This window comes from Bos mutus, chromosome 23 (assembly GCF_027580195.1).
Source record: "Bos mutus isolate GX-2022 chromosome 23, NWIPB_WYAK_1.1, whole genome shotgun sequence".
Taxonomy (NCBI): Eukaryota; Metazoa; Chordata; class Mammalia; order Artiodactyla; family Bovidae; genus Bos; species Bos mutus.
In genome coordinates, this window is record NC_091639.1 from 21,851,535 (window position 1) to 21,995,713 (window position 144,179).

Here is a 144,179-nt window from a genome sequence, read left to right on the forward strand (position 1 = left end):
CTTTGCTTGATGTAACTCTACAATGTTATAATATTTCCTTGTGTATTTATGTTACAAGAAAAACCAACAATTTCCAGGCAGACATCACACTGAAACTGGTCTCGCTCCCTTTCACATTTCTGTTCTTAATCAAGATGAGGATAAAGGGATTTATATCTGCAAAGAGACGAAGCTAGGAAGTATTCCATAATTAAGAATCAATGTCAGTTTATACATGAAAAACTGCTTTTGTTCGCTGCTAAAGGCAAGTAGCTCTGGATTTCTTCAAGTTTTAAAATGGATTTTCTTTTTCTTCCCCCACCTAAACAGCAAAGTACTACTTTCCAGAAAGAATGACAATCGAGCTGTGGAGATTCTCGGGGATTTTGATGAGAAGTTCATTAATGATCACAGATCTAGGACAAGCAGTGGAGAAACCGCATGTGTGCAGTTTGTTGGCTCCCTTTTTGCTGTAATCTCATGGCTGAAGTCTCTTCAAACAGATAGCTTGCTTACTCTGCACGTACCTCTGGCGTTCTTCCCAGGCAACTTCCCATCATTATATTAGAGAGACAGGTCCCTGGAGAGAGAAGAACCACAGAGATGTGTGCTTCTGTTGCTGCTGGAAGACAATCAATTGCAAACCAGCTTCTAAACACTCATGTGCAAAATTGTCAGTGTTATGTAGATATTATCTTAAAAGATTTATGTTTGAAATTAGTTCATTAAAATTTTTATTAGTTAAATTTAGTTTTGAACATAGTATGGAGACATACATACATCTGGAAATACATGCTTGAAGTTTACACACAATTAATGAAGATCCAAGAATAGATCTATAGAATTCTGGGTAATAGGAAATGTTGCAGAAGAAGTGGAGTCTAGTATAAAAGGGGAGAGGCTATTGCAAATTCATGAACTCTTCTATGAAGTGGCTAAAAATAAAGTTTTCATATCAGAAAAGATTTAATGCTACACACATAGCATTGTTATTACTTCTTGAAGAATTGGCATTTTTTTATAGTTGCTTTTTTTTTTTTTTTTTTTCAGTTTTTTTAAATTTTATTTTATTTTTAAATTTTACATAATTGTATTAGTTTTGCCAAATATCAAAATGAATCCGCCACAGGTATACATGTGTTCCCCATCCTGAACCCTCCTCCCTCCTCCCTCCCCATACCATCCCTCTGGGTCGTCCCAGTGCACTAGCCCCAAGCATCCAGTATCGTGCATCGAACCTGGACTGGCAACTCGTTTCTTACATGATATTTTACATGTTTCAATGTCATTCTCCCAAATCTTCCCACCCTCTCTCTCTCCCACAGAGTCCATAAGACTGTTCTATACATCAGTGTCTCTTTTGCTGTCTCGTACACAGGGTTATTGTTACCATCTTTCTAAATTCCATATATATGCGTTAGTATACTGTATTTATGTTTTTCCTTCTGGCTTACTTCACTCTGTAGAATAGGCTCCAGTTTCATCCACCTCATTAGAACTGATTCAAACGTATTCTTTTTAATGGCTACGTAATATTCCATTGTGTATATGTACCACTGCTTTCTTATCCATTCATCTGCTGATGGACATCTAGGTTGCTTCCATGTCCTGGCTATTATAAACAGTGCTGCGATGAACATTGGGGTACACGTGTCTCTTTCCCTTCTGGTTTCCTCAGTGTGTATGCCCAGCAGTGGGATTGCTGGATCATAAGGCAGTTCTATTTCCAGTTTTTTAAGGAATCTCCACACTGTTCTCCACAGTACCTATACTAGTTTGCATTCCCACCAACAGTGTAAGAGGGTTCCCTTTTCTCCACACCCTCTCCAGCATTTATTATTTGTAGACTTTTGGATCGCAGCCATTCTGACTGGTGTGAAATGGTACCTCATAGTGGTTTTGATTTGCATTTCTCTGATAATGAGTGATGTTGAACATCTTTTCATGTGTTTGTTAGCCATCTGTATGTCTTCTTTGGAGAAATGTCTATTTAGTTCTTTGGCCCATTTTTTGATTGGGTCATTTATTTTTCTGGAGTTGAGCTGTAGGAGTTGCTTGTATATTTTTGAGATTAGTTGTTTGTCAGTTGCTTCATTTGCTATTATTTTCTCCCACTCTGAAGGCTGTCTTTTCACCTTGCTAATAGTTGCTTTTAAAACATATGATGTACATTCTGCTTTGTGTGAAATGATCCCCTGGGTGCAGTATTTTTACAGTGGATATAAGTATATGTATAGAATAATACTTGCATGTATTATACATGCTACTAAGTCGCTTCAGTCATGTCCGACTCTGTGCAACCCCATAGACGGCAGCCCACCAGGCTCCCCTGTCCCTGGGATTCTCCAGGCAAGAACACTGGAGTGGGTTGCCATTTCCTTCTCCAATGCATGAAAGTGAAAAGTGAAAGTGAAGTCGCTCAGTCATGTCTGACTCTTAGCGACCCCATGGACTGCAGCCTACCAGGCTCCTCCATCCATGGGATTTTCCAGGCAAGAGTACTGGAGTGGGGTGCCATTGCCTTCTCCAATGTATTATACATGCATAATTATAATACAATTTGAAAATAAAGTTCATATACTGAAGTTGTCTATCCAAAAATTCAACCTAGTAAATTCGGAGATCTAATTAGTTTTATTGAAAGAGTCATGAATTGGGCAGCATTCCAGTACCAGCTATACAAAACAGGAGGAATTTCTAGGCAGAAGGGGAAAGAGTGGAATGTTTCAGGCTTAGGTCACTTGCATGTGAGGGATGGTCTGGGTCTATGTGTCAGATTACCTCACTGGTGCTGACTAGAAAATTGCAGACTGATTAAGACTACATTCCTTGGAGAGGTTGTATTTAAATTAGGGACTTAGTCTTGTTTTGCTGAAGTGGTCTGAGAACAGCTGCCTCTATCTGGGTCTTTTGTTTCTTTTTCGGCACAGAGTAAGAGTCTCAGTTCAGTTCAGTCACTCAGTCGTGTCCGACTCTGTGACCCCATGAACCCCAACATACCAGGCCTCCCTGTCCCATCTCCAACTCCCGGAGTCCACCCAAACTCATGTCCATTATGTCAGTGATGCCATCTAACCATCTCATCCTCTGTCATCCCCTTCTCCACCTGCCTTCAATCTTTCCCAACATCAGGGTCTTTTCAAATGAGTCAGCTCTTCGTATCAGGTGGCGAAAATATTGGAGTTTCAGCTTCAACATTAGTCCTAATGAACACCCAGGACTGATTTCCTTTAGGATGGACTGGTTCAAAGCACCAAATATGATTCTCCATATTCTTACTCTTATCTTTCACAATATTCATCTTATGTTCAATCGGTACGCACCCAGCAGTTTCGAATATTTTTTCCTTTCATTAAATTTATGGAAATTACACTGCATCTACTTTCAAAGTCCAACTTAAATCTCATCTTTCACAAATGTGACTTTCATGCGCTAATTAATAAAAATATGAGAAAAGGGGATCTTTTAGGGAATTCAAGTACTCTATTATAAGAGAGTATGTTAGGAAATGACAAGAAATACACTTGGAATATTTTAAAAAGGACCGTATCACAAAGGGACTGATATATATTATGCTAAGGAGGTAGGACTTCCTATGATCCCAAGGAGAGTATTTCATATTTGATAAGATCATGGGACTCCAGATTCTGACTAACTTAAGTTCTAATTCCCAGGGCAAGTTATCGAACTTCTAGAAGCTCAGCCATTAAAAAGAATACATTTGAATCAGTTCTAATGAGGTGGATGAAACTGGAACCTATTATACAGAGTGAAGTAAGCCAGAAGGAAAAACATAAATACAGTATACTAACGCATATATATGGAATTTAGAAAGATGGTAACAATAACCCTGTATACGAGACAGCAAAAGAGACACTGATGTATAGAACAGTCTTTGGGACTCTGTGGGAGAGGGAGAGGGTGGGATAATATGGGAGAATGGCATTGAAACATGTATAATATCATATATGAAACAAGTTGCCAGTCCAGGTTCAATGCACGATACTGGATGCTTGGGTCTGGTGCACTGGGATGACCCAGAGGGATGGTACGGGGAGGGAGGAGGGAGGAGGGTTCAGGATGGGGAACACGTGTATACCGTGGCAGATTCATTTTGATATATGGCAAAATCAATACAATATTGTAAAGTTAAAAAATAAAATTAAATTAAAAAACAAAACAGTTTCAAGTTCCTAGGGTGGCAGGTGATAAGTGAGGTACCACATGTGACATACTTGGCAGAGTACCTGGCACCCAGCAAAACTCAGTCCATGTTTACCCACTGATATATTAATGGTGAGACTACTCATGGAATGTGGTTAAAACACAACAATATTTTTATTCCTTTATTCATCTTGCTTGTACCATGTAGCATTCTTTCCTTGGTCCTGGTTTATAGCTTCACAGTGTGCTATAATTTTTTTGGTCATTTACAAATGGTAAAAGTGTCCACTTATAGTAATAAAGTGTTTTCACATTAGTAATTAAAATGTCCATTGTCAAGTGACACTTAATTTACACACAAAGATTCTGTGTTTCCTGAGCTTCAGCCTGTTCCTGTCTGAGACCTTGCAGTGGCGATTTGGTTGAGCTGAGTCCCTGCTTTCCACCTTGTGCATGTTCCTCTGTGCCTCTAGCTTGATAAGCGCAATTTCAGAACTTGCCAGGGCAAACCTGTGCAGAGGGAAAAGGAGAGGTTATGCAGGAAAGTTTACTTGGCTAAATAAATGAAACAAAATTGGCATTATATTGATAATTTTGAAGTGACAGTTAACATACATGGGTTTATTTTAAATTATTCTATTTCCATTTTCCATTATTTGAAATTTTTACAAATTAAGAGCACTAATACTTTGTTCACTGTGTTTCTGATTTCTGGCCTCATTTTATTTTTTTTAGACAAAATGCTCTTATACTTTCAAACTTCTGGAATGTATTCATTTATAATTCAATACATGGTCAATGTTTTATAAATGTCCTGTGTGTGCCTGAAAATTTTTTGTATGTCTTTACACCTTCAGTGGTTTCACTATATTTATTTTGTAATTTTTGCTGTGCTCTTTATATTTTCTATATCCTTATTCATTTATGTTTGTATATATTTTCTACCAATTATCCATCTAATTCTGGCTATGAATTTGCCTATTTCCTTTCTTACTTGTTAGGTTTTGCTTTATATTTTGAAGTTATTTGATAGCATATTAATCTAAGATTATTATAGCTTTCAAGGTAACTAAACAGTTTATGCAATGTCTCTCTGTATTCCTAATAATAGTTCTTCCATTAAAGCTACCCTTTCTGATACTAGTAAGATCATGCCAGCCTTCTTCGTTGGCTAGTATTCACCTGGTATGTCTTTTCCGTATTCTTTACAGTGCATCTTCTTATAGACTTATCTTAGTTTTTAAATTACTCTACTACATACAAAAAGAATATATGGAAATTTTTAATGTTCTATCCTAATGTGGACATAAGAATATAATTTTCAATAGCTTTAAAAATTTTATTGTATACTTAAAATTATAAGATTTTAAATGATTTGGGTAATCTTAGTGCTTAGTAAGCATTTACCTGTCCTAATCAATCAGTGAAGTAATTTGATTTGAATACAACCAGTTTTAATTCTTATGTCAATAAAATTTTATCTCATTAACAGAGATATAGAAAGTTTACTTAGACACCACTTGTTAACCTTATCAATGCCTTCTGACTAAATCATATACTTTCTTCTCCAATGTAGTTGCTTTTCTTTACTAATTTATTCAACTTCTTAATATAGCCAGAAAGAATTTATCTTTGTTAAAATGATCTAGGAATTAATTTCTATTAAAAGAATTATTTTTTTGGCAGCAGCAAACAGCATCTGGGAAATTAGTTCCCTAACCAGGGATCAAATCATGCCCCCTGCTTTGGAAACACACAGTCTTAACCACTGGACCACCAGGAAAATCCTTATTTAAGAAAAAAGCAGACTACATTCATAAAACCATAGCATGTTGCGAGTATATCTAAGCAGGCTCTAGAATTAAAGCCAATAAACTATTGATAATATTCTATAAGCAAATAACTATGTGGATATGGGTAAAATAAGGTCAATATTTTTAAACTGAACATATTACCAAGATTTTAAAGTATGTTATTAGAATAGATAAAACTTTATATTTAATATGAAGAGAATTATTTTCTAAAGTTATGATATCCACAGAAGTGAATAACATACAGGAGGCCAAAGACATGTTTTGGTAAAGAAATCTATATATTGTGACAAATACAGATATTTAGATTAAATGACAATACTTCAAAATTCTAATACATATTTTCTTAGATTTCAGATAGAGAGTTAAAGAATTGATCAAAAGAGATTGAGAGCCATTAAGTGAGGACAAGAGATGTATAAATGAGAGATACTCAGTCTCATGGCTCATATCTCTTGGAAGCTTTCTCTGTGGGTGGAAGAGATCAGAAAAATCCCTGGATGAACTTAGTCCCAGATGCCTCTAGTAAATGAACAAGAATCAATAATCCCCCTGAAAGAAAAACTGTTAGGTAATTGTAGGTTTTCCAGTGGACCTTTATGCTTGTATGTAAACAATGGACAGAACAGTTATGGCCTGTGGAACTACTGAATGAGAGATCTGGAGAACAATAGAAAGTTCTCAAGAAAGTTCTATCTCTATGAGGCAGGTGATTTCTTCTGTGATGAGAAAATAGATCTGTCATGAACATATCTACCCTGCCATTAGTTAATCTCTAAAGCAATAACTCCAGGATTTATAAAATTATAATACGTATACATATGCACAACTATCAATATTTATTTATTTATTCATAGAATCTTTAGAAAATAGTGAAAAGAAAAAAGAGACATAACGTTCTGGAAAAAGAATACGAGAATTTACAGTAGGCAGCTTCAGGGTGTCACTGAAAGAACATTTCATACCATTTTATTCAGGAGATTTAGCTGTGATGTTTACAAACAAAAGGAAAACCCAAAATTCGATGATGCTAAAGTTCTTAATATCTAAGTGATTGTGTGAGGATATTTCACATTTCTCCCTAACTTGGGTCTCTTCCCAGCAACCTTCTTAGTGCCCACTTAGCTTCTTTGTTTCTCAAGGTGTAGATCAAAGGATTAAGTGAGGGTGTCACTACAGTGTAGAAGAGGGTGAGGAATTTGCTGTAATTCTGTGTGTATTTGCTCTTGGGTTGAATGTAAATGGAAGCTAGAGTCCCAAAAAACAAAACCACAACAATTAGGTGGGACCCACAAGTCCCAAATGCTTTCCTCCTGCCTTCAGTGGATTTTATCTTCAGCACACTCCTGACAATGCAGCCATAGGAGACCAGAATAAGCCCCAGAGGTATCACCACATAGAGGACAGAAGCTATGGAGAGCTCATTTTCCAGGAAGGTTGTGTTCACACAGGCAATCTTAATCAGGGCAGGCTCCTCACACGTGAAGTCATCCACCATGTGATGGCTGCAGAGAGGCAATTGGAAAACAAGGATGGTCTGAACAGTGGACCCCACAAAGCCACTGATCCAGGCCAGAGCTGCTAGTTGCTGGAGGAGCTTTGGGTGCATGATCACTCCATAGTGGAGGGGTCGACAGATGGCATTGAAGCGGTCATAGGCCATAACAGTCAGCAGGACACACTCCGTGGAGCCCAGCCCCAAAGCAACATACAGCTGGATCACACAGCCAGTGTAGCTAATGGTCTTGTCAGGCCCCTTGAGATTCCAAAGCATTTGTGGGACAACACTGGTGGTGAAACAGAGGTCCAGGAAGGAGAGATTGGAGAGGAAGAAATACATGGGTGTGTGGAGTTTGGGGTTAAAGTATGAGACCAGTATGATCGCTGTGTTCCCCATCAGTGTCAGAATGTATATGATAGAGACGACAAGAAGGAGAACCATCTCCAGGTGGGGCTGGTCAGAAAAGCCCAGTAGGATGAAACCTGCCAGAGTGCTAGCATTTGTTCCTTTCATTGCTTAATTGTGAGTCACCATACTTGGTCATTCTTATTTTGTTCCTGTGGGAAAGAAAGTCAGATCATAATCATAAAAATATAACAAACTAAGTAAAATGAGCACTTTGACACTGATTTTTTTATATAGAGAAATAACAGAGTAAAATTACACACAAAAAAAATTGGTATAACAAGTTGTCTTGCTGTGTAAAGAAACACACAGAGTCTGAAAACACCAAGTTCATTGCAAGGATATATGTAAACATAGAATTGACATAGATCTACAAGCTGGATTTAGAAAAGGCAGAGAAACCAGAGATCAAATTACCAGCATCCGCTGGATCACTGGAAAAGCAAGAAAACATCTACTTTTGCTTTATTGACTATGCCAAAGCGTTTGGCTGTGTGGATCACAACAAAGTGTGGAAAATTCTTAAAGAGATGGGAATACCAGCACACCTGACCTGCCTCCTGAGAAATCTGTTTTCAGGTCACGAAGCAATTTAGAAGTGGACATGGAACAACAGACTGGTTCCAAATCGGGAAAGGATTTGGAACCAGTCTGTTCCAAATGTATATTTGGAACAAGGCTGTATATTGTCACCCTGCTTATTTAAATTATATGAAGAGTACATCATGTGGAATGCTGGGCTGGGTGAAGCACAAGCTGGAATCAAGATTGCTGGCAGAAATATCAATAACCTCAGATATGCAGATGACACCACCCTTATGGGAAAAAGTGAAAGAGGAGAATGAAAAAGTTGGCTAAAACTTAATATTTGTAAAATTAAGATTATGGCATCCAGTCCCATCACTTCATGGCAAATAGATATGGAAACAATGGAAATAGTGAGAGACTATTTTTCTGGGCTCCAAAATCACTGCAGATGGTCAATTAAAAGACACTTACTCCTTGGAAGAAAAGCTATGACCAACCTAGACAGCATAATAAAAAGCAGAGACATTACTTTACCAACAAAGGCCCATTTAGTCAAAGCTGTGGTTTTTCCAGTAGTCATGTATGGGTGTGAGAGTTGGACTATATAGACTACTGAGCGCCAAAGAATTAATGCTTTTGAATTGTGGTGTTGGAGAAGACTCTTGAGAGTCCCTTGGACTGCAAGGAGATCAAATCAGTCAATCCTAAAGGAAATCAGTCCTGAATATTCATTGGAAGGACTGATGCTAAAGCTGAAACTCCAATACTCTGGCCACTTGATGTGAAGAACTGACTCATTGGAAAAGACCCTGAAGCTGGGAAAGATTGAAGGCATAAGGAAAGGGGACAAAGGAGGATGAGATGGTTGGATGGCATTACTGACTCGATGGACATGAGTTTGAGCAAGCTCTGGGAGTTGGTGATGGACAGGGAAACCTGGCGTGCTGCAGTCCATGGTGTCAAAAAAATCTGACATGACTGATTGACTGAACTGAACTGAACTGAGAACATACATTAGAGCATAACTCTGAACAGATGTGAGAAGTATCTCAAATTCTCTGAAAATAAAATACACGGGCCGTCAATGTGCATAGTGTGAAAAACCAAAGAAATGGAAGGTAAGATGATTGTTACACATATTCATACAGGATAGATGATAGATATAAAAGAAAAATATTGAAAAATACATTGATGAGCAAGAGGCTGATAAACAAGGCATATAGAATTCGAAACATGGAACAAAATAGGAATTGTTAGAATTTTCAAAATTGAAGTGTTAGAGATAATTATCGTTAATATTCATTGTTTTTCTGTGAAGCAAATATTTACTGATCTAATAAGTTTGGAGGAGAACTTCTGAAATCTCCCCATTTGAATCACAGGTCTGCTATTTTAGGAATATGCTATCCAGGAAATTCTATTTACAATCCCCAATAAGCAATTTCTACCCTATATGACATGAATGGTTCACATGCTTTAATGTAGTTTTATTACAAGAGTTCATGAATTCAGCCACTAATGCAATCCAGTGACCTTCCATCAAGTAAGTTATTTTGATTTATCAGTGTCTTTAGTATTAACTTGCAAAGATTAAGAAACACAGGTATGAAAATTTGTACTTCCGAATGGTCAATTTTGAAGTCTTCAAACAGGAACCATCATTTATCTTGGAGATCGAATTTAAACAAGTTGCTTAAAAACAAATGAATAAACAACAAAGCCATCCAATTACAATTACTGATTTCCCTTTATCCTAGCAAGAAAATTAAACTTACTTCTAAGAATCCTTCACCTTTATAGCACCTCTCAGGCAATTATTGCACATCCAGTTTAGAGAGGATACGTGGCTTATTTTCTTTGGCATCTGTAGTAATAATCAGTTGCATTTTAAATTTTGGCCAAGACAAAACTCTCATGTGTTCTGCATACAGAATGATAACTGTTTCCAGAATTATAGCAAAAGAAAGAAACTGATCTTGGTGGTCACATTGGTTAGCATGTTTCTATCTGTCCATGCATTTTGGTGGTATAATTAAAACCCTGAGTGTTATGATGCACCAAAATTGACATTGACCTTACCTGGTTAAATTTCCTCTATTATTCAGTAAAGTGTAAAACAACTGTGCTTTTGAAAGATCCAACATGTCCTGGGGAAAAGACAGCATGTGAGTGGCCTCACTTTGCTTGATGTAACTCTACAATGTAATAATATTTTCTTGTGTATTTGTGTTACAAGAAAAACCAACAATTTCCAACCAGACACTACACTGAAACTGGTCTCACTCCCTTTCACATTTCTGTTCTTAATCAAGATGAGGATAAAAGGACTTATATCTGCAAAGAGACGAAGCTGGGAAGTATTCCATAATTAAGAGTCAATGTCAGTTTATACATGAAAAACTGCTTTTGTTCACTGCTAAAGGCAAGTAGTTCTGGATTTCTTCAAGTTTTAAAATGGATTTTCTTTTTCTTCCCCCACCTAAACAGCAAAGTACTACTTTCCAGAAAGAATGACAATCCAGCTGTGGAGATTCTTGGGGATTTTGATGAGAAGGTCATTTATGATCACAGATCTAGGACAAGCAGTGGAGGAACCCCATGTGTGCAGTTTGTTGGCCCCCTTTTTCCTGTAATCTCATGGTTCAAGTCTCTTCAGATGGATGGTGCTTAGCTTGCTTCCTCTGCACACACCTCTGGAGTTCTTCCCAGGCTACTTCCTACCATTATATTAGAGAGGAAGACATTCCCTGGAGAGAGAAGAGCCATGGAGACTGTGCTTCTGTTGCTGCTGAAAGACAATCAATTGCACACCACCTGCTAAACACACATGTGCAAAATTGTCAATGTTATACAGATAGTACCTTAAAAGATTTATTTGTTGAAATTCATTAAAATTTTTATTAGTTAAACTCAGTTTTGAACATAGTATGGAGACATGCATGTATCTGGAAATATGTTCTTGAAGTTTACACACAATTAATGAAGATCCAAGAATAGATCTACAGACTTCTGGGTAATAGGAAATGTTGGGGAAGAAGTAGAGTCTAGTATCTAGTATAAAAGTCTAGTATCTAGTATAAAAGGGGAGTATAAAATAAAAGTATTGCACATGCATGAACTCTTCTTAGAAGTGGCTAAAAATAAAGTTTTTATATCAGAAAAGATTTATGCTACACACATAGCATTGTTATTACTTCTTGAAGAATTGGCATTTTTTTATAGTTGCTTTTAAAACACATAGTGTACATCTGCTTTGTGTGAAATGATTCACTGGGTGCAGTTTATTTTTACAGTGGATATATGTGAAGAATAATACATGCATATAATTTGAAAATAAAGTTCAGATACTGCAGTTGTCTATGCAAAAATTCAACCTAGTAATTCTGAAGATCTATTTGGTTTCATTGAATGAGTCATGAATTGGGCAGCATCCCATTTATCAAGTAGAGAAGAGCTGTACAAAACAGGAGGAATTTATATGCCGAAGGGAAAAGAGTGGATTCTTTCAGGCTTAGGTCACCTGTGTGTGAGGAATGGTCTGGGTCTATGTGTCAGGTTACCTTACTGGTGCTGACTAGAAAATTGCAGACTGATTAAGACTACATTGCTTGGAGAGGTTGTATTTAACTTAGGTACTTGGTCTTGGTTTGCTGAAGTGGTCTGAGAACAGCTGACTCCACTTGGGGCCTTTTGTTTCTTTTTTCAGTTCAGTTCAGCTCAGTTTGGTCGCTCAGTTGTGTCTGACTCTTTGCAAGCCCATGGACTGTAGCATGCCAGGCCTCCCTTCCATCTACAACACGTGAAGTCTGTTCAAACTCATGTCCATCGAGTTGACTATCCAACCATCTCATCCCCTGTTGTCCCCGTCTCCTCCTGCCTTCAATATTTCCCAGCATCAGGGTCTTTTCCAAGAGTCAGTTCTTCACATCAGGTGGCCATACTGGAAGTTTCAACTTCAGCATCAGTCCTTCCAATGAATATTCAGGACTGATTTCCTTTAGGATTGACTGGTTAGATTTTCTTGCAGTCCAAGGGACTGTCAAGACTTTTCCCAACACCACAGTTCAAAAGCATCAATTCTTCTGCACTCAGCTTTCTTTACAGTCCAACTCTCACATTGTACATGACCACCGGATAAGCCAGAGCTTGACTAGACAGACATTAGTCAGCAAGTAATGTTTCTGCTTTTTAAAATGTTGTCTAGGTTGGTCATAGCTTTTCTTCCAAGGGGCAAGCATCTTTTCATTTCATGATTGCAGCCACTGTCAGTAATGATTTTGGAGCCCAAGAAAATAAAGTCTGTCACTGTTTTCATTGTTTCCCCACCTATCTGCCATGAAGTGATGGGCCGGATGCCATGATGTTAGTTTTCTGAAATGTTGAGTTTTCAGCCAATTTTTTGACTCCCCTCTTTCAATTTCATCAAAAGGCTCTTTAGTTCTTTGCTTTCTGTCATAAGGGTTGTGTCATCTGTGTATCTGAAGTTATTAATATTTCTTTGTTATATTGTTTCTTTTTTAACATCAAGTAAAAGTCTAAATAGCACAAAATTCGATTCTCCATATTCTTACTCCTGTCTTTCATGACATTCATCTTATATTCAATCAGTAGACACCAATTGTTTCTGAATATTTTTTTCCTTTCATTAAATTTATGGAAATTACACCATATACGGTTGAATGGTTGAAGTAGAACGGTTTTATGAAGACCTACAAGACCTTTTAAAACTAACACCCAAATAAGATGTCGTTTTCATTATAGGGGACTGGAATGCAAAAGTAGGAAGTCAAGAAACACCTGGAGTAATGGGCAAATTTGGCCTTGGTATACGAAATGAAGCAGGACAAAGACTAATGGAGTTTTGCCAAGAAAATGCACTGGTCATAGCAAACACCCTCCTCCAACAACACAAGAGAAGACTCTACACATGGACATCACCAGATGGTCAACACCAAAATCAGACTGATTATATTCTTTGCAGCCAAAGATGGAGAAGCTCTATACAGTCAGCAAAAACAAGACCAGGAGCTGACTGTGGCTCAGATCATGAACTCCTTATTGCCAAGAAATTGAAGAAAGTAGGGAAAACCACTAGACCATTCAGGTATGACCTAAATCAAATCCCTTATGATTATACAGTGGAAGTGAGAAATAGATTTAAGGGCCTAGATCTGATACATAGAGTGCCTGATGAACTATGGACTGAGGTTCATGACCTTGTACAGGAGACAGGGATTAAGACCATTCCCATGGAAAAGAAATGCAAAAAAGAAAAATGGCTGTCTGAGGAGGCCTTACAAATAGCTGTGAAAAGAAGAGAAGTGAAAAGCAAAGGAGAAAAGGAAAGATATAAGCATCTGAATGCAGAGTTCCAAAGAATAGCAAGAAGAGATAAGAAAGCCTTCCTCAGTGATCAATGCAAAGAAATAGAGGAAAACAACAGAATGGGAAAGACTAGAGACCTCTTCAAGAAAATTAGAGATACCAAGGGGACATTTCATGCAAAGATGGGCTCAATAAAGGACAGAAATAGTATGGACCTAACAGAAACAAAAGATATTAAGAAGAGGTGGCAAGAATACACAGAAGAACTGTACAAAAAAGACCTTTATGACCCAGATAATCACATTGGTGCGATCACTGACCTAGAGCCAGACATCCTGGAATGTGAAATCAAGTGGGCCTTAGAAAGCATCACTATGAACAAAGCTAGTGAAGGTGATGGCATTCCATTTGAGCTATTTCAAATCCTGAAAGATGATGCTGTGAAAGTGCTGCACTCAATATGCCAGCAAATTTGGAAAACTCAGCAGTGGCCACAGGACTGGAAAAGGTCAGTATTCATTCCAATCCCAAAGAAAGACAATGCCAAAGAATGCTCAAACTACTGCACAATTGCACTCATCTCACATGCTAGTAAAGTAATGCTCAAAATTCTCCAAGCCAGGCTTCAGCAATATTGAACCATGAACTTCCTGATGTTCAGGCTGGTTTTAGAAAAGGCAGAGGAACCAGAGATCAAATTGCCACATCCACTGGATCATCAAAAAAACAAGAAAGTTCCAGAAAAACATCTGTTTCTGCTTTATTGACTATGCCAAATCCTTTGACTGTGTGGATCACAATAAACTGTGGAAAATTCTGAAAGAGATGGGAATACCAGACCACCTGACCTGCCTCTTGAGAAACCTATATGCAGATCAGGAAGCAACAGTTAGAACTGGACATGGAACAACAGACTGGTTCCAAATAGGAAAAGGAGTATGTCAAGGCTGTATATTGTCACCCTGCTTTATTTACCTTCTATGCAGAGTACATCACGAGAAATGCTGGGCTGGAAAACCATAAGCTGGAATCAAGATTGCCGGGAGAAATGTCAATAACCTCAGATATGCAGATGACACCACCCTTATGGCAGAAAGTGAAGAGGAACTAAAAAGCCTCTTTGATGAAGGTGAAAGAGGAGAGTAAAAAATTTGGCTAAAAACTCAACATTCAGAAAACTAAGATCGTGGCATCTGGTCCCATCACTTCATGGGAAATAGATGGGGAAACAGTGGAAACAGTGTCAGACTTTATTTTGGGGGGCTCCAAAATCACTGCAGATGGTGACTGCAGCCATGAAATTAAAAGACGCTTACTCCTTGGAAGAAAATTATGACCAACCTAGACAGCATATTGAAAAGAAGAAACATTACTTTGCCAACAAAGGTCTGTCTCGTCAAGGCTATGGTTTTTCCTGTGGTCATGTATGGATGTGAGAGTTGGACTGTGAAGAAAGCTGAGTGCCAAAGAATTGATGCTTTTGAACTGTGGTGTTGTAAAAGACTCTTGAGAGTGCCTTGGACTGCAAAGAGATCCAACCAGTCCATTCTGAAGGAGATCAGCCTTGGGATTTCTTTGGAAGGAATGGTGCTAAAGCTAAAACTCCAGTACTTTGGCCACCTCATGTGAAGAGTTGACTCATTGGAAAAGACTCTGATGCTGGGAGGGATTGGGGACAGGAGGAGAAGGGGACGACAGAGGATGAGATGGCTGGATGGCATCACTGACTTGATGGATGTGAGTGAGTGAACCCCAGGAGTTGGTGATGGACAGGGAGGCCTGGCGTGCTGCGATTCATGGGGTCGCAAAGAGTCAGACATGACTGAGTGACTGAACTGAACTGAATTGAACTGAACACCATATACTTTTCAAAATCCAACTTAAATTTCATCTTTCACAAATGTGTCTTTCATGATCTAATTAATGAAAGTATGAGAAACAGATCTTTTAAGGAATTAAACTATTCTATTATATCTAGCAGAGCGTGAGTGTAATAGAAAATGACAAGAAATACAGTTGAAAGATTTTTTAAAGTACCATATCACAAAGGGAGTGATATATATTATGCTAAGGAAGTTGGACTTCCTATGATCCCAAGGAGAGTATTTCATATTAGATAAGATCATAGACTCCAGATTCAGATCAACTTAGATTCTAATTCCTTGGGCAAGTTGTTGAACTTCTAGAAGGTAGTTTTCAAATCAATAGTGAGTGGAATGACAGTTTCAGGTTCCTAGGGTGGTAGGTGATATGTGAGTTACCACATGTAACATACTTGGCAGAGTACCTGGCACCCAGCATAACTCAGCCCATGTTTACCCACTGATATGTTAATGATGAGACTACTCATGGAGTGTGGTTAAAACACAACAATATTTTTATTCCTTTATTCATCTTGCCTGTACCATGTAGCAGTTCTTTCCTTGGTCCTGGTTTAAAACTTCAGAGTGTGCTATAACCTTTTTGGTCATTTACAAATGGTAAATGTGTCCACTTTTAGTAATAAAGTATTTTCACATTAGTAAATAAAATGCCCACTGTCGAGTGACACTTGATTTACATGTAAAGATTCTGTGTTTCCTGAGCTTCAGCCTGCTCCCGTCTGAGACCTTGCAGTGGCGATTTGGCTGAGCTGAGTCCCTGCTTTCCACCTTGTGCATGTTCCTCTGTGCCTCTAGGTTGATAAGTGCAATTTCAGAACTTGCCATGGCAAACCTGTGCAGAGGGAAAAGGAGAAGTTAGGCAGGAAAGTTTTGTTGACTAAATAGACGAAACAAAGTTGGCACAATACTGATAATTTTAAAGTGCTTGTTAACATACATGAGTTTATATTATTTTATTTTTATTATTATTATTATTTACTTTACAATATTGTATTGGTTTTGCCATACATCAACATGTATCCGCCACAGGTGTACACGTATTCCCCATCCTGAACCCCCTTCCCACCTCCCTCCCCATAGCATCCCTCTGGGTCATGCCAGGGCACCAGCCCCAAGTTTCCTGTATCCTGCATCGAACCTGGACTGGCAATTTGTTTCTTATATGATATTATACATGTTTTAATGCCATTCTCCCAAATCATCCCCCCCTCCCTCTCCCACAGAGTCCAAAAGACTGTCCTATACATCTGTGTCTCTTTTGCTGTCTCACATACAGGGTTATCCTTACCATCTTTCTAAATTCCATATATATGCGTTAGTATACTGTATTGGTGTTTCTCTTTCTGGCTCACTTCACTCTGTATAATAGGCTCCAGTTTCATACACCTCATTAGAATAATTCAAATGTATTCTTTTTAATGGCTGAGTAATACTCCATTGTGTATGTGGATTTATTTTAAATTATATTATATCCATTTTCCATATTAGAAATTTTTACACATTAAGAGCACTAATCTTTTGTTCACTTGTTACTCATTTCTGGCCTCGTTTGATTTTTTTCTAGACAAAATGCTCTTATGCTTTTAAACTTCTGAAATGTATTAATTTATTATTCAATATATGCCAATGTTTTATTAATGTCCTGTGTGTGCCTAAAAAATTTTGTATGTCTTCATGCCTTCAGTGTTTTCACTATATTAATTTTGTAATTTTTGCTGTGCTCTTTATATTTTCTATATCCTTATTAATTTATGTTTGTATATCTTTTCTACCAGTTATCCGTTCAATTCTGGCTGTGAATTTGCCTATTTCCTTTTTTATATGTTAGGTTTTGCTTCATATTTTAAAGTCATTTGGTAGAAAGCATCATAATTAAAGATTATTATAGCTTTCAAGTTAACTAAATAGTTTACATTATGCAATGTCTCCCCTTATACCTAGTAATAGTTCATCCCTTAAAGGCTACCCTGTTTGATACTAGTAAGATCATGCCGGTCTTCTTTGTTGGCTAAAATTCACCTGGTATGTCTTTTCTGTATTCTTTACAGTGCATCTTCTTATAGATTTGTCTTATTTTTTAAATTACTCTACTATATACAAAAAGAATACATGGAAAGTATTAAAGTTCTATCCCAGTGTGGGCATGAGGATATCATTTTCAATAGCTTTTAAAATTTTATTGTATAATTAAAATTATAAGATTTTAAATGATTTGGGTAATCTTAGTGCTTAGTATGCATTTACCTGTCCTAATCAATCAGTGAAGTAATTTGATTTGAATATAACCAGTTTTAATTATTAATGCCAATAAAATTTTATCTTATGAACAGAGATATAGAAAGTTTACTTAAATGCCACCTGTTAACCTTATCATGCCTCCTAACTAGATCATTTATTTTCTTCTCCAATATAGTTGCTTTTCTTTACTAATTTATTCAATTTAATATATCCAAATAGAATTATTTATCTTTCTTAAAATGATTTCTAGGATTTAATCTCTGTTAAAAGAATTAATTTTTTTGGCAGCAGCTCACAGCATCTGTGGAATTAGATCCCCAACCAGGGATCAAACCATGCCTCCTGCTTTGGAAGCATGCAGTCTTAACCACTGGACCACCAGAGAAATCCCCATTTAAGAAAAAAGCAGATGACATTTATAAAACCATAGCATGTTGCACATATATCTAAGCAGGCTCTAGAATTAAAGCCAATAAACTACTGATAATATTTTATAAGCAAATAACCATGTGGATATGGGTAAAATTAGGTCAATATTTTTAAACTGAACATATTACCAAGATTTTAAAGTATGTTATTAGAATAGGTAAAGCTTTATATTCAATATGAAGAGAATTATTTTCTAAAGTTATGATATCCATAAAAGTGAATAACATATAGGAGGCCAAAGACATGTTTTAGTAAAGAAATCTATATATTGTGACAAATATAGATATTTAGATTAAATGACAATACTTTAAAATTCTAATGCATATCTTCTTAGATTCCAGATAGAGAGTTAAAGAATTGATCAAAAGAGATTGAGAGCCATTGTGTGAGGACAAGAGATTTATAAATGAGAAATACTCAGTCTCATGGCTCATATCTCTTGGAAGCTTCTCTGTGGGTGGAAGAGATCAGAAAAATCCTGGATGTACTTAGTCCCAGATGCCTCTAGTAAATGAACAAGAATCAATAATCCCCTCCAAAAGAAAACGTGTTAGGTAATTGTAGGTTTTCCAGTGGACCTTTATGCTTGTATGTAAACAATGGACAGAACAGTTATGGACTGTGGAACTACTGAATGAGAGATCTGGAGAACAATAGAAAGTTCTCAGAAAGTTCTATCTCTATGAGGCAGGTGATTTCTTCTGTGATGAGAAAATAGATCTGTCATGAACATATCCACCCTGCCATTAGTTAATCTCTAAAGCAATAACTCCAGGATTTATAAAATTATAATACATATACATATGCACCACTATAAATATTTATTTATTCATAGAATCTTTAGAAAACAGCCAAAAGAAAAAAGAGACATAACATTTCTGGAAAGGAATATGAGAAGAATTTACAGTAGGCAGCTTCAGGGTGTCTCTGAAAGAAAATTTCATACCATTTTATTCAGGAGATTTAGCTGTGATCTTTACAAACAAAAGGAAAAACCAAGATTAGATGATGCTAAAAGTCCTTACTATCTGAGGGATTGTATGAGGATATTTTACATTTCTCCCTAACTTGGGTCTCTTCCCAGCAACCTTCTTAGCGCCCACTTAGCTTCTTTGTTTCTCAAGGTGTAGATCAAAGGATTAAGTGAGGGTGTCACTACAGTGTAGAAGAGGGTGAGGAATTTGCTGTAATTCTGTGTGTATTTGCTCTTGGGTTGAATGTAAATGGAAGCTAGAGTCCCAAAAAACAAAACTACAACAATTAGGTGGGACCCACAAGTCCCAAATGCTTTCCTCCTGCCTTCAGTGGATTTTATCTTCAGCACATTCCTAACAATGCAGCCGTAGGAGACCAGAATAAGCCCCAGAGGTATCACCACATAGAGGACACAAGCTATGGAGAGCTCATTTTCCAGGAAGGTCGTGTTCACACAGGCAATCTTAATCAGGGCAGTCTCCTCACACATGAAGTCATCCACCATGTGATGGCTGCAGAGAGGCAATTGGAAAACAAGGATGGTCTGAACCATGGACTCCACAAAGCCACTGATCCAGGCCAGAGCTGCTAGTTGCTGGAGGAGCTTTGGGTGCATGATCACTCCATAGTGGAGGGGTCGACAGATGGCATTGAAACGGTCATAGGCCATAACAGTCAGCAGGACACACTCCGTGGAGCCCAGCCCCAAAGCAACATACAGCTGGATCACACAGCCAGTGTAGCTAATGGTCTTGTCAGGCCCCTTGAGATTCCAAAGCATTTGTGGGACAACACTGGTGGTGAAACAGAGGTCCAGGAAGGAGAGATTGGAGAGGAAGAAATACATGGGTGTGTGGAGTTTGGGGTTAAAGTATGAGACCAGTATGATCGCTGTGTTCCCCATCAGTGTCAGAATGTATATGATAGAGACGACAAGAAGGAGAACCATCTCCAGGTGGGGCTGGTCAGAAAAGCCCAGTAGGATGAAACCTCCCAGAGTGCTAGCATTTGTTCCTTTCATTGCTTAATTGTGAGTCACCATTCTTGGTCATTCCTATTTTCTTCCTATGGAAAGAAAATCAGATATTAAAATCAGTGGGAAAATAACTGAGTAAAGTGAACATTTTGACACTGATTTTTATATAAAGAAATAACAGGCAAAATAAAATTGTGCAAAATAAAAAATGTAACGTGTTGACTTGTTATACAGATAGAAATATATGTCATGAAAACATCCTGTGCTTAAAAATATATATATAAATATAGAATAGATTTAGAACATATACAAAAGCAGGTTTGAAATGTATCCCCAATTCTCTGAAGATAAAATATACAGGCCAATGCCATTCTCCCATGTTGATGTATGGCAAAACCAATATAATATTGTAAAGTAATTAACCTCCAATTAAAACAAATAAATTTATATTAAATATATATATATATACAGGCCATTTATATGCATAGTGTGAAAACCAAAGAAATTGAAAGAAAGATGATGGTTACACATATGGATACATGATAATAGATATAAAAGATAAGTTGAAAAATACATTGAGAGAGCAAGAGTCTACCAAGGTACACAGCTCTGGAGACCTAAAGACAAGAAGAGTTAGAATTTTCACATTGCAAGTGTTAGAAATGGTTATTATTATTATTCATTTTTTTCTGTGAAGCAAATAATTATTAACCTGATAATAGTGTTAAGGAAACTTCTGTGATCTCCCTAATTGAGTCACTAGTCTGACAACTTTCTAGAGAGTAATACTTTCTAGTATTTACTTTCTAGAGAGTAAATACTACTCTCTAGAAAAATCTACTTTACAGTCCCTAAAACAGCAAACTCTTGCCCCTAGTACCCCTCAGTTCACATACTTTAATGTCATTTTATCACAAGAGTATATGAATTCAGCCACCTAGTACAATGTGTTGACTCTGTTAAAAGTAAATTATGTAGAACTTACCGTGTCTTTTTAACTATTAACTTGCAAAGATTAAGAGATATAGTTATGCACATTTGTGGTTCTGAATGTCAGTTCAGAGATCCCCAAAATGGTTTCAGTCATTTACTTGTGATATCAAATCTAAACAAATTCCTTAAAAACAAAGTAATAAAAAACAACAATAAACCCTCCATTGAAAATTTCTGATTTTCCCTTAAATAAATCCACTAGAAAATAAAACTTAGTTTTAAGAACTCGTGGCCATTACAATGATTCTCAGGCAATTATTGCATAGTCCAGTTTAGAGAGAATAAGTGGCTTATTTACATCCAAGGTAAAATCAGCTAAATTTTGAATTTTTGCTAAGACAAAACTATCATGAATTTTGAGTAGAGTATGATTGCTTTTCCAGAATTAGAGCAAAAGAAAGTAACTGACCCTGGTGATCACATTGGTTAGCATCTGTCTATCTGCCCATGCATTTTAGTGGGAAAATAAAAACCCTGAATTAAAATTAATACTAGATGCACTAAAATTGACATTGACCTTATCTGGCTAACTTTGATTCTGCTACTCAGTAAAGAATAAAATAACTGTATTGTTGAAATATTCAATGACTCCTGGAAAAAAGTCAGCACATGAGTGGCCTCATTTTGCTTGATGTAATTCTACATTTTCACAATTTTTTTCCTTGTCCATTTATGTTGCAAGAATAACCAATATTTTTCAAACAGACCACACTGAACCTGTTCTCTCTTTCATATTCCTGTTGTTAATCAAGTTGAGAATACAGGGCTTTACATCTACAAAGAGGAGAGGGTAGACAATTATTCATCATCAGTCAATGTTGGGTTGCACATTTTAAAAACTACTTCCATTCACTGCTGAAGGCAAGTAGCTCTAGATTTCTTCAACTTTTAAAATGAATTTTGCTTTTTTCTGCCTTTTTTTTTTTTTTTGAGTATATGTGCTGCCAAAGCGAGCACATATACTTTCCTTTTTTCCCAAAACAACAGAGATTAAGTTCTACCTTCTGGAAAGAATGGCAATCCAGGGTAGAGGTTCTTGATGGGGGTTTTGATGAAAAGTTCAATCATGATCACTGATCTAGGACAGGCAGTGGAGGAACCCCATGTGGGCAGTAAACTCAGTCTCTCCTGTTATCTCATGCTCCTGTAATCACAAACCCTCTAATCTGAAGCTCTCTTCAGATGGATTGTGGTTAGCTTGTTTGTTCAGCACCAATTTCTTGAGTTTTTCTTCCCAGGTAACTTCCCATAACTATATTAGAGAGGGAGACAGGCCCCTCTCAGGAGAGAGAAGAGCCACAGAGACTTGTGCTTCTGTTGTCAGTGGAAGATAATCAATTGCAGAATACCTTGTAACACACGCATGCATGTACACAGGAATTTTGCTGTAAAGGTATTCAAAACAGATACTTTCATGTTGTCATAGTATACTGGATACCAGATAGAAAGGAACAATGGACTTCCAGTCTGTGAGAACATCCTTTAGTTCTACACATAATAAAGTTTGCAGAGCCTGTTAAGGTCTTTCACCTACATTCTATTACATACTATTAAATATAGCTAGGTAACATTGTGTGAATATTATTTAGACAGTACCTTAAAAGATTTTTTACTGAAGTATAATTGAGTTACAATGTGTTAATTTCAGGTGTAATTGATCCAAGTTTATGCATATATAGTTTATATATTCTTGTATTTTTAATATATATTTATATATGATTTATGATGTTTTGTTGTTAAGTCATGTCCAGCTCTTTTGTGACTTCATGGACTGATGTCCACCAGCCTCCTCTGTCCATGGGATTTTCCAGGCAAGAATACTGGAGTGGGTTGCCATTTCCTTCTCCAGGGGATCTTCCTGATCCAAAGATTGAACTCATGTCTTCTATATTGGTAGGCAGATTATTTACAGCTGAGCCACCCTGGGAAGCCCCACATATAATATATATGTACATCTACATTCTTTTAATATTCTTTTCCATTATAGATTATCACCAGCTATTTAATATCAGTCCATGTGCCCTAGAGGGACTGGTTTTCAATATCCTTTTAATTTACTTTATAGTACTATATAGTAGTGTTTTTCTGTTAACCTAAACTTCTCATTTATTCCTCATTTAAAATTTTAATTCAGTTAAAGTTTTTGTTAGAGAACCTCAGTTTTGTACACATGCATGCCACAGAATCTGTTAAGGAATGGTTAAAAATAAAGCCTTTGTGGAAAACTGGTCAATCACTTGTAAAAGAATGAAACTAGAACACTTTCTAACACCATACACAAAAATAAATTCAAAATGGATTAAAGATCTAAATGTAAGACCAGAAACTATAAAACTCCTAGAAGAAAACATAGGCAAAATACTCTCTGACATACATCACAGCAGGATCCTCTATGACCCACCTCCCAGAGTAATGGAAATAAATGCAAAAATAAACAAATGGGACCTAATTAAACTTAAAAGCTTTTGCACAACAAAGGAAACTATAAGCAAGGTAAAAAGACAGCCTTTAGAATGGGAGAAAATAATAGCAAATGAAGCAACAGACAAAGAATTAATCTCAAAAATATACAAGCAACTCCTGCAGCTCAATTCCAGAAAAACAAACAACCCAATCAAAAAATGGGCCAAAGAGCTAAACAGACGTTTCTCCAAGGAAGACATACAGATGACTAACAAACACATGAAAAGATGCTCAATATCACTCATTATCAAAGAAATGCAAATCAGAACCACAATGAGGTATCATTTCACGCCAGTCAGAATGGCTGCTATCCAAAACTCTACAAGCAATAAATGCTGGAGAGAGTGTGGAGAAAAGGGAACCCTCCTACACTGTTGGTGGAAATGCAAACTGGTATAGCCACAATGGAGAACAGTGTGGAGATTCCTTGAAAAACTGAAAATAGAACTGCCATACAACCCAGCAATCCCATTGCTGGGCATACACAACAAGGAAACCAGAATGAAAGAGACACATGTACCCCAATATTTATCACAGCACTGTTTATAGTAGCCAAGACATGGAAGCAACCTAGATGCCCATCATCAGACGAATGTATAAGAAAACTGTGGTACATATACACAATGGAATATTACTCAGCTATTAAAAAAATACATTTGAATCAGTTCTAATGAGGTGGATGAAACTGGAGCCTATTGTACAGAGTGAAGTAAGCCAGAAAGAAAAACACCAATACAGTATACTAACACATATATATGGAATTTAGAAAGATGGTAACGATAACCCTGTATGCGAGAGAGAAAAAAGACACTGATTTGTAGAACAGTCTTTGGACTCGGTGGGAGAGGATGAGGATGGGATGATTTGAGATAATGGCATTGAAACATGTATATTATCATATGTGAAATGGATCACCAGTCCAGGTTCAATGCATGGGACAGGGTGCTCTGGGCTGGTGCACTGGGATGACCTAGAGGGATGGGATAGGGAGGGAGGTGGGAGAGGGATTCAGGATGGGGAACACATGTACACCTGTGGCTGATTCATGGCAATGCATGGCAAAACCACTATAATATTGTGAAGTAATTAGCCTCCAATTAAAATGAATAAATTTATTTTAGAAAAGCCTTTGTGTCAAAAAGGAATTATGTTCTACAGACAGCAGTATTATCACTTCTTAAAGTATTGCCAATGTTATTCTATAGTTGTCTCTTAAGTAGATGGTGTATATCAGGTTTTGTGTAAAATAATCTGTTCAGGTACAATTTATAGTTTACAAAAATTATAAATATATGGATAAAATATAAGATATAAATATATACATCTAATTTGAAAATTAGTGTTCACGTATTGGGATTGTCTGTAAACATTTCTGATGAGGTTGGGCTCTCTGGTGGCTCAGATGGTAAAGAATCTGCCTGCAATGCAGGAGATCTGGGTTCAGTCCCTGGGTTGGAAAGATCCCCTGGAGAAGGGAATGGCAACCCACTCCAGTATTCTTGCCTGGAGAATCTCATGGACAGAGGTGCTCAGTGGGCTACAGTCCATGGGGTCTCAAAGAGTCCGATACGTCTTAGCGACTAACGCTTACATAATAGTAAACATTAGAAACAACTGATGTGTAGACTATGTTGTAATTTTCCTTCTATAAACTTTTCTTTCAACTGTAGTGACAAAGTGTCAAAATGTAGTGCCAAAAAGGGATAAAAATATTTGCTAGGTGTGCTGGTCCTGGGTTTGTTTGCCCTCAAATTCTTTCATTGTCCCTTTTCTTCACTGTTCTGTATTACAGGAAGACTGGGCTCTGAAGGCTACTTCCTCCAGGCTCCCATATTGACTGGCTTTCACATGGGAGACACGGACTGGCAGGAGAGCAGAATGAAGAGAAAAGAGAAGCCAGGGTAATTCTGCCTTCCACTGTGCTGTAGGAGGCTTTTCAGGGTGGGGTGGCCATCTCCTCTTTTGGTTCTAGTTCTGTTGGCAAGCTTACCATTGTCCCTGCTTCCACCAGGTTATCCTGGGCCTTTGGCTTCTTTTGCTTCTTCAAGTCCAGCGGTGGGAACAGCTGCCAGGTATTTCTAGTCTCAAGTTCAACTCTCATTTCATTGTTTGGTTTTCCAGCTACCCCATCACTTGTGTAACCCACTTATGCATTAAAGTCTCCCTATTGCAAAAGATCCAAAACTATTTGTAACTGGCCCCACACTCTGGACTTTGTACACTCTTCTTTTCCAGAAAGTATACTTCTTAGGAAATATTTAGTCCAATTCTAATCATGTTCTGGTTGACAAAATCTATTTTCTATGAAATAGTCTTACAAATTTCCACAGTAGATAATGCCTTACTCCAAAGCAATGAATTTTTAAGTTAGATTTACACACCATTATAATAATTGGAGGGTACTGGGACTAATCAATGTTTCTTTCTTCCTTGAAATGCTGCTTGAGAAAGACTAATTCTGAATGTTGAAAATATTGACTGTTCTTTTGAATGAGGCTCATACTGATATGTATGATATTATAGATTACACTGAGACATTCATTATATAAAACTGAATCTCACTTAAGGGCTTCCCTGATATTTCAGTTGGTAAAGAATCTGCATGCAATGCAGGAGACCCTGGTTCGATTCCTGGGTCAGGAAAATCCACTGGAGAAGGGATAGGCTACCCAGTATTCTTGGGCTTCCCTTGTGGCTCAACTTGTAAAGAATCCACCTGCAATGTGGGAGACCCTGATTCAATCCCTGGGTTGGGGAAGATCCCCTGGAGAAGGGAAAGGCTATCCACTCCAGTATCTTGGCCTGGAGAATTCCCATAGTCCATGGGGTTGCAAAGAGTTAGACATGACTGAGCAACTTTCACTTCACTTTCACAATCTCACTTAATGCCACAAATGCCTTTTGGAAAATTATCGACTACACTTAAGATTCTTTACGTGCCGAGAATAATTTATCAATATTGAAGAAAAAGGCTAATGCCAACAAATCTACAGATGCTTTCTCTAGCACTAAACTCTGACTACCTGATAAACAGCTTATTATTCTAATATATATTAATAGTAGTTCAACTCTCAGAAAGTGTTTCTGAATAATTCACTTCAATACATTTTTTTTAATTGGAGGATAATTGCTTTATAATGTGTTGGTTTCTGCCATACGACAATGCAAATCAGCCATTATTATAAATATTTCCCCTCCCTCTAAAGTCTCCCTCCCTGCCACCTATCCTACCCCTCTAGGTTATCACAGAGCACCAGCCGGGCCGTCTGTGTTATACAGCAGCTTTCCACTAGCTATCTATTTCACGCATGGTAGTGTATATATGTCAATGTTACTTTCTCAGTTCGTCCTACTCTCTCCTTCCCCTGCTGTGTCTACAAGTCTATTCTCTATGTACCATCTCCCTTTCTTCTCTGTAAACAGGTTCATCATTACAATTTTTCTAGAATATATATATATGAGTTAACATATGATATTTGTTTTTCTTTTTCTGATGTATTTCACTCTGTAAAACAGGCTCTAGGATTCATCCATTTCACTACAACTGACTCAAATTTGTTCCTTTTTCTGGCTGATATTCCATTGAATGTGTGTAATTGAATATATTTCCTCTTAATCATTAATATTCAAAGAATATAACAATTACAAAATATTCGGTATGTCAAATCAGTGAGGATCTAATACATTATTTAAGGAGTCAATGATGATCGAATATTAGATCTCTGGCTAACCAACTTAATGAAAATATACATAAAAGGATTAAACATGTAAAGATTTTACTGCAGAGTATGAATTTTACTTGGATAATGGAAAAAACTATAGATGAAAACTTGCATAAACTTAGTATTTGGGAGCTTTTCATAGGCAAATCAAAAACCATGGTGATGTGTACATTTTTGCTTAGCAGATTGAAAGTGAAAGTGAAGTCACTCAGTCATGTCCAACTCTTTGCAACCCCATGGACTGTAGCCTACCAGGCTCCTCCATCCATGAGATTCTCCATGCAAGAATACTGGAGTGGGCTGCCATTTCGGATCACATGACAAAAATAATCACTGAATTGGAATGAGTGAAGGAACTCTTAGGCACTGACCTTATGAGAAATATGATTTTTTCCACCTCATTTAAATATAGCAATGTTATATTTGTAAAGTAAATATGTAATATTATGAGAACATATTATAAAGCACATATTTTATTATAAAAAATTTCATCACAGAAATTTTTAACTTATGGTAAAATTATAAACATATTTAATGACTAAAAATATGGAACTTATTCAAATAACTTGGTGCATTCTTATAACAAAGTATTACTCAGGCACTGCTGTTACAGTTAATATTTATTGATGTTGAAAAATATTTATATTTGTTAATGAAGATAATTGATTACAAATGAGAAACAAGTCTCACTTATCCAATTACATAACTAAAGCCTAATAGCAGAGACATTGCTTTTTTTTTTCTTTTCTTCACCCACAAAAAGAATATAAGAATGCATACACTTGAGGGGCTGGGGTGAAGGTGACGGAGTTTGTCTATGATATTGCCTGGCTGGAGATAAAGCAAATGTCCAGCTGAGGAATGCCTTCCTTTACATTTCTCCCTTGAGAAAGCCCTGTTCTGGACACTCTAAACTCCATGTTAATTTGCAACTTGGAGATACAGATACCTGAGGTCTTGAACATCTATCTTCTATGTACTTCTCAGTTTTTTGTAATTTGATTTTCTCGAAGGACTACTGCTCAAGAACTATTTACTTCCACTGAATTCATTGGTTTTGGGCAGTGATATTCACTTCAGTGAAGAAATTATAACATGCTTAAATCATGTTGCCCATCTTCTTTTCTGCATGCTGACAAAGATATAAGGCAGAAGGAGGATGACCCAGACGACAGAAGAAACCCCTCTTAATTTCTTTTATCACCACCTCTCTCTCCCTCTTGGGTGGCCTCCAGGTACATTAGCCAGCATTGACTGACTCAACAACTTTAAACACACACTTTGTCTCTCCTCCAGATTCCCTTTCAGGAGTCCTTCCTCTATGCATCTTTGCCAAATATAATCATTTTTCATACCACAAAAATAATCAGAAAAGAGCATGGCAGAAAGAAAATTCTTGAACTTTTTTCCCAAAGGTAAAAGATATTCCTCTAGATATTTCTTCCATTTGATAGTAGTTAAAATCTTGATATAAGCTAAATGTTCTTCAGTGGAAGAATGGATAAAGGAAAATGAGATTATCTATCTATCTGGTGCAGCCATGAGAAAGGAGATCCTTTTGCTACAAGCTGTATGAAAGTACTATATTGTATCACTTAAGTGCTGAATTAAAAAAAGACAGAGAAACAGAGAATAGAGACTAGAATAGTGGGTTCCAGAGACTAGGGGGAGGGGTAAATGGAGCTTCAGTCATGTCCGACTCTGTGCAACCCCAGAGATGGCAGCCCACCAGGCTCCCCCGTCCCTGGGATTCTCCAGGCAAGAACACTGGAGTCGGTTGCCATTTCCTTCTCCAATGCATGAAAGTGAAAAGTGAAAGTGAAGTCACTCAGTCGTGTCTGACTCCTAGCGACCCCATGGACTGCAGCCTACCAGGCTCCTCTGTCCATGGGATTTTCCAGGCAAAAGTACTGGAGTAGGGTGCCTTTGCCTTCTCCGAAATGGAGCAATGTATGTCAAAGGGTACAGATTTTCAGTTATAAGAGTAAGTTCTGAGGAGCTAATATGTGACATGGTGACTTTAGTTAATAACATGGTATTGTAGACTTGAAAGTTGCTGAAAGTAGATCATAAGCATTCTCACCTCACACAGAGAAAAAAGTTAACCAATGTGAGGTGATGAATATGTTAATTTTCTTAATCTTTGTAATCATTCTGCAATATATATGCATAGCATGTTATCATGTTGTACACTTTAAGTACATACAATTACATTTGTTCAACTTTCTTCAATAACATTAAAAAAGCAAAATTTTGAAAGTATGTTTATTTCACTTAAGATGCCATGTTACTTGTAAAAGTATATACATACCCAAATAAGCTTACAAATTTAGCTTTCATTATTCCTAAATGATTCAACAAGATACTGATTTTAGAACATAAAGGGGATTTCCCAGGTGGTACAGCGGTAAACAATCTGCCTGCCAATTCAGGAAATGTGGATTCAGTCCCTGAATTGGGAAGATGCTCTGGAGAAGGAAATGGCAACCCATTGCAGTATTTTTGCATGGAGAATCCCGTGGACAGAGAAGCTTGGTGAGTTACAGTCTATAGGGTTGTTGGACATGACTGAGCACACACACTTGATGAGAGCATAAAATTTGGGGACACAGAAGATGATATTGTAGAAGAATAGTAAATGAAGAGGTGTGGCGAAATATAATCTGGACTGATTCTGTTCTGCAGAATGTAAAATTGATGACAAAGACATATTTTGCTTTTTCATGACGTCACCAAATGCCAATTCCTTGTCTTTAATTAGGTGGGTGTGTGTAAGTGAGTTTTTACCTTTTTTTTTTTTAATCTGAAGACATTTTATCAAAAACTGAACAAATTGCACACCTGAGTTTGTGCATTTGTGTTTTTATGTGCATGTATCACAAATGTCTTTTTTTTTTTTCGTCAACTTTGAGGTATAAAAACTTGTGATCAGTTGTTAAATAGCTTATAAAATTATTTAGCTTTCCTCTCTGCTGAAATTCACCTGTGTCTGACCCTATACACACTCTGATCAAATATTTAGTTATAAGAAACATTATCAGAACTTGCTTTGTCTTTGAGTAACAAAAGACAAAAAATATGTTCCATTTATTTTTCTGATCTACTCACTCAACTGTTATTCATTATTTTTGCATTGTAATTTCTGTGGAAACAAACAATAATCATTCCTAATTCATTTCCTACTAGGCGCTTAAATTTGCTTCAGCATTCCTATCCTCTTTTCCTCCCGCTTCTACTAACAGACTTACGTAGCGACTCAAACTGAGAGCTTTTCTTTTCTTCTTAGAAAAATTACCTTAATAATTTTCAACAAATGGGAAAACAGAATGGTTACACACAAAAAAAGAGGATGGGTCAAATATTTGAGTCAAGAAATGATGACACAAAACAATGCCTTTGTTTTTAAGAATGCCTTTTTAATAATTACCATTTTTCCTTCTCCGTGAAAACTGACTAGTTATGAAAATCTGAGTTTACTTCAAATTTTAGAAGTAAATAGTAATAATGTTATTTCCCTCAATTGAATTTTGTGTCCATTTTTCTCTTTTACAATAACAGACTAATGGAAGAAAATAATGAAACATCTGGGGGAGATTTTATTTTGCTTGGATTCTCAGACCAGCCTCAATTGGAGGCCATCCTTTTTGTGGTCATTTTGATATCCTATCTTTTGACCATCCTGGGCAACACAGCCATTATCCTGGTCTCCTGACTGGACTCCAAACTTCACACACCTATGTATTTCTTCCTCACAAATCTCTCCTTTCTTGACCTTTTTTAACTACCAGCATCGTCCCCCAGTTATTGTGGAACCTGAAGGGACCAGCCAAGACCATCGCATCAACAGGCTGTGCCATACAACTCTATTTGTCCCTTTCACTGGGTTCCACTGAGTGTGTTCTCCTGACCATCATGACCATTTGACCACTATGTAGCGGTCTGCAGACCTCTCAATTACACCAGTGTTATGCACCCACCATTTTGTAAGTCCTTAGGAGGAATAGCCTGGCTATGTGGAATAGGAAACACTCTTATCCAAGGAACCATCACCCTTCACCTTCCTCGCTGTGGACATCGCCGTGTGCACAACTTCTTATGCGAAGTGCCTGCCATGATCAATTTGGCCCGCTTTGACATCCATGCAAATGAAGTCCAGCTTTTTGTGGCCACATTAGTTCTCCTTCTTCTTCCTGTGGCATTGATATTGGTCTCTTATGGATTCATCGTGCAAGCAGTGAAAAAAATTAAGTCATTCCAAGCTTGGCGTAAGGCTCTAGGGACCTGCGGTTCCCATCTGCTGGTGGTGTCCCTCTTCTTTGGGACCAGCTCAGCCATATACATTCAACCAAAGAGATTCTATGGCCATAGCCAGGGGGAGTTCCTTCCACTCTTCTACACTATTGTAACTTCCACCCTCAACCCCCTTATATATACTCTGAGGAACAAGGATATGAAAGGAGCCCTGAGAAGAATGCTGAGAATAGAACAAAATTCCTAAGGAAAAATCAAGGAAACAGTGACTTTTCATGGAGGAAAATTATTAAGGAGACCTAAGATTTAATAACTACTCCCAAGTGACTGCTTACCTTTCTGTCTGTATTTATCAACAATATGGCTACTGTGGTTTAGAAAAAAGAAGCACATGTAGACTCTACTTGTGTATCTCATGGAACTTCATCTGTGTGTGTGTGTGTGTGTGTGTGTTTTATAAACATATTCATACTTTCTTCTACTAAATGTCTTTAAAGGGCATATCCCAGAATAGGGAGATTCAGTGATCTACCCAATATGCATGTGCTTACATATTTGATTAGGGAATTAGATAGTGTTTAATATGAAACAGAAAATGCAAAAGTATATATTAGCATGAGGAAATTACTCTTCTTTTGTAAAAAGCCCTAGTGTGACATTGTTTAAAACATTCTACCACAGTATCCCAATTCTTTCAAGGAAAAAACAACAACAAAACAAAACTTGAAAATATGGGCTCTTTTTACAGTAATGCACCAGATTTGTGAATCTACTTAAAATGCTATTAAGGAAGAGAAAGGTTGCTTTTAAATGAAAGCAATAGAAATAACTGTTAAATAATTATAGAAGTTACTTAATAATTTAATGAAATACTAAAACCTAATATGATACTAAAATTTAATGTAACTTAATGTAATCTAATTTCAAATGGACTGAGGGTCTACAGGGCAAAACCTTGTATTGAATCTTGCTTGATGTTGTATTTCTTATTTCAGGGTCTCTGAGATTGTAAAACACATGGGTTCTGAAGCCAGACTTGGTTTGAAACTTTGCTCTTTCTATTAGCTATGTAAAACCTTTTGTTCTTTACTTAATCTCTCTGTTCCTCAGTTTAATCACCTCACAGGTCTGCAGTGAGAATTAAATACATTAATTCATGCAATGTACTTTAAAATGACTCATGGCTCTGGTAAGTGCTGAATAAATCTTAAAGATTATTAAATACTTTCGAAAACACTATGGTGTTCTATAGCCTCCAAATTCTTCAGTCTTCCTCCATCCTTCTTAACTTGTGCTTGACTTGTTTGCAATTGTCTTGTATTCTGCATTGTCTTGTACATTGCGCTTCTTTTTCATTGTGTTGAAAACACTGAGACCAACCAAAATCTCTCTTTACTTCACTTCTCTTTAGATCAGCACCAATTTTCACTTCTTAAGAGCCAGTTTAGATTGTGTAACCTGTGCTGTAGAGAATATGATTGATATTTTGGGTCAAAATGCTTGAGTTCAAAACCCAATCTATCAATCTAATCAAGTAGATCAGTAATTAATACTTGAGTAGTAATAAGAGTTCCTAATTTACATGACTGTTGTGATAAATAAATCTGAGTTTAGCCCACGGTCTGTTATATATTAATAGAGGGTTCAGGATGGGGAACGCGGGTATACCTGTGGCGGATTCATTTCGATGTTTGGCAAAACTAATACAATATTGTAAAGTTTAAAAATAAAATAAAATTTAAAAAAAAAGAAAGAAATCACACAATAATTAAGGCTACTTCTACACCACTTTTGTGATTTAAAAACTCATCACTCATTATCAGAGAAATGCAAATCAAAACCACTATGAGGTACCATTTCACGCCAGTCAGAATGGCTGCGATCCAAAAGTCTACAAGCAATAAATGCTGGAGAGGGTGTGGAGAAAAGGGAACCCTCTTACACTGTTGGTGGGAATGCAAACTGGTACAGCCACAATGGAGAACAGTGTGGAGATTCCTTAAAAAACTGGAAATAGAACTGCCTTATGATCCAGCAATCCCACTGCTGGGCAAACACACTGAGGAAACCAGAAGAGAAAGAGACACGTGTACCCCAATGTTCATCACAGCACTGTTTATAATAGCCAGGACATGGAAGCAACCTAGATGTCCATCAGCAGATGAATGGATAAGAAAGCAGTGGTACATATACACAATGGAGTATTACTCAGCCATTAAAATAATACATTTGAATCAGTTCTAATGAGGTGGATGAAACTGGAGTCTATTATACAGAGTGAAGTAAGCCAGAAAGAAAAACACCAATACAGTATACTAATGCATATATATGGAATTTAGAAAGATGGTAACAATAACCCTGTGTACGAGACAGCAAAAGAGACACTGATGTATAGATCAGTCTTATGGACTCTGTGGGAGAGGGAGAGGGTGGGGAGATTTGGGAGAATGGCATTGAAACATGTATAATATCATGTATGAAACGAGTCGCCAGTCCAGGTTCGATGCACAATACTGGATGCTTGGGGCTAGTGCACTGGGACGACCCAGAGGGAAGGTATGGGGAGGGAGGAGGGAGGAGGGTTCAGGATGGGGAACACAGGTATACCTGTGGCAGATTCATTTCGATATTTGGCAAAATTAATACAATATTGTAAAGTTTAAAAATAAAATAAAATTTAAAAAATAAATAAATAAATAAAATAAAATAAAAACTCATGATGACTTGATAGACCTTAACCATTTGATCTCTCTGATAGAAACTTTTACCACTGTCTAAAATTATTTTAATAACTTTAAATAGACCAAAGGATCCCCATTCCTTTTCATAACTCCTCTAACTCAGCATAAAATCTAAATATGAGTTCTACTTTATAGTTAGGTTTACCTGACCCTCACATGAATATCAAAGTCTTCTTAATCTTATTCCCTATTGTTATCTTAATCCTTTCCCTCCATCTTATTCACATTCCATTGCCCTAATTCAGATTCTCTATCTTGATTTTAAATAAGTTTGCAAGCATGTGACCCTGAGCTGAGAAGAGTTTATGGATATATTCAGTGTGGAGATTATAGTTATTTCAATAACTGTGTCTTCAACTGTGTAATATGCTCTCTGCTGCACAACAGACCTTTACACCAACCCAAGCAGTAGTTCACCTTCTAATCTCTTAGACACTTATTGTTATCTATGACTGAATTTCTAAAACCTCCAAACGGTTTCTTCAAACCTTTCTTTTCTCCATAAGTTTGATTATTCCATAAAATTATTTTCCATATATAATTCCACTTTTCTAATTTAAATGGCTTCAAATGATTGCTGTTCTTTAGTTGCTAAGCCTTGTGCTACTCTTTTGTGACCCCATGAACTGTAGCCCTCCAGGCTCCTCTGTCCATGGGATTTCCCAGGCAAGAATACTAGAGTGGGTTGCCATTTCATTCTCTAGGGGATCTTCCCAGCCCAGGGATCAAACCTGCATCTCCTGCATTGGCGGGCAGATTCTTTACCACTGAGCCACTGATTACTAATGTCAAAAAACAAAAATTCAGCCTAATAAATTTTAAGATTTAATTGGTTTTATTTAGCAAGCCATAAATCAGGTAGCTTCCCATCTACCAAGTAAAGAGAAGTTATACATAATAGGAGACTTTTATAGGCAGAAGGAGAAAAGACTGGATTGTTTCAGGTTCAGGTAAGCTACCTAGGGGGATGAAAAGGGACTATGTATTAGATTACCTCACTGGCGCTATCAACAAAAATTTAATCAGCCTCAGCCTATCTAAGAAATAATTTGAAAATTTTATTCAAGCCAAATTTAAGGATTATAACCCAAGAAGAGCATCTCAGAAAGCTCAGAGAACTGTTCCCCCATTAGAAGTCAAAACACAGTTTATATGTTTCTTGGGATAGAGGGCTGTACATCAAATGATGTATTCTTGACAGTTTATATAATCAGATTTTAGCACCTTCATGGTGAGTCATATGACCCTAAACAAGATCAAGAAGAAATGTTGTCTTTTAAAGAGTTGGCTTGAGGCTGCCAACTTTATGGATGATCAGGTGTTCCTGCCAATAAGACAGGTTTAATGAACACATAATGTAGAGACACAATTCACTGTGTAGGAAGAGAGGAGGCTAAGGGCAGAGAAGAAATTTTATGTTTAAATTTTTATAGTACCGTCAGAAAGTATTAATTTTATTTCAGTGCTTTGACAAGAAAATTCCAGACTGACTAGCTAAAACTACACTCCTTAAGGAGGCTGTAACTAACAATTAGGTTAGTTTTTTTTTTTTAATAATTATTTTATTTTTATTATTATTATTTTTTTTTTACTTTACAATATTGTATTGGTTTTGCCATACATCAACATACATCCGCCATGAGTGTACACATATTCCCCATCCTGAACCCCTCTCCCACCTCCCTCCCCATACCATCCCTCTGGGTCATCCCAATACACCAGCCCCAAGCTTCCTGTATACTGCATCGAACCTGGACTGGCGATTCGTTTCTTATATGATACTATACATGTTTTAATGCAATTCTCCCAAATCATCCCCCCTCCCTCTCCCACAGAGTCCAAAAGACTGTTCTATACATCTGTGTCTCTTTTGCTGTCTCGCATATAGGGCTGTCATTACCATCTTTCTAAATTCCATATATATACATTAGTATACTGTATTGGTGTTTTTCTTTCTGGCTTACTTCACTCTGTATAATAGGCTCCAGTTTCATCCATCTCATTAGAACTGATTCAAATGTATTCTTTTTAATGGCTGAGTAATACTCCATTGTGTATATGTACCACTGCTTTCTTATCCATTCATCTGCTGATGGACATCTAGGTTGCTTCCATGTCCTGGCTATTATAAACAGTGCTGCGATGAACATTGGGGTACACGTGTCTATTTCACTTCTGGTTTCCTCGGTGTGTATGCCCAGCGGTGGGATTGCTGGGTCATATGGCAGTTTTATTTCCAGTTTTTTAAGGAATCTCCACACTGTTCTCCATAGTGGCTGTACAATAATAGTGGGAGACTTTAATACCCCACTCACACCTATGGATAGATCAACTAAACAGAAAATTAACAAAGAAACACAAACTTTAAATGATACAATAGACCAGTTAGACCTAATTGATATCTATAGGACATTTCACACCAAAACAATGAATTTCACCTTTTTCTCAAGCGCACATGGAACCTTCTCCAGGATAGATCACATCCTGGGTCATAAATCTAGCCTTGGTAAATTCAAAAAATTGAAATCATTCCAAGCATCTTTTCTGACCACAATGCAGTAAGATTAGATCTCAATTGCAGGAGAAAACATATTAAAAATTCCAACATATGGAGGCTTAACAACACGCTGCTGAATAACCAACAAATCACAGAAGAAATCAAAATATGCATAGAAATGAATGAAAATGAAAACACAACAACCCCAAACCTATGGGACACTGTAAAAGCAGTGCTAAGGGGAAAGTTCATAGCAATACAGGCATACCTCAAGAAACAAGAAAAATGTCAAATAAATAACCTAACTCTACACCTAAAGCAACTAGAAAAGGAAGAAATGAAGAACCCCAGGGTTAGTAGAAGGAAAGAAATCTTAAAAATTAGGGCAGAAATAAATGCAAAAGAAACAAAGGAGACCATAGCAAAAATCAACAAAGCCAAAAGCTGGTTCTTTGAAAGGATAAATAAAATTGACAAGCCATTAGCCAGACTCATCAAGAAACAAAGGGAGAAAAATCAAATCAATAAAATTAGAAATGAAAATGGAAAGATCACAACAGACAACACACAAATACAAAGGATCATAAGAGACTACTATCAGCAATTATATGCCAATAAAATGGACAATGTGGAAGAAATGGACAAATTCTTAAAAAAGTACAACTTTCCAAAACTGAACCAGGAAGAAACAGTAAATCTTAACAGGTTAGGTTTTATGTCTCAGTTTACTTTTCTTTTTTCCTTTCCTTTTTTTTTTAAAAATTTTAATTTTTTAATTTTTTTTAACTTTACAATATTGTATTGGTTTTGCCATATATCAACATGAATCCACCACGGGTGTACATGTGTTCCCAATCCTGAACCCCCCTCCCACCTCCCTCCCCATACCATCCCTCTGGGTCATCCCAGTGCACCAACCCCAAACTTCCTGTATCCTGCATCGAATCTTGACTGGCAATTAGTTTCTTACATGATATTATACATGTTTCAATGCCATTCTCCCAAATCATCCCACCCTCTCCCTCTCCCACAGAGTCCAAAAGACTGTTCTATACATCTGTGTCTCTTTTGCTGTCTCGCATATAGGGCTGTCATTACCATCTTTCTAAATTCCATATATATACATTAGTATACTGTATTGATGTTTTTCTTTCTGGCTTACTTCACTCTGTATAATAGGCTCCAGTTTCATCCACCTCATTAGAACTGATTCAAATGTATTCTTTTTAATGGCTGAGTAATACTCCATTGTGTATATGTACCACAGCTTTCTTATCCATTCATCTGGTGATGGACATCTAGGTTGTTTCCATGAAAAGATGTTCAGCATCACTCATTATCAGAGAAATGCAAATCAAAACCACAATGAGGTACCATTTCACGCCAGTCAGAATGGCTGCGATCCAAAAATCTACAAGCAATAAATGCTGGAGAGGATGTGGAGAAAAGGGAACCCTCTTACACTGTTGGTGGGAATGCAAACTGGTATAGCCACTATGGAGAACAGTGTGGAGATTCCTTAAAAAACTGGAAATAGAACTGCCATACGACCCAGCAATCCCACTGCTGGGCAGAGACCAGAATTGAAAGAGACACGTGTACCCCAATGTTCATCACAGCACTGTTTATAATAGCCAGGACAAAGAAATGGATTTTAAAGAAATGAAGGTTCCTAGTTAGATTAGAGAAAGAAAATCTGTTTCCTCAATTCTCAACAAAATCTGGAAAAGTATACTAAACTTAAAAAAAAATTTTGATAACAGTGTTTGTCACAATTTATGATCCATTTTTACACAGGACTTCATGTCACTATATTAATAATATAATATATATGCTAATATTTATATTAAAAAGTTTATAGTATTAATTTATTAATTCTTGATAAAGCAGTGTATTTCTCAGAGCTTGTATGTTATACTTCTCAGAGGGTATTCGAGGTTGTTAAATAAAAATGCTACATCTTCTTGAGTTTATTAGTTTTGCTTGAAAGTCTAGATAAAATTTAAATAAATGAACATTCAAACTACTATCTTGTATTGGAACAAGTATGGATCTATTATGCTGTGGAAGTTGCATACATTTTTAAGCAAAAACATGGGACCACAAAAAAAATTAGCACTGCTGTTGGAAGTTGCTTCCTATATGCCCCCCCAAATCCTAAGGGTATGTTTTGATTTACCTTCAATATTACAGACATATCAGAGCAAAAACTTGAGACTTAAAAAAATTCTGAATTTTTAATATTTTTACATAAATGATATCTGCTATTTTAGAATTTTATACATTAAAATACACAGTTAAATGAATTACAGTACAGGTACTATCAAGCAGGCAAATAAATATAGTACAATGCTGAAAACAAAATTAATGAAAAAATTTAAATATTCTTACAAATATTACTAAAACATCAGTAAATTTATTAAATTTTATATTAGTAAATTTTATAAATAGCAAGTCATTAAACTGAAAAATATTTTGTGATATAGAAAGAGCAGTAGGAAGCATATTCAACAAGGTAAAATTATCTATTTCAAAACAGTCTAGTGTCTATTTATTAGAGGAGCACTAGAAAATTCCCAACGATGTCAAAAACAAATCAAGGCTTAGATAATGTGGCACTACACAGATTCCTCTTTCCTACCATGTGTGAGATCCCATTTTAACATCTACCTTCTAATTCCTTTGAGGTGACTTCCCTGGTGGCTCAGACGGTAAAGCATCTGTCTACAATGCGGGAGACCTGGGTTCGATCCCTGGGTTGGGAAGATCTCCTGGAGAAGGAAATGGCAATCCACTCCAGGACTATTGCCTGGAAAATCCCATGGGCAGAGGAGCCTGGTAGGCTACAGTCCATGGGGTCGCAAAAAGTCGGACACGACTGAGCAACTTCACTACTATTCCCTACTAGGGAACAGGCAGAGGAAGAAAACTGGGTGAAAACTCAGCAGGAAACATGAGTATGCAGGCCCTCCTCCAGGACGCCTACTCAATTCCATTTAAATAACATACAGCTGACCCTTCAACCACACAGGTGTTCATCTGCCTATTTTACAGACAGCCTCTTAAATCCTCCGTTCCTAGACTCTGCAGATTTAAGCAGCTTCAGTACTGGTACAGCACAGTAGTACTTACTATTGAAAAATATCCACATATAAGTGAATCCAATTCACATATAACTGAATCTAATTCCTTTGGGACCACATAATTCAGGAAAATAAAATGTGAGTCTAAGTGATGAGTGTCTTTTCTGGATTGACACAGTTTTTAAAAAAACACTTTTTCCTACTTCTTGCACTCTTACTCTATGCCATATTTTGAGATGACTGGATCCCAAGATAGATAAAATCTGGATCCCCCAATTATTGGAAAGAAAGAAAGAAGCACCAACTTCCCAAGTCAGATTTTATGTGCATAAGAAATACAGTGGTGGTGGTGAAAGTGGCTAAGTCGTGTCCAACTCTTGGGACCCTGTGGACCCCGCCAGGCTCCTCTGCCCATGGGATTTTCCAGGCAAGGATACTGGAGTGGATTGCCGTTTCCTTCTCCAGGGGATCTTCCCGACCCAGGAATCAAACCCAGGAATCTAACCCAGGTCTCCTGCATTGCAGGCAGATTCTTTACCGACTGAGCTACGAGGGAAGCCCAAGTATTTTGTTTTAAACCACTGGGATTTGGAATTGATTTATTACTGCAGCAAAACCTATGTTACCTTGACTAAAATGAGTACCATACACATAAAATCCCAAATGTAAGAAATTGTATTATTTAAATATAATTGTAAAAAAAACACTTAAAGCTGATACCTGCAGTAAATATTGCAGTTAGGTAAAATATCAGTATTCCCATTATGAATCATGTAAAATTACTAGAAATATAAGCCACTTTTGTTCGTGCTGTGCTTTACAACAATAGTCCTGTTTATAAATATAAGCCAGCACATGATTTTCTGAGTTAGAATTATAAAATTTAAAATCCCTAAATTTCTTTCTAAATCTACAGCTTGATTGGTGAGAGTGTTATATACAGAACACAAACCAGCAAGCAGGTTTATAGTCGTATTTCTTACATTAGTTGAACTTGTACAGAAAGATGGCACTACTAATACAAAGGTATCCAACTGAAACTTTATCACTCTTTTTACCACAAATACTTTGATTTTTCATAAAGTAAATTCTGGGGAAATTTTTCAGTTAATAACTACATTGGACCAGAGCCTTAGGACCACTTGCTTATGGCAATAATTCTACATGAATCAATCTTAAGAGTTACTTTAATTTTCTAGATTAAGGGTAGCAGAAGAAAAAAGAAACCTGTTAAACAAGTTCTAGTATTTTAATCCTTGGTATTCAGAAGGAAAAATAGAGTGGGGATAGTTAGGTCTTTCTCCTCAATCACATAGCACTAGGTTTTAAGTCAGCAAATCCTTGAAAGTAAAAGGTGAATGAGATTTCAGGTCTTAAATTCCTCACTCATCTGTCTGTGACATGTTCTCAGACCATAATGAAATAAAACTAGAAATCAGCAACAGAAAGATAACAGGAGATTATCCAAGCCTTTGAAACTTAAGTAATATTCCTCTAAGTAATCCATGGATCAAAGAGAAAATCAAAGGAAATTAGATAGTATTTGGAAGTAAGTGAAAATAAAAACGCCACATATCAAAATTTGTGGGATGCAGTGCTTAAAGTGTAATACTTATTATTAAATGTTCATTTTAAAAAAGAATAAAAATCTCGAATCAATAATCTAAACTTTTACCTTAAATAAAAAACTAAAAAAGAGAAACAAAATGAACCCACATAAAGTAGAAACAAGGAAATACTAAAGAAAAGTGTAGAATTCTGATTTAACATTTCCTCCCTGCAACATTTCCCCTTTGGTAACCACAAATTTGCTTTCGGTATCTGTAAGTATGTTTCTGTTTTGTAGACAAGTCCATTTATTATCTTTTTAAAATGAAATTCTACATAAGAGTGATATCATATGATATTTTTCTTTCTCTGAGTTTCTTCACTTAGTATAAAAATCTCTAGGTCCATCATGTTTCTGCAAATAGCATTATTTCGCTTTTTTTTTTTTTTACATTTAGGCATAGATGTAAGATTAAACATTTTAAAAAATTTATCTTATTGTTTAAAAGGTAGATCTCATGTTTAATGTTCGTACCACAATTTTTTTAATGTCTTTCCATTGTCATAGGTATTTGAAAACAGAATACATTTAATTTTGGATGTATTACCCATCTGTGGTAGCCTATTGTTAAAATGGTGAGTGGATTATCAGGTTCAGAGTTATTTTAGAAAAGATATAGTATTTGAATGAAGTCTAGACTCAATGACAAAGAAGTTGTCTTTTAACTCTAATTTCTTTTGATTCTGTAATTTTGTATGCATTTATGTAACAATTACTAAACATTCTCTTTTTAAATGAGATCCATACAAACATGCGTGACTTCATGGGTGACCAATAAAGTTAAAATTGATCTTTCTTACTAGAGAAACTTAAGTCTGAACTTATACTGTAGAAAATAAACTGTATATGTTGTAGCAGAATCTAAGATTCAGTTCAACCCAGATGATAATTAACTACTTTTCACTGAAGCAGTCCTTGAGGGACAGGTCCATGAAGTCCCATGCTTGCACTCATAGTGTTTACGTGAAACATCAACCACACTGAACAAGTTTGTTCCCTAGTGCCAGGGCAGCACTGATTTCATGGGCTGTCCATAGGCTCATGGGTATCAAGGGCTCAGTGGGAAGTTAAAATGTCTCTGGGTCTATGCTCACTGTTTAATCTTATATGAAAACATCTCAGTCCTTTCCCTACATGAAAATTACAAAGATCAAGCCGCCAGCTCAATTCTAGAATAAAGATGTCCACTTTTAGGATTAAAAGAGATTGGTTCCTACTGACGAAGATCAGCTCTGGTGAGTGAAACTTCTCTATATTTTGTGAAACATTTTATAGCTGTGCTCCAAAATTTCTATATTTCCTTTCACATTTCGTTTGTTTTTTAAACCATGTTTTTCATGCTTTTGTACCCATTAGTCCTCCCAAATGCTTCTAGCAAATCCACAAATGACCCTCACAATGGTAAATTCAATACTTTTATTGTTATTTTAAATTTCCTTTCTTACATTAATGAATCTACTGTACATGGGGGCTTCTCTGGTGGCTCAGTGGTAAAAAAAAAAAATCTGCCTGCAATGCAGGAGGTGCAGGAGATGCGGGTTTGATCCCTGGTTTGGGAAGATCCCCTGGAGAAGGACATGGCAACCCACTCCAGTATGCTTGCCTGCAGAATCCCTTAGACAGAGGAACCTGGTGAACTGCAGTCCACAGGGTCACAAAGAGTCAGACACAACTGAAGCAACTTAGCACACACTGTACATTTTTTTTTTAAACATCTGTCTTCCATTGGCTCTATGATGTCACTCCTTACAGGTGTTCTTCTGTAAATATTCTTTCTCAGTCTGACTCAGTCCTCTTCTCTACATCTATTTAAATTTGATGGCATCTAAAAATCTATCCTCAGACCTCATTTCCATTCTTTTTTTAACTCAAAAGTATTCTTGTAAGAGCACTCTTACTGAATTGGGGGTGTTTCAAGCACTGCCATAGTCTTCTGAGTTCCAAATCCTCATATCTAACTTTATGGTTGGCACATCTCTGACTGGGATTCTCCCATCAGAACTCGTTTCTTCTCCCAATCATCTCCCTGTCACTGTTATCTGTTTCAAAAAATAGGAAAATTTATCTTTCATCTGCACATTCATCTTATCTGCTTATTATCTCTCCAGAAAGTTCTCATAACTTTTTTCAACCTATGTGAAGCTGTTGATCACATTTAGAAGTTCAATTTTTGAAAAAAAGGCTAAAGATTTTTCTGAATTAAATATTACCACATTCCCATGAAGATAAATTTGTCTTGATTTTAGTAGCTCTTTGCTGAGTACACTTAGTTACTTGACTAATAACTGTATCAATATCATACATTCTTTCCTGCTGTTCTTTGGCTTCCTAAACAGAGTCATCCTTGCTATCTTCAGAGTGACATGGCCAACCTGACCTCAGTGAGTGGATTCCTCCTCGTGGGGTTTTCTGCTGACCGTAAGCTTCAGATTTTACACGCACTGTTGTTTTTGATGACATACCTGCTGGCCTTGACAGGCAACCTCCTCATTATCACCATAACTACCTTGGACCATCGCCTCCATTCCCCCATGTATTACTTCTTGAAGCACCTCTCTTTTCTGGACCTGTGTTTCATCTCTGTCACAGTCCCCCAGGCCATCGCAAATTCACTTATGAACAATGGTTATATTTCCCTTGATCAGTGCATTCTTCAAGTTTTCTTCTTTATAGCTCTGGCCTCGTCAGAAGTGGCCATCCTCACAGTGATGTCTTATGACCGGTATGTAGCCATCTGTCAACCACTGCAATATGAGACCATTATGGACCCCTGTGCCTGTAGGCATGCAGTGATAGCTGCGTGGGTTGCTGGGGGCCTCTCTGGGCTCATGCACGCAGCTGTTAACTTCTCCATACCGCTCTGTGGGGAGAAAGTCATTCACCAATTCTTCTGTGATGTTCCTCAGATGCTGAAACTAGCCTGTTCTTATGAATTCATTAATGAGATTGCAGTGGCTGCATTCACAACCTCAACAGCATTTATTTGTTTGATCTCTATTGTGCTTTCCTACATTCGCATCTTCTCTGCAGTGCTGAGAATTCCATCAGCTGAGGGAAGAACCAAAGTCTTCTCTACCTGCCTACCCCACCTATTTGTAGTCACCTTCTTCCTCTCAGCTGCAGGCTTTGAGTTTCTAAGACCTCCTTCTGATTCCCAGTCAGCTATGGATCTCATGTTCTCCATCTTCTATGCTGTGATACCTCCAACGCTCAATCCAGTTATCTATAGTTTACGGAATGAAGCCATGAAAGCGGCTCTGAGGAAGATACTGTCAAAAGAAGAATTCACTCAGAGAAAGATGCATTTAAAAGCCATTTTTAAACTCTAAAGTACCATACAAATAAAAGGTACTGTTACTATGTTTCAGACTGTAGGAGGAATAAATCTGATTTCTTTCCAGAACTCCCTTCTAACTTTTCCGTTCTTTATAGTCTTCTCAAAACATAATTCTTCAGAATTTAAGATGCTATGGTTCTAGGGATATTGGTCTTCTTTCCATAAGTTCAATTTTTATTTTTAGGCATTTTACAGCATTTTTTCTGAAATAAAAGAGAAAAGGCAATTAGTTTGGGACTTGGTGAGCATAATTTAAAGCTGGCTTTTAGAGGTACATGTGTATAGCTGAGTCCCTTCGTTGTTCACCTGAAACTATCACAACATTGTTAACAAATAGATTCCAGACTGCTGCCAAATAAGCTGATTGCGTTCATGAGATAGTGTATCTATGGTGTATTATGTGATTTCCAACAGACCTCCAGGTTTCTTTTGTGCATTAAGTACCCATATTAATTTTCCCTTCCTTTTATGTATTATAATAGCTTTCCCCATACCTATTTATTCAGTCTCTAATAAATGTCAGGTATATTACATACATTTTCCTTTTAATTTTATCAAGCAACTGTTCTACCTATGCCCCATTCTGTCAATTAGGACACTAAATTTAGAGGAGATTAATTGCTTGAGACTTCTCAAAGAATAGCAAATATGTGATTCAAAGTAATATTTGTCTGATTCCAAGCTCACTTATTTGCCTCTACTCATTGCAAATGATTTGTTTCTCCATGTGTGTGCATGCTAAGTCATTTCAGTTGTGTCCAACTCTTTGCGACCCTACGTGAGTATACGTGTTTTTGTATCATCTGTAAAAATAAGCATATTCTACTATTATACACTAATGAGATAGCCTTCAGCAGAATGCTGTTGTAGCCTTTAAAACAGTAAATCTATGTCCTTACAGCTTCAGAAGAAGCCTTTGTAATATAAATTGAATAAATTTATAGTCATATGATTATTACTGAAAAATATTAATAAAATATATAAAAGATGGTAAGAGAATTCAGAAATTACAAAACAACATCATGGACATTACATTCATTTTTATAATATATAATTATAAATAATATAAATTGCATATATTTAAATAATAAATTTATTATTTATAAATTAAATAATATAAATATTTATATATAAATAATAAATTTAATGGACTGAGCCTTTTATGAGATTTTCAGGTACTGTTGCTAAATTTGTTTTAGGATCTTTTAGTAGATAGTTTTATATTTATTAGAGACCACAATGGTTGCCCAAAATAGCTGTTCTAAATCTGAGATGCAATGCATAGGCCTCAATTTCTATAAACAATGATTTCTAGTTTCCCAGGACACGTGACATTAAAAATTTCTTTTAATGTTTAAAATCTTGTTTGCCTTTCTGGAATGCATAATTTAACTATTACAGCAGCTCTCTAAATGTGGCATTCAGTCCATCAGCAGCAGCATCAGGCAGTTTGTTAGGCATTCAAATGTATGGAGGTAACATGAAACCTTCTGAATCAGAATTACTAAATGTAAGGTTTAGGTACCTGTTTTATCAAGCTCTCCAGGAGATCCATACCTCTGCTAAAGTTTGCAAACCGCTGAACTAGGAACAAAATCCCCACAGTTTACCAAGTCACTCCCCCTCTGTGTGAAAAGTTTCGAGTCCCAGGTGACAGAGAAGGAGAGAAAATGAAATAGTCTCATCATTCAGTTCAGGCTTCCATTACAAAAGATGGGGGGATAAAAATCCCAAAAGCAACAGAAACCTTGGGTTCTCAAGGGAAACAACCTGTTTTAAAAGATGTCATTATAGATGAGAAAGGTCAGAATTTTGTGATCAGCTTTCATAACTACCAACACACCAATAGTGGCTGTGGTAAGTTTTACAATCTTGAATGAGGAAAGAGAAAAATGTTTTATGGAAATTGACAGAACGTTATATTCTTCAAATTGAATTTGAAAAAGCAAGACTATTCATTCTAACAAGGAAAATGAGCTGTTAATAAAGGTCATAGATTTAATTCACATGAATATATTACAAAATTAGCAATTTAAGAAAAGTCAATAAATTAAGAAAGGTTCATATTTTATATGTTTATATAAACATTCAGTAAATAATTACACTATAACATATATAGTACTTATATTGTACTATAACAGTAGAGTAACTGTACTATAGTGATATCATAGTCTCTGATATCACCATGAAAGAAAAAGCCTTGAATAGATAAATGTTCAGTGTAATTTTGTCTTTTTTCCCCAATGTTTTTGCGTGTCTTCCATAAATACTCAGAGATTTTAGATGTAAGACAGTGGTATGAATTGCAAAAGGAAAAGGTTTGGTGCTTAGATTCAATTCTGTCACTTAAGTATTCTGAATCTTATTTTTTTCTTTTAAAAATAGAGATTAAAACGCTTAGGCCATAGAAGATAAAAAAATAAAACTTGAGGCATATTTTATGACAAACTCTAGCATGGTGTCTGTCTCATGAAAATGAATGCTCAAAATTTTTCAGACAGTTGATAATCACTGGTGGAAATTTGTCAGACTAAAATACTTAATGTACCAATATCAAAATTAAGTATGGATAATGATGTCATTTATTATTTTATCAGTTCAAGGAAAAGAGAAACAAAAAAACAGGCAGCAACTGCCTCTCCAAGGCAGAAAGGGAGAAACTGTTGAAAGCGTAGCCTTTACTCTTTAATTCTTTCTGTTTTCTATTAGCTGTGAGAGACTTTAATAAAAATGGAGTAAGAGGGTGATATTCTATAGTAACTTTGCAATTCACACCCATAGAGAAAGAGAAAGACTTTTAATTTGGCAGCCAAAGCAAAAGTTTAAAAATTTAAATTTAATGTAATATAAAATTGTAAATCTAATACTATTGACCCCTGCTGGTAGAAGGGGCAGGGCAGATGTTGAGTTCATTCTTCATAGAGGAGGTTGATTTCCAAAACCTGAATTAATGACACACACACACACACACACACAGAAATTTCTGGTGAGATTTCATATCTGTCATTCATTCGCTAGTCATATCTAAGAGAATCTTACTTAGATCAGCACCCCACCCCCATTTCTCATCAGTCTGAGAGGCTTTTGTTAGTTCAGTAGCCTCTCTCATTTACTTTCTTTTTCTCTTCTCTAATGTCAAACTTTCCTGCTCATAGTTCAGATTTATTCTGTCTCCCTTATGTCTCCTCTGACGCCTCTTTTCCTCCTGCCCTCAATCTTGCACATGGTTCAGAATAAAACTCAAAGATATTGCTTCATTCAGCAGTTTTTTGTTTTATTTTTTTTCCCCCCAGCTGCTGCCTAGAACTCACAGGCAGAGAAAAAAATTAAGGAATATGAAAGGTTCATGACTAAGTGACTGGTCAGTTCTCATATGCTGAGCTGTATTTTAATGAATAAAGAACTTTTGTTTATCTCCACCCTGCAAAGCCCAAAACACTATACAATGGCCTAAAACTTGATTTATTTCTTTTGTGAATTGTAGATCACTTTATACCTTTTTAGAGTGTCTTTCTGAAGTTGTATATTGGGTTTTTGAAAGTTTTCCTTCCACATTAAAAGCCACCTCAGAGCAATCACTCTTTCTTCCTCTTCTTTGCAAATACCTTTTGCATGTAGTGGGCTTCTCTGGTGACTCAGACGGTAAAGCGTCTGCCTGCAGTGCAGGAGACCCAGGTTCGATTCCTGGGTTGGGAAGATCCCCTGGAGAAGAAAATGGCAACCCACTCCAGTACTCTTGCCTGGAAAATTCTGTGGACTGAGGAGCCCGGTAGGCTATGGTCCATGGGGTCGCCAAGAGTCGGACATGAATGAGTGACTTTACTTTCACTTTGCATGTAGTAAATAGTCAATACATACTTAATAAATTTAGCTGAAGACAATGTGAAGAGAAATGAAATGAAATGAAATTTCAAAGAGAAAACTGTTAGGTACCAGAAGAAGCCCTAGACAGATTAACACTAAATCTGATAGTGAAATGTAAGTAATTCCTTTGTAAAAGTTTTTTTGTTCTTGATTTCAAGATGTGATTATTAAATAAAATGTTAGCTAGAAAGGCAGTAACACTGCATAATTTGGTTGTTGGCCTCACAATTATAGGAACTTTCTCTTTATTAGAATGGTTTGCCAGGGAAGAACCTTAGATATCATCCCATCCAACCACAATTCCTCTAAAGGGCCCTTCAGAATACTAAAATAGAGCAATATAATCTATCCAATTTTGTGAAACCCCTAATTAAGAACTGATCACTTAATTTCTATTCTTGACTTAAAGCAAAACAACAAGTTTCACTTTGTGGAAATGGAATAGTGTTTTTAGTGGCGGAAATGCAACCATTTTTCTGTGATAGGACCAGTGACTCTGATCACATCTGCACTCAGGTTTACTTTTGTTTTCTGTAAGCTCCCTGAACACAAGATATACGTATACATCTTGTGTATCTTGTGAAGACCTTTGAGTCCCCATCATCTAGGGCACAGCTGATGAATGACAGGTACTCAAAAATTAATTGTTGAAAGAAGCATTGATGAATAAATGAATATTTTAACATCTCTCTACTGCATTTCCTCCATCCTTTTTATCTTCCAGCTGCCAATACAATTTGTACCTTCAAAATGGTTATGGCAAATGTAACCACAATGAGCGGATTCCTCCTCATGGTGTTTTCCAACAACCGTGAGCTGCAGATCTTACATGCATTGCTTTTCTTGTTAATATACTTATTAACCTTAGCAGAAAACCTCCTGATTATCGCCATCACAACTCTGGACCAACATCTCCAAACCCCAATGTATTACTTCTTGAAACACCTTTCGCTCCTGGACCTCTCCTTCATTTCTGTCACGGTCCCCCAGTCCATTGACAATTCACTGACAGGCAATGGCTATATTGCCCACGGTCAGTGCATGCTTCAGGTTTTCTTCTTCACAGCTTTGGCCTGGGTTGAGGTGGCCATTCTCACAGTGATGTCTTATGATCGCTATGCCGCCATTTGCCTCCCGCTGCACTACGAAGACATTATGGATCCCAGAGCCTGTAAGCGGGCTATGATAGCTGTATGGCTGAGTGGTGGCATCTCTGGAATCTTGCATACAGCTGCCACCTTCTCCATCACATTCTGTAAGGCCAAAATAATCCACCAGTTCTTCTGTGATATCCCCCAGTTGCTGAAGCTCTCCTGCTCCAGTGATTACCTAGGCATGATTGGAGTGGCTGCTTTCACGACGATGCTGGCGTTCATCTGCTTCGTCTCCATTGTTCTTTCCTATGCGCACATCTTTTCCACAGTTCTAAGAATACCCTCTGCCAAGGGCCGCTCCAAGGCCTTCTCTACCTGCCTGCCCCACCTCTTTGTTGTGTCATTTTTTCTTTCCACAGGCATTTTTGAGTTCCTAAAACCAACTTCAGATTCTCCAACCGCTTCTGACATTATCATATCTATCTTTTATACAGTAGTGCCCCCAACACTGAACCCTATGATCTACAGCTTGAGGAACGAAGACATGAAGGGAGCTTTAAGAAAGTTACTGTTGCGTGGTGAATTCACCAGGAAAAAAACATTTTTGTCCTGTGGTTGATGGCTGTCCAATATTACACACAGGAGCATATTTAATAACTGGAATCCATTATATATAAATGGTAAAGACTGCCAAAGAATCAGACATGACTGAGCAACTGAGCATTCATGTAACATGTATATAGTAATGTTGAGAAAAAAAACATTTTTTTCCCCATTGATAAACCAAATACTATAACCACAATCCTAATGAAAATGCTTCATTTGACATCTTCACTTTTTTAGACACTGAAATAAGACTTTTTGTTATTCTTTCAAATTAAGAGAAAATAAACAATTATATATAATATTTTAGTGTAGGTCCACTACTTTCCTTTTCCTCCCAATACATATAGACATGCAGACACAAACACGTATCAGGTCATACCAACAGCACTTTTGGAAAAACAGCATAGGCAAAATTACAGCAATAATATTAATAAACAGTGACCAACTGTTTAATTCCAAATGTCCATTTAAATTTTTGTCTTTTAAATGCCAAGTTTACATGCTGATACAAATATATACAATTATTATGCATATTTAAGTAGTTTCACTAATATAATTTTCTTGAATACACAGAATTCAATGGAATTCATATCATAATACATTTAACCATTCACCTATTTTATACATATATATTTTTTCCAATTATTCATTCATGCTAGAAATTGAATTTCTATTCTTCATAATTCCATGGACTAGGATTGTTGAGACAAAACATGTGAAATGTTAAGCTGCTTTGAGAATGTGACTGTATTGTTTTCTAAAAATGTTAAATCATTTTATGTGGCTATTAGGAATGTGTGGCCATGTCAGTTCTACACGTCTCCCGTGATTTATGAATTCATACAACAAACATGCAGAGAGATTCTATTAGGTGGCTGAAATCATAACAGATGCCTGGAACATAAAAGTGTATAAAATATACACACATTGGGTAGTGTGGAGATTTTTCATCTTTATAGCTGCAATATTTTAACTTTAATTATTTTGAATGTGATAGATGAAGAAATTAAATATATTACAATTTTTATTTTGCTCTCATATTATTCATTTTAATTTTAAATATTTTTATTCTTTATCCATTATGTAAAAAGTTTTATAAATCTTAGAAGTCTGTGTTTTATAACAGCGAAAACCATTTTCTCAGTCCCTCTTTAACTTTATTATTTTAATTTTCTTTACTATGCAATCTCATATAATTTGATATGAGTTTCTAAAGGTTGTAGCAACAAAGCTTAATCAGTCTAAGTTACCAGGGATAGTCTTAAGTGACTAATAATTAAATTTTTTTGTTAGTTATTAGACTCTTCAATCCATCTGTAATAATGTATAAATTATATTTTTTATGCTACACACCAACTAAATATGTTAATTTATGAAATATTTCTTTTATTGACCTATTATTTAATGAGCCTACTGAATTATAAAGTATGTCAATTTTTATTTCCATTTCTATGCTTTCAAATTTTTATTAATCTATGTTTATGTATTTAAGCTAGTTAAGTAATATTGTATTTTTTTTTACTGTAGTGATTTAGGTAGAGGACTATTCTTTGATTTACAAAGTATTTTTATTGCCTTGTATTCTTAATTTGAACCTCTTCATTCAGTTCAATAAATATTGCATTTGTTCTTGAGAGCATTCAGTCATTCAAAATTTACAAATTAACTTGGGATATGTACTCTGTTATATAGTTTCTTTTAACCAAAAAATACTAAAATGTTTTATACTAAATAATATTTTGCTAATTCTCTTTATGAAAGTAGCTCACATTTCTCAATAGCCTTTTTCTATGATTTTACATTTGTGTGGTTACTATCAGATCAGATCAGATCAGTTGTTCAGTCATGTCCGACTCTTTGCGACCCCATGAATCGCAGCACGCCAGGCCTCCCTGTCCATCACCAACTCCCGGAATTCACTCAGACTCATGTCCATCAAGTCAGTGATGCCATCCAGCCATCTCATCCTCTGTTGTCCCCTTCTCCTCTTGCCCCCAATCCCTCCCAGCATCAGAGTCTTTTCCAATGAGTCAACTCTTCGCATGAGGTGGCCAAAGTACTGGAGTTTCAGCTTTAGCATCATTCCTTCCAAAGAAATCCCAGGGCTGATCTCCTTCAGAATGGACTGGTTTAAACCTGATTTAATTTCTATTCATGTTGAACACTCACTGCAGGTACCAAGCACCTTTGAACAATGCCATAAATTGTAGGAATTCCCACACTACTCCTACCACTATCTCCCAAGGCAGAAAACAAAAACTCACTTTCTTGGTATTTATTTCAGCTAGAATGTAGACATAGAACCTTGGTTCTGAGATTAGATATTTCAGCCTGAGGTTTTAACTAAGAAAAGAAAAATGTGAGAAGCAGGAACTATGTGGCATCCATTTCTAAAGAAGTTAGTGGTCCAGGCATTCAGTTTTGGGGAGTGGAAGTAGTAGAGTCTGTAACCCTGTTCCCCACATCCCACAATAGGAAATGCAGTCTGTTCAGCAGTGACAGAAGTGTACTCCCTTCTAGGACAGTGTCATTGTCCTGAGCTCATATCTTCCAAGCTTGATTATCAGACCTTCCAAGACCCTGTATGGTATAGCTAGATACAGTTAGGATTTGTTCTGTGTGTTGCTACTAAGAAATTTGAGAACTATAACTGTTAAGAATACTACACTGATTCTTATATCATGAACTTAAACCTAGCCACTTTATTAATTTCTAATAACTCTAGCAGTGATTGATTTCTGTGAAGGTTAGACTCTTACCCTCCCAGAGATACTAGGAGATCAGAAATGTTTCTTCCTTGACAATTATATTTCAAAATGATGGCGTTCATCCCTGAGAAAGACATTCTTGGGTTGTAAAACTGACAAGAAAGGATGTTCCCTGGTGGCCTAGTGGTTAAGATTCCATGCGTTCACTGCTGCAGCCCTGGGTTCAATCCCTGTCAGAGAGCTGAGAATCTACAAGCTTCACAGTGAAGCTGAAAAAAGGGAAAAAAATGATAGGAAATTTTTAAAAATTTATATCTTTAAAAAAATTTTTTTTTATTTAAATTTATTTATTTTAATTGGAGGCTAATTACTTTACAATATTGTATTGGTTTTGCCATACATCAACATGAATCCGCCATGGGTGTACATGTGTTCCCCATCCTGAACCCCCCTCCCACCTCCCTCCTCATACCATCCCTCTGGTTCATCTCAGTGCACCAGCCCCATATCTTTTTAAAAAGGGACAGGAAAAGAGTTTACAATTTCAAATTTTCTAAAGACAGGAGCCTAGAGTGAGGAAGAAGCCAGTGAGTTGGTTCATCAGTCATTTGATGGTGATATGGCCTTTTTGTTACCACTGTTTACCCAAAATGCAAAACAGTTACTGCATGAACAACTGGGAAATACAGAACTTTGCACCATCTAGGGCAGTGATGTGCAGAGAGGGTGATTTTGTCTGTAAGAACATTTGGCAATGTCTGGAGGTATCTTTAGTTGTCACAGTTGCTTGGGAGGATGCTCCTAACATTTAGTGGGTAGAGGCCAGTGGTGCTGCTAAACATCCTACAATGTACAAAACTCCAGACATAAAGAATTATCCAGCCCCAAATGTCAATGCAGCTGCCACTGAGAAATCCTGATCTAGATGCACTGTGGCTTAAGGAAGCTACTACACGACAAGCTAAATATGTTTGAACAATTTTTTTCTCCAAGTACATTACAGCCAAATATAGAAGTAAGAATAAGTTGATAGGATGATGTCAATCATCCAACATTATACGAGAAGAAATGGAAAAGAGGTCATGGGAAAGACTGAATACTGCATTTATGAAGTCTTTATATGATAGGCTGTGTCCATTCATGCTGCATCCTGCAATCAGGCTTTCACTTCTATTACTACACCAAAACTTCCTGCTTATGGCCAGTAATCATTTCATTGCAATTAGCAACAGTGTCATGGTTGAATCATATTTCTTAACAATAATTGTATTTGGTGATACCGACATGAGACAATTTGTAGAAGATGACTGAGAATATGAAAAGTGCCATTAAATGATGCTGCCTAATGACTTACATTTCTTCTGTAAAACAGGTGAAGGTGAGGGCACCACCAATAATGAAGAGAGTATAGATAAGTTAATGAAAAATGGAAAATTTTGAAACAATTCCAGAAGGAAATAGGAAAAATTGGGAACAAAGGACAAATCACTGAAAAATAAGACTGAGTTCATTATTTTATAAAGATAGCAGAGTACATTATTGTGGCATTTTCTCCAGATTTTCTGAGCAAAATGAGTGGAAGAGACTGTTGCTTTGGGGTGTGTGGTGGAAATAAGGAAGGAGAATATATACTCTGGGGAGCTAGAAGTCACAGAAAAAAGCAGAAGTTTTCTACTCTCACTCTTAGAGATGTGACTTTTGGCTCTAAAGGGTGTGGTCTGAAACTGAAGCTATTTTTTAAGCCCCACCCAAAAAAAACAGAAATAGTGTAAAAGACTACACATTATTTGATTCCCACTTTTACAATTGTTTATATGATTACTTTCTGGAAAAGCTGAAACTATAAGCACAGAAACAGATCTATGGTCACAGTGGCTGCTTGGGGGAGAGGGTTCACTAGAAAAGGGTGTGGGTCAATTTTAGGGGGTGATAGGACTTTTCTAGGGGCTTCCCAGATGGTGCTAGCAGTAAAGAACCTGCCTGTCAATATAGGAGACATAAGAGACAAGGGTTCGATTCCTGGGTCAGGAAGATCCCCTGAAGGAAGGCATGGCAACCCACCTCAGATTCTTGCCTGGAGAATCCAACGGACAAAGGAACCTAGAAACCTACAGTCCATGGGGTCTCAGAGTTGTACAGGACGGAAGCAACTTAGCACATATACAGGGGATCATTCTGTGGCTTGAATATGGCTATGACTTCATGACTACAAATGTTTGTTTAAAATCACAAAAATATATAGTCAAGGGTGATTGTTACTATATGTAAATTATACATTAATAAAAATTTTGGAAAAAGAAAAATAGTGGGAGAAAGAGAGAATAGTAATTATATGAGCTTACTCCAAGATCAAGCATGAAGCCTTGAAACGAAGGTAGGATAGTTGGTAGATGTGTGGGTTGTAACATGATGATATCCTAAAATCCTTTAGTCATCTCCTTTGAAATGTCTTTCTAGGACTCGTCTATGTCTTTGTGACATCTTTTCATGTCAATTATTGCATTTACCACATTATATTCTAAACATCTGAAATCAATATCTGTTTTCATCTTTACATGATTAATTATTTGAGGGTGGAGAATTAAGACTTGACTTTTTAAAAATTTCTATTCTCTGATGTCCACCGGATATCACATCCCTTATATTAAGTTGGTAATCAACAGTCACTTTGAATAAACAATAAATGAATGAAGTCAAAGAGTTCTGAGATTAATGAGGAGGCTCAATCCCAGGGATTGAACCTGTGTCTCTTATGTCTTCTGTATTGGCAGGAGGATTCTTCACCACTAGCCCCACTTGGGAAGCCCCTACTAATACTAAATTTGTTTATATCTTGAAATGCACATCAGACTAGTGGGGAAACACAATGGTCAGTTAGATTTTAAGACTTTGACTTATAATTTTTAAACTAAATCAGGTTAAAATTTAAAAAACAATTCCCATTTGAATTAGATGATATTAACACCATTTAAAAATGTGCTCTCTGCCACTTTGAATGGGATAAAAGTTTATGTCCTATGCCAATTAATAACATGAAAACACCCTTGCATAATGTACTTCTGCCATGCATTTGTTTATTTAATTATGGATGTAGTTTAGTCATTATAGTTTAGTCATTTAGTCATTGAGTAGTCATTAGTCATTTATTTTAGAAAATAAAATATAGGAAAGATATAAGTTCAGTTCAGTCACTCAGTCATGTCCAACTCTTTGCAACCCCACGGACTGCAGCACACCAGGCCTCCTTGTCCATCACCAACTCTGGGAGCTTGTTCAGACTCATGTCCATTGAGTTGGTTATGCCAACCAACCATCTCATCCTCTGTCATCCCCTTCTCCTCCTGCCTTCAATCTTTCCCAGCATCAAGGTCTTTTCCAATGAGTCAGTTCTTAGCATCAGGTAGCCAAAGTATTGGAGTTTCAGCTTCAGCATCAGTCCTTCCAGTGAATATTCAGAACTGATTTCTTTTAGAATGGACTGGTTGGATCTCCTTGAAGTCCAAGGAACTCTGAAGAGTCTTCCCCAACACCACAGTTCAAAAGCATCAATTCTTTGGCACTCAGCTTTCTTTGTGGTATGACTCTCACATCTGTACAAGACTACTGGAAAAACCATAGCTTTGACTAGATGGACCTTTTCAGCCAAGTAATGTCTCTGCTTTTTAATATGCAGTCTAGGTTGGTCATAGCTTTTCTTCCAAGGCCAAGGAAAGATATACAATGAGATATATATCCTTTTTCCACATCCATCAATTTCCCTCAAATAAACACTGTTATTAATTTCTTTTTAAATTTTGTTTTATTATTTTATTGAGATAAAGTTGATTTACAACATTGTGCTAATTTCTAATGTACAGCAAAGTGATTTGTTTTATATCTCTCTATATATCTCCTTAGTTATTAATTTATTAATGCACATAAAAAACAGAGGACTTGAGTGAAGGGAGTAGCGGTGGTTAATTTAACCATTTCAAATGTAGTCATAGAAATTCTGTATCAAGGGAATTTAATGATGAATTAAAATAAAAAGATGCTATAGCAGTAGGAGATAATTTCCATTATCATTATCCTATTTTTATCTGAAGTTATTCTTCCTTAGCTCAAAATCTCACTTTTTGTAGGTTCTTAATTGTGATAATACATGTTTCATGAGTTGGAATTACCTAATGAAATACTCCAAATACACAATTTTATTAAATGTATCTATACATATGTATGTTTGTAATATCTGTATATAGCATTTTATATATAGATATAAAATGTATATAGCTTTCAAAGCTAGGTAAAAAGAATTTATAGACAATCTAGTAATAAATACCAAACAAAAGATTGTAATGGGACTTCCCTGGTGGACCAGTGGTTAAGACTCTGCACTTCCACTGCACAGGGTGTGGGTTTGATCCCTCATCCCAGACCTAAGATCCCCGGCCACAAGGTCAATCTTAAAAAATAAAAATAAAAAAGACTGTAATCCTAACAGTAAATTGTGTTCAAATAGGAAAAATCTATACCATGATACACAAACAGCAGTAAAACTGTAGAAAAGCAGGAGATTTTTATTATAAACTTGGACAAATTTATTTTAAATGCTGCAAATAGAAATATCAAGTGGTAAAAAGCTTCCATGCTACAGGGTGAGACACATTCTTTGCAATTATGTTACCTAAATTATTATTCAATTTGGTTTAATTAGAACTTTGGATATGGGAAGCTATTATAACAATGATCCAGGATATCAGAATTACTAATTGAATGAACTGAGTGAATAAATGAATGAATGGTTGCATGACTATAAAGAGAGTTGATATTAACAGAGGTCTAGTTCTCATTCATTCTGGAGTTAGTGGCTCTTAGAGAAAATAAAACACCCTGGAGGTTTCCTAAAGTGTCTTCCTTTCTCTATAGTAATGACTCTACCGTTGACTGGTATTTTGTGCTCAGTTACCTATCTCCTTTTCCTTGGGGAAAGCTTTAAACTTTGAATAAAGTTTATCTCAATGTTCTTTGTTAAGAAGTCTGCCCCCAGAGGCCTCTTCCAGGAGTTAAGTTGTGAGATTGTTAAAACGTTGAGGCAAAATTGAGATAGAAGCGCCAGTGATTGCCTAACAAAGCTGGGGATTCTGGAGACAACCTCATGTGCCCTGATAAATCACCTTGCTCTTCAGGGAAAATAGTTCTGAAGCACTAAAACAATTAGGTACTGACTGACTTGGTGTAAACGTTCATATTTTAATAATACAATTATCTGGAAGTTTTCTAATGAGCCCTCTAGTGGCTGTAGTAGAACAAGACCTTGCTTGACAACAGCCAATTTCCAAGGAGACAAATTTTAATTGCTTGGAAACTGCAAAATGATGGCTGTAAGCAGCTGCTGCTTGATCTATGTGAAATGAATGGATTGTTTCTTGGGACAAGGTTTGATGAGCACATGTCTTTAGTACAGGCTAGCAATCGCCATAATCTCGAGTCTTGGTGAGAAAATAAATACTGTAGGGGCCTTCAAAGTTATTCTAGTTACTTCTTTATATTAGAAGAAGGAATTCAAACTTCATTTTTTCCAAATTCTTTTCTGCTTTGTGATTAAATAATTTAGTGAAATATTCCAAACAGACTGATTCAATCCCTCTTTCTTTTTAACTATTTCATGAAAGCAATAAACCATAAGGCTCATTTTCAGTGTAGCATATACATCCAAGTCCAAGTGAAAGTTGCTCAGTCATGTTCGACTCTTTGTACTGTTGCTGCTGCTCCTAAGTCACATCAGTCCTGTCCGACTCTGTTCGACCCCATAGACTGCAGCCCACCAGGCTCCTCTGTCCCTGGGATTCTCCAGGCAAGAATACTGGAGTAGGTAGCTTTTCCCTTCTTCAGGGGATCTTCCCAACCCAGAAATCCAACCAGGGTCTCCTGCATTGCAGGTGGATTTTTTACCAACTGAGCTATCAGGGATGCATCAGTTAACAGCACAGTTTTTAGATTCAGATTGCTTGAGTTTAAACAATGGCCCAACAGTTGTTAAATATGTGACCTTCAGTTCAGTTCAGTTCAGTTGTTGCTCAGTTGTGTCCGACTCTTTGCAACCCCATGAATCACAGCATGCCAGGCCTCCCTGTCCATCACCAACTCCTGGAATTCACTCAGACTCATGTCCATCGAGTCAGTGATGCCATCCAGCCATCTCATCCTCTGTCGACCCCTTTTCCTCCTACCCCAATCCCTCCCAGCATCAGAGTCTTTTCCAATGAGTCAACTCTTCGCATGAGGTGGCCAAAGTACTGGAGTTTCAGCTTTAGCATCATTCCTTCCAAAGAAATCCCAGGGCTGATCTCCTTCAGAATGGACTGGTTGGATCTCTTTGCAGTCCAAGGGACTCTCAAGAGTCTTCTCCAACACCACAGTTCAAAAGCATATGTGACCTTAGGAAAGCTAATTAACAATTTTGTGGTTCAATTGTTTGTAAGAAAAAGGTAATCCTAGTACCTCTGTCATGTGGCTGTTGTGAATATCAAATAAGTTAATATACTTAGTGCTCAGTCTCTGTCCTGTCCTACTCTTTTCAACCCCATGAATTGTAGCCCACCAGGCTCCTCTGCCCATGGGGATTCTCCAGGCAAGAATACTGGAATGGGTTGCTATTTCCTCCTCCAGGGGATCTTCCTGACTCATGGATTGCACCTGCATATCTGGTCTCTTATATTGGCAGATGGATTCTTTACCACTGAGCCACTTGGTAAGCCCTCTAATATATACTAATCACATTAAATAGTGTCACAATCGTGTCACATACAATAAGCACACAAGAGATGTTAGCTCTCATTAATCTGCTACCCAAATAACAATGTGTTGTTTTCTACAGTTGTTTATTTCAAAAAATTACTTTTGCATTTTTTAAAGACTATGTTCATTTTAACAGAAAAGAAAATTGAAATTAAAGAATAACAGCCTAGAATAAAATTATACTGGTATTTAACAGTAATGTCCAAATTCAAACTCAAGACTATTGACTAATCTGGTGTGCTTCCACCACCTCACAGTTATTTCTAGACCCACCAGCAAGTGCTGATAGAGTCAATCCCTTCCCGTACTGACAGAATTGAAAACAGTATGGACAAGAAATCCTGACCATTTTGTTTCACCAAGTATCAATAAAATTTCCAAAATACAGGTTCTAGTTCCCTTGATGATGACATAAACATGCTTGCTCTGTCTCTTCCATGAAATGGCAGCTGTAAAACCTGAGCAGAAAGCAAGGAGAAGCTATTTGAGCATCCTGAAAAATAAATATTAGCAGGTGGGTTGGGGAAGAATACTAGAATTCAAATTGCCACCAAATTGGCAGTGTTTACCATTTTTTCCATCAGCAACATCTCAGCCTGAGTTTAACACAATCAGAAACAAAAGCAAGAATGGGTAACACCATACCACAGTCACAGAGAGCTCTAGGAGAAGCCCGCTGAGACTCTCTGGCTCAAAATCTGTATATGTCTAGATTCTCTACAGAACAGAAGCAATAGGATGTGTACCTTTAGAGAGATTTAAGAAATTGGCTTATGTGATTATAGAGTTGGTAAATCTGAAATCTGCAGTTACACTGGCAAGTGTAACTGGGGATCCAGGGAGAGCTGGAGTTGGTTCTAGTCTCATGAAACTGTAACTCTACAGAATGGAAAATCAGGTTCCCTCCATCAGAAGATTGACTCTTATGGGTTCTGCTCCGACTGATGTCACTGATCAGAGAAAGTCTCAAGGGAAATTAATATATACTTAAATGTAGTCAAAATATAACATATAAATTTTGTGAAATGCAGCTAAAGGAGTGCTTAAATGTTCCTACTAGAAAATTTTTAAAGTTCTCAAATTAATAATTTGAATTTCAACCTTAACAAAAGAGAAAAGAATAGGAAAAAAACCCATTATGTATATACATTAAAATAATAAAGGACAGTAATCAATGAAATTGAAAATTGCAATGTCTTCCTCCAGGGGATCTTCCCGATTGAACCAAATTTCTTAAGCCTCCTGCACTGGCAGATGGGTTCTTTCCAACTAGCATTACTGTCTGAGGCATTAAAATTTTGTAGGAATAGGCTTCTTGGAGGGATGATAATTTTAAAAGATTGGGAGACACTGATCTATGCAACTCTCCCTTAATAGATTTCAATGCCTTTCTTATCAAAACCCAGCAATCTTTCCAGTGGAAATTGACAAGCTGATTGCAAAATTTATTTGTAAATCAAAGATACTTGGAATAAACAACACATTTTGAAAAAAGACCAATTTGAATATTTAAACAACTTTACCTCAAGGCTTATTATAGACCTAGACCTAGAGTAAACCTCAGAGTGTGGTTCAGTTCAGTTCAGTTGAGTTGCTCAGTCGTGTCCGACTCTTTGCGACCCCATGAATCGCAGCACACCAGACCTCCCTGCCCATCACCAACTCCCGGAGTTCACCCAGACTCACATCCATTGAGTCAGTGATGCCATCCAGCCATCTCATCCTCTGTTGGTCCCTTCTCCTCCTGCTCCCAATCCCTCCCAGCATCAGAGTCTTTTCCAATGAGTCAACTCTTCACATGAGGTGGCCAAAGTATTGGAGTTTCAGCTTTAGCATCATTCCTTCCAAAGAAATCCCAGGGCTGATCTTCTTCAGAATGGACTGGTTGGATCTCCTTGCAGTCCAAGGGACTCTCAAGAGTCTTCTCCAACACCACAGTTCAAAAGCATCAATTCTTCAGCGCTCAGCCTTCTTCACAGTCCAACTCTCACATCCATACATGACCACAGGAAAAACTGCCTTGACTAGACAGACCTTTGTTGGCAAAGTAATGTCTCTGCTTTTGAATATGCTATCTAGGTTGGTCATATCTTTCCTTCCAAGGAGTAAGCATCTTTTAATTTCATGGCTGCAGTCGCCATCTGCAGTGATTTTGAAGCCCAAAAAATAAAGTCTGACACTGTTTCCACTGTATCTCCATCTATTTCCCATAAAGTGATGGGACCAGATGCCATGATCTTCGTTTTCTGAATGTTGAGCTTTAAGCCAACTTTTTTACTCTCCTCTTTCACTTTCATCAAGAGGCTTTTTAGTTCCTCTTCACTTTCTGCCATAAATAAAGGTGGTATCATCTGCATATCCGAGGTTATTGATATTTCTCCCGGCAATCTTGATTCCAGCTTGAGCTTCTTCCAGCCCAGTGTTTCTCATGATGTACTCTGCATAGAAGTTAAGTAAGCAGGGTTACAATATACAGCCTTGACATACTCCTTTTCCTATTTGGAACCAGTCTGTTGTTCCATGTCCAGTTCTAACTGTTGCTTCCTGACCTGCATACAGGTTTCTCAAGAGGCAGGTCAGGTGTTCTGGTATTCCCATCTCTTTCAGAATTTTCCACAGTTTATTGTGATCCACACAGTCAAAGGCTTTGGCATAGTCAATAAAGCAGAAATAGATATTTTTCTGGAACTCTCTTGCTTTTTCCATGATCCAGCAGATGTTGGCAATTTGATCTCTGGTTCCTCTGCCTTTTATAAAACCAGCTTGAGCATCTGGAAGTTCATGGTTCACGTATTGCTGAAGCCTGGCTTGGAGAATTTTGAGCATTACTTTACTAGTGTGTGAGATGAGTGCAATTGTGTGGTAGTTTCAGCATTCTTTGGCATTGTCTTTCTTTGGGATTGGAATGAAAACTGACCTTTTCCAGTCCTGTGGCCATTGCTGAGTTTTCCAAATTTGCTGGCATATTGAATGCAGCACTTTCACAGCATCATCTTTGAGGATTTGGAATTGCTCAACTGGAATTCCATCACCTCCACTAGCTTTGTTCGTAGTGATGCTTTCTAAGGCCCACTTGACTTCACATTCCAGGATGTCTGGCTCTAGGTCAGTGATCACATTATCATGATTATCTGGGTCGTGAAGATCTTTTTTGTACAGTTCTTCTGTGTATTCTTGCCATCTCTTCTTAATATCTTCTGCTTCTGTTAGGTCTCTACCATTTCTGTCCTTTATTAAGCCCATCTTTGCATGAAATGTCCCCTTGGTATCTCTAATTTTCTTGAAGAGATCTCTAGTCTTCCCATTCTGTTCTTTTCCTCTATTTCTTTGCATTGATCGCTGAAGAAGGCTTTCTTATCTCTTCTAATATTCTTTGGACTCTGCATTCAGATGCTTATATCTTTCTTTTTCTCCTTTGCTTTTCACTTCTCTTCTTTTCACAGCTATTTGTAAGGCCTCCCCAGACAGCCATTTTGCTTTTTTGCATTTCTTTTCCATGGGGATGGTCTTGATCCCTGTCTCCTGTACAGTGTCACAAACCTTATTCCATAGTTCATCAGGCACTCTATCTATCAGATCTAGGCCCTTAAATCTATTTCTCACTTCCACTGTATAATCATAAGGGATTTGATTTAGGTCATACCTGAATGGTCTAGTGGTTTTCCCTACTTTCTTCAATTTCAGTCTGAATTTGGTAATAAGGAGTTCATGATCTGATCCACAGTCAGCTCCCGGTCTTGTTTTTGTTGACTGTATGGAACTTCTCCTTCTTTGGCTGCAAAGAACATAATCAATCTGATTTCGGTATTGACCATCTGGTGATGTCCATGTGTTGAGTCTTCTCTTGTGTTGTTGGAAGAGGGTGTTTGCTATGACCAGTGCATTTTCTTGGCAAAACTCTATTAGTCTTTGCCCTGCTTCATTCTGTATTCCAAGGCCAAATTTGTCTGTTACCCCAGGTGTTTCTTGACTTCCTACTTTTACATTCCATTCCCCTATAATGAAAAGGACATCTTTTTTGGGTGTTAGTTCTAAAAGGTCTTGTAGGTCTTCATAGAACCGTTCAACTTCAGCTTCTTCAGTGTTACTGGTTAGGGCATAGACTTGGATTACTGTGATATTGAATGGTTTGCCTTGGAAACGAACAGAGATCATTCTGTCGTTTTTGAGATTGCATCCAAGTACTGCATTACGGACTCTTTTGTTGACCATGATGGCTTCTCCATTTCTTCTGAGGGAATCCTGCCCACAGTAGTAGATATAATGGTCATCTGAGTTAAATTCACCCATTTCAGTCCATTTCAGTTTGCTAATTCCTAGAATGTCGACATTCACTCTTACCATCTCTTATTTGATCACTTCCAATTTGCCTTGATTCATGGACCTGACATTCCAGGTTCCTATGCAATATTGCTCTTTACAGCATTGGACCTTGGTGTTAGCACTAAATAGACAAATAGATCACAGAATAAAAACAGTAAAATCTTGTCTAAGAAAGAATGGAAGTCAGTGTAGCAGAATAGCAGCCTTGCCATTATTTGCTACAAGGACAGACAGATAAAGCAGCTACACAGGCTAACAGGGGCACATAAGAGTGCTTTGAGTGACTACTGCTTTCTTATCAATACCACTCCCAGGTTTTACTTACGTTGATTGTGGTGTGTAGCCATGTTTCAATCTATTCACCATGATATATAGTATAACCTTCAAAAGCTCAGCACTGCAACACTCACAGGTCTTCAAAGAGACCCCTCATAGGGTACTAAATCCTGAAGAGCTCAGGCTTAGGTGTTCCAGCTCCCACGTCCTGTTGTCAGGCTACTTGTATTCTTTGGTAAAATCAGATAGTAGCAAGTTGAGCAGAGAGCACTTGTGTTGGTTCATAAACTCAGGAGTTCCTGGGGTGACATAAAAACTTACTCATAAATAAAGGGCAGGGGGAGAGAACATAAACAGAGAACACTCCAGATTGGTAGGTGGCAGCTAATTAAAAAGTAAGCAGGGGACTTACAAGACTTCTTCTGGGTGGCTGCCAGAAGAGTAGATCTTGGCACCCACCCTAAGAATCTTAAAGTTTATATACAGGCCTTACCTGGGCTCAGCCATGCATACCATCCAGATGTCTCAGCATTACATTGCTCTCTCAAGGTTGCAACCCTGAAATATGGCTCCCGCTGTGGGAACAATGGGCAGAACTGACATCCAAGGACAGAGGAGTAGATGAGGAGGCTCTGATTGCTGGGGTCCAGCTCTTGAGTCAACTGCTAGCTCACCATTTCCATTACCTCCTCCAACACCTTTTCAGAAACTCCTCCTGACTCCAGTCTGTCCTGGGGCCAAGTGTCACTTAGAAGTGCTTGTCAGCTCCATCTCCTTAAACAGCCGTTTAGAACCAGACATTCCAAGAGGCAGAACAGGCTTGAGTAAGATCAAGTCAGACAAAACCCAGGGCCTTTTTTACAACGTTTGTGAGATTTGAGTGTGGGGAGGAGTCTAACTTCACCCCTGGAAAAGAAGGCATGGAAAAGAAGGTATGCCCAGCAACCGTGGGTGCTGCTGGAAGGCAGGCTGAGAATGAAGCTCCATGGATGGGAGCAGATCCAAGAGAATCACAAATGGGGGCAGAACCATGATGCAACCTAATGGAAGTCGATCCGCTCTGGACTTCAAAATTACATGAGCCAACTTTCTTTGTTACTGTAAAAAATAACTGACAATATCAAATTGTACTATGTGTTTTAAAATTTGTGAAGAGGGTAGATCTCAGGTTAAGTGCTCTTACCACAATTAAAAATTTAAAATAATAATTTTTAAAAGTTTAAAAAAAGCTTATTGAGATAAATAAAAGAAAGAAAGAAGGAAAGAAAAAGAAGGAAGGGAAGGAGGGAGGGAGATTAAAGAGTTAGACCACACTGAGATAGAAGATGTCCTTTTCACTTTAAAAAATGTCCTTTTCATTATAGGGGCCTGGAATGCAAAAGTAGGAAGTCAGGAAACACCTGGAGTAACAGGCAAATTCAGCCTTGGAGTACAGAATGAAGCAGGGCAAAGGCTAATAGAGTTTTGCCAAGAGAATGCACTGGTCATAGCAAATACCCTCTTCCAACAAGCACAAGAGAAGACTCTACACATGGACATCACCAGATGAGAAGTCAACATTGCAATTAGATTGATTATATTCTTTGCAGCCAAAGATGGAGAAGCTCTATACAGTGAGCAAAAATAAGACTGGGAGTTGACTGTGGCTCAGATCGTGAACTCCTTATTGCCAAATTCAGATTTAAATTGAAGAAAGTGGGGAAAACCACTAAACCATTCAAGTATGACCTAAATCAAGTCCCTTATGATTTTACAGTGGAAGTGAGAAATAGATTTAGGGACTAGATCTGATACACAGAGTGTCTGATGAACTATGGACAAAGATTCGTGACACTGTACAGGAGACAGGGATCAAGACCATCCCCAAGAAAAAGAAATGCAAAAAGAGCAAAATGGCTGTCTGAGGAGGCCTTACAAATAGCTGTGAAAAGAAGAGAAGTGAAAAGCAAAGGAGAAGAGGAAAGACATAGCCATTTGAATGCAGAGTTCCAAAGAATAGCAAGGAGAGATAAGAAAGACTTCCTACGTGATCAATGTAAAGAAATAGAGGAAAACAATAGAATGGGAAAGACTAGAGATCTCTTCAAGAAAATTAGAGATACCAAAGGAACATTTCATGCAAAGATGGGCTCGATAAAGGACAGAAATGGTATGGACCTAACAGAAGCAGAAGATATTAAGAAGAGGTGGCAAGAATGAACAGAAGAACTGTACAAAAAAGATCTTCATGACCCAGATGACCTCGATGGTGTGACCACTTACCTAGAGCCAGACATCCTGTAATGTGAAGTCAAGTGGGCCTTAGGAAGCACCACTACAAACAAAGCTAGTGCAGGTGATGTAATTCCAGTTGAGCTATTTCAAATCTTAAAAGATGATGCTGTGAAAGTGCTGCACTCAATATGTCAGCAAATTTGGGAAACTCATCATTGGCCACAGGGCTGGAAAAGGTCAGTTTTTGTTCCAATCCCAAAGAAAGGCAATGCTGAAGAATGCTCAAACTACTGCACAATTGCACTCATCTCACACACTAGTAAAGTAATGCTCAAAATTCTCCAAGCCAGGCTTCAGCAATACATGAACCGTGAACTTCCAAATGTTCAAGAAATATATGGCTTTAGAAAAGGCAGAGGAACCAGAGATCAAATTGCCAACATCCACTGGATCATGGAAAAAACAAAAGAATTCCAGAAAAATATCTATTTCTGCTTTATTGACTATGCCAAAGCCTTTGACTGTGTGGCTCACAATAAACTGTGGAAATATCTGAAAGAGATAGGAATGCCAGACCACCTGACCTGCCTCTTGAGAAACCTATATGCAGATCAGGAAGCAACAGTTAGAAATGGCCATGGAACAGCAGACTGGTTCCAAATAGGAAAAGGAGTACGTCAAGGCTGTATATTGTCACCCTGCCTATTTAATTTATATGCAGAGTACATCATGAGAAATGCTGGGCTGGAAGAAGCACAAGCTGGAATCAAGATTGCCAGGAGAAATATCATTAACCTCAGATGATTAACCAGCAGATGGTACCACCCTTATGGCAGAAAGTAAAGAACTAAAGAGCCTCTTGATGAAAGTGAAAAAGGAGAGTGAAAAAGTTGGCTTAAAGCTCAACAGTCAGAAAACTAAGATCATGGCATCCAGTCCCATTATTTCATGGCAAATAGTTGGGGAAACAGTGGAAACAGTGTCAGGCTTTATTTTTGGGGGCTCCAAAATCACTGCAGATGGTAATTGCAGCCATGAAATTAAAAGATTCTTACTCCTTGGAAGGAAAATTATGACCAACTTAGCATATTAAAAAGCAGAGACATTACTTTGTCAACAAAGGTCCATCTAGTCAAGGCTATGGTTTTTCAATAGTCATGTATGGATGTGAGATTTGGACTATAAAAAAAGCTGAGCGCAGAATTGATGCTTTTGAACTGTGGTATTGGAGAAGACTCTTGAGAGTCCCTTGGACTGCAAGGAAATCCAACCAGTCCATCAAAAGGACATCAGTCCTGGGTGTTCATTGGAAGGACTGATGCTGAAGCTGAAAATCCAATACTTTGGCCACCTTATGCGAAAAGCTGACTCATTTGAAAAGACCCTGTTGCTGGAAAAGATTAGGGGCAGGAGGAAAAGGGGATGACCGAGGATGAGATGGTTGTATGGCATCACTGACTCAAAGGACATGAGTTTGGGTAGGCTTCGGGAGTTGGTGATGGACAGGGAGGCCTGGCATGCTGCAGTTCATGGGGTCACAAAGAGTCAGACACGACTGAACAACTGAACTTAACTGAACTGAGATAGGAGAACATATATTCCAAGATTAAGCCTAGGCTCTTTCTCACTTTTATAGTATCTGATTAGAAATACATGCTGACACAAAAACATTAATATTATCTGATTAAGTGATAAGCAAATGTGAACACAGAGGTTTATTTAAACTTTATAACCAGTTTTTCATGAGAAGGGCACCATCTTTGGAATGAAGAATTCAGGAGTGGATATTATGAACAAGAAGAAAATATCTCAAAAGAGTAACATCAATGTCTTTTGCTCAGAACTAACAAAAGCTCAAAATATGTACACTTAGGCTTAAGTGTGCCAACTGTTCAGTACCTGTCCCTACACTGAGTTTCTTATAAATTGAGTGCCATTAGGAATAGCTGGCTGGTGAAAAAGTTAATTTTTAACATGTTAATTGACTGCAGATAAGAGAAGGTTTTTTTTTATACAGTTCATGAGGTTCTTATAGCAAGTATACTGGGGTGGTTTGCCATTCTCTCCTCCAAGAAGGAGGAGATTTCCTCTTCTTGGGCTCCAAAATCACGGCAGATGGTGACTGCAGTCATGAAATCACAAGACAATTGCTTCTTGGCAGGAAAGTGATTAAAAACCTAGACAGTTTATTGAAAAGCAGAGATATTACTTTGCCAACAAAGGTCCATATAGTCAAGGCTATGGCTTCCCAGTGGTCACATACAGTTGTGAGAGCTAGACTGTAAAGAAGGCAGAACACCAAAGAATTGATGCCTTCAAACTGTGGTGCTGGAGAAGACTCCTGCAAGTCCCTTGAACAGCTAGGAGATCAAATCAATCAATCTTAAGAGAGATCAGCCCTGAATATTCACTGAAGGACTGATGCTGAAGCTGAAGCTCCAGTATTTTGGTCATCTGATGCAAACAGAGGACTCATTGGAAAAGTCCTGATGTTGGGAAAGATTGAGGGCAGAAGAAGAGGGTATCAGAGGATGAGATTGCTGGATGGCATCACTGATGCAATGAACATGAACTTGGGCAAACTCCGGGAAATGGTGAGGGACAGGGAGGCCTGGCATGCTACAGTCCATGGGGTTGCAAAAAGTCAGACATTACTGGGTGACTGAAAAACTACAACAAAGGGAAGATTATATATCAAAAGAGAGTATTGGTGGCTGCCACTTTCTCCCTACAACTTTCACAGCCTCTTTAATATCCTTATTCCTCAAAGTGTAAATTATAGGGTTTAGCATGGGGGTGACAACGCTATACAATACTGAGATTAGTCTGTCCTTCTCCAGTGAGTAAGCTGAAATGGGCCGCACGTACGTGAAGATGGCACTGCCATAATAGAGCAGGACAATGACCAGGTGAGAGGCACAGGTAGAAAAGGCCTTTTGCCTCCCCTCTGAGGAACGGATCCTCAAGATGGTGGAGATTATGTAAAGGTAGGAAAGGACGATACACAAGAAGGGAGTCCAACCAATGAAGATCCCAATAGATAGTAGGGCCAACTCATTGACAGAAGTGTCCCTGCAAGACAAGATCAGCAAAGGAGGGATGTCACAGAAGAAATAATTAATCTTGTTGTTGCCACAGAAGGGCAGATGGAATGTCAGTACTGTGTGCACCACTGAGTTGAGGAAACCACCAGTCCAGCAGGAGGCTGCTAACCGGCTATACAGGACCTTGTTCATAATAACCGAATACCTTAAGGGCTTACAGATTGCAATGTAGCGATCATATGCCATAGCTGCCAGGAGGAGACACTCTGATCCTACAAAGAAAATGAAGGCAAAAAGTTGAGCCACACATCCGCCATAGGAAATGCTCTTCTTCTCTGATAGCAGATGGACCATCATCTGGGGAACATTGGTAGTGGTGTAGCAGATGTCAAGAAAAGCCAAATTCCCTAAAAAATGATACATGGGTGTATGTAGGTGTGGATCAAGCACAGACACCAAGATAATGAATACATTTCCTCCTAAAGTACAGACATAAGTCAGAAAGAAGATGGTGAATAGCAAAAACTGCAGTTCATTTAGGTCAGAGAATCCCAAAATTATAAATTCAGACAGAGCTGTTTGATTCTTTCCTTCCATGATGTTGCCTGGTTCTCTTTGGTGAATTGGGCAAAGAGAAGCACAGATTAAAATAATCATATGCACAGTAGAAAGATCTGCAAAACAAGAAAAGTGTTATGAGTAAAAATCACCACCATCTGTACCAGATTCCAATCTTGAGAAGCAGCATCCCTTCGCAAATCATACTCATATGTATCATTGAACAGGGCTTTCCTGGTGGCTCAAATGGTAAAAAATCTGCCTGCATTGCAGTAGACCCCAGTTCAATCCCTGGGTCGGGAAGATTCTCCTGGAGAAGGGAATGGTAACCCACTCCAGTATTCTTGCCTGGAGAACTCCCTGGACAGAGGATCCTGTTAGGTTATGCTCCATGGGGTCCCAAACAGTTGGAAACCACTGAGCGACTAACACTTTCACTTTTTCACTTTCTTATCATCAGACACAGCTATAAGTACATCTAGTGTTCTACTTGGAGAAGACTCTTGAGGGTCCCTTGGATTGCAAGGAGATCCAACCAGTCCATTCTCAAGGAGATCAGCCCTGGGATTTCTTTGGAAGGAATGATGCTAAAGTTGAAACTCCAGTGCTTTGGCCACCTCATGTGAAGAGTTGACTCATTGGAAAAGACTCTGATGCTGGGAGGGATTTGGGGCAGGAGGAGAAGGGGACAACAGAAGATGAGATGGCTGGATGGCATCACTGACTCGATGGACGTGAGTCTGAGTAAACTCTGGGAGTTGGTGATGGACAGGGGGGCCTGGAGTGCTGCAATTTGTGGGGTCACAAAGAGTTGGACATGACTGAGCAACTGAACTGAACTGAACTGAATAGAGACAGAAGAGGACATAAGGATAAAAGGCACTAAAAGGCTTTTGCACCTCTTTGTTAGGTCAATCACCCTTTGTTAGGGTCTCCTGACACAAATTGTGGTTCATATCTGCAAGAGCAGAAGAAACAGGTAAAAGACATGGATCCTGGTTTATTGTGACCTCTTCTAAGAACAGAGAAATTTTTAGATTAAAGGGAACATGGTAGCTTTCTAGATGTTATACATTGTGGTAAGATATAGCACATACTTTTTGACCTTTCCTATTCACTACAGCTCTTCAGAATGGGTGTTATCATCTTCATTTTGCAGATGAAGTTTTAAAGATCAGAGAGGTTAAACAGTGTGTTCGAGATCACACAGCCAGTGAGAACTAAAGAGGGATCACATTTAGTTCTGTCTAAGTCTGTATCTCCAGCCTGTTTTGGAGACCTAGAGTGGCAAGCAGGTCTCATCTTCTCTGCCAATTCTTTTGCTGAAGACTGCTTACCTAACTTGGGTGTATCCTATGTAAGCTGAGAAAAATGTGTTCTGAACCTAGCAATTTCGACTGTTAATCAAGAAAATGGTAGTGATTGCATGTATTCCTTCCATTTGTCAACCTGACTTAAAACTATGCTTTATTTTGCCTTCAGAGATAGATTTTCTGAAGCCTGTTTTAGGAAAACTTTCAAGTATCCTCTCCTTCCCTCCCTCTTTCATCCCGTCTTTCTCTCCCTCTCCTTCCCCACCCCCACTCCACTGCCCAGACTCTCCCCTCTTCCTATAGCTTTTTGAAACAGGTTCACATAGGGCAACATTGCACTTTGTATAATAGGGTGTTAGTACACATTCCTCGGACACATATCTTCTTACCCTTAACTCTGAGATTTCCAAGTTTTCCTGACATTTTTCTGCTCAGTTGTGTAGACTAAGGACAAACTCTTGGTGCCCAGTCCAACAACCGTTAGTCACTTCACTTCAGTAACAGTTATTGATGTTTCCATCAGAGAGATTTCCTGACTTTCTTAATAAGTTATTGGTGCCAAAGAGAAGTGAATGGAGAGAAGTGTCATAAGCTTAACATGACCTAATGTCTCTACTACACTGATAATTGTGGATAGTTTGAATTTAAATTCCCAGTTCATTCTTTACCAGTGACTTCTTTAGTTCCTAAATTGCTTGACAAATCTAAATTCAAGGAGAATTTTTTTTCACATTGTAGAGTGCTTTAGAGTTATTTTAAAAGATATCATAGAGATCATGCCCAATGTTCACCTTTAGATAAATTTTTTCCAAAGTTTTCATCATCTATTTTTTTCTGATTAAAGTTAACATATTTGTGTTAGAATGTTTAGAAAATATCAAAAACAAAATAAAAACATTAAAAATTAGTATCTCCATCCAAGAAAACCTCTACTAATGGTTTGGTATATGTTCATCTAATTAATTTTCCATGCACGAAATATTCAAAATGGAGATCAGAAAGTACATGTTTTAATCTGTGTTTTTTCCTTAAGCACCATTTTATAATGATTTCTCATGGCAATAAATATTCTCCTGAAACATAATGTTTGAATGATATACAAATATTCATATGAATACAGCAATTTTTTATACACCCACACTTATTAATGGATGATTATGTTTATGTTTGTTATGATAAATTTCAGTAATAAGCATACTAAATTAGATTCCTTGAACTTGGAGTTAACTGTCCTATCTTTTAACAAACTTTTAAGGATTCATCCTAATAAATTAGAGACCCCCTGATGCTGGTCATCATTCTGGAAAATTCAAGAGCCATTTGGCTACTGTAGGATTCAGTGTTTGTTGGACAAATTATTGTAAGTGCTGGGTAGAGAAAAGCACTTAAAACCTTTGAGTACTTTCTACCCAGAATCTAATTTTCTCTTTAGATAAATTCTCTGAGATAAATAATGTTGTCATTCCGAATTCCAGATGAAAACACTGAGTCTCAGCAAAATAAATATCTGATAGAGTTATGTGCGGAGAAGGCAACGGCACCCCACTCCAGTACTCTTGCCTGGAAAATCCCATGGACAGAGGAGCCTGGTAGGCTGCAGTCCATGGGGTCGCTAGGAGTCAGACACAACTGAGTGGCTTCACTTTCACTTTTCACTTTCATGCATCGGAGAAAGAAATGGCAACCCACTCCAGTATTCTTGCCTGGAGAATCCCAGGGACGGGGGAGCCTAGTGGGCTGCCTTCTATGGGGTCGCACAGAGTCGGACACGACTGAAGTGACTTAGCAGCAGCAGCAGCAGAGTTATGTGTCCATCAGGTAAAAATTGCAAGTTTTATCTTTCCCAGACTAATACACATTTGATTGAGTAGCTAAAAATTAAACTTTATTGCTGACAATAGAATTTTCTTTAAAAATACTTTTACTACCACTTATATTCACATAACTGGATTATTTCAATTTGTTTCCAACTCTGATCGGTTTTTTCCTGACTGTTAATGGCAATGGGCTATGCCTGCCATGTCCTGATAGTTAAATCTATTAATAATTGTTACTAAATATCTGGTATTTAATTAATTTTTGAAAAATTGATCCTTATTATAATTTTTTAATTTCCTGGCTCTGCTGTAAATTAATTTAAGTGTTCATGCTTGTATTATTAAAGGATACTGCTCTAGAGCTTGGTTTAGGTCAATTAATAGAAATGTGTGATAAAATTAAAATAATAATACAGAGAATCTCTTAGTTTAAAATGTTCAAGTTCTAATTCACAGAGAAATATTGATTTTGTAGTTTGATACAAAAAAGAAGCTAACAAGATAAATTAAACATGACTTTCTAAAAATGAAGGTGAGGGTGGTTCAGTGGCTAAGACTCTGCACTCCCAATGCAGGGGTCCTGGATTCAATACTTGGTCAGGGGTCTAGATCCTGTATACTGCAACTAAGATCTGGTGCTTCCAAATAAATAAATATTTTAAAAATAAAATAAAAAGCAAAAGTAAAAATGAAGGAGAGTATTGTATATTAATCAAAACAATAAACTTCATTGATTGCCCTGGTCTGTATACAAATACATATTTGAATTCTAAGTTTGAAAGGATGCTTATTTGTATTTTTGTTTTAATTTCTGTCTTTTCCCTCTGTGACCTACTGTGGATATTTTCAGTAGAAGGAACAAATATGTTGGATAAAGGGTTAAGTTCCCATAATATAGTATTTCACTTTACCAGAATCAAATGAATTCTCTAATGCAAACAGCACTGTCAAGAGAGGGACCCTAAAATCCCATTGTCTAACCCATGTTTTCCATCACTGCTTATCTCTTCCTTCACCTTTTTCAATCTTTCCTTCTATTTTTGAGGTGGTAAGAGACCAACTACTAGACTAACCCATGCTGCTTATTTAACTCAACAAATGTATTTTTAAAACTTGAAATAAAATGATAAATAAAACAGAAATTGATGTGTAAGTCAGACTTTGACCCTATGTTTCTGTCCTTTATAAATGAAGAATCAGTAAGCCAGCAGAGGGCCATTCTGAGTGATGCTGAAATACCTAAAATAGCAGCAGCTCCGCGATGCACACACACTCAGCCTGCCATTCATAGCATGGGATGAGAGTTCGATTTCTCCCTCCTTTGGAATCTCACAGCTCATTACACTCCACGTGCCCACTTACGTAGTCTCTCATCTAAAGAACAAGGCATAGAAAATGTATCTCCAAGAGATGTAGAGCTATATAGCTAAGCAATTAAAAAACTGCTTACTCACCTGTGATCAAAAATACACCAAAAGTGCAGAGATAACAATTCAAATTGTAGACCCTAATGTAGAACAACTTTATGAACACAAGGAAGTGACAGATATTAACTGACCCTGAAAAGTCTGTGCTATTGAATACAGTGTCTTCTACCTGAATGCCAGGAGCATCCTCAACTCCTGAAAGTCAGCGCAAGGAACTGGAGTGGGCAAGGACATGCTCCCTGGATGCAGAAGGTCCCTGTGTTTTGTGGACTCTTCTAAGGACCCTAGAGACACACCTCTGAGGTCCAGAGACTCGCTCCTTCCAACTCCTGCCTCAATCCCTAAGCATCTGCTTGTCTTCCAGTGGCTCTGTTGCCATTGCAATTCTGCTTCTGGAAGTCTCATGTGAAATCAAAACTGTTCCAGGTAGACTCTTACCTTTTGGCCCACAACTGACCAATGAGAATCATCTTGCAGCCTTTGCCCATTATTAGAAGAAAAGCCGTTTTCTGTTTTTTGTTCCTCTACCACATTATCGTATATTGGTCCTTGAACTCTACAATTCCAGTGGTACAATCGAGCTCTTTAACTTGTTCTCTTTTTTCCTCTCAGCTGAAGTTAAGGGGAAGCACCTTTCTGGGACTGGGGGAGGCTTACTTAACACCCCAGTTCTCACCAAAGAAATCCTCTTTAGCCACAGAATCAATTCTCTAACTATGTACTTCTTTAGTGACCTAGCACCTTGCTTTTGGATATATTTGTCTCAGCTAAAATGGAAACATAATATTTTAACATCCTGCAGGATGTGTAATGTATTGATATGTAGGTTCCAAGAGGTTTGTTTTGTTTTTTGTTTTTTTAATGAAACTGAGTTTGGAACAAAAATGTTCGGAAACCACTTCTGTTACCACTTCTAAAATTCTCCCTTCCTACCCATGTTAAGCACATAAGCCATATTCAAGTCGTTAAGTTCATCAAGCCACCATGACTTTAGAATATAATTCCATCATCCATTCTATCATGATACACTGGAAAGCTTTTCACTCTGGAAAACTAAAGATAATGCTAAGATTTTTATAGCTCTTTCCTGTCCTGGAAGTACCTCAGAATCAGAGGGGACTTCTCTAGAGCAAATTAAAGTTAGAGCAAAGTGAAACCAACTTTCCACAGAGTAGAGTTAAATTATACAAGGTTGATCTTCAAAATTCTACCATCTAGCTCAGTTATACCTGTACCATCCACAGAAGCATACAAGTGTTCCTCACATTGCTTGGAGTTATCAAGCTTTCTAGTTTTTGTCAATCTGATGGAAGTGAGGTGGTGGCTCATTATTATTCTAATTTGAATAACTCAGACTACTAGCAATTTTGAACATGTCCTAACTATGAGGAGATTTTTTGTGTGTCAATCATTTGGGTTTCCTCTCCTACTAATCTGCTATGTTTATTCTTTGCACATATTCTTAATTAAGTTTCTGGTTTTTTTTTCTCATTCATTTGTAGGAATTCCTTATTTAAGACATCATTGGTCATTTATAAATTTAACTTTTTCAAATAATTTATAGAAAGGGCTCATCTGTGCATTAATTTTTATCATTCCATAGAAAAGAAGTCATTCATTTGTCATGATAAAATCCATATTTTCTTAGGTTATGGGCTGTGCAATTTAAGATTTATTTAAAATTTCCCACTGCTAGTTCATAAATATATTCTTTGAAACTTTTTTATATTAACTTTACAATTTTTAAATTTCAAATTTTGCTTCTTGATCCACTTAAAGTTCATCTTTTTACAAAGTGGAAGTTAGAAAACTAATTTTATTTTTCTTCACTTAATGATCTGATTTTTCCAAACTATAACTAAATTTTCATTATTTATTGTAGCACCATACTTAGTACATACTGTTTCCATACAAATTCTTGGATCTGTATCTAAGACCTCTATCCCATGATATTTTTCTTTTTGGACCAGGAACTTGACTTTCCATTAGTAGACCTTAGTTTATGTCTTAATGCCAGGTTGAACAAGTCTCCCTTTTAAATTTTTCTTCAAAAATTAACCTAGAAATTGTGAAAATAATACCTTCACACAACCTTTAGATGTTTGTTAAGTTTATTGAATGAATAAAGTGTTTGTGGGCCTAGCCATGTGAGGGAATACCATACAGCAATGAAAAGTGAATGGGCAACAGTGTATGCAACAGTATGGATCACTATCACAAGCATTTACTAAGCATTTACTGTCAACAGAAAGAAAAAAGGAAAGTCCGTGAACAAGTCTAAAATACAGATTACTTGATACCAAGTGAAACAAGAGATATTTATTTCTTCCTAATATACAGCTCATAACCATCTAAAGCACCTTCCCTCTCTCTTTGCTTCATTAACTTCTAACAAATATATGCTTTGAGTTTATTCAGACAAAATGTATAGGATTTAGTAAAATAGGGTGAAGAATGGGGAGACTTAATAGGAGGCTTTAGTATTAGTCAAGAAAATTGAGAGGGGGAAAAAAATCAATCCCTAAGCAAGAGAGACTTGGGTGGGGGTGGAAAGGAATATATTAATATTTTTAATTTTAATTTCCTTTTGACATGTAAAATGTTGGCTTTGTCACTTATTCATCTTATCTCATATGGTGTCAACAGTGACAGTCCCCTGGAAACCGGGATCAACCCCACCCACCATGATTGTTAACCACAGAGCAGCAGCCCTAGCCATAAAGGGCTGGGCTGGATGGCTACAGGCTGCAGGAAGCACTGAGGGTCTCCACCCAAGAGGCCTGGTGTTCTCTAGCCCATAGCCTTTGAGTGCAGGGACTGTTGCCCTTCCTACCAGAGGCTGCAATGTTCCCAAGGAGACTGTGTAGTCTCAGGTCTCTTCTCTGGATTGGATCTGACAAATTCATATGTGATATGGTAGTACATCCTATCATTTTCTAAAGGCTTTACTGTTCTTTTATACATTGAGGTATGCAGTATTCTAGAACTGATTTTTGTATAAACTGTAAGGCTGGAATCATAAACCCTTTTGTCTTTTTATTGAAAAGATTATTCTTACTCAACTTTTTTTTCAAGCTTATTCTAGCCTCATCTATCATATAATCAAATACACATGTTTATTCATAGAACATTTTTTAGTTTGTTTCAATGATCAATATATAAGTGAATCATTAACACACTACCTTTTTAACTTTGCAATTGGTTGCAACATCTCTTAAAACAAGTTGCCTATCTTAGTTTTCTTCTTTCAGAGAAGCACTACCCAATAACTGCAAAGACAGAATTGTTCTATGTGTACATTGTCCACTATGATAGCCACTAGGCCTATAAGTGACTAAGCATAGCACAGGCACATGAGTTATTGATAAATTTGCCAGATAAAATGAGGATACCAGCTAAATTTCAATTAGGTAGCTCAAGATCCAATTTTAGCCCTCCAATCTTACAAGAATGTTAAAATGCTGTTCAGAAACTCAAACACTTCCTAAGATCATCAGAAATCCTCACAAGGAGTCCCTTTCACAGTTTTTTATTTTCAACTCTGTTCAGTGTTGGCCTTGTGATTCCTGTCCTTTTAGTTCACTGATCCCTGAAAAAAAATTTGCAGTATTTTATACAGACCACTTGATCTGCCTCTTGAGAAATTTGTATGCAGGTCAGGAAGGAACAGTTAGAATTGGACATGGAACAACAGACTGGTTCCAAATAGGAAAAGGAGTACATCAAGGCTGTATATTGTCACCTTGTTTATTTAACTTATATGCAGAGTACATCATGAGAAACGCTGGACTGGAAGAAACACAAGCTGGAATCAAGATTGCCGGGAGAAATATCATTAACCTCAGATATGCAGATGACACCACCCTTATGGCAGAAAGTGAAGAGGAACTCAAAAGCCTCTTGATGAAAGTGAAAGAGGAGAGTGAAAAAGTTGGCTTAAAGCTCAACATTCAGAAAACGAAGATCATGGCATCCGGTCCCATCACTTCATGGGAAAGAGATGGGGAAACAGTGTCAGACTTTATTTTTCTGGGCTCCAAAATCACTGCAGATGGTGACTGCAGCCATGAAATTAAAAGACGCTTACTCCTTGGAAGGAAAGTTATGACCAACCTAGATAGCATATTCAAAAGCAGAGACATTACTTTGCCAACAAAGGTCTGTCTAGTCAAGGCTATGGTTTTTCCTGTGATCATGTATGGATGGGAGAGTTGGACTGTGAAGAAGGCTGAGTGCCAAAGAATTGATGCTTTTGAACTGTGGTGTTGGAGAAGACTCTTGAGAGTCCCTTGGACTGCAAGGAGATCCAACCAGTCCATTCTGAAGGAGATCAGCCCTGGGATTTCTTTGGAAGGAATGATGCTAAAGCTGAAACTCCAGTACTCTGGCCACCTCATGAGAAGGGTTGACTCATTGGGAAAGACTCTGATGCTGGGAGGGATTGGGGGCAAGAGGAGAAGGGGACGACAGAGGATGAGATGGCTGGGTGGCATCACTGACTCGATGGACGTGAGTCTCAGTGAACTCCAGAAGCTGGTGATGGACAGGGAGGTCTGGCGTGCTGCGATTCATGGGGTCGCAAAGAGTCAGACACAACTGAGTGACTGATCTGATCTGATCTGATCTGATACAGACTTTTTAAACAAGAGTGTTTGCTAATCACTGGCTGTGAAAATTTGCATTGACTTTTAATTTTGCTTGAGAGTAATTTGCAAAAGTCAGCTCTAAAAGTAAGATGGACAGTTTTGTAATACGTCGTTTTCTTAGAAAAGTTTACACAGCAAAAGAGAGGGAGCTTGAAGCCTGCTACTTTCTCCCCACAACTTTTTGCAGCCTCTTTAATATCCTTATTCCTCAAGGAGTAGATAATAGGGTTTAACATGGGGGTGACAACACTGTACAATACTGAGATCAGTCTGTCCTTCTCCAGTGAATACGCTGATATGGGTCGTACATATGTGAAGATGGAGCTGCCATAATAGAGAAGGACAATGATCAAGTGGGAAGCACAGGTAGAAAAGGCCTTTTGCCTCCCCTCAGAAGACCTGATCCTTAAAATGGTAGAAATAATATAAAGGTAGGAAAGTATGATACACAAAAAAGGAGTCCAACCAATGAAGACCCCAATGGATAATAGGGCCAACTCATTGACAGAAGTGTCCCCACAAGACAAGATCAGCAAAGGAGGGATGTCACAGAAGAAATAATTAATCTTGTTGCCACAGAAGGGCAGACGGAATGTCAGTACTGTGTGCACCACTGAGTTGAGGAAACCACCAGTCCAGCAGGAGGTTGCTAACTGGCTATACAGGACCTTGTTCATAATAACCGAATACCTTAAGGGCTTACAGATTGCAATGTAGCGATCATATGCCATAGCTGCCAGAAGCAGGGACTCTGACCCAACAAAAAAAATAAATGCAAAAAGTTGCACTATGCAACCCAAATAAGAAATGCGTTTTCTCTCTGATAGTAGATGTACCATCATCTGGGGAACATTGGTGGTGGTGTAGCAGATGTCAAGAAAAGCTAAGTTTTCCAGAAAAAAATACATGGGAGTGTGGAGGCGTGGATCAATCATGGTCACCAAAATTACGAAGGTATTTCCTCCCAAAGTACAGATATATGCTACCAGGAAAATAGTGAAAAGTAAAAATTTTAACTCATTTAAGTTGGAGAATCCCAAGATGATAAACTCAAATAGAACCGTTTGGTTTTCTCCTTTCATAATACAGCTCTGGTTTTCTTTCTGAAATTGAGAACGAGGAAGCATAGATATCTGTAGTCAGGTATTGCTCCAGAAACAGGCTATAAAACTAGAAAATAAAAGTTTCACAGAGGAAAAGATATTATTTATCAAGAAAATATTAGATGGGTCTGTAAAAATGCACAATCCCACAGCAAATCAACTGTATGCATTAGCACCCAGCATAAACATTATCAGCCTTTCATCTGTTGGTCAAATATTTTAAAATGAACACTACAGACAGTTTTGAATTTTCAAGTAAAACACGTGCACTAAAGGAAGAAAAGGCCCATCTACTCTGTCTTCCTGGGCTGCAGCAATTTGGAAGCTCATTGAAGACAATTGTCAGTGGGTCAGTCAACTATGTTGCCCTGATTGTAAAGCAACTATACTCCAATAAAAATTAATTAAACAAAAAACTGTGCTGTCTTGCACACTTCTGGAGGCTGACATTTGTGGATTGAATGTAGAGTCAGTTGGTCACGCTTAGAGAATTAGGAGAGCAGAAAAAGACATAGTGGTACCATGGGTTGATAATATATTTGAGGGGGAGGCAGTTCCATAAAATACAGAGGAAATTCACAATTAATCTTACCGTATAGATCTTACAGTTCAAGATGCTCAGACCTGGGCATTCAGCTAATAAAAATAAGTTCTGCCTGTTGAAAGCCTTTCTAAACAAACAAACAAAAAAAACTCTTTATAAAGGGAGAATGAATTAATATTTTATTTATCATTTACTGTACAAAGTTTATCCTGTACTTTATGCCACTAGGAATCACTACAGCAAAGGTGCACTAGAGCTAGCTATTACTGGTTCAAAAAAGCTTGTTGTTAATGTCCAGAAATTTTGTAGGCAAGATATTAAGCACAAGCATTATTTAAAATGAAATTACATAAACTTCCAATTGAGTAAATTATATTAAAAACAGAGGTAACTTACACAAGACATCACTCCCTCATCATTTTACATGTTCCTCTTATCTTTACTTTAGAGATTATTGCTTTTATTGTATGTGTATGATGGAGATGCCATAAAATGGCTTGCTACTGATCTTTTATTCCCAAACTCATGTTCAGTGAATCATATCGATAGCTTGCAACTAGTCACAGTGGAAGTATTTATGCCAAGGAGCTGGTAATTCTACAAACTATGAGATTGATTCATGGTTTTGTTGATTGTCTAGGCTTAAGAAAGTGGTGGGAATATGTTAATGACGTCTGCCTGCTTAGTCGCTCGGTCATGTCCAGCTCTTTGTGACCCCATGGACTGTAGCCTGACCAGGTTCCTCTGTCCAAGGGATTCTCCAGGCAAGAATACAGGATGGGTTGCCATTCTCTTCTCTATGGGAGCTTCCTGACCCAGGAAGCAGATCCGGGTCTTCTGTGTTAAAGGCAGAGTCTTTACCTCTCTGAGCCACTGGGGAAGCCCTGTTGGTGATGCAGTTTAAACTTAAAACTGTGTCATGTTTGTAGCCATTATACTGTAAATAACACAAAAAGTGGAGGAACGTTTCTTCCAGCATTCAAAAAGTTTTGTACTTTTAGTAAAACTAATGTCACTGACAAATGAGAGAAATTCAGACATATAACTTCCTTGATTCACTTTCATCTTACTTATTAACATAGACAAACATATCAAACACTAATAGAATTCAGCAATGATGTGAGAGACTTCTTTGTTGAATTGACGTTCACAGAATACTATTGTTAATTTTTGCTAAATGCTTGAATCTATAGCCGCACTATAGCTGAATTCAACTACTGTTTGATCAAGTTAGACTGTATTCAAGGACTTATTTACAGCTCTCAAGTCCATTCACTCTCACACACTCCTGGATAACCATTTCAAACCTCCAGCTATGCTTTTTCTCTATATTTATTCTCAAATGCTAATCTTGCTTTCTTGTCTATGAGAAATTTGAAGCAATTGAAAAGAACTTCCAGACTCAGCATCACATGTGTTTGCTTCTATGTACAAGTCTGCTTTCCCATCTGTGTCTATATTACTAGAGAGTGACTGTCTGTGCTTTTTTAAAAATTCAGTTTTGATTGGAGGATAATTTCTTTACAATGTTGTGTCACTTTCTGCTGTACAACAACATGAATCAGCCATAGGTATACATATATCTCCTCCCTTTTGAGCTCCCCCTCACCCCCATCTGTGTTTTTTTTTTTTTTTAATATTGTAGTGGTTTTTGGCATACATTGACATGAATCAGCCATGAGTTTACATGTGTTCCCCATCCTGAACCCCACTCCCACCTCCCAAAAGCACAAGCCAACCTTCTCACTTGTGCTTTTGATGACACCCCCTCACTTAATCAAGTGTGCACTCCAGCAATGGTACTCTCTCCTCTGTAATTCTTTTTTCTTTCTCTGATGAAGCATTCTCTTCAGCAAAGGAACAGGCTATTATTTCTCCTAACACAGTCTTTTGGACTCTGTGGGAGAGGGAGAGGGTGGGATGATTTGGGAGAATGGCATTGAAACATGTATAATATCATATATGAAACGAGTTGCCAGTCCAGGTTCGATGCACAATACTGGATGCTTGGGGCTGGTGCACTGGGATGACCCAGAGGGATGGTACGGGGAGGGAGGAGGGAGGAGGGTTCAGGATGGAGAACACGTGTATACCTGTGCAGATTCATGTTGATGTATGGCAAAACCAATACAATATTGTAAAGTTAAAAAATAAAATAAAAAAAAATTTGTTGTCTTTCTTTTTCACTATTTTTCTTTACCATCCCATTTTCCTGATATTTATATCAAAACTTCTCAAAAACAATAACTAAACTGATGGTCTCTTTTCCTATTCTTTGCCATCTCTTGAACTTACTTTGTTAGACCTTTATCTCAATGTTCCCCCAATTCCTAGCTGTTGGATCAATTATGAAATGTTTATACACAGAATCTTACTGCTTATTTTCACTTCTCTAGCTACCAAGTCCTCACTATGTCTCAGTTAATAGTTATAATCTTATTCTCAATAGTTTAATGCTTCTAATCTTGCCCAGTGCATGCAGTGCTTAGTTGTTTGGTTGTGTCCAACTCTTTGTGACACCATGGACTATAGCTCACCAGGCTTCTCTGTCCATGGGGATTCTCCAGGCAAGAATACTGGAGTGGGTTGCCATGCTCTCCTCCAGGGGATCTTCCCCACCCAAGGATTGAACCCAGGTCTCCTGCATTGCAGGCAGATTCTTTACTGGCTGAGCCACCAGTGAAGCCCAATTATGTGTAAATCACCTTCCATCATCATGCTTCCACTCATAACCCTCCAATCACCCTAGCTCAAATTGTAAATTCAATTTTTTTTTGCTGCTTTTCCCAGTTTGTGGGAGTCTTATTTCCCCCTCTAAGGATAGAACTAGGGCCCATCACAGTGAAAGCACTGAGCCATAACCACTGGACCACTAGGGAATTCCCTATAAAATCAGATTCTTAAAAAAATACTACAAGCTCTGTAAAATCTTTTTCTTTTCACTCTTCCAGCCTAATTTCCCCCCTTTCTCCCCTTTGTTCACTCAGTCAAGTCACACTGGCCTCTTTACTGTTCCCCTTTGCTCTTCTCCATGGCTAGCTATCTGACAAAAGTCTTAACTTTATTTAAATCTTACCTCAAATAACATTTATTTAATGAGACCCACTCTGATCATCCTATTGGTGCCCTCCTACACTCTAAACCCCTCTCATGCTCCTTTCATTTCCCCATGACACATAGCACCTTCTGAAATCCATATATAATTTATCTATTTATCCTGCTTATTGTGGATTGCCTATTCCCCTAGTTGGATATGGGCTCTTCTAGTGACTCAGTCAGTAAAGAATTTTCCTGCAGTGCAGGAGACTCAGCTTTGACACCTTAGTCAGGAAGCTTCTCTGGAGATGGGAATGGCAACTCACTCCAGTATTCTTGCCTGGAGAATTCCCTGGACAGAGGAGCCTGATGGGCTACAGTCCATAGGGTTGCAAAGAGTTGGACACAACTGAGCGACTAACACAAGTTGTATATAAGTTTTACAATATCAGTGTATTGACTGTTAATGATGCATTCTGAGCATCTAGAACAGTCCCTGGCACACAACACATATTTGTTCATTGTTAAATCAGTCTTCCAGATCTCCTTTCATAAAGAATTAACTTAGTTAATTTCTCTTTGCAGAAGACTCATAGGTAAATCTCTTTGTTTTTCCAAGACAACTTATGTTAGCCCCACTTACCCAGTTTGGTTTAATTTGATTTGCTGTCTTGATTCAACCAGGAGTTGTCAAGGAGGAAAATGTTACCCTTATAAAGAAGGATTAGCCTCTCCCTCATATTCTCATGTGAACAGGAATGAAATTGTCTCCTTCAGTGTTACCATCTCTGGCCACTTATGTTTGGAACCACCATAAGTGTGGCAGGAAGCTGCTGCTCTCTTCGAACTCACATGCCTAACACCAGAAACCCTCTTCTTTCCTCCTGTTTATGTAATGTCTTTAGAAAAGCATACACAGTGTAGTGAAAATCTAATTACTTTTCCCCAAATAGCAATGATGAAGACTTTGGAGACTTTGAATATCTTACTAGTAATTAGGGTATATTATAAAATTGTTTGTGGCTTCCCCAGGTGGCACTAGAGGTAAATAACCCACCTGCCAATACAGGGGCCATAAGAGACAGGGTTCAGTCCCTGGGTTGGGAAGATCCTGGAGGAGGGCATGGTGACCCACTCGAGTATTCTTGCTTGGAGAATCCCTTGGACAGAGCACCCTGGCAGGCTATGGTCCATAAGGTTGGAAAGAGTTGGATATGACTGAAGTGATTCAGCATGGACGCATAAAATTGTTTATAGTGGCAAAATTTAAAAGAACAATACTGCTATTATTATTTTGCACAAAATAATACTGCCATTATAAATTTTCCATAACATTATATCCTTATTGCTGGATATAGTTGAAAATTATTATGATTGCTGTTGCTTTTATTGTTGTATTTAAAATGATGTTCAAGTGACCTTCATTATATAATTATGTAAATTTAAATAGCATGTAATTTCAGAAACTTAAATTTTTAAAGACTATATTTTTATACTATTTGTCTCATTTGAGTCACATAACAACTTTTAAGATGGGTGTATATTTGTAGGCAAAATTCCAAGATAAATCCTAACAAACCTAACCTGTGTATAATCTACTCCCTTTGAGTATAGGCAGAACATATGAACATAAGGTGATATTACTTCCATAATTATATGGCAAAATATATATATTTTACAGATGTAATGATATCCTCAAGTTAATTAGCATTAAAATAGGAAGATTTTCCAGGTGGGTCTGACATAATCATGTGGACCTAAGTCTGAGTTGAAAAGGTCAGAGTTAAATTAGAAGAGGAATTTAAGTGTGAGAAGTTCTCCACTCTTGCTTAAACATGGTTAGAAGTGTAGGCAGCCTCTAAAAATCAGCAGTAGCTTCAACTGACATTCAACAAGGAAATGAAGATCTCTTTCTACAACTGTAAGGAATTTGGCTAACAACCTGAATGAGCTTGGATTCCAGAAAGGAATGCAGCCCAGCCAACAGCTTGATTTCAGCCATTTGATAAACTTAGCAGAAAACCCAGACATAACACACCTGGAATTCTAACCTACAGAATCAACAACTAAGCTAATAAATGATTGTCATTTTAATAGAAAAGACAATAGAAAATAGTACAGTGAAATTATGTCTATATGAGAATTTTACAAATAATAAATAATGTAGAAGGGTCATGTAAAATTGCATCTTCTCACAGAACACTATTTCTCACTATTCCACATCTATCTCCTTATACCTAAAGTATCAAAATACATTTGTTTGACAATATAAATCTTTATTCCCACATAGAAGCAATGGTTATGTCCTCTCCAACTCCCTATTATTTTCCATCTGAGAAATTTGGGCAAGTTCATTGTGATAAAAATAATAGAGAAATAGAGGCAATTGTTCAACAGAGTAAAATCTTAAAAGATAGCATAATATTTAAGTTTTGCTTTTTATCTTCTTCTATAAAATATCATCATAGCCACTGTAATCAATTGACAATATTAGGCATTTCACATTTTTATTCTAGTCATTATGCATATATTTTTCTGCCCCACAAATTTCAGCCAGTTTTCTTGGTGAAGAGATTCACAGAAATTCAGCCATGAAAATTATTCTAGATATCATCTAAATCTACAAGTAAAACATTCAATGTTAACATGGTTAGATTAAGTCCATGTTCCCTTCTTATCTTCTAAAAATTTTCCTAAAAGAAATGATAGAGGAATAAATCCAAATTTTATTTTTAAAAAATTAAGAAAAGTCTGAATCCCAGAACAATAAAATATAAATAAATGCTTAGAAAACAATGGAGATTAAACAAGGGAGTAGAAGATGTTAAGAAAGGAAGCCCACTGGTGCAAAGCTAAGAAAAAGCTGCTGAATTTCCCTTTGTTAAGTAAGTTGCATAAGCTAAGCTATTAATCAGTCAGCAGTAGGAATTTTTCTTGACCTGATTTGGTTTCAAGGAGTAGTCAGCATGGACTCAAAGAATCAAAGAAGCAAGCTGCATTTGACAGAATTATTTCAGGAAGGAAGTGATGATGTAGCGAGAAACTCTGTGTATTTGAAGGAAATAGTCTGTTATTAAAGCTGTGAGGAGAACAGATCTACAACTGCAACCTCAGTTGCTTTACAAAGAAAGAAATCACTTCACTTCAAAAACCAGATCCAAAAAGCTTCAGCTAAATTTACACTTTTGGCAACAGTTTGGCAACACAAACCTTCAAGAGGAGAACTGAAAGTCAGTCAACATACTAAAAATCCTTCTGAAGGAGTCAGAGAGCTGACCAGGCAGTGAGGACTTGCAGGACTAAGATCTAGAACAGGAGGGCAGTACAGAAAGGAGGGTCCAGCATTTTTTTAAACCATTTTTCTCCTTGAGGTACAAGCATACCTTAATTTTTTGTATTTTCAGTTTACTGCAGTCCACAGATATTGTGTTTTTTTTTTTTTTTTTTTAACAAATTGAACATCTATGGCAGCCCAGCATTGAGCGAGCTTGTCAGCACAATTTTCCAAACAGCATTTGCCCACTTTGAATCTCCTGTTACATTTTGGTAATTCTCACAGTATTTCAAACTTTTTCAGTGTTATTATATTCATTATGGTTATCTGTGATCAGTGATCTTTGATGCTATTACTACAGCTCACTGAAGGTTCAGATGATGGCGAGGAAAAGTGTTTTTAATGAAGATACATACTTTGTTTTAGACATAATTCTACTGTACATTTAATAGATTACACACTATGGTATGAACGTATGCAGTGGGGAAAAAGTATTCACATGACTTGCTTTATTGCCACATCTGCTTTAGGGCTGGAAACAAGCCCGCAGCATCTCTGAGGTATGCCTGTACTGGCATATTCTGAAAAGAAGTCACAAGAAAATATTTGAGAAGATTTCATTTATCCTAACATTAATGATTATTTCTACATCACTAGTATCTTGTGGACCACTACGCTTAGACTGTTATACCTTTTTGGTAATTTTATCAAGGATCAAATATAACACGGTTTCTCTTTTAGACAAATGATCTCTATTCATCCTAGATTTTACCTCGAATTAACATTTAGAATGTCTTTTTCATCTGCCATTTTCTGCCATACTTTTATGTTTATATTCTTATCTGATTCGTTTTAGTTATGTATAAATTCCATAATGGTGAAACTATGTTTTTTTTATTACTGCTCTTATTACCAGAAAAATTGAATTAAACCATGCCTAGAGAGAATAAATTGTCACAAATGAAGTTGTCTTTGAAAGTAAAGCCTGCATACTAATCTATGATTTTTTTAATATATTGTTCTATGCATAAAGAGGATTAGTTAGTAGGAAGGAAAACTCAATTCAAACAATTTTATTATGCAAAAAGCAAATAAAAACTTTTATCACACCCTTGCTCTATTCATAGACTAATTCTACACTATAGATATTTCTTGGTGTTAACATAAATAAATAAAAATTAATGATCATCCTTGATGCCTCTCATCTCCCTACCATTTCTGAAATGAAAACAGAATTCAAGAAATGTATCAGATTTATTAGATATGAGAAAATGAATGTCATAAAAAGCACAGTTTTTATTTATTCCTGTTTGGCCAATGATTTTCTTTAGACAGACAGCTTCAGTTTCCTGCCAAAGACTCTCTTCAAAGCCAACTTCACTTCCTTATTCCTAAGGGTGTATATCAATGGATTCAGCAGTGAAGTGACAGTGGTGTGTATGACAGCCACATACCGTCCCTGTGATACAGATGTGACAGAGGCAGGGGGGATGTAGGTGAGCCCCACAGTTCCATAAAACAGAGATACAACCATGAAATGAGAGGCACATGTGGACAGAGCCTTGTGGAGCCCACAGCAGGTCCGGTTCTTGAACAGAAGGAAGCCAATAATATACAAGTAGGAGAGGAAAGTGAGAAAGCATGCTGCCATAGATAAGCTGCCAGTGACAATAAAAATGAGCCACTGATTGAGCCGAATGTCACCACAAGCCAACTCTAAGAGGGGCTTCACATCGCAGAAGAAGTAGTTGAGTTTCAAAGAGTGGCAAAAGTTCAGACGTGCAGTCATGACAGAATGCATCAGAGCATAAAAGAAACTGGTGATCCAGGCCACAGTTGCCAGGAGAATACATGCCTTGAGGTTCATGATAAGAGTGTAGCGAAGTGGATAGCAGATGGCCACAAATCGGTCAAAACCCATAATGGCCAGCAAGATGGACTCAGTGCAGCCCAGAAAGTGGAAGAAGTGTAGCTGAGTGATGCAGCCCAGGAAAGATACGGCCTTATGAGCAGAGAGGAGGTTTGCCATTAGTATGGGCAGTGTCACTGAAGAATAGCAGATATCCAGGCAAGAAAGATTTCCCAGGAAAAAATACATAGGGGAGTAGAGTCTTGGCTCCAAGATGACAACCACTAATATGGACCCGTTTCCAAACAGATCAATCATGTATATAATCAGGAGGGTCACAAAGAGAACAGGCTGCAGCTCCTGAGTGGAGGTCAGTTCCAGCAGGAGAAACTCATTCACTGTGGTAACGTTCTCCATCGCTCTGAGAAGGAGTGATAACAATTAGTAAAGCTGCTCTAGTAGACTGTATGGGTTAAATGAAGCAAGTTCATCATCTGAAAGTATATAAGGATGATCTATGGTGAGTAAAATGGTTAGAAATGCTAGAATTAAATTCACTTGCGACATAATTAAGGACAGAAATTTGTGATAAATTCTGAGTTAGTGTGATATATGTGATACATAGAACAAAGAAGCATATTTAGGATGCTGAGTTAAACCCATAAAGCAACTCATAGATAATAAAGCAGATATTTAGTGAACACAGTAAGAGAACAGGACTCAGTTTTAGCCTCATTGTAGCATTAAAATTAGTGTATCTAAAGTCTTGTCAGATGTATTTGTAAAAATTTAAATATTTTTAAATGGACATAATAGACACACTTTTCATTTCTGGTACAAATAGAAACTTAGCAATAGTCCTAAATATCCGCTTAAAAAAATAAGAGTAGGTTCTCCACAATCTAAACCTTCATGAAACTAGAAAAAAAAAATTGTAAACCCCAAAATTTCAAATCATGTGTAGGCAGAGGGGATACAAATCAGCAGATTTGATGTCAGCATCACAAGAGGGCATCACAGCAGCAGGGTTATTTATGCAGGAAAATCCCAAAGTACTAAGAAGTTTTAGTAGCAAAAGAGTATTGAAAACAGCAGAAAATTATCAGTCTCAGAAAGAGACTTGAGAGTGAATTTTTCCAGAATACCAGAAAACAAGCAAGTCAGTGTGCACATAATGATGAAGAGAAAAGTATGTTACCACAAAGACAGTAAAAATGTTGCAACTGAAGAGGGGACCAATGAGCCAAGAATCTGGGGAAAATATCCTATCCCCCATGCCATATAAACCTCCTGATAACTTGCCCCCCAAATCCAACTTGTTCATATACAAACAATAAATAGATAAACTTCTGTATGCACATGAAAGTATGATAAGAAACAAACAGAAAAATAGATAATCATGATTTCTCAACAGAATTACATCACCTGAAAGAAATATTTGTAGTGAAACAGAAAAATGGCAGCCCAGCACTCCTAAGAGAAGCCACTAAAACTATAACATACTTTTTAGTCAGGAAAAAAAATACAAATATTCAAAACAGAAATTAAAATTAAAATTCAATGATATACTATTTTGACAAGGATTAAAATGTTTGCAACATTTATTTTCTTGAAGGTGGTGAAATACACACAGATGGGGATGTCAATTGATTTAATCTCTAACAGACATTTTAGTAATAATGGATGTGAGAGTTGGACCATAAAGAATGCTGAGCACCAAAGAACTGCTGCTTTTGAATTATAGTGCTGGAGATGACTCTTGAAAGTCCCTTGGACAGCAAGATCAAACAGCAAGACCCTAAAGAAAATCAACCCTGGATTTCGTTGAAAGGACTGATGCTAAAGCTGAAGCTCCAGTACTTTAGCCACCTGAGGCGAACAGTCAACTCAACGGAAAAGACCCTGATGCTGGGGAAGATTGAAAGCAATAGGAGAAGCAGGTGACAGAAGATGAAATTGTTAGACAGCATCGCCAACTCAATGGACATGAATTTGAGCAAACTCCAGGAGATAAATACTGAAGGACAGAGAAACCTGGTGTGCTGCAGTCTGTGGGGTCACAAAGAGTTAGACACAACTTAGCGACTAAACAACAACAAAATTACACAAAACATCACTCCCTAATCATTTTAGATGTTCCTATTATCTGCATGTTTAGAGTTTATCACTTTTATTGTATCTGTATGTTAGAGATGCCATAAAATGACCTGTTCATTTATTCCCAAATTCACATTCAGTGAACCACATTAACAGCTTGCAGTTGGTCATGGTGGAAGTGCTTATGCCAAGGAATTGGTAAATTCTACAAATTATAAGCATGGTTTATGGTTTTTTGATTGTCTAGGCTTAAGAAAGTGATGGAAATGATGCAGATTAAACTTAAAAGTGTGTCATATTTGTAGCCATTATATTGTGAATAACGCAAAAATGGAGGAACATTTCTTCTGGTATTCAAAAAGTTTTGTACTTTAGGAAAACTAATATCACTGACCAATGAGAGAAATCCAGGCATATAACTTCCTTGATTCACTTTTGTCTTTGTTATTAACATAAACATATCAAACCCTAATGGAATTCATCAATGATGCAAGAGATTTCTTTGTTGAATTGACATTCACAGAATGCTAATATTGATTTTTGCTAAATACTTGCTGAAATTCAACTATATTTGAAATTCACACCATAGCTAAAATTCAACCTCTATTTGATCAAGTTACAATGTATTCAGGAATTATTTACAACTGTCAAGTCCATTCACCCTCACACACTCCTGGATAACCATTTCAAACCTCCAGCCAACATTCTTCTCCATATTGACTGTCCAATACTGACTTTGCTTCCTTGTCTATAAGAAATTTGAAGCAATTGAAAAGAACTTCCAGACTCACTATCATTTGTATTTATATTATTAGAAAGTGATTGCACTTTCTTTTTATTTTTAATTGAGGATGATTGCTTTATAATGGTGTGTTAGTTTCTGTCATATAACAATGTGAATCATACAGATATCTTCTCCTCATGAGCCTTTCTCCCTGCCCAACCTGTGCTTTTTTAAAGCCAAAGCTCTTGCTTGTCCTTTCAATGATACCCATTTGTTTAATCAGGTGTGCACTCCCACAATGCCATTCTCTCTTCCATAATTATTTTTCCTTTCTCTAATGTAACATTCTCTTCAGCAAAGGGACATTTAAAAGTCTTCCTTTCTCTCTGTTTTCTTCACTGTCCATTTCCTCTGATCTTTACATCAAAGCTTCTCACAAACAATGTTTAAATTGATGGTCTCAACTCTTATTCTTTCCTGTCTCTCTTCAACCTATCTCATTAGACCTTTACTTCAGTATTCCCCTGAACTCTAGTTGTTGGATCAATTATGAAACACATATGCACAGAATCTTCCACTTATTTTCACTTCTCTAGCTATCAAGTGAGTCCATGTCATGTCTCAGTTATTATTATTAACAGTTATAGTATTATTATTAATAGCTTTTTGCTTCTAACCTTACCTATAAATCACCTCCCATCATCATGCTTTTTCTTATAACCCTCCCACCACACTTCAGCTCAGATTGTAAATTCAAACTTATTTATTCATTGCCACACCACACAGCTTGTGTGATCTTAGTCCCCCAACCAGAGATGGAACCAGGACACTTGGCGTGAAAGTGTGGAGTTCTAACCACTGGACCACCAGGAAATTCTCCATAAACTCAAATTCTAAGAAAGACTACAAGCTCTGTAATGTCTTTTTCTTTTTACTCTTCCAGCCTAATTTTCTCCCTTTCTCCCCTGAGTTCAGTCAGTCAAGTCACACTGGCCTCTTTGTTGTTCCCCTTTGCTCTTCCCCATGACTAGCTGTCTGACAAAAGCCCTAACTTCATTTCAATCTTACCTCAAATGGTATTTATTCAATGAGACCCACTCTGATCATCCTACTGGGGCTCTCATACACTCCATACCCCCTTCACTCTCCTTTCATTTCCCCATGACACATAACACCTTCTGAAATCCCATATCATTTATTTATTTTTTTATTCTCTTTATTGTGTATTACCTACTCCTCTAGTTGGATATAATCTTTGCAAAGTCAGTGTATTATCTCTTAATGATGTCTTCTGAGCATCTATAACAGTACCTGACACACAACACGTATTTGTTCATTGTTAAATCAATCTTTCTAGTCTCCTTTCATGAGGAATTAACTTAGCTGATTTCCCTTTGCAGAAAACTCATAGAAAGTCTCTTTGTTTTTTCAAGACAACTTATTTTTGCCCCACTTACCCAGTTTGGTTTAATTTGATTTGCTGTGGTATAGGTTCAACCAGGAGTTGTCATGAAGAAAAATGTTAACCTAATAAAGAAATAATAGCCTCTCTCTCATATTATTATGTGAACAGGAGTGAAATTTTCTCCTGTGGTGTTACCATCTGTGCCCACTTATGTTTGGAACAACTGGAAGTGTGGCTGGACTCTTCTGTTCTCGTCCAACTCACATACCCAACACCAGGAACCCTCTTCTTTATAAACCCTCCTGTTTATATAATTTCTTTTAAAAACACACACACACACACACACACACAGCATACTGAGAATCTAATTACTTTTCCCCAAATAGCAATGATGAAGACTTTGGGGACTTTAGGTATCTTACTGGTAATTAAGGTATACTGTAAAATTGTCTACAGGGGCAAAATAAGAAAAATACCATTATTATCCAGGAGAAGGCAATGGCACCCCACTCCAGTACTCTTGCCTGGAAAATCCCATGGATGGAGGAGCCTGGTAGGCTGCAGTTCATGGGGTCGCTAACAGTCGGACATGACTGAGCGACTTCACTTTCACTTTTCACTTTTCACTTTCATGCATTGGAGAAGGAAATGGCAACCCACTCCAGTGTTCTTGCCTGGAGAATCCCAGGGACGGGGAAGCCTGGTGGGCTGCCATCTATGGGGTTGCACAGAGTCAGACATGACTGAAGCGACTTAGCATAGCATACCATTATTATCATTTTCCACAAAATAGTATTACCATTATAATTTTCCATAATATTAAATCCTTATAACTGGATAATGTTGGAATTTTTTATTATTGCTGTTGTTTTTATTGTTGTATTTAAATGATGTTAATGTGAACTTCATTACATAATTACATAAATTTAAATAGCATACAATTAGACAAATAAGAGAAGCAACTGTTCAAAAAAGAGTGAAATCTTAAAAAGCATAATATCTAAAAGTTTTGCTTTTAAAAATTTATTTATTTATTATTTTGTCTGCTCTGGGTCTTCATTGCTGCACGAGATTTTCTCTAGTTGCAGTGAGTGGGGCCCGCTCTCTAGATGTGGTGCATGGGCTTCTCACTGCAGCAGCTTCTCTTGTTGCAGAGCACTAGCTCTAACACACGAGCTTCACTAGTTTCAGCACTTGCATTCAGTAGCTGTGGTTCTTTGCGTGCCTGGGATTACTTGCTCTGAGCATTTGGATTTTCCTGGATCAGGGATTGAACCTGTGTCTCCTACATTGGCAAGCAGATTCTCTTACTCTGAGCCACCAGGGAAGACCTTAAAAGTTTTGCTTTTTATCTCTTTCTGTAAAATGTCATCATAGCCACTGTAATCAATTGACAATAATATCAAGTGATTCATTTTTTTCTAATCATTCTGCATTTATTTTGCTACCACACAAATTTCAGCCAGCTTTCTTGGTGAAGAGATTTACAGAAGTTCAGCCATGAAAATTATTATATAAATCATTTAAATCTACAAATAAAACATCCAGTGCTAATATGGCTGTTATTAAATCAGTGTTAATAACAGTGTTAATAATATGGTTGGATTAATCAGTGTTCTTTTCTTATCTTCTAAAAACTTTTCTGAAAGAAATAAGGAGAAAAATAAGCATAAATCCAAACTTTATTTCAAAACAAATATTATAAAAAGTCTGAATCCCAGAACAATAAAATAGAAATAAATATTCAGAAAACAATTGAGGCAAGAGAAGGGAGTAGGAAGATGTCAAGAAAGGAAGTCCATTTCTGCAAAGTTAAGAAAAAGCTGCCAGATTTCTCTTTTTAAAGTAAGTAGCACAGGTTAAGATATGAACGAGACAGCAGCAGGAAATTTTTTCGACCTTGTCTGGTTCCTAGAGCAGAGCAGTCAGTGTGGACTAAAAGAAGTAAGCCGAATTAGACAGAAGTTATTTCTGGTTGGGGGCGGTGATGCAGAGAATAATTCTGCATATTTGAAGGAAATAGTCTGTTACTAAAGCTGTGAGAACAGATCTGGAGCTGCACATCTCAGCTGTTTTACAAAAGGAGAAATCACCTGACTTCAAAAGTGGAATCAAAAATGCTACAGCCCAGGTTCGATGCATGAGACAGGGCACTCAGGGCCAGTGTACTGAGATGACCCTGAGGAATGGGATGAGGAGGGAGGTAGGAGAGTGGTTCAGGATGGGGACACATGAACACCCTTGGCTGATTCATGTCAATGCATGGTAAAAGCTACTACAATATTGTAAAGTAAGTAGCATCCAATTAAAATAAATTAATTAATTTTTAAAAATAAAAAAAAAATGCTACAGCTAAACTTATGCTTTTGGCAACAGTAGGTTGCACTATTTTATATAACCCTCAGGTTGGGAACAAAAGGTTGGTCAATGTATTAAAAATCCTTCTGAAGGAGTCAGAGAGCTAACAAGGCATTGAGTATTTCCAGGACCAAGATCCAGAAGAGGGCAGTGTAGGAAGGAGAGTCCAGCATTTTTCACCATTTTTCTATTTGAGATACCTACATTTTGGGGGCTCCAAAATCACTGCAGATGGTGACTGTAGCCATGAAATTAAAAGACACTTACTCTTGGAAGGAAAGTTATGACCAACCTAGATAGCATATTCAAATGCAGAGATATTACTTTGCCAACAAAGGTCCATCTAGTCAAGGCTATGGTTTTTCCAGTGGTCATGTATGGATGCAAGAGTTGGACTGTGAAAAAAGCTGAGCATCGAAGAATTGATGTTTTTAAACTGTGGTGTTGGAGAAGACTCTTGAGAGTCCCTTGGACTGCAAGGAGATCCAACTAGTCCATTGTAAAGGAGATCAGCCCTCGGTGTTCTTTGGAAGGAATGATGCTAAAGCTGAAACTCCAGTACTTTGGCCACCTCATGCGAAGAGTTGACTCATTGGAAAAGACTCATGCTGGGAGGGATTGGGGGCAGGAGGAAGAGGGGACGACAGAGGATTAGATGGCTGGATGGCATCACCAACTCAATGGACGTGAGTTTGAGTGAACTCCGGGAGATGGTGATGGACAGGGAGGCCTGGCGCGCTGCGATTCATGGGGTTGCAAGGAGTAGGACACGACTGAGCAACTGAACTGAACTGAACTGAATACTTAGATATATTGTTTTATTTTATTGCACTCCATGGATACTGTGTTTTTTTGTTGTTGTTACAAAATTGTAATGTTGTTACAACCTTGAAGGTCTGTGACTACTTGGCACAAGGTCTAACTAAGCAAGCCTGTTAGCTCCATTTTCCCAACAGCGTTTGCCTACTTTGAATCACCTGTCACATACTGGTAATTCTCACAGTATTTCAAAATTTTCCAGTACTTTATATTTGTTATGGTGACCTGTGATCAGTGATCTTTGTTGCTATTACTACAGCTCACTGAAGAGTTCAGATGATAGTTAGCATTTTTTTAGCAATAAAGTATTTTTAATTAAGGTACATACATGTACATACATAATACTATTGTACACTTAATAGATTACAGTAGAGTGTACATATAACATTTACACACACTGGGAACCAAGTATTCATGTGACTTGCTTTATTGTTATATCATCTTTATGGTGGTGGTCTGGAAACCCACAATATCTCTGAGGTCTGCCTGTATTGGCATGTTCTGAAAAGAAATCAAAAGAAAATACTTGAGAATTTGTCCTTTATCTTAACATTAATGATTATTTTTACATCACTGAGATCTCGTGGACCACCACACTTAAACTGTTATACCTTTGTGGTAATTTTGTGTGTGTGCCCTGCTGTCATTTCAGTTGTGTCCCACTGTTTGTAAACCTATGGACTATAGCTCACCAGGCTCCTCTGCCCATGGAACTCTCCAGGCAAGAATACTGGAGTGGGTAGCCATTCCCTTCTCCAGTGGATCTTCCTGACCCAGGATCAAATCCGGGTCTCCTGCATTGGAGGCAGATTGCTTACTGTCTGAGCTATCAGGGAAGCCCAATTAATAGGAAGGAGAACTCAATTCAAAACAATATTATGGTGAGAAAAACAAATCAAAACCTTTATCACACACTTCTCTGTTCATAGCCTGATTTTTCTACACTATTGACATATCTTGGTGTTAACATAAGTACATAAAAATTAATGATCATCCTCGATGCCTCTCATCTTCCTACCAGCTATCAGCAAATAATGAAAGTTGAGTGTTCAAAATACATCCAGAATCTAACTGCTTCTCCTATCCCCACCATTATTACCCTTGTCTAGGCTTCCATAAATTCTCATCCAAAAGATTATAAGGAAATTCTAATTTCATCCTTGCTCCCCTACTCTCTGTTCTCAACACAGTAACATTGTGATTCTTTCACCACAGAAGTCAAGTCAAGTCAATTCTTCACTCAAATGCCCCATATCATACTAATCACCCAGAGTTAGTGCTGAAAGCCTTCAGCCAAACAACAGAATGCCCATGACATGACTATCATCAACTTTCTGCCCTTATCTCCTGCCACCCACTTCATTACTCACTGAGCTCCAGGCATATGGGACATCTTACTGGAACAACACTCTATACCAATACTCTTTCATTCTCTGTCATTTCTACATAAAAAGCTTTATTGTCACATACTTGCAAGACTCACTTCCCTACTTCCTTTGGCATTCTGCTCAAATGTCATTTCTTAAATAAGATTTCATAGACCCAATCTTACAAAAGAGTGCCCGCTGGCACATGCTCATTCTTGTTCATTCATTTTGTGTTTTATCTTCTGAAAGGCATATGCGTTAACTTGTTCATCTTATCTTTGCAAACCTTTTCAAATGAAAAAGATCCATGTCCTCATGTCAGGTACTCATGGATCTTTTCCAAGATAGTATCCTCTGCAAATTGAACACTTCTTCCTGAAAAATATATTTCAATTGAATGAATGACTAATGAAGAGTAATTGGAATCATATACATGAAGAACACAGTTACAAATGGAACAAATTTCTGATAAGAAAAGAAAATTCAAGAAATGTATCAAAAGTATTAAAATTAGAAATAAATGTCATAAACATAAAATAGAGTTTTGATTTTTTTTCTAGTGCTGCCAATGATTTTCTTTAGGCAGCTTCAGTTTCCTCCCAAACACTCTGCTCAGAGCCAACTTCACTTCCTTATTCCTCAGGGTGTATATCAATGGATTCAGCAATGAAGTGACAGTGGTGTGTATGACAGTCACATACCGCTCCTGTATTACAGAGGTGGCAGAGGTTGGGGCGATGTAGGTGAGCCCCACAGTTCCATAAAACAGAGATACCACCATTAAATGGGAGGCACATGTGGACAGAGCCTTGTGGAACACACGACAGGTATGGTTCTTAAACAGAAGGAAGCTGATAATATACAAGTAGGAGAGGAAAGTGAAGAAGCATGGTACCATAGCTAAGCTGCCAGTGACAATAAAAATGAGCCACTGATTGAGCCGAATGTCACCACAAGCCAACTCTAAGAGGGGCTTCACATCACAAAAGAAGTGATTCAGTTTCAGAGAGTGGCAAAAGTTCAGACGTGCAGTCATGACAGAATGCATCAGAGCATAAAAGAAACTGGTGATCCAGGCCACAGTTGCCAGGAGAATACACACCTTGAGGTTCATGATAAGAGTGTAGCAAAGTGGATAGCAGATGGCCACAAATCGGTCAAAACCCATAATGGCCAGCAAGATGGACTCAGTACAGCCCAGAAAGTGGAAGAAGTGTAGCTGAGTGATGCAGCCCAGGAAAGATACGGCCTTATGAGCAGAGAGGAGGTTTGCCATTAGTATGGGCAGTGTTACTGAAGAATAGCAGATATCCAGACAAGAAAGATTTCCCAGGAAAAAATACATAGGGGAGTAGAGTCTTGGCTCCAAGATGACAACCACTAATATGGACCCATTTCCAAACAGATCAATCATGTATATAATCAGGAGGGTCACAAAGAGAACAGGCTGTAGCTCCTGAGTGGAGGTCAGTTCCAGCAGGAGAAACTCATTCACTGTGGTAACATTCTCCATCGCTCTGAGAAGGAGTGATAACAGTTAGTAAAGCTGCTCTAGTAGACTGTATGGGTTAAATGAAGCAAGTTCATCATCTGAAAGTATATAAGGATGATCTATGGTGAGTAAAATGATTAGAAATGCTAGAATTAAATTCACTTGCAACATAAATTAAGGACAGAAATATATGATAAAATTCTGAGTCAGTGTGATATATGTGATACATAGAACTAAGAAATATATTTAGGATGCTGAGTTAAACCTATAAAGCAGCCCATATAGAATAAAGGCAGATATTCAGTGAATACAGTAAGAGAACAGGACTCAATTTTAGCCTCATTGCAGCATTAAAATTAATGTATCTAAAAAGAGTCTTGTCAGATATATTTATAAAAATTTATTTCTGGGTACAGATAGAAGCTTAGCAATAGTCCTAAATATCTTCTTTTAAAAAAGAGTAGGTTCTCCACAACCTAAGCCTTCGTAAAACTAGAAGACATTTTTTAAAATCCACAAACTTCAAATCATGTGTAGGCAGAGGGAATACAAATAAGCAGAATTGGTGTCAGCATCAGAAGAAGGCATTGCAGCAACAGGGCTAATTATGTAGGAAAATCCCAAAATACCAAGCTCTTTAATACCAAGAGAATATCGAAAACAGCAAAAAAATTCAGTCTCAGAAAGAGTACCTCACACTGAGAGTGAATTTCTCTGAAATATCAGAAAAGAGAGAGTCAATGTGCTTGTAATGATGGAATGCAGAGAAAAGTACATTACTACAGAGGCAATAAGAATGTTGCAATACAAGAGGGGACAAATGAGCCAAGAATCTAGGGAAAATATCCTATCCCCTTTTCCATAAACCTCCTGCTGATAACTTGCCCCCCAAATTCAACTTTTTCATAGATAAACAATAATATGAGAACTTCTGCATCTACATGAAAGCACAATAAGAAAAAAACAGATAAATAGAAAATCGTGATTTCTTAATCAAATATATTTCTTCGGAAAAAAATATTTGAAGTGAAACAGAAAACTTCAGCACAACATTCCTAAGTGAAGCTATTAAAACTATAACATAATTTTTAATGAAAAAATATACAAATATTCAAAACAGAATTTCAAATTAAAACACAATGATATGCTATTTTGATGAAGATTAAAATGTTTGAGACATTATATTTGCCTGAGGGTGGTAAAATACACACAGATGAGGATGTCAGTTGATTTAATCTCTAATGGATATTTTAGCAATAACTACTAAAAATCTCACATTCAAAGCAATTCCACTTTCTAGATTGTCCTTCAGATGTGTTTGCAAATGTCAAAAATTGTGTATTTGCCATGATATTTATTTAAGCATCACCATAAGAAAGATTGCAAACAAACTAAATGACCATACGGGACTAGTTAAATAATTTTCAGTACATCAGTTCAGTTCAGTTCAGTCACTCAGTCATGTCCGACACTTTGAGACGCCATGAATCGCAGCACGCCAGGCCTCCCTGTCCATCACCAACTCCCGGAGTTCACTCAGACTCACGTCGATCGAGTCAGTGATGCCATCCAGCCATGTCATCCTCTGTCGTCCCCTTCTCCTCTTGCCCCCAATCCCTCCCAGCATCAAAGTCTTTTCCAGTGAGTCAACTCTTCGCATGAGGTGGCCAAAGTACTGGAGTTTCAGCTTTAGCATCATTCCTTCCAAAGAAATCCCAGGGCTGATCTTCAGAATGGACTGGTTGGATCTCCTTGCAGTCCAAGGGACTCTCAAGAGTCTTATCCAACACCACAGTTTAAAAGCATCAATTCTTGGGTGCTCAGCTTTCTTCACAGTCCAACTCTCACATCCATACATGACCACAGGAAAAACCATAGCCTTGACTAGACGAACCTTTGTTGGCAAAGTAATGTCTCTGCTTTTGAATATGCTATCTAGGTTGGTCATAACTTTCCTTCCAAGGAGTAAGCATCTTTTAATTTCATAGGAAATAGTAAAACAAGGCAGCTCTTTATATACTGTTTTTTGTCTCGCACAAAAAAACATTCACAAGTACACAGGTAGAGATGCATATGTGCTGCTATATCTACTTCATACAAAAGATGCATGATTAAACAGATTAAGAAAATCAAAGCTTTTCCAACTAAGAAATTGTGCCATAAACCCATTTGTTCCACCCTATAGTTTTGACAAATTATATTCAAAGACATTCCCCAGCTACTCTCACTCACCCTTTCTAATGGTCTCATTTTCCTTCTATAAAACACACACACATATACAAAACACAAAAAAAAAAAAAACCCACACATTTCTACACATACAAAAACAAAAACCTTCCTTCTTACCTATTCTCTTATGTTCTACCTACTGACTGTGGCAATTCACCCTATTCTTTACTTCTCTGTGTACATCCTTGGAAAAAATATATGGTTTTGGTGCATAAGGAAACCCAAGAATGAGGGCTATAATATGTTGATTATCTCTTTGTATAAAATTATCAGAAAGATTTTAGCTGCTCAGAGTCTTATATGACAAATATCATATACCTAAGAGTAAATATAAATCACAGAGGACTTGGCCTTCATTCCCATTCTAAGCACAAAATAAGTACATTGAATCCCCTCTGAACTCTCCCTAGAGATGTTCCAAGCATAGATGTCTAGGGATCTCTTCTCAAAGGGTTATTCTCTACTTTAATATTTCAATAAATAGTTATTTTGTTTTTTTAATCTATTTGGTAGAACATTTTGCTACATTTAACTGGAAAAGAATATTATGCTGAGCCAGTGATTTCCACTGAAAGGTTAAAGAAAGAGTAAGTATGACAATTTTTAAACAATACAGCTCCTATCATTGGAAACTCTTAACAGCTTGTGGATCCAAAGTTTGTCATTGTTTAGAGAAATATGTTAAGAAATTAAAAGATGATAAAATTTAAATTGAACCATTTTGACAAGACAAGGTGATTGATTTAACTTGAGAAACATCAGAGAAAAAGAAAACAGCAACAAAATAAGGGCTTTATAGCCACCAAAATAAAAAATAAAGTACCTTGTCAGACTCAAAATAGATCCTGTCTATAAATGGAAGAGAAATTGACAGATTTTTCTTAAAATCTGCCTTAGCCAAAAATTTCTTAATAATGACTATTTATAGATGCATACAGCAAAACTCTCAGACTCTGGAACAAGATCTCCTGGAGTTAGAATCCTGTCTCTGCTTGTAATGTGACTATAGTTAAGTTACTTTTCCTTTCTGGTCTCTGGTTTTCCCCTTCTGTAAACATATGATAATAATGAAACCAATCTAATTTGATTGATGTTATGACTAAGGCTAAATAAAATAATATCTGTAAGTGAACAAACTCTATATAAGTGATTACACACATACACACACAATCATGGCTACAGAGAATTCTGAATAAGGGTTATAAAAACATTTTGCAAGAAGCAGAGAGAGAATCTGTGATGTTAAGAATTATAGTCTGGAAACCTCAATCACATATCTAGAATTTTATCCAGTTCTACTGCATGATGACATTTGCCAAAGGATTACTTTTCATCCAATTTAAAATATATTTTCTTTCATGGATATTGACAAGCAGATTCTAAATTAACAAAAAAGAATAACAGAGTTTCTAGTTCAAGATGGTGGAGTAGGAGACCCTGAACTCACCTCTTCCCATGGGCACACCCAATCTATAGCTACACAGAAAAGAAAACCAGAAACTAGTTGAAGTACTGTTACACATCAAATCAATGAGAAACATTCCACACTGAATCAGGCAGAGAGATCAAGATACAGTCTGGCCAAACACTCTATTCCCAGCATGGCAACTCACAACTCCCAGCTTCTCACTGAGGAGTAAAGAGTTTAGACTCCACATCTGGCACCCCAACTCTAAAGAATTTCACTTGAGGAACAAGCCCCCAGACATCTAGCTTTGAAAAATAAGACTTGCATATGTGAGACCTACAAGGCTATGGAGAACTAAAAGAGAGTTCTTAAAAGGCTCACAGGACCTCACTCTGGCTAACTGACACCCTGCTACTCCCCAAAGCTCAGAAAAGAGGCAGTAGATTGCAATGTGTCCAGTCTTAGGGAATTCCCTGGAGGTCCAGTGGTTAAGACTGAAGTCCTTCCCAGAGTGACCCTCTTACGTTCTCATGGGAGGACTAGACATAGGAGGTGAAAACAGCAAAGGAAGCCCCAGGAGACTTTCTTCCATCAAAATGCTTTTTTAAAAACCAAGTTGTACAGACTGAAGTAAGCCAGAAAGAAAAACACCAATACAGTATACTAACGCATATATATGGAATTTAGAAAGATGGTAACAATAACCCTGTATACGAGACAGCAAAAGAGACGCTGATGTATAGAACAGTCTTTTGGACTCTGTGGGAGAGGGAGAGGGTGGGATGATTTGGGAGAATGGCATTGAAACATGTAAAATATCATGTAAGAAACGAGTTGCCAGTCCAGGTTCGATGCATGATACTGGATGCTTGGGGCTGGTGCACTGGGACAACCCAGAGGGATGGTATGAGGAGGGAGGAGGGAGGAGGGTTCAGGATGGGGAACACATGTATACCTGTGGCAGATTCATTTTGATATATGGCAAAACCAATACAATATTGTAAAGTTAAATAAAATAAAATAAAAACCAAGTTGTGGAATTCCGTGGTTGTCCAGTGGTTAGGTCTTGGAGCTTCCAATGCAGAGGGTACAGGTTCAATCCCTAGTCAAGGAACTAAGATCCCACATGCCATATGGAATAGTCAAAATACAAAAGACAAAACAAACAGACAAAAAAACTCCCATTTAATGAAACGTGTCCAGTCTTCATGTGAAGGAGATCTATTTGCTTATTTTAAAGGCTTGACTTAAGTGGTAGGCTTCTTATCTAACACACTTCTAGAGGCCAACTACAATACTCTCCATAGACAGAGGCCTTAGCAGACACCATCTCTTTTCTATTCCTCTGCCTCATTCAGATTGCCAATATATCCCAACATCCAGAGGACACCCCTTGACCATTTGACTCTAGTGGCCAGCAGGGCTCATGTCTTTTGGCTCCCACAGGTCTGTAACAAACAGAGAAACAATTCTTAACTGGCTATCTCCCCTGAGACAGCACAGAGACATAGACAGAAACACCCAGTCTTTCTGTGAAATAGAACTATTTGTTTCCCTTAAAAGCTACAGCCTAAGAGGCAGGCTTCTCATTTATCACATAGCTAGAAGGCAAGTACTGGAGAAGGCAATGGCACCCCAGTGCCATTTTCCTGGGAAATCCCATGGACGGAGGAGCCTGGTAGGCCACAGTCCATGGGGTCGCTAAGAGTCAGACACGACTGAGCGACTTCACTTTCCCTTTTCACTTTCATGCCTTGGAGAAGGAAATGGCAACCCACTCCAGTGTTCTTGCCTGGAGAATCTCAGGGACAGAGGAGCCTGGTGGGCTTCCATCTATGGGGTTACACAGAGTCGGACATGACTGACACAACTTAGCACCAGCAGCAGCAACAGGGGGCAAGTACAATCCTTTCTAGAGCTCAGGGAGTCCAATGGATGCAATCTTCAGGCTATAGCTCTGCCCTAGCTCAGATCTCTGGTGTTTCTGAGAAAAAAAAAACATCTTCCTGATGTTCCGGTTTTTGTTGCTGACACCCAGAGGCCACATAACCCAGATAGCCTGCTCTAATGACCAGAGGGGCTTGTGTCTTTGGGCTTACCAGACAGTCACAAACAAAGAAACTGTTCTTAACTGGCTACCACCCCAGGGCTCAGTGAAGGAGAAGCAAACTCACTTCTTACAGACATTCCTTACAGACTGAAGGAAGTCTATAGACATTCATTGAAAATTGCTGCCTGAGAGTCTGGCTTCCAATTATTCTGCATCCAGATGCTGATGGAGACATTTATTATAAATCTCAGTTTTAATATGTCTTCCCTTTTCAAGGTATACAACAAGGGATTTACCAATAAATTGAGTGCATTTTCTAGCGTTCAGATCAGCTGATCTTTTTCCGATAAATAAAATGATATGAGAACATCTGACATATATAATAGAATGGCCAGAATAGAAAAGAAATAGATAAATCATTTATTATGTAGTAAGTGCCTGCTCTCATCCCTCCCTAAGTTTTCTTATCTCTTTTTAGTTCTCTGTAGCATCTAATTGAAGAAGGCAGTGGCACCCCACTCCAGTACTCTTGCCTGGAGAGTCCCATGGATGGAGGAGCCTGATGGGCTGCAGTCCATGGGGTCACTAAGAGTCGGACACGACTGAGCGACTTCACTTTCCCTTTTCACTTTTATGCATTGGAGAAGGAAATGGCAACCCTCTCCAGTGTTCTTGCCTGGAGAATCCCGGGGACGGAGGAGTCTGGTGGGCTGCCGTCTATGGGGTTGCACAGAGTTGGACATGACTGAAGCAACTTAGCAGCAGCAGCAGCATCTAATTACCCTGACATATATACTTATGAATTTGTCCATTGTGTAAGATTGTAGAATTTCTTTGTTCAGTCTTGCTTCCTACACCTATGCTGCCTGACACAATATATATTCAATGACTATCTCTTAAATAAGTGAGTACGTAAATAAAAACTGAGCAAATAATGACACATAGTTGAGAACAGAACATGGTTATGGGGCTACAAATTCCTGAGGGAAAATCATGTAGACCATTTATTAGAGTGAAGGGATAAAAATCTTAATCAGAGTCAGATATAAGCCTCATTAATCTCAGTGGTGCTGCCGGCAGTCTTTAAATAACTTGCTCCCAAAGATTTCCTTCAGTGCCAGCCTCACTTCTTTATTCCTAAGAGTGTATATCAGTGGATTCAGCACTGGAGTGACTGCACTATAGACGATGGCCACCATCCTATCCTGAGTCATGGAAGTGGCTGAGGCAGGACGAATGTACGTGAAACCTACAGGTCCATAGAAAAGACACACCACTGTGAAATGGGAGGCACAAGTGGACAAAGCTTTGTGGAGTATCCTGCAGGACTTATGCTTGAGCAGAAGGGAGCAAATAATATAGAAGTAGGAGAGAAGCGTCAGGAAGAAAGCTCCCATAGATACGCTGCCTGTGACAACAAAAAGTAGCCACTGGTTGAGCAGCGTGTTACTGCAGGCCAGCTCCAAGAGGGGCTTGACATCACAGAAGAAGTGATTGAGCTCTTGAGAGTGGCAAAAGTTCAGGCGTGCAGTCATGACAGAATGTACCAGAGCGTTAAAGATGCTGGTGATCCAGGCCATGGCTGCCAAGAGAATACATACCTTGGGGCTCATGATGACAGGGTAACGAAGTGGGTTGCAGATGGCAGCGAAGCGATCAAAAGCCATGACAGCCAGTAAGACGGCCTCTGTGCTTCCCAGAAAGTGGAAGAAGTATAGCTGAGTGATACAGCCCAGGAAAGATATGGTCCTGCGAGCGGAGAGGAGGTTTATAAGGATTTTGGGCAATGTCACTGAAGAGTAGCAGATATCCAGACAAGAAAGGTTTCCCAGGAAAAAATACATGGGGGAATGCAGTTTGGGTTCCAAAATCGTAATCACTAATATAGCTCCATTTCCAACCAAGTTTATCAAGTAAATGATTAAGAAAATCACAAAGAAGAAAGGCTGCAGCTGCTGAACACTGGTCAGGCCAAGTAACAGAAACTCATTTACTGTAGTGACATTCTCCATTGCTTTGGGAAGCAAATGTAATGATGACAATGAATTAGTTTTTTTGAATTTTACACTGTGGGAATTAAGTGAAGCAAGTTTACTATTTGGAAAAGCCTAAGGGTGAGCTCCAGTGTGGAGAATATTTAAAAGTGGTAAGTAAACAGCTTTACACTCCTGAATATGAGTCAAACATCTTTTTACTGCTTTAGAATTTATCATGTACTAATAAAAACAGCTTATGATGAGTAAGTCAGATATAGATAAAAGACACTTTTTTAAAACATAAAATGTAAAGCATGACTATATCTTATTTACAACATTAGAATTAGAGGTTAGATAAAAAAAATTAGAGGTTAGAAAATTTTAAAACATACAAAGGAAATAATTGTTCAGCTTATGATTCTCGGTTCTGGCAGTAAAAGTGATGTAGCCTAGTGAGGATTTCTTCTTTTCTCCTAAGATATTTTAAAGCCTCAGGAAATTAATGTATCCTTCCTACATGCCTAAACTTTCAGCAAAACTAAGAAACATAAAATCCAGAATCTTCAAATATTGTGTTTAAGCAGAGGGAATAAAAACAGCATCAGTTCAGTTCAGTCTCTCAGTCATGTCCGACTCTGCGACCCCATGAATCCCATCACGCCAGCACAGTTAGCCTCAGTAGCCACAAAACTGCAGCACAGTGGTGGGTTTGTGTGTGTAGATGAGAAAAACTTGAAAGAGTAAAAAGTGTTAACAGGAAGAGAATTTTGAAAACATCCCCAATTTTTCAGGCCCAGGAAAAAGTGCCCTACATTTAGTGGGAATTTCTACAAGAGGAGGAGAATTAGAAGAAGATAAAACATAAGCATTGAAAGAGAGAGGAAAAATATATACTAAACACTTTGCCATTTGTGAAAAAATAATCACCACCTTAGTAACAGAAGAGGGAGCCCTTGAATTGAGGAATGGAAAAACTACCTGGTATACCCCTTCCCTGGTGGCTCAGATGGTAAAGAATCTGCCTGCAGTGTGGGAAAGATCCCCTGGAGAAGGGCATGGCAACCCACTCCAGTATTCTTGCCTGGAAAATACCATGGACAGAGGAGCCTGGTGGGCTCCAGTCCATGGGGATGCAAAGAGTTCAACATGACTGAGCGATTAAGCAGCAGCCTACCCACCCTTACCCACACTAACACTCCCCTGCTAACAACTGGTCCAGAATATCACAACCCAATGTAAGCTCCCAATAAAATAGCTTCAAAAGTTGACAGAAATAATGAAGAGTAAAATTCACAATCCTAATAGAAGTTTTTAACATCTCTCTCTCTCTCTATGCCTTATAGAAGAGAAAAAAAAAAAAAATTAGTAAGAATATAAAAATCTGAAAAGCATAATTTACAAATTTGATTGACATATATAAACAGCTCAGTAAGAAAAGAATTCACACCCACATAAAAAAGAGAAAATACAAACAGAGAATTTATCACTACACTAAAAATATACACTAAAAGTTTGCTAGTCAGTAAGAAAAGACCCTAAGCAGAAGAATGGAAATGCAGAAGGAAGTGAAGAATATCAGAATGGGCATGTGTCTGTATGCATGTAAGGAAAAATTGACCCAATAAAAGTGAAAAATGACTATACAAGGCAATGTGCAGATTACCCTGTTTCATGACTACAGATGCAAAATTCCTTTCTCACTGTCTCCTATGTGACTCTGTGCAAATCACCATCATCACTCATTTGAATTATTGGAATGATCTTATTTCCACTCTTATCAGTCTCTTATTCTCAAGGCAGCATCCAGGATTATTCTGTTAAACATGTCTAATGATTTAAGCTTCCACTTCCACTCTATCCCCTCAGCCACATTGATCTCTATGTTGTTACTAAAACACTAACTACATTCTCATCTCAAGGTCTGTGCACCAGCTCTCCACTTATATGAAGCATTCTTACACTTAATAAATTCACATGTTTAATTCCCACATCTCTTTCAGACCTTTGCCCTAAAGCTACACCCTCATCGTGAATTTCTCTGATTGTTTTGTTCAGTCACTGACTCCTGTACAACTCTTTGTGATGCGATGAACTGCAACATGCCAAGCTCCTCTTTCCTCCACTATCTGCTGGAGTTTGCTCAAATTCATGTCCATTGAGTCAGTGATTCTATCTAACCATCTCATCCTCTCTCACCCTCTTCTCTGGCCCTCCATCTTTCCCAGTGAGTCAGCTCTTCACATCAGGTGGCCAAAGTATTGGAGCTTTAGCTTTAGCAACAGTCCTTCCAGTGAAGAGTCAGGGTTAATTTCCTTTAAGATTGACTGGTTTGGTCTCCTTCCTGTCCAAGGGACTCTTAAGAGTCTTCTCCAGGTTAAATGACCAAAAAAAAAAAAAAAAGCATATCCTTTCTTGCTATGTTGTTATCAATGGCACTTATCTTAATCTGCTGTATTGGATTTTATTAAATATTTTATATTTTTTATTTAACTTACATGCAGTCTCAAACACACACACACAAAACTGTTGTTTGTTTTATTCACTACTGCAACCTAGCACCTAAAACATTGTCTGGAACATTTTTTTTTGGTGCTCTCTCTATACTTACTGAATTAACTACTGGATTAGGATTACCTGTTCAATCATTATCAGTTACAAAAGCTACCCTCAAAAGGTCAAATTTGTTTTCTTTTGAACATTCTCACCTATCCATACTATTCTCCTGAATGTGATGCTACACTCACAAAAGATTCTTCCAGTTTATCAGAGGACATGGCAACATAGAAAATGAGCAATGAATATTTGTGATTAAGTAAATAACTTTTAGCCATATAGGGCCAGTTTTAGCAATTAATTTTTGTCATGGACTGTTCTCAAAGACACTTGTGATTCTTAATGATTAATTGCTGTCTATAAACAGTATTTTAAATTTAAGAAATTACATTATTGGTGAAAGAAAACAAAAATCTAGGAGCTGCACTCCATGAGTATGGATATAGAAGAAATATTCTAAATGGAGTTGTTGGTAGAGAAGATGATTAATCTCAGGAGTCATAAATATAATTGAAGGACATTATTACCTATGCATATATGGGAAACTGGGGATGTACTCAAGTGAAAATATTAATACTTAAGTAAATACTTCATACAAGTGTTTTGAAAATTATTATATTTTTCCTGGATAATAGCACCATCCATCTCCCACTAAAAATCATACTATTGCAAAGTTATGTAATTATATAAATAGTAGGTACAATCTAACATATTGCTTGACTAGAACTAGAACCTATCATTTTTGCATTATTAATTTTGACATATATTAAGGTATTACTCATGTAATTTTTTTCTCTACTTCACTTTCTTCTTTTCTTTATATTTTCTATAACTCTCGGTAACACACATACCCACCCACACACACCCACACCCATACCCACACACCACTAAACAGATATAGGCACTCAGACATTTAATTAAAACATAGACCTAACTTGGTCACAAGGAGAGTCTACCCTGAAACAAATAACAAAAACAACCAAAAACAAAAACAAAAATGTACATACACATAGACTGAGAAATTCAAAGCTTTACTTGCTAATGACTTATGCTGTGAACCCACCTGCTCTTCCACTCTGTAATTTTCACGGCTTAGATTCAAAGAGTTTTCCCCATTTACTTTCACTTGCTTTTTCCAATTATATTAACACCCCTTCTTCAGAAAATTATTCCTCTAATCTAAGCTCACTTTTCTTCTGTTTACTCTCAGCCAATTTGTCCTGCACATGTCTTCACGTACTTTATAATAAAATAAAATTTTGGCTCAAAAAGGATATCCAAAAATCAGAGATCAGCTGCATTTACTGTCTCTTTGAATAAGATCATCAGAGATAGTTCCAGCTGTTCAAAACTCTTACACCCATTTTATTGCAAGAAACCTCTATCTAGATGTGAGATTGAATCTCAGCAAATCCATGTCTTATTTGAGAGAACAAACAGACTAAATCCTGTATAAACTTCCCTGGGGGTATCTGGACATTAATATCTTGGGATTTTTCTCTCTAGAGACTTATTCTCTCCATATTTCTCTTCCATAAGTATCAATTTATACCCTTCTTTGGTGTGCTTGTGAAGTCACTAGATTAATTCTTTAATAATAAATTTGGGGCAGAGCCTTTGATTGATCATGAGCAAAAGGGAGTGATGAGAATATAAAAGAGAAGAGACAGCTCTATCCTTCAAAAGTCTAACACCTTGTAAATGCAAAAAAGTGATATCAGTTAGAGCAATATAATGAAAACTAAAAATATGAATTATAAACTGAATTCCACAGATAAAGAAAAAGGAAGGATTTGGGGAAATGATAAACAAACAAGGAAGAATAAACAATGGGAATAAATTTGTTTAATTTGCAATTTTATGTATGGGATCTTTGAAGTATTGCAAAAAATCTAAGGTTATTATTTGTGCTATTATGATAAATATCCTTTCTGAAGATAAGAGAAATTATATATTTTCTATTTTGTTTCTTTCTTTTTTTTGGTCACATTATGTGGCTTACAGAATCTTAGTTCCCTGACACCAGGGATTGAACCCAGGCCACAGCAGTGAAAGCGCTGAGTTCTAACCACTGGTTTATGCTTAGTTGCTAAGTCGTGTCTGACTCTTTGCAACCCCGTGGACTGTAGCCTGCCAAGCTCCTCTGTCCATGGAATTCTCTAGGCCAGAATACTGGAGTGGATAGCCTTTCCCCTCGCCAGAGGATCTTCCCTACCCAGGGATCAAACCCAGGTCTCCCACGTTGCAGGCGGATTCTTTACCAGCTGAGCCACTGGGAAAGTACAGTAAATGTAAGAAGGACAGTGACAAAGGAAGACAACTTTGAGACAAATGCTGAAAGTTAGAGAACCACAAGTCAATGGATAGTTAGTTCACCATAAGACAAAATAAAATTTAAGAACAATAGATTAACTGAAGAATATATTTGATATGTTTGAATATATTTGGGATTCCCTAGTGGCTCAGACGGTAGAGTCTGCCTGCAGTGTGGGAGACCTGAGTTCGATCACTGGGTCAGGAAGATCCCCTGGAAAAGGAAATGGCAATTCACTCCAGTATTCTTGCCTGGAAAATCCCATGGATGGAGGAGCCTGGAGGGCTAAGTCCTTAGGGTTGCAAAGAGTTGGACATGACTGAGCAACTTCAGTTCACTATATTTGATATGGAGGTTAAAATACCAAAAAAAGTGTGCACAAGTAGAGACAAGCACATTGTAGTTTTAGTTATGCTCAAAAGATTCAAATTAACTTTTTATTTAGATATAGTTTCAAATATATAGAATATACAGAAGCATTTCAGGAATAAGAAGAGAACTCCCAAAATCCATTAATCCTTTACCCAGATTAATTTCTTGCCAACATTTTGCCCTATTTATCATTGAAATCAATACTGTTGGCAAGAAAAAACAGATTGCATGGGCAAGACAGATAATTTTCTAGATTTATCAGGAGAGAAAAATAAACACTACACTTCAAGGGAAATGAAATTTGAAAGTTGCTACTTTTTCTCCCACAGCTCTCAGGGCCTTTCTGATATCCTTATTCCTCAAAGTATAAATGATAGGGTTTAGCATAGGGGTCACCACACTGTACAGTACTGAGATCAGCCGGTCTTTTGCCAATGAGTAAGATGAGATGGGCCGCACATAGGTGAAGATGGAGCTGCCATAGTAGAGAAGGACAACGACCAGGTGAGACGCACAGGTAGAAAAGGCCTTTTGTCTCCCCTCTGAGGAGCAGATCCTCAAGATGGTGGAGATAATGTAGAGGTAGGAAAGGATGATACCTAGGAAAGGAGCCCATCCAATGAAGACCCCAACGATAAGTAACACCAACTCATTGACAGAAGTGTCCCCACAAGACAAGATCAGCAAAGGGGGGATGTCACAGAAGAAATAATTAATCTCGTTGTTGCCACAGAAAGGCAGGTGGAATGTCAGTACTGTGTGCACCACTGAGTTGAGGAAACCACCAGTCCAGCAGGAGGCTGCTAACTGGCTGTATAGGACCTTGTTCATAATAACCGAATACCTTAAGGGCTTACAGATTGCAATGTAACGATCATATGCCATGGCTGCCAGGAGGAGACATTCTACCCCCACAAAGAAAAGGAATGCAAAAAGTTGAGCCACACAGCCCCCGTAAGAAATACTTTTCTTCTTTGATAGGAGATGCACCATCATCTGGGGGACATTAGTGGTGGTATAACAGATATCAAGAAAAGCCAGATTCCTTAAAAAAAAATACATGGGGGTATAGAGTCGTATATCGACCAATGTTACCAAAATAATGAAAATATTTCCTCCCAGGGTACAGAGATAGATCATAAGAAATATGGTAAAGAATAAAAACTGCACATCATTTAAGTCAGAGAATCCTAAGATGATAAATTCAGACAGAGTGCGATTTTCTCCTTCCATGATGTTTTTTCTTGGAAACTGAGAAAGAAGCAGTACAGATTGCAGTATTCATGTGCTGCAGCAGCAGTAATCTACAAAACAAGAACATATAACTTTATAGATAAAATAATCATCAGAAAATAACAGGAAAAAACACTCAAATTTAGAATCTATGACAAGTTACAGTGTTGTACCGCAATCATCACATAAGCCTTCGACACACATTTAAACTTTTCCTATAGGACACATGTCTTACAGAACATCAGCAACACCTTTGCAGGAAAAAGTAAATATTTTAAAGGTCTATGTGCAGCATAAGAGCTATTTATTTAAATAGGTCTTGGCAAGCCCATTTCTTAACACCTCGTTGTGTCTTAGAGATGACTGGTGAATATCCATTACATAATTTGTTTCAAGAGTTGTGGGGTTATTTGAGTTTCTCCTTGTGATGCCTCCTTGTCTTCCTTACACACTTAGAGATTGATCTTTATGGTTTTAAGTTATATTTTAAGAAAATGAAAGTGGAATAGAAAATTCCAAAAACAAGACAGTTCCAGAATGTGATACCATGTACTTTGATAAAACTTTATCTTAAAAAACAATAGTTGACACTAGTAAGCATGTCCTGGAACAGACTCTTTCAAACCATGACACTAAGACTTGAAGATGACACTGTTATCAATGGAATTAGTTATTGAAACCACTCTCCAGTGCCCTAAGCTTTGTCATATAATTTCCCTGGTGGTCCAGTGATTAGGACTTGGAGTTTTCACTGCTGTAAAAGTAAGACCAAGTAAATAAATAAAAATTTTAAATAATAATTTTGTCTCGTTTTAGCCTCAAATATCGTGATGTGGTCGTGGTTTAGTCACTAAGTCCTGTGTCTGCATTCAGAGCAGGAAATTTAAAAGTCAGACTTCTCTCTCTTTAACTGGTATGGTCACCAACAACAACCTTAGCTGATCAGAGAAAACATGAAACAAACAAGAGAACACGTCTCACAACAAGTCAGAATACCTGAGTTCCCTCCTCAGTTCTACAATCCACTAGCTGTTTGAACATGGGAAGATCATTTTAATTTTCTGGTTCCCTGTTGAGTCATATGTGATGTGAAAGTCGCTCAGTCATATCCAACTTTTTGCAACTCCATGGCCTATACAATCCACAGAATTCTCCAGGCCGGAATACTGGAATGGGTAGCCGCTCCCTTCTCCAGGAGATCTTCCCAACCCAGGGATTGAACCCAGGTCTCATGCATTGAAGGCAGATTCTTTACCAGCTGAGCCACAGGGGAAATCCTGAGTCATATGTAAAATTATTATAAACTCTCTGTCTCCAAAATTCCAGAAAAATATTTATGTATTATGATGTAAAAGTAACAGTTTTAGTTTGACCGTTGATCCATTCTGATTGCTTAGAATGATGAAGAAACAAAAATGTTTAAAAATCAATTTTCTCATCAATGGTTTTGGTAATGTGATATCATAATTAATGATCTCAGTAAATTAAGTATACTATGATCATAGCATATTACAACTCAAAGAGTAAATTTAAAATAAAACGCTGAGTAAAATATTGCTGGGATGGCACTGGCTTTGATGAGACATTAGCGCATTGTCCTTTCCCATTTCTGTCTTTTTCCAGATCCATGAAAAGTTTGAATTACTCCAACTCAGATACTTATGACAAAGATCAAATTTATAAATATTTCCACACAAAATAAAGGATAACTTAAAACTTGGATCTCTTGGACATAGGATAAAATTTTGTATATATTATATGCTTAAAATTGTCAAAATAAAAAATAGTAAAAAAACAAAATGGGTAAGAAAGCAACATAATATCCATGGTAATAATCAGTAATTTTTATTTCTAATTATTTAGTTGTTTCCCCCTAGGTTGGCCAAACTGTTTCCAAAACACACCTTAGAAATATGTTTTGGTTTAAGGCCCAAAGAACAAACATCAAGGAAATATTAATGAAACTGAGATTAAGACTGAGTCTTATTTCAAAAAATTATGAGATTAAATACACTTAGTAAATGCAAATTATTTTATTTCTATTTAATTTCCCGGTAGCCATGCATCATTTCAGTATCATGAAAAATAAACTTTCCATGAAGAAAATCTCTCGTGAGTTAGTCTGCTAAGTCGCTTCAGTCGTGTCCCACACTGTGCGACCTCATAGACAGCAGCCCACCAGGCTCCGCCACCGCTGGGATTCTCCAGGCAAGAACACTGGAGTGGGCTGCCATTGCCTTCTCCAATGCAGGAAAGTGAAAAGTGAAAGTGAAGTCACTGAGTCGTGTCCGACTCTCAGTGATCCCATGGACTGCAGCCTACCAGGCTCCTCCATCCATGGAATTTTCCAGGCAGGAGTACTGGAGTGGGGTGCCATGAGTTAGTCTACAGATGGCAATACTTGGCTGAATTCCGTCTCAGTGGAGAACTGAATGGAAGACAAAGAAATAGTAATCCCAAGAGTTCAGTACTAGAACTAAGGTAAAATTTAAACTGGCTTTCAGAATTCTTATCAATATTAAAGTGAAGGATTTAATATGAATTCATTTACACAACAAAGCTTTCTGTGAATCATCTGACCATTGTATCCAGTATACAAATAAGAAACTTTTGTTTTGGAAAAGTTCCATTTTGGAAAATGGTTTGTTTGGTGTTACTTGACCCTATGTTGCTGTTTTTGTAGAGTGTTCAGATAAGTGAAGGAAAAACTCTACAATAGAGTATTTCCCTTTAATTAATGAATTCTCTAGAAATGATAACACTGTATGTATTAATTGAAAAATCATGAAAAAGGTAGAAATCTTGAGAAAACCTTTTCTTTAGGCTTTTATCTGCTGTACCACCACTATCCATCTCCTCTCCAACATTGAAATCAAAGTTGGGGCTAACCATGGCTATTTATATAATCAATGAGCATTACTGAGTCTAAGGCATGATACTTGGTGCTGAAAATTCAATGCGGTATTTTGGACCATCTCTTATGGAATATACAGAATGGGAATTACAGCTCCAATTGGGAAGGAGCCTTTAAAAGTCATCTAGTCCGGCCACTGAAATACCCTATACAGCTGTTTTGCTGTGCTGTTCTTAGTTGCTCAGTCATGTCTGACTCTTTGCAACTCCATGGACTGTCATCTACCAGGCTCCTCTGTCCATGGGGATTCTCCGGGCAAGAATAATGGAGTGGGTTGCCATGCCCTCCTTCAGGGGATCTTCCCAACCCAGGGATTGAACCCAGTCTCTGGCATTACAGGAGCATTCTTTACCATTTGTGCCACCAGGGAAGCCCTATATTTTGCAAGGTGATAACCCAATCTAAAATTGTATACTGTATTGATGAGAGATGTAAACTCTTTAAAGGGAGGCTATTCCATCTTTAGACAAATCCAAGTATTAGAAAAAAATTTTGATCATTGTGGGGTTTTTTGGCTTGACCACATTTTAGTTGTGGCATGTGGGATGTTTAGTTGCAGCATGTAGTATCTAGTTCCCTGACCAGGGATCAAACCCTGGCCCCCTGCATTGGGAACAAGGACTTTTAGCCACTGGATCATCAGGGAAGTCCCTGGTCACTGTGTTTTATTACTGGAAGAATGGTTACACCTACCAGCTGTGTGAACACAAAAAATGCAGCTATTCTACCCACTTACTAGCTGTGTGACCATGAATGAATTATAAAGCTCTTCCTCCCTAAATGAAAATAATGATATCTTTCTCATCTGAAAATTTTGACATTAAATGAGGTAATACATTTAGTACTTAACCTAGTGTGTAGTACATAAAAATAACAATGAGTGATGTTGAGCATCTTTTCATGTGTTTGTTAGCCATCTGTATGTCTTCTTTGGAGAAATGTCTATTTAGTTCTTTGGCCCATTTTTTGATTGGGTCATTTATTTTTCTGGAGTTGAGCTGTAGGAGTTGCTTGTATATTTTTGAGATTAGTTGTTTGTCCGTTGCTTCATTTGCTATTATTTTCTCCCATTCTGAAGGCTGCCTTTTCACCTTGCTAATAGTTTCCTTTGTTGTGCATAAACACATGAAAAGATGCTCAACATCACTCATTATCAGAGAAATGCAAATCAAAACCACTATGAGGTACCATTTCATGCCAGTCAGAATGGCTGCGATCCAAAAGTCTACAAGCAATGAATGCTGGAGAGGGTGTGGAGAAAAGGGAACCCTCTGACACTGTTGGTGGGAATGCAAACTAGTACAGCCACTCTGGACAACAGTGTGGAGATTCCTTAAAAAACTGGAAATAGAACTGCCTTATGATCCAGCAATCCCACTGCTGGGCATACACACTGAGGAAAGCAGAAGGGAAAGAGACACGTGTACCCCAATGTTCATCGCAGCACTGTTTATAATAGCCAGGACATGGAAGCAACCTAGATGGCCATCAGCAGATGAATGGATAAGAAAGCAGTGGTACATATACACAATGGAGTATTACTCAGCCATTAAAAAGAATACATTTGAATCAGTTCGAATGAGATGGATAAAACTGGAACCTATTATACAGAGTGAAGTAAGCCAGAAAGAAAAACACCAATACAGTATACTAACACATATATATGGAATTTAGAAAGATGGTAACAATAACCCTGTGTACGAGACAGCAAAAGAGACACCGATGTATAGATCAGTCTTATGGACTCTGTGGGAGAGGGAGAGGGTGGGGAGATTTGGGAGAATAGCATTGAAACATGTATAATATCATGTATGAAACGAGTCACCAGTCCAGGTTCTATGCACGGTACTCAATGCTTGGGGCTGGTGCACTGGGACGACCCAGAGGGAGGGTAGGGGAGGGAGGAGGGAGGAGGGTTCAGGATGGGGAACGCGGGTATACCTGTGGCGGATTCATTTCGATGTTTGGCAAAACTAATATTGTAAAGTTTAAAAATAAAATAAAAGTTTAAAAAAAAGAAAAAAAATAATGAATGATAGATATTACTATTGTTATTTCACATATTTGGTTTTAGATCTAAATTCTGAAACCACAGGTAAAGTTTGGTCTCTCTTCTTCATGAAGGACTTTGCTATATGAAACTTTTGACTCTGGACTAAACAAATTTATTTTGTCTTTGTTTCTCACATAATATGGATTTGATAATAGTCATTTATGCCAAATCATGCCAAACTCTTTTATCATCCAGTAGGACTTGTATCTTTTTACTGTCATGGACTGAATGACTTGTCTCAAGAATTCACAGTATTGGCAGAACAGATGAATCAAATACTTTGGAGAGCCAAGCACCTTTCCTGTAGCTAAAAAATGACATTGCTGAAGGAAGCTACACAGTTTACAGACACTTGAGCTGCCCCACACACCCAGAGACAGGATGGATATATTATTGTCTCCCCAAATAAAGGTCTATGAGATCATTGATTTCCTTTTTCCTAACTATTCCCTACTGTTTTCCAAAGAGGGTGATTGAAGAAAAACAGTAAATCTAAGAATCAGGCTGAAATAAGAAGTAGGGAGGTGGGGGAAAGGATGTGGAAGACGAGGAGAATAAGAACAAAAAGAAAAACACTTACTTGTAGTAGAAAAGAGAACATGAGAATAGATGTTCAAATTCAAATTCCCAAAACCTGGTACGAGGCTTCTTTTATGGACTCTTGGAGTGACAGACTTCTTGTCCCTGGAGCTTCTATGCTGTTAGAAACATTTAACAAGAGCCCAGCATCCCTAATTAAATGCCGATGCTGTGGGTGTTACAGAAGCAGGATGTGCTGCTTTAGGGAGTTGAAATAGAAAAGTCTCAGATAAATGGTAACCCTTCGTGGTGATTTTGTAAGAGCTCTCCTCAGAAGAGACTGACTTACGAGACTCTTAAGCCTTTAGACATTCCTGTTCCAATCATGTTTATTTGCTACCACTATCCAACTGGCAATGAAAACAAACTGAGGTCCCCATAAGTTTTGAACATTTCTAGGATCACACAGAATGAAGGTTCAAGACTCTTTTTCTCTCACTTGGGTATCTGGCCTAATCTCACCTTCAAATTAAAAATATCTTCACTTTAGCTGGTAAATACTCATCCATCTTTGCATGAATACAGATCATGAAGGATGAAATTTCAGATTAAGAAATTATGGCTTGTCTTCTAAGTAGCTGGGACTCAGTTAAGAGTTTAAATGAAAAGAGTGATGGGGGTAGAGGGGAACACAACAATAGAAAATTAATCCAAGGATTCTATGCAGATTTTTCCTAAATATAAATCCTGCTGCTGCTGCTGCTAAGTCGCTTCAGTCGTGTCTGACTCTGTGCAATCCCATAGATGGCAGTCCACCAGGCTCCCCTGTCCCTGGGATTCTCAAGGCAAGAACACTGGAGTGGGTTGCCATTTCCTTCTCCAATGCATAAGAGTGAAAAGTGAAAGTGAAGTTGCTCAGTCATGTCTGACTCTCAGCGACCCCATGGACTGTAGCCCACCAGGCTCCCCCATTCATGGGATTTTCCAGGCAAGAGTACTGGAGTGGGGTGCCATTGCCTTCTCCGAAATATAAATTCTAGAGGCAAAAAAAAAAAAAAAATCATTTGGAAGTTAATGCAATGATATAGTTGTGAAGTTAAGAAAGCTTGATTGTGAGGTGTAAGTGATGATACCAAAAAGGAAAGAAAAGGATAAAAATCAAAATCACTGTGAAGAAAAAAAAAATAGGTACATTTTGTGGTCATGTTTATTTTTCAGCCAAAGAGGAAAGAAAAATTAAAAAGAGCTAAAGGTTAAAGTTTGGGTGAGGAAATTTGGAGAATGGTAAAGTTATAGACGTAAAAAGGCATTCAGAGAAAAAGCTTATTTTGGCAAAGAAATGAATTTTAAATGACTCAGGTTTTCTGGTCTATCAGGGCACTGAGATTAAATGAAAAATATGTACAAGACATGAGCACAGTGATTATCACAGAGTGCTGAACAAATGTTAGCTCTTATTATTAATATTATTTTTCAATCAGAAATCTCCAAAGAATGTTTGAATATATTAAACTGATACTCAAGAGTTAGATAATAACAATTCATGTTATGTGGAAGAAGACAACATTTGACTCATGAAACTAATGAAGATCACATAGCATGAAATAAAAAACAAAGATCCAAATATCAAATTTTTGTTGACACCAAAATTTAGGGCATGAGAAAGAAAAATAAAGACAAAACTTTTGGTAAGGACAAAAGCCATGTAGACAGCAAAATTGACTTCCAGGTAACACACTTATCTCTGAAATGATTTTACTCTTTCATACTCAGTATTTTTAATGGTCAAATAATAAATAACAATAAATAACAAATTTAATTTAAAGGAGAGACTAAAAATTTTAAATTTATCTAAGAAAAAAAAGGTTAATTTTCAACATACAGTGTTTGTATCTTATCCTTAGTTCAACTTGGTCTTTTTTTTTCTTTTTAAATTAATTTTTATTTTTTTATTTTCAAAATGAATCCACTACAGGTATACATGTGTTCCCCATCCTGAACCTCCTCCTCCTCCTCCCATACCATCCTCTGGGCCGTCCTAGTGCACCAGCCCCAAGCATCCAGCATCGTGCATCGAACCTGGACTGGCAACTCATTTCCTACATGATATTTTACATGTTTCATTGCCATTCTCCCAAATCTTCCCACCTCTCCTCTCCCACAGTATATGTACCACTGCTTTCTTATCCATTCATCTGCTGATGGACATCTAGGTTGCTTCCATGTCTTGGCTATTATAAACAGTGCTGCGATGAACATTGGGGTACACGTGTCTCTTTCCCTTCTGCTTTCCTCAGTGTGTATGCCCAGCAGTGGGGTTGCTGGATCATAAGGCAGTTCTATTTCCAGGTTTTTAAGGAATCTCCACACTGTTCTCCATAGTGGCTGTACTAGTTTGCATTCCCACCAACAGTGTAAGAGGGTTCCCTTTTCTCCACACCCTCTCCAGCATTTATTATTTGTAGACTTTTGGATCGCAGCCATTCTGACTGGTATGAAATGGTACCTCATAGTGGTTTTGATTTGCATTTCTCTGATAATGAGTGATGTTGAGCGTCTTTTCATGTGTTTGTTAGCCATCTGTATGTCTTCTTTGGAGAAATGTCTATTTAGTTCTTTGGCCCATTTTTTGATTGGGTCGTTTATTTTTCTGGAGTTGAGCTGTAGGAGTTGCTTGTATATGTTTGAGATTAGTTGTTTGTCGGTTGTTTCATTTGCTATTATTTTCTCCCATTCTGAAGGCTGTCTTTTCACCTTGCTAATAGTTTCCTTTGATGTGCAGAAGCTTTTAAGGTTAATTAGGTCCCATTTCCAACATATGGAGGCTGAACAATACACTGCTGAATAACCAACAAATCACAGAAGAAATCAAAAAAGAAATCAAAATTTGCATAGAAACGAATGAAAATGAAAACACAACAACCCAAAACCTGTGGGACACGGTAAAAGCAGTCCTAAGGGGAAAGTTCATAGCAATACAGGCACACCTCAAGAAACAAGAAAAAAGTCAAATAAATAACCTAACTCTACACCTAAAGCAACTAGAAAAGGAAGAAATGAAGAATCCCAGGGTTAGTAGAAGGAAAGAAATCTTAAAAATTAGAGCAGAAATAAATGCAAAAGAAACAAAAGAGACCATAGCAAAAATCAACAAAACCAAAAGCTGGTTCTTTGAAAGGATAAATAAAATTGACAAACCATTAGCCAGACTCATCAAGAAACAAAGGGAGAAAAATCAAATCAACAAAATCAGAAACGAAAATGGAGAGATCACAACAGACAACACAGAAATACAAAGGATCATAAGAGACTACTATCAACAATTATATGCCAATAAATGGACAACGTGGAAGAAATGGACAAATTCTTAGAAAAGTACAACTTTCCAAAACTGGACCAGGAAGAAATAGAAAATCTTAACAGACCCATCACAAGCATGGAAATTGAAACTGTAATCAAAAATCTTCCAGCAAACAAAAGCCCAGGTCCAGACGGCTTCACAGCTGAATTCTACCAAAATTTAGAGAAGAGCTAACACCTATCCTGCTCAAACTCTTCCAGAAAATTGCAGAGGAAGGTAAACTTCCAAACTCATTCTATGAGGCCACCATCACCCTAATACCAAAACCTGACAAAGATCCCACAAAAAGAAAACTACAGGCCAATATCACTGAGATCATACACCATGATCAAGTGGGCTTTATCCCAGGGATGCAAGGATTCTTCAATATCCACAAATCAATCAATGTAATACACCACATTAACAAATTGAAAAATAAAACTATATGATTATCTCAATAGATGCAGAGAAAGCCTTTGACAAAATTCAACATCCATTTATGATAAAAACTCTCCAGAAAGCAGGAATAGAAGGAACATACTCAACATAATAAAAGCTATATATGACAAACCCACAGCAAACATTATCCTCAATGGTGAAAAATTGAAAGCATTTCTCTAAAGTCAGGAACAAGACAAGGGTGCCTACTTTCACCATTACTATTCAACATAGTTTTGGAAGTTTTGGCCACAGCAATCAGAGCAGAAAAAGAAATAAAAGGAATCCAAATTGAAAAGAAGAAGTAAAACTCTACTATTTGCAGATGACATGATCCTCTACATAGAAAACCCTAAAGACTCCACCAGAAAATTACTAGAACTAATCAATGACTATAGTAAAGTTGCAGGATATAAAATCAACACACAGAAATCCCTTGCATTCCTATACACTAATAATGAGAAACAGAAAGAGAAATTAAGGAAACAATTCCATTCACCATTGCAATGGAAAGAATAAAATACTTAGGAATATATCTACCTAAAGAAACTAAAGACCTATATATAGAAAAAACTATAAAACACTGGTGAAAGAAATCAAAGAGGACACTAATAGATGGAGAAATATACCATGTTCATGGATTGGAAGAATCAATATAGTGAAAATGAGTATACTACCCAAAGCAATTTATAGATTCAATGCAATCCCTATCAAGCTACCAACAGTATTCTTCACAGAGCTAGAACAAATAATTTCACAATTTGTATGGAAATACAAAAAACCTAGAATAGCCAAAGCGATCTTGAGAAAGAAGAATGGAACTGAGGAATCAACTCACCTGACTTCAGGCTCTACTACAAAGCCACAGTTATCAAGACAGTATGGTACTGGCACAAAGACAGAAATATTGATCAATGGAATAAAATAGAAAGCCCAGAGATAAATCCACACACATATGGACACCTTATCTTTGACAAAGGAGGCAAGAATATACAATGGATTAAAGACAATCTTTAACAAGACTTCCTTCCCATTCAGGTCATCTATAAAAATAGTATGCTGCTGCTGCTGCTAAGTCGCTTCAGTCATGTCCGACTCTGTGTGACCCCATAGACGGCAGCCCACTAGGCTTCTCTGTCCCTGGGATTCTCCAGGCAAGAATACTGGAGTGGGTTGCCATTTCCTTCTACAAGAAAAATAGTATAGATGATCTTATTTGCAAAACAAGTAAGGCAGGCTTAATATTTGCAGACTTGTGACTCAGACCATAAAGCGCCTGCCTACTATGAGGGAGACTTGGGTTCGATCTCTGGGTCTGGAAGATTCTCTGAAGAAGGAAATGCAACCCACTCCAGTGCTCTTGCCTGGAAAATCCCATGGACAGAGGAGCCCGGTAGTCTACAGTCCATGGGGTCGCAAAGAGTTGGATGCCACCGAGCGCCTTCACTTCCTATAGCTCAGTTGGTAAAGAATCTGCCTGCAATGCAGGAGACCCCGGTTCAATTACTGGGTCGGGAAGATCTCCTGGAAAAAGGATAGGCTACCACTCCAGTATTCTCAGGCTTCCTTTGTGCCTCAGATGGCAAAAGAATCTGCCTGTAATGTGGGAGACCAGGGATTGATCCCCTGGAGGAGGGTATGCTTCAGTATTCTTGCATGGAGAATCCCATGGACAGAGAAGCCTAGCAGGCTACAATTCATAGGTTTGCAAAAAGTCAGACATGGCTGAAGCAACTGATCACGCATACACAGTGTTCATGGCTAGCCTACCAAGGGGGACCTCTGAGGTTGTGGTAGCCCACCTGATTGTTGGTTGCCACACCAGGGTGTGGTTTCTGACTAGACCACATCTCTGCCCCTCATATACATCTTGATATGGCCTTTTATTTATATCCTTAGTTGTATAGAATCTGTTCTGCTAGTCTTTGGTCTGTTTTCAGAGATAATTGTCTTATATACAGTTGTAGTTTTGGTGTGTTCATGGGAGGAGGTGAACTCAGGAACTTCCTACTCCACCATCTTGATCTGGAACCAAGAATGGGTGAAATTTTTTTTCTTTAATTAATTAATTTATTTTAATTGGAGGCTAATTATTTTACAATATTGTGGTGGTTTTTGCCATACATTGACATGAATCAGCCGTGAGTGTACATGTCCCCCATCCTGAACCCTCCTCCCACCTCCCTCCCCATCCCATCCCTCAGAGTTATCCCAGTGCACCAGCCCTGAGCACCCTGTCTCATGTATTGAAATTGGACTGGTGATCTATTTCACATATGGCAATATACACGTTTCAAAGCTATTCTCTCAAATCATCCCACCCTTGCCTTCTCCCACAGAGTCTAAAAGTCTGTTCTTTACATCTGTGTCTCTTTTGCTATCTCACATATATGGTCATTGTTACCATCTTTCTAAATTCCATATATATGTGTTAGTATACTGTATTGGTGTTTTTCTTTCTGACTTACTTTGCTCTGTATAATAGGCTCCAGTTTTATCCACCTCATTAGAACTGATTCAAATGCATTCTTTTTAATAGCTGAGTAATATTCCATTCTGTATATATACCACAGCTTTCTTATCCATTCATTTTCTGATGGACATCTAGGTTGCTTCCATGTCCTAGCTATTGTAAGTAGTGCTGCAATGAACATTGGGGTACACGTATCTCTTTCAATTCTGGTTTCCTTGGTGTGTATGCCCAGCAGTGGGATTGCTGGGTCCTATGGCAGTTCTTTTTTTTTTAATATAAATTTATTTATTTTAATTGGAGGTTAATTACTTTACAATATTGTATTGGTTTTGCCATACATCAACATGAATCTGCCACAGGTATACACGTGTTCTCCATCCTGAACCCCCCTCCTGTCTCTCTCCGTACCATCCCTCTGGGTCGTCCCAGTGATATTTTAAAGTATTAGATTTTTTTGTGATTCACTTTGAATCCTAGTTTCACAGTGTATTGCTATAAATTTGGAAATTTGTTAAAATCCTTCGAGCCTTGGGTTTTTGTGCTCCATGATTTTAATATCCTCCTCATTGGGCTTTTATAAAAATTAAATAATCTGACACAGGTAAAGAACTCAGAACAATAACTTACACATAAAATGAGCACACAATAAATGTTATCTTTATATAATATTTGCAACATATTACATAGCAAGGAACTCCTGAAAAGCAACAAAAATGAAAAATTGATAGAACGATGGATAAAGGATATTGTCCCTGACTCACAATGGGCACTCGGTAAAAGTTAGGTTCATTTCCCTTTCCCATTCATTATCTACCATTTGTTATCAAGGTGGAATGCTTCTGTCATGTCCAGTGCTGTGGGATATGTGGAAGCTGCCACTATCGTTGCTGGGTTGGGGGCCCAAGTCATGGATGCCTCCACAGCTGGAGGGATGGGGTCACAGACCTCACTGTTGATGCCCATTTGCTTTGGCTCTGATTACCCCTGTGGTTGGGAAGTCAGAGTCATGGGCACCACCTGCTACTATTGGGTTCTCTGGGGCTTTGTGATTAGCTGCTGTAGCCAGTGGGCAAGGGATATGCTGGGATTGTAGGCACCAATTCTGCTGTTCCTCAATTTTGTCTCCTTTATGGGTTCCAGTCCACCCTCTTCTAGATGAAAAGATGTGTGGAATTCTCTGACACTCTGGTGTGTTTGGCAGAGGCAGCTTGTTGAGCTGTGGGTGTTTTACTGGTTATAAGTTGAAGGGGAGAAATACAAGGAGCATCTCACTCTGCCATGATGCTAATGTGATTCCCACTCCTTAACTCATATTGCCAATTTTCTTTTCATCATATATACCAAAGAGTATTTCCAAGATAATTTGCAAAATGAAAAAGTGAATTTATGCCTCTGTCCTAGGAAATGAAAGGACATTGAATAGCCACTGAAATCCTGCTGCTGTCTATAATTCTGAAACAAAGGGACAAAAGCAGTAAAGAAAATAGGAAGAATTAAAAAAAAATGGAACTAAAGAAAAGAATTCCCCAAGCTTACCTCATCATGTTGTATGTGTGAAAAACATTCTTCTCGGTACCCAGGAGACATTCTCCCCTAGGATTTTCTTGTGCAGAAATATGTGACCCATAAAAAGGCAGGCAACTTTTCAAAAAGGGAAGAAACGACATCTCAAAATAAAGAGCTTATAATACAATCTCAGCAAGAGCCATCCTTTCAAATATTTTTCTACTGTTATCATTAGGAGTGTCAACCCAAAAAGCTTTCTTACCTATGAATCTGAATACTCAATCAGGTAAGAGGATAAAATAAAAGACAGGCTGGGAAGTTGCCCATATTTTCTATCTCTTAGTAAGTGATCTGTCTGCTTGCTAGGATGAAAATTAAATACCCAGTGTTAAGAGCTGATTTCCTGTCTTATGATGGACTCCTCATTGTGTTTGTGGATTATGAAAGCACTTTACTCCCCACAGTTGTATTGCCAAGTCACATACCTCATTCAATGCTCCTGCTTCTCTAGACATTCTTCAAATTCAATCTTTAATGTCTAAATATTGACATAGTGAAAGAAATAATTTAGAACAGAGGAATCTAATTGTTAATTTTCTTTAGAAATTAGGAAAGGGGTGTGTGTGTGTGTGTTTGTGTGTGTGTGTGTGTGTGTGTGTGTGTGTGTTTTGTTTATTGAATAATTTTTGTCTGTGTCAGAAAACCAAGATGATATTTGTGTTGTGATGATAAGGTGTTTTGATTTATTTATTCCCAGAATAATTTTTGATAATATTTTTCAGGTTGGTCAGAAAACCAAGATGATATTTGCTATATCATTTTTATTTTAAACAAAAATAAAATAAAATTATTAAAAAAAAAATAAGAAAAAAACAGTGATGCTATTTAAAAAATCTACTGAGTTATTTGAAATAGCCCTTTTTGAAGATGTGTAGAGATCAGATAATTTTCTCAATTTTTCTTTCAGAGATAAACCTAAAACTCTATGATTTCCCTCAAAGTGTTTCCCAGTCCATTCACTTTTTTACTCTAGTCAAATCATTTTCTTTTGCCCTCAGTTATTTCTCAAAATTGAACTATCCACCCCTCCAATATCTGCATCTCTCTTCAAACTTCCTTACAGCTCTTACTTTTTTCTCAGTGCTTTCATATCTATAAGTTTTCTACCCACCTTTGCTTCTTCTCTCACAATATGCAAGGGTTAATTCATTACATCAGCAAATAAAAGGAACAAAGAGGAAGCAATTTTATGTACTTATATCTGCTTTTGTCAGGGTACCTGAAGGAAAACAATATACTTTGTAAATAATAGAGGAAAAAAAGATTCAAAAGGTTTCCTGCCTTTCAGTAAATAGGGCAAATTTAGTCAAATATCAAACTTCATTACAGCTAATTTCCTTACAGTTCCTTAAGAGTTTTAGCCTTCACTAAAGAAAAGACTTCAGTCCCATCAATGAAATTAAAATTAATGCTTTCCTGTAGTAGAAAACAAGAATTTTATTTAACAGAAAAGTCAAAAGAGAAAACGCAATTTTCAAGTGAGAGAAATTTGTGACAATTTGGGAGAGAGTTGCTATAAAGCACATAGACTTGGCCAGTGACACACTGACAGAACTGTTAGGGGAAGCACGCTGACTGAAACCGCTCACCCCGGCACCAGGGTAACCATTTGCATGAGTTGTTTTACGCCAGGAGGTCCTAGTAAGGAACATGGAACTAATAAGCCTCCACCAACTGGAAGAGTTCAGGAAAGGTCAAAAGGAGACACCACATATCCGACCACCTCCCAGAATCCTTCTCACTGGCATCCATCTTGGCTGAACAAGGTGTACACCACCAGGAAGGACTCTGAGTCAGAATGATTGGCTAAAGACAACCCAGAAACTAATAAAACCCATCACCATAAAACCCGAGACTGCAGAGCCACATGGCAGAGCAGTTCTGGGTTCCCTTACCCTGCTGCTCTCCAGCCGGGCGCCCTTTCCCAACAAAATCTCTTGCTTTGTCAGCACATGTGTCTCCTCAGACAATTCATTTCTGAGTGTTAGACAAGAGCCCAGTTTTGGGCCCTGGAAGGGATGCCCCTTCCTGCAACAGAACTAGAAGTGAAGAAGGTAAATCGCACGTGGGGTAGAATATTCCTTAATATTTGAAGAGCATATTTATTGCAGACAAAATGAAAATGGAACTTCAGAAAGCGGATCATTCAGAAAACATAAGATTTTAAGAGGGTTGAACTCACATACTTCAAAGAGAGGTCAGTGTAAGGTAAAATAAGAACTAGTGAGCTCATTTGAGGAAGAATTTTTCTTATCCAGGGATTTGGCAATTTGGGAAATGAAAGAGAGTCCCAGTGCAACTAGAGAGAAGAAGCATAAGAACATTTGTCATCAAAGTAATAATTTGGGGATCCTGTTTTGAGATAATTTATATTTACATATAAATTTATATTTTCTCAGATTGTAGGAAAAAACTAAGCTCACTATCACATAAAGCAGTAGTAAAATTTCAAATTTACCTCTGGCTAATGTCTGACTAATGTGGTCTTATTTCTTAGCTGGGACTTCCCTGGTACTCAGCTGGTGAAGAATCTGCCTGCAACGCAGGAGTCCCCAGTTCAATTCCTGGGTTGGAAAGATCCCCTGTAGGAGGGCATGGCAACCCACTCCAGTATTCTTGCCTGGAGAATCCCCATGGACACAGGAGCGTGGCGGGCTACAGTCCATGGGGTCACAAAGAGTCGGATACGACTGAGGGACTAAGTACAGCACAGCACATTTCTTACCCCAGTAAGGTTTTATGACTTTTCCAAGTGTGAGAGTCAGAAAGAGATCAGTATAAGAACACCACTAGCTCCACTAACATTCTAAGAGGAGGAAAAGTTATTACTATTATTTGAAAGAGCACTTTGGTTTTTTAAAAAAGAATTTGTAGTTGTAATGTTTTCATCCCTGTCAATTGTTTTAAATTTAAAATACTTACGATAGCTTATTAGGTATAGAGACAGCGGTGTGGTGGAATACTTAAAAAGTTGCTTCCATATCTGCTTCTCCACGGTGACTCTGCCAAAGATGCTGGAGAACTTCCTCTCTACACACAAAGCAATTTCTTTCTTGGGATGCATAAGCCAGCTTCATTTCTTCCACTTCCTGGGCAGCACAGAGGTCCATGTTGTTGGCCGTGATGGCCTTTGACCGCTTTGTGGCTATCTGCAAACCACTTCATTACACTCTTATCATGAATCATCAGGTCTGTACCCAGATGGCTGTCACTGTCTGGATCATTGGTTTTTTCCATGCCCTGCTGCACTCAGTAATGACCTCTCGCTTAAACTTCTGTGGTTCCAACCACATCCATCACTTCTTCTGTGATGTTAAGCCATTGCTGGAGTTGGCCTGTGGGAACACTGACCTCAATGAGTGGCTACTTCAATACTGTCACAGGGACCATTGCCATGGGCCCATTCTTTCTAACCCTTCTCTCCTATTTCTATATTATTATCTATCTTTTCTTCAAGACCCATTCTTGCAGCATGCTTCCATAAAGCACTGTCTACTTGTGCCTCCCACTTCATGGTAGTTGTTCTTTTTTATTTGGCCCTGTTTTTTTCATTTACATTCGTCCTGCCTCAGGTAGCTCCATGGACCAGGAACGGATCATTGCCATTATGTACAGTGTGGTCACTCCTGTACTAAATCCACTGATCTATACTTTGAGGAACAAGGAAGTAAAGGGGGCCTTGAAGAGGGTGATCAGAAGGAGGCCCTGACTTGAAGAAGTCTAGAGAACTCTTAGAGGTATAAATAAACAAGCAATGAGACAGTTGAGATGTGAAATAATACTGCTTTTCTAATTGTTTACTGTTTGCCAGCAAACTATCAAAGCTATGGTTTTTCCAGTAGTCAAAAATGGATGTGAGTGGTGGACCATAAAGAAAGCTCACTGAAGAACTAGTTTTGAACAGTGGTGTTGGATGGTTGGATGGACATCAAACTGACTCAATGGAATAGTTGAAAATTTATTGTAAGGACCAATGCTGAAGCTTTTTTTTTTTGCTTTGGAAGTTGAAAAGTGATGGGAAAGATTGAAGCCTGGGGATGACAGAGAAGATCCATGGGTCACAAACATGAGTTGCGGTGCCTTAGTTGGTGATGGACAGGAAGCCTGTCAACTCCAACAAAGAGTTGGATACTACTGAGCTACTGAACTGAACTGATACATGCATATAAGAGAGGGAATAATATAAAGGAAAAATAACTGGGAAAGTCTAGCCTAGGGCTCAACAATACATTCTTAGGTAATAGAAAGGAAATCTGAGCAAATGGAATACTAGCCATGGAAGTCTAATGCTGAATTTGTTTTTGAGATATTAGTTGATAAAATTTATTTGTTATATATTGTAATAAGCTCTTCTCTGAATTTAGTTATAGAAATATGTCTCTATTGCCCATGTAGTGTGCAGATAGGTTGTTTTAAAGCCTATCCATATGATCCCTCCATATTAGCACATTTTAATGTGAGATGTAAAATTATGACACTTTCAAATTTTGAAGATTTTAATTTAGGAGCATAATAACTCAGTTAGAAAAGTAAATGTTAATTCACATGATTGAAGGGGAATTTTTAAGAGGTAGTCATGATTTCTTGTTATCCAAGCAAAGAAGCAAAATAGTAATTAAAGAAAATGACATTGTAATCATGAATTACAATGAAAATGAAACTCCAATACTTTGGTCACCTGATGCCAAGAGCTGACTCATTTGAAAAGTCCCTGATGCTGGGAAAGATTGAAGGTGGGAGGAGAAGGGGATGACAGAGGATGAGATGGTTGGATGGCATCACCGACTCAATGGACATCAGTTTGGGTAAATTCCGGGAGTTGGTGATGGATAGGGAGGCCTGGCATGCTGCAGTCCATGGGTTTGCAAAGAGTTGGACAGGACAGAGGGACTGAAGTGAACAGAATCATGAATTAACAGAAAACAAACAATGGTTCATCTAAGGAGTTTGGGAACCACTATTTTCAGAGATTTTTGGAAGTCATTGGCCAAACTGTCAAGGATTACTGTGAAATGTTATTTAAAATGGAGGCAGGTTGAAAAAGCATCTCAAGAATATCTTTTCCTTATTTGTGACTTATTTTTTCACTCAACTTATGGTCATGGAAAATGTTGATTTATAGAATTTCCCCCTTTTTTTGTTTTGTTTTCCTACTCTATTTCAACAAACTGAAATGCAATGTAATATGATGTAATACAGGAGAAATATTAAGAATAAATAAAATTAGTTTTCTTTCCCTTGTACTCATGTTCAGTCACAACTCTTTGCTACTCCATGGACTGAAGGCCACCAGGCTCCTCTGTCCATGGGATTTTCCAGGCAAGAACACTGGAGTGGATTTCTGTTCCTCCTCCTTCTTCCCCTTACTTGGCAACTTTATACTAAGTAAAAGCAATGAGGCCATAATTTCTGAGATGTTTCTGCAGCTAATAGTAAAGACGCAGTATGTTTCTTGGTGTCTCAGTATCTAGGAGTGGCTCTTGGCCCAATCATAAGGTGTCAGCATTTATAACTCTTCAGATACACACACGGGGCCTCCCAGCTGGTTCAGTGGGTGAATACCCTGGCTGCAATGCAGGAGATGCCAGAGATGTGGGTTCAATTCCTGGGTCAGGAAAATGCCCCCAGAGGAGGGCACGGCAACCCACTCCAGTATTGTCACCTGGAAAATCCCATAGACAGAGAAGTCTGGTGGCCTACAGTCCATGGAGTTGTAAAGAGTCATACACAACTGAAGTGACTGAGCATAGATATACACATAGGCAAGACTATGAAAGTTATTTTGAACTGTTGGATTGACCATTCAAACCTCCTGCTTTTACTTTTGCATACCCAAATAACTTGGTTCTGATTTCATGCTTGTACTACTTCTATCTTCCTGCTCAGTCTTCTTTAACCCATCAATTCAGGTCTTTAGATGAGAGAAGGCATTTGTGGATAAGGTATATTCCAACTTGAACTATCTCAGACTAGCTTTTACAGTCAGTTGTAATTTGTTCTATAATCCAATCTGAATGGATGTTATGAACTACAGAAGAACAATAGAGCTCTGATTTTATATTGCTGCATAAAAACAAGAGGAACTAAAGAGGCTTTTGAAGAAAGTGAAAGAAGAGAGTGAAAAAGTTGGCTCAAAACTCAACATTCCAAAAACTAAGATCATGGCATCTAGTCCCCCAATGCATGGCAAATAGATGGGGAAACAATGGAAACCGTGAGACACTTTATTTTGGGAACTCCAAAATCACTGCAGATGGTGACTGCACCCATAAAATTAAAAGACCTTTGCTCCTTGGAAGATCAGCTATGACCAACCTAGATAGCATATAAAAAGCAGGGACATTATTCTGCCAACAAAGGTCTGTCTAGTCAAAGCTATGGTTTTTCCAGTAGTCATGTATGGATCTGAGAGTTGGACCATAAAGAAAGCTGAGTGCCAAAGAATTGATACTTTTGAACTGTGGTGTTGGAGAAGACTCTTGAGAGTCCCTTGGACTGCAAGGAGATCCAACCAGTCCATCCTAAAGGAAATCAGTCCTGAATATTCATTGAAAGGACTGATGCTAAAGCTGAAGCTCCAATACTTTGGCCACCTGATACAAAGAACTGACTCATTGGAAAAGACCCTGATGCTGGGAAAGATTGAAGGCAGGAGGAGAAGGGGCTAACAGAGGATGAGATGGTTGGATGACATCACTGATTCAATGGATATGAGTTTGAGTAGGCTCTGGGAGTTGGTGATGGACAGGGAAGCCTGGCATGTTGCAGTCCATGGGATAGCAAAGATTCAGACATGACCTAGCAACTGAACTGACTGATAACACAATAGTACTCAAAATTTTACTGATTTAAAAAAAAAAACCACTTTTTTCATTAAATTGCATTATTCCATGGGCCAGAAAACAGAAAGATTTGACTCTGCTAAAGAAAGTCTGGGTCCTCTTGGTTAAGTTAACTTGAACAGTTGTTCATGGAATAACTAGGACCTGATAAAATGTTTCCCTGTGTTTCTCTCTCCAGTTTCTCTTTGTAACAGTTGGACATAGAATGGCTGGGAACTGATAAAATCTTCCCCTTTTTTTTCTCTCCTCCTCCACTTTCTCCTTGTGACTACCCTGTACTTCCTCAGCAGGGATAATGCAGGGACTCAGAGGGCCAACAGACTAAGGCAAAAGCTGTTAGTCATTGAGAGAAAAACCCCATAGCCAGAATTAACATCATTTCTATCATATTCTATTAGTTTAAGAAGTTACAGATTTTTCTTCATATTTCTTCATAGAGAGAGAAAATAAATCCTACCTTTCAAGGGAAAGAGTGTCAAAGAATTGTGGCCATCAGTCCCATCTCTAACTGTTGCAGAAACCAGTACTCGAGAAACCAAGCACCACACTCGGAGAGTTGGAGAACTCAGGTTTATTTCACTGGTGGGCCCAGAGGAGTTAACTCTCCAAGCTCTGAGCCCCAAACAAAGCAGTTACAGAGTTTTTTATACACAACAGTGGATTTGCAGGGGCTAAAGCAATTGCAAAGAGCAGGACAAGGGTGAGTGAGATAAACTCCTGTTCCTAGTATTGTGAGTCCCACTTTCTGAGACCTATGTGATCTAGACTTTGCAAGGAGCAAGCTGGGTTACAGAGGCAGAAGGAGAAGAAAGTTATATAAAATTTTAAATTTTCCTCTTCATAACTACAAATAGCTTTCATAGTCCTCATGTACAAAGTACACTTACTCCCTCTCCTAGTTCTAAAATGTATAACATTACAACATCAGTTCAAAGTCTTTCTTTTCATCAAATCAAGGTACAAATGGGGCTTCTTGTGTAGATCCTTCAAGTATGATTTCTTGTAGTCTGAAGAACTTAGAATAAAGAGTCAAATTATCTGCCCATCACAAACTCAACAAATAATGATACAATAGATATAGAATGACCAAAACAGAAAACTTTTATTGTAAAAGGGGAAAATGGGAGGCACATAACAGCAACAGGACATCCCTGGGGGCTCAGATGGTAAAGCGTCTGCCTACATGCGGGAGACCTGGGTTCAATCCCTGGGTCAGGAAGATTCCCTGGAGAAGGAAATGGCAACCAACTCCAGTACTCTTGCCTAGAAAATCCCATGGATGGAGGAGCTTGGTGCAGGCTACTGTCCATGGGGTCACAAAGAGTCGGGCATGACTGAGCGACTTCACTTTAACAGCAACATAGTAGTAGTAAACTCCAAGAGGGGGCATTTTTCTAAATTTGCCCCTAAAGCCCAATATGATGAAATTCTTTTTAAAAAATTTTCAGATCAGACAGATCAATGAAATTATTTTTAAAAATAGGCCTCCCTTTTCACCAACTGAGTTCACTCAGACTCCGTCCATCAGTAGGTTATTAAGATCATATCCCCTTCTCCTCCTGCCCCAATCCCTCCCAGCATCAAGTCTTTTAGACAAATGCCATATTCACAAAGCTCTTTGATACAAGCTTTTCTCTGAGTTGGGCTGAGGGTCAGAGTACTTTGGAACAATATTGTTAAGATTTCTAGGAACATTTTTGTCTGGTTGAAAGTCTATAAGTCTTGTCCTTAAGATTCTTAGAGATTTTCTTATCTAGCATAGAGCATCTAGGAGACCTGACCTTAAGTCTTTTAGAATCTAATCTAGGTTTCCTGTTTATTTTACTGAGGTCCCAACAAAGGATCTTACAGCCACATCCTTGAGATCTCTAACCAAAGACCACATTTTCCTCCCAGCACCCAGAATTTGATCTTTGCCTCAACATCATTTTTACTTTGATAACCTTCTACCATATAAAGTATCTAGGACTTACATACAGTTAAACTTTTGAGTCTAAACTGTCCTGGCTTCTTTAATTTTCCTCTAAATTCTGCTTGAAAGCTGAATGGTTTGGTTTTTAGCTCATCTCATTCCTTATGTATTTTATAATAGTCAACTAAAAGAAATTGCTTGGAACTTTCACAATTCTTCCTGGTAGTCTCCTCAGCAAGATATATGGGCTCAGGGTGACGTCAGCATCATGGCTGTATGGCTCCCTTTGCCGCCGCTCCCCTTCCATCTAAAACCAGTAAAACATCCATAACTTAACAAAGTTGCCTCTGCCCAACACCCCAAGATGCCAGAGAATTCCACATATCTGTTCATATAAGTGTTTGGACTAGAACATATAGAAAAGGCACAACCAGAAGCAGAGGAGGGGTGGGGATTATAATTCCCAGCCTGCAGGGAGAGCAGCTGAACCTACGGTCCCAGAAAACAGAGTATCTTCAGGGGAGACAACACATGACTCCAGCCTCCGAGCCTCAGCAGTCCCCATGGCCACAGGCAACCAAGTGGCAGAGACAGTGAGGCCTGGGACCCCATCCCGCTAGTTGTGGAGACACTCCAACTCCAGGCAGCGTCCACCCACAGCAGCAATGCCCATGAACCCAACAACCCCGGGCAATATGGGGACCCTCCCAACCCTGGCTCTCCAGCCACCTCCACCCTTTTCCTGTGGTGGCTGGAGCCTGCAACACAGGAGGCCCTGGGTGCAGTGGATGTGCCAGCCATTCCAGTGCCCTAGGTGGCAATGCCAGTGACACCAGATGGGCAAGGCGCTAACAACCCCGGAGGCACAAGCAGTGACAACAGGAGTACTGGATGACACCTTGACAGAGGTGCTAGGGGGAGCAAAGTGCCAATTCTCAAGTGTAACCAGAGGTAGCTCGGGTAAGGGAAACCAAAAACTTATGCAGCAGTGCGACCACTAGGAACCAAAGATAAGACCTCTCCTTTCTAACTTTTGAGTCCGCAGAATCAAATAAAAAATAAAAAGTTTTACCTACAGAAGAAAGTGAAAGTTGCGCAGTCGTGTATGCAGTAGTGCCACCTACAAGGAACCAAAGGAAAGCCCTCTAATTTCTAACTTGTTGAATCTTCAGAATCAAGTTTAAAAATAAAAAGTCTTACCTACAGAAGAAAGTGAAGTTGCACAGTTGTGTCAGAATCTTTAAAGCTGCACAGTCATGCCCAAGTCTTAGCGACTCCCATGGACTATACAGTCGATGGAATTCTCTAGGTTAGAATACTGAAATGGGTAGCCTTTTCCTTCTCCAGGGGATCTTCCCAAGCCAGGGATCAAACCCAGGTCTCACACTTTGCAGGAGGATTCTTTACCAGCTGAGCCACAAAGGAAGTCCAAGAATGCTGGAGTGGGTAGCCTATCCCTTCTCCAGAGGATCTTCCTGACCCAGGAATCAACCCAGGGTCTCCTGCTTTGCACGCAGATTCTTTACCTACTGAGCTATCAGGGAAGCCCACCTATAGAAGAAAGGTGTTTGCAACTACAAATGCACTAAAAGGAACAACTCATCAAACACCATTATGGACCACTGTAACACATTACCACAAAAGAAAATGACAGTTCTCCAGAAATCAGACTTAAAATATAATGTCCTCTAACAGATAAAGAATTTTAAATAGCTGCCATAAAAAAAAAAAAAAAAAAAAAAAAAAAACTGCAGCCAAAGTCACATGCAGTGAAGAACTTTAGAAATATCCTTTTAATATATGAAAGAAAAATAAAGGTTTCCACTACTGCATCCCTGCTACTGTAATAGATCTCAGCCAATGTAATTAAATAATAAAATAAATAGGAAATAAAAGAAGAGGAAGGGAAGAGACAAAAATCTTTTTTTCTTAAATAATACATGAAATGGGTGTACACATATTCCCCCCATACCATTTTTGACATTATAAAAACTGTAAATTATCCAAAATGAGTTGAAAACTTCCGTTCACACAAAAACCTGCGCATGGATGTTCATAGCAGCTTTATTTATAACTGCTGAAATTTAGAAGTAAACAAGATGCCCTTCAACAGGTGAATAGATACTGGTGCATCCTTACACATGCCTGCATGCTCAGTCTCAGTTGTGTCCAACTCTTTGTGACCCCATGGACTGTAGCCCACCAGGCTCCTCTGTCCTTGGAATTTTCCAGGCAAGGATACTGGAACAGGTTGCCATTTCTTCTTCCAGGGGAACGTCCCAACCCAGAGACTGAATCCACATCTCCTGCCTTTCTTGCACTGGCAGGCAGATTCTTTACTAACTGTGCCACCTGGGAAGCCATATCCATACAATGGATAGGTAAAAAAAAAAAAAAAAAAGCACAGCTATCAAGCCACAAAAAGACATGAAGGCATCTTAAAGGCATATTAATAAGTGAAAGAAGATTCCAAGTACATGGCATTCTGGAAAAGGCAAAACTGAAGACAATAAAAAGATCAGTGGTTGCCAGGAGTCTGGGGAGGGAAAGATAAAGAGATCTAACTTGGGATTTTTAGGGCAGGAAAACCATTCTGTGTGACACTGTAACTGTGGATACCTGACATTATGCATTCGTCCAAACCCATAGAATGTACAACACAAAAAATGAAACACGATGTAAATGGTGGGCTAGAGAAGGAAATGGCAACCCACTCCAGTGTACTTGTCTGGGAAATTCTATGGACAAAGGAGCCTGGCTGGCTACAGTCCATGGGGTCGCAAGAGTCAGACACGACCTCACGAATAAACCACCACCACCACATGGGCTTAATCAGGAATGATGTGCCAGTGTTGATTCATTGATTGTAACAAAGGTATTTCTCTGTAGAGATGTTGGTAGTGAGGAGGCTGTGTGGGAAACAAAGAGGGGTTATGTAGGAACTATGTATTTTCTGCTCAATTCTTCTGTGAAACTAAAAGTGCTCTGAAAGTCTGTTCATTTAAAACAGCAACAATAAAATCGATGTAAATAAGAAGCAAATTTAAAATGAATTTGAAGCTTAAGTAATGCTGCCTAATACAAAACCAACATATACAAATCAAATATTCAGCTACAGCAATAATGATTATATAGAAAAGTTAGTAGGATATGAAATACAACTAAAAATAGAAATGAATTCACTTTTTAAAAATGAACAAAACTTACAAAAATTTTTCTATCCAAAGATTTAAATTAAAACTGAATAAAAGTAGCAATATATCACATTTAAATATGAGATAATTAAATACTGTAACAGATCATTTGTACAAAAAAAAAAAAAAAAATAAATCCAATAGACTTTAAAGAAAATTCCACAATCAGTTCAAAGGGAATAATGAAGGAGACCACACAATTAATGAATAATGTTCCCACCTAGACCACTCACTCTAGAGTCTGAGCAGGTCAGTTCACTTCAGTTCAGTTCAGTCTTTCAGTCATGTCAGACTCTTTGCAACCCCATGGACTGCAGCATGCCAGGCCTCCCTGTCCATCACCAACTCCTGGAGTTTACTCAAACTCATGTCCATGAGTCAGTGATGCCATCCAACCATCTCATCCTCTGTCGACCCCTTCTCCTCCTGCCTTCAATCTTTCCCAGCATCAGGGTCTTTTCCAATGAGTCAGTTCTCCGCAAAGGTGGCCAAAATATTAGAGCTTCAGCTTTAGCATCAGTCCTTACAATGAATATTCAGGACTGATTTCCTTTAGGATGGACTGATTGGATCTTCTTGCAGTCCAAGGGACTCTCAAGAGTCTTCTCCAACACCACAGTTCATAAACATCAATTCTTCAGCACTCAGCTTTCTTTATAGTCCAATTCTCACATCCATACATGGCTACTGGAAAAAATATAGCTCTGACTAGACAGACCTTTGTTGGCAAAGTAATGCCTCTGCTTTTTAATATGCTATCTAGGTTGGTCATAACTTTTCTTCCAAGGAGCAAGCGTATTTTAATTTCATGGCTGCAATCACCATCTGCAGTGATTTTGGAGCCCCCCAAAATTAAATCTCTCACTGTTTCCATTGTTTCCCCATCCATTTGCCATGAAGTGATGGGAACAGATGCCATGATCTTAGTTTTCTGAGTGTTGAGCTTTAAGCCAACTTTTTCACTCTCCTCTTTCACTTTAATCAAGAGGCTCTTCAGCTCTTCTTCACTTTCTGCCATAAGGGTGGTGTCATCTGCATATCTGAGGTTATTGATATTTCTCCTAGCAATCTTGATTCCAGCTTGTGTTTCATCCAGCCAGCATTTCTCATAATGTTCTCTGCATAAAAGTTAAATAAGCACAGTGACAATATACAGCCTTGACATACTCCTATTTGGAATACTTATATTTCCTATTTGGAAACAGTCTGTTGCTCCATGTCCAGTTCTAACTCTTGCTTCCTGACCTGCATACAGATTTGTCAAGAGGCAGGTCAGGTAGTCTGGTATTCCCATCTCTTTCAGAATTTTCCACAGTTTATTGTGGTTCACACAGTCAAAGGCTTTGGCATAGTCAATAAAGCAGAAATAGATGTTTTTCTGGAACTCTCTTGCTTTTTCGATGATCCAACAGATGTTGGCAATTTGATCTCTAGTTCCTCTGCCTTTTCTAAACCAGCTTGACCATCTGGAAATTAATGGTTCATGTACTGTTGAAGCCTGGCTTAAAGAATTTTGAGTATTAGTTTACTAGTGTGTGAGATGAGTGCAATTCTGCAGGAGTTTGAGCATTCTTTGGCATTGCCTTTCTTTGGGATTGAAATGAAAACTGACCTTTTCCAGTGTTCTGGCCACTGCTGAGTTTTTCAAATTTGCTGGGATATTGAGTGCAGCATTTTTACAGCATCATCTTTTAGGATTTGAAATAGCTTATCTGGAATTCTATCACCACCACTAGCTTTGTTCATAGTGATGTTTCCTAAGGCCCACTTGATTTCATATTCCAGGATGTCTGGTTCTAGGTGAGTGATCATACCATCATGATTATCTGGGTCATGAAGATCTTTTTTGTATAGTTCTTCTGTGTATTCTTGCCACCTCTTCTTAGTATCTTCTGCTTCTGTTAAGTCCATACCATTTCTGTCCTTTATTGTGCCCATCTTTGCATGAAATGTGCCCTTGGTACCTCTAATTTTCTTGAAGAGCTCTCTAGTCCTTCCCATTCTATTGAATAGAAATATTGAATGATAAGCAGGTCAGGCTTATCAAAGGCATGGAGTCACAGAGAAAGTGGCTATTTTGTTTGAGCCACAGAACTTCAACTGGGCCCATCAGGGCCACAACCAATCCATCCACCATTAAGCCAAATAGACGGGCTATGTCCACCAGCTCCAAGTACCATCTGGGAGTGGCAGAGAGGGTAATAATTACTAGTAGGGATTATATTCTTTGACAACCACCCAGAAGCATCCAGCTATCCTGGGAGAGTCAAAGATAAAGAACTGGATCAAGGAACCAGCCATAGAAATAAATACCTCCTGCAGGAAGCCCTTTAGCATTTTTGGCATCACTTTAAACAGAAATAAAAATATATGGACTGAGAACAATATTTTACACAATGAGTATACAATAATTCTTATTGATTTGTATTCTATTTATAGCATATCCTAGAACAAGAAACTATTAATGTGATGAATATGTAATGAGTTTCAGCAAAGCAAGAAAAATAAACTGCAGTAGAAAGATATATAAAGTACATGGCATTCATAACTGTAATTAGAAAACTTTGATAGATGTTAGATCACATACAGGTACTCCTTCAATGAATCAGATAAATTATTTTTACCTAAAGGATATAGGAAGAAGTGAAGATACACATTGGAGAGACCAGCCTCATTCTCCCAGAGAGAAATGTGAGCTCAGGGACTCCAAAATTAAAGAAAATATTTTAGTGTTAATACCAACAGTGAAGAATCAGATTTAGAAGAAACAAAAACAATACTACTTCTCCATATTCCTCTTTTTTTTTTTTGTTTTCCATAGAACCACAGTAATAAATGAGTAGAATATTTAAAATGATAATCATCTTTCTGTATGGATCAATGGGATATGACTGGCCCTCATTCCTTAACTGTCATTGCCCAATTTCCTTCCATTTTATAGTTTTTCCAGGGAAGTCCCCAAGATGAGAAAGTGTATCCAAATCTCTGTCCCAGGAAATGAAAGGTAATTAAAGAAATCCTGAGGTCCTTGAGAACTCAAACTGTTTGTGGTTCTAAAACTAAGAAAGAAACACAGTAAGCAAAAAAAAGGAACAACAAAAAAAATGGAACTCAAGATAGAAATTCCCCAAGGAGAATTCTCTTATATTGCAGGTATAGAAAGGTAACTTGTTTATTCTTTCAATAATCCTCCCAAACCCCAGGGACACTCTCTCTCAGGCTTTTTGATATATTTAAAGATCTGTGGATCATAAAAGACAGGCAGAATTTCAGAAAGAAGAGTTTTAGAAGATGAAGAGCTTATACTGTAATTCCAATATAAACTATCACATCAAATATTTTTCTACTCTTTATTTTTCAAAAATTTTTCTACTATTTACTTTTCAGGAGTGTCAACCTGATAAGCCTTCTTAACTGTGAATTTGAACACTCAATCAGGTAGGAGAATGAACCAGGAGACAGGCTGGAGAGTTGTCCATATTATCTGTCTTCTTGCCTGTATTAAATTTACAAGCCAAGGATTTAGACCTGTTTCTTATCTTATAATGAACCTTGTGTTTGTGGATTATGAAGACTCTTTGTTGCCTACATTTTTATTGCCATATCTCTAGATATTCTCAAAAGTAGATATGTAATTGATAAATATTCAAGATGCAGTGAAATAAATCATTTAGTACAGAAAATTTCATTTATTTTTTTAAATGTTAGGAAAAGGTTTTTTCTCCAAATGAATTTTTGATACGATTTTGTTTTGTGTAGAGAACCAAAAATAATATCTGGCATGACAATTATATCTTGATCAGGAGTCATAGAGTTTAACAGTTTACAAAATATACATGGCTATTAAGGAAAATTAATAATAATTATTAATTTCCCTGATGCTGGGAAAGATTGAAGGTGGGAGGAGAAGGGGATGACAGGATGAGATAGTTGGATGGCATCACCAACTCAATGGACATGAGTTTGAGTAAACTTTGGGAGCTGGTGATGGACAGGCAGGAGGCCTGGCATGCTCCTTGCAGTCCATTTTATTGGCACAAGTCCATTGGATACGACTGAGTAACTGAACTGGACTGATTATGGAAAATTACTCTGAATCCCTTGAAGCCAGTCTTTCATAAAGGTGTAATAAAAGTTAGATAATTTCTCAAACTTTATCTGGTTATAAAGCCTAGAATCCCACAGGATCCCTAGAAATGTCCCCTAATTCACTTTTTTATTTTAGTCACTTAAAATCTTTTGTCTCTCCTCTCAGGGATTTTCCAAACTTGAGATGATTTCCTTTTATAGGGAACACTTTAATGTTTGCATCTCTATTCAGATTCTTATAGCTCTTATTATCCTTTCATTGTCTTTTTTTCTGAAGTGAAACCCTTCAGGTGGTTTCCTACTAAGTCAAGAGACAGCAGTGAGGGGAGTGCTTAAAAGTTTCCCCTCTGTTAGAGCTGACTTGGGATGACAAAAAGGGAAGTTGTATCAGAATGTAGAAGTTCACAGCCAGATAAGATGATAAGGCTGGCATCTCTGAAATGTTCCCTAGTTGAATCTCTTTTTGAAAAAAAAAATCAAATCTTAAACCTAATGAAGAAAAAAAGTTTGAAACATTCCCTTTTACCAACATGTAACCAATAATATTTATTTAGATTAAGATTTCCAAATATTATATTATTTCTCATTGCTGTAAATCTTAAAAAAACAATGGTTTCTCTCCCTCAGAATAGCACTGTGGTGGAGTGTAAAGGAAAATCTTTCAGCAGGAGGCCTTTGGTTCTGATGAAAGTGAAAGTGGCTCAGTCATGTCCGGCTCTTTGAATTCTCCTGGCCAGAAAAATATTAATGATAAATCTAATTCTTCTGTTTCAGTAATCTCCCCAACCCACGGGATCAAATTTAAGGTCTCCCCATCAAAAGGTGGATTGTTTAGAGGAAAAGCCACTGTGGGACTCTGTTTCCATCAGAGATAGCATTTCATATGTTGTTTTGTTTTCTTTCAAGTGATGCTGAATCAAACCTCAGTCACTGAATTTCTCCTCCTGGGAGTGACAGACATCCAAGTACTGCAGCCTGTTCTCTTTGTGGTTTTCCTTGCAATTTACATTGTCAATTTGGCTGGAAATGGAGCCATCCTGATGGTTGTCATCTCTGATC

General features: G+C 37.8%; 11 protein-coding genes and 1 pseudogene across 11 annotated transcripts; 4 read left to right on the forward strand and 8 right to left on the reverse strand.

Annotated features, from left to right (window-relative positions):
• Nucleotides 1-7,035: 7,035 nt before the first annotated feature.
• Nucleotides 7,036-7,968, reverse strand: LOC102265793 (olfactory receptor 2G3). The gene has a single exon (XM_005911280.2). It carries the CDS (start codon nt 7,966-7,968, stop codon nt 7,036-7,038), a length of 933 nt encoding a protein of 310 aa, XP_005911342.1.
• An 11,358-nt stretch (nt 7,969-19,326) lies between these two features.
• Nucleotides 19,327-20,259, reverse strand: LOC138984973 (olfactory receptor 2G3-like). Its single transcript, XM_070360980.1, has one exon. The coding sequence runs from the start codon at nt 20,257-20,259 to the stop codon at nt 19,327-19,329; it is 933 nt and encodes a 310-aa protein (XP_070217081.1).
• Nucleotides 20,260-30,954: 10,695 nt separating this feature from the next.
• LOC102283551 (olfactory receptor 2G3-like) lies at nt 30,955-31,890 on the forward strand (annotated as a pseudogene).
• A 12,046-nt stretch (nt 31,891-43,936) lies between these two features.
• LOC102283835 (olfactory receptor 14J1) lies at nt 43,937-44,902 on the forward strand. The gene has a single exon (XM_005908947.2). The coding sequence runs from the start codon at nt 43,937-43,939 to the stop codon at nt 44,900-44,902; it is 966 nt and encodes a 321-aa protein (XP_005909009.2).
• Nucleotides 44,903-49,524: 4,622 nt separating this feature from the next.
• LOC102284661 (olfactory receptor 14J1) lies at nt 49,525-50,545 on the forward strand. The gene is given in 2 exon segments (XM_005908950.3): nt 49,525-50,457; nt 50,459-50,545. Coding segments are annotated over 2 exon segments (1,020 nt in total).
• Nucleotides 50,546-69,459: 18,914 nt separating this feature from the next.
• Nucleotides 69,460-70,413, reverse strand: LOC102276908 (olfactory receptor 5V1). Its single transcript, XM_005911588.2, has one exon. The coding sequence runs from the start codon at nt 70,411-70,413 to the stop codon at nt 69,460-69,462; it is 954 nt and encodes a 317-aa protein (XP_005911650.2).
• A 4,420-nt stretch (nt 70,414-74,833) lies between these two features.
• Nucleotides 74,834-80,659, reverse strand: LOC102283191 (olfactory receptor 5V1). The gene is made up of 3 exons (XM_005911556.2): nt 79,686-80,659; nt 75,370-75,487; nt 74,834-74,878 (listed from the first exon to the last, which is right to left on the reverse strand). Exons 1-3 carry the CDS (start codon nt 80,657-80,659, stop codon nt 74,834-74,836), a joined length of 1,137 nt encoding a protein of 378 aa, XP_005911618.2.
• Nucleotides 80,660-87,356: 6,697 nt separating this feature from the next.
• On the reverse strand, nt 87,357-89,800 carry LOC102274972 (olfactory receptor 12D3). The gene is made up of 2 exons (XM_005904101.2): nt 88,895-89,800; nt 87,357-87,377 (listed from the first exon to the last, which is right to left on the reverse strand). The coding sequence occupies exons 1-2, from the start codon at nt 89,798-89,800 to the stop codon at nt 87,357-87,359; spliced, it is 927 nt and encodes a 308-aa protein (XP_005904163.2).
• Nucleotides 89,801-98,709: 8,909 nt separating this feature from the next.
• Nucleotides 98,710-99,666, reverse strand: LOC102274403 (olfactory receptor 12D3). Its single transcript, XM_070360956.1, has 2 exons — nt 99,116-99,666; nt 98,710-99,004 (listed from the first exon to the last, which is right to left on the reverse strand). The coding sequence occupies exons 1-2, from the start codon at nt 99,664-99,666 to the stop codon at nt 98,710-98,712; spliced, it is 846 nt and encodes a 281-aa protein (XP_070217057.1).
• A 6,727-nt stretch (nt 99,667-106,393) lies between these two features.
• Nucleotides 106,394-107,344, reverse strand: LOC102272123 (olfactory receptor 12D3). Its single transcript, XM_005904095.2, has one exon. It carries the CDS (start codon nt 107,342-107,344, stop codon nt 106,394-106,396), a length of 951 nt encoding a protein of 316 aa, XP_005904157.1.
• A 5,387-nt stretch (nt 107,345-112,731) lies between these two features.
• On the reverse strand, nt 112,732-113,780 carry LOC102274113 (olfactory receptor 5V1). The gene has a single exon (XM_005904098.2). The coding sequence runs from the start codon at nt 113,778-113,780 to the stop codon at nt 112,833-112,835; it is 948 nt and encodes a 315-aa protein (XP_005904160.2). The 3' UTR covers nt 112,732-112,832.
• Nucleotides 113,781-129,101: 15,321 nt separating this feature from the next.
• On the forward strand, nt 129,102-130,792 carry LOC102272404 (olfactory receptor 12D1). The gene is given in 5 exon segments (XM_070360957.1): nt 129,102-129,137; nt 130,011-130,187; nt 130,189-130,412; nt 130,541-130,610; nt 130,613-130,792. Coding segments are annotated over 5 exon segments (687 nt in total).
• Nucleotides 130,793-144,179: the final 13,387 nt, after the last annotated feature.

Coding starts and splice junctions, on each gene's coding strand:
- LOC102274403 (XM_070360956.1), bottom strand. CDS start 99,666: ATGGAGAATGTTACCACAGTGAATGAGTTTCTCCTGCTGGAACTGACC. Junction 99,005..99,115: donor GATGTGAAGCCCCTCTTAGA/GTTGGCTTGTGG, acceptor GTATATTATCAG/CTTCCTTCTGTTTAAGAACC.
- LOC102283835 (XM_005908947.2), top strand. CDS start 43,937: ATGGCCAACCTGACCTCAGTGAGTGGATTCCTCCTCGTGGGGTTTTCT.
- LOC102272123 (XM_005904095.2), bottom strand. CDS start 107,344: ATGGAGAATGTCACTACAGTAAATGAGTTTCTGTTACTTGGCCTGACC.
- LOC102274972 (XM_005904101.2), bottom strand. CDS start 89,800: ATGGAGAACGTTACCACAGTGAATGAGTTTCTCCTGCTGGAACTGACC. Junction 87,378..88,894: donor TGAAGTTGGCTTTGAAGAGA/GTCTTTGGCAGG, acceptor TTCTTTGTAAAG/CAACTGAGGTTGCAGTTGTA.
- LOC102283191 (XM_005911556.2), bottom strand. CDS start 80,659: ATGAAAGGAGAAAACCAAACGGTTCTATTTGAGTTTATCATCTTGGGA. Junction 75,488..79,685: donor AACTTTTCTAAGAAAACGAC/GTATTACAAAAC, acceptor CTGGAATTGTAG/AGTTCAAGGACCAATATACG. Junction 74,879..75,369: donor GGTCAGTTGTGGGCCAAAAG/GTAAGAGTCTAC, acceptor CTTGTTCTTTAG/ATGAGAGACTACGTAAGTGG.
- LOC102265793 (XM_005911280.2), bottom strand. CDS start 7,968: ATGAAAGGAACAAATGCTAGCACTCTGGCAGGTTTCATCCTACTGGGC.
- LOC138984973 (XM_070360980.1), bottom strand. CDS start 20,259: ATGAAAGGAACAAATGCTAGCACTCTGGGAGGTTTCATCCTACTGGGC.
- LOC102274113 (XM_005904098.2), bottom strand. CDS start 113,780: ATGGAAGGAGAAAATCGCACTCTGTCTGAATTTATCATCTTAGGATTC.
- LOC102276908 (XM_005911588.2), bottom strand. CDS start 70,413: ATGGAAGGAAAGAATCAAACAGCTCTGTCTGAATTTATAATTTTGGGA.